General features: G+C 36.8%; 2 protein-coding genes and 1 long non-coding RNA gene across 4 annotated transcripts; 1 reads left to right on the top strand and 2 right to left on the bottom strand.

Moving 5' to 3' along the window:
* Nucleotides 1-87670: 87670 nt before the first annotated feature.
* Nucleotides 87671-99460, top strand: LOC306843070 (repulsive guidance molecule A-like). Its single transcript, XM_079374318.1, has 4 exons — nt 87671-88256; nt 90662-90777; nt 93885-94396; nt 96143-99460. Exons 1-4 carry the CDS (start codon nt 88243-88245, stop codon nt 96842-96844), a joined length of 1344 nt encoding a protein of 447 aa, XP_079230444.1. The 5' UTR covers nt 87671-88242; the 3' UTR covers nt 96845-99460.
* Nucleotides 99461-100206: 746 nt separating this feature from the next.
* Nucleotides 100207-137223, bottom strand: LOC306843336 (chromodomain-helicase-DNA-binding protein 2-like). Of its 2 annotated transcripts, XM_079374752.1 has the most exons (39): nt 136521-137210; nt 136099-136208; nt 134241-134323; nt 132320-132554; nt 132112-132198; nt 131735-131796; nt 130505-130621; nt 129932-130081; nt 129653-129789; nt 129329-129554; nt 129088-129188; nt 127549-127590; nt 127285-127454; nt 127052-127176; nt 123790-124006; nt 123620-123709; nt 123314-123504; nt 121996-122184; nt 121656-121818; nt 121420-121572; nt 115363-115434; nt 114324-114473; nt 114089-114237; nt 113780-113969; nt 113519-113686; nt 108490-108659; nt 108365-108406; nt 107824-107963; nt 107592-107730; nt 105781-105931; nt 105553-105675; nt 105186-105302; nt 104920-105057; nt 104450-104566; nt 104168-104346; nt 103978-104077; nt 103704-103899; nt 102234-102477; nt 100207-102132 (listed from the first exon to the last, which is right to left on the bottom strand). In XM_079374752.1, the coding sequence occupies exons 5-39, from the start codon at nt 132196-132198 to the stop codon at nt 101832-101834; spliced, it is 5106 nt and encodes a 1701-aa protein (XP_079230878.1). In that variant the 5' UTR covers nt 132320-132554; nt 134241-134323; nt 136099-136208; nt 136521-137210; the 3' UTR covers nt 100207-101831. The 2 variants fall into 2 exon arrangements, with proteins under 2 accessions (XP_079230878.1, XP_079230877.1); XM_079374751.1 differs by lacking the exon at nt 134241-134323 and having other exon boundaries at nt 136521-137223.
* A 538-nt stretch (nt 137224-137761) lies between these two features.
* On the bottom strand, nt 137762-143937 carry LOC306843335. The gene is made up of 5 exons (XR_013781834.1): nt 143774-143937; nt 142282-142340; nt 142070-142119; nt 140407-140464; nt 137762-138129 (listed from the first exon to the last, which is right to left on the bottom strand). It is a non-coding gene; the product is annotated as an uncharacterized lncRNA (long non-coding RNA).
* Nucleotides 143938-144179: the final 242 nt, after the last annotated feature.

The following is a 144179-nucleotide window of genomic DNA, read 5'->3' as shown; positions in this document are numbered from 1 at the left end:
CTCAAGCCCTCTGGATATCGTTCACCAATCAAAGACCCACGCTTGCCTTAGGATTACTCTGTGTCTTTCCCTTGCCATACTTGTTTGCCGATGTTTTGACCCCGCCTGTGTTTATGACCACGTCTCTGAATAAAAGTCTTGCAAATGGATCCACATGTTTCACGTCTCGTTCACCCCGTTACAATATCAGAACCAAAATAGTTGTTTTTAGCAGGTACGAGCTGTAATGGCTCAACTATATTCTGCAAAAGGGGGCGGGGAGCAGCAGCTCATTTGCATTTAAAGAGACATGCTCTAATACAGCTTCACAGATACATTCTGGGGACACCTGAGACTTGTATTACTTATTGTAAAAAGAGGCATAATAGTTCTCCTTTAAACTGCAGATGCAGAGTGACTGGGTATTGTTGTAAAATACTGTAATGTATGCTAACCTATCATTTTCAGAAAATCCCCATGTTTCCTTGTTTTCTTCCCAGATGCTTGTCATGGATATAACATTAGCGGTGATCAGATACACCAGCACTGTGCCATCAGAAAATTGCTGAACTACTCTTCAAAAATTTGAGGTTGGTAAGATTTTGTTTTTATGTTTTTGAAAGAAGTGAAGTCCCTTATGTTCACAAAGTCTTCATTCATTTGATCGATAATAGAAAGAAAAAAAACTAGTGAAATAGTGTTACAATTTAAATTTTATATTTTAATGTTTTAAAATGTAATATCTTTCTGTAATGCAAAGCTGAATTTTCAGCAGCATTTACTCCAGTCTTCAGTGTCACATGAGCCTTCAGAAATATAATGATAAAGAAAATAGCTTCATTGAAATTCAGTGTAGCTTTGTGACTGCTTATGGCAGCTGAGGAGTTCATGGCAAAGAGAACATTTTTCTTTTTTATATATGCGATTTTTGGTTTCTGATGTCAATATTGAATGGATACTATAGTGGCTTTCTCTGTAATCTGGTCCAGTAAACCTCATATTTACAGTAGAAAAACTTTGAAATGTACAAGTCATCACCCCAAAATGTTGTCTTCACTTATATGGAATAAATTAATTTGTGAAATCTTAAAGAAAGAGAGTGCCTCAAAATATAATTTCATGTACCGTCTTCTTTTGGTGACCATCACTCTGCTATTGAGAATCTGCCCTTTATAAAAAGCCAATGTGAAATTCATCTAAGACCCTCTTATTGAAAGAGGGACCCTTATGAAAGGGATATCCTCTGGGGTGTATAACCCAACAGAGTCGGGTCAGACTGCAAAACTGCTTTTCTGGAAATGTCAAATGTCCTGCCTGACTGGGTGGAAATGATCAGCAACCCCAATATCTTCAGCTAACAGAGACTGACTGAGGCTGCAGTTGTTTAATGAGATGCTAGTATTGTCAAACCAGTTTGTTACATTGCAATGTTAGTTAACAAGCAAACGGAAAACATCCTATATCAGTTTAGATGCTCCAACATGCACTTAATATAACACTAATGCTTTCAAGATGAGAGCTAATATAAATATAAGGGTCTCGTACTGTATCGTGTATCTTGTCAGTGTGTGCACTTGCTTGGCCATTTGTAGTTGATAAACAGGAAAGTGGGTCCAGCTGAATTGAAATGATCATTTGTTAGATTGGTATAATAAAGGTTATTATACCGCGGCAGCGGTCGCGGCAGTCGTCGTGTGAAGCCCTCTTAGTGTGAAGACCAAAGAGTGTAAAGACCATCGACTCTACCGTGCGACTCCACCGGGCAGGGACACCGGCAAGGGATAGTAGTAGCTTTTTATTAAATTTTTTCATTGATATGTTTATTATTGAAATGTTGTTGTTATATGCATGTGTTAATTTGATTTAATTTCTTTATTTTCTTAAATATGTGGGTAGATAGTATTTATAGAGTTGTAACTTTTTAGTTTTAGTTACTTTTTCTTATTTGTAAGTCGCTTTGGACAAAAGCGTCTGCTAAATGACAAAAGTAAAAAAAAGTAAAGTAAATATAAGATAAATTAGGGAAATTTCACTCTCCACGTAAAAGAAGTAGAGCTGATACTCTTGGTATTTGGCCTAATGTTGGCTTTGCTTTTGACTATAAGCTTGCATAGAAATGAACAGCAAATGAAGAAGCAATTATGTTAGATTAGTCATCTTATTTATAGATACACATTTATTTGTTTTAACATTCAAAACAGATAGGAATTCACTTCAGAAAGCAAGACAGTCCAACAGTATAATTACATACTATGCAAAAATTTGGGTTATTTGATGAAATGCAGTAAAAACAGTACTATTGTGAAACATTACAACTTAAGAGAACTGTTTTCTATTTTAATATATTTTAAAATGTTATTTAGTCCTATGATGGCAAGGCACAATTTTTAAGCGTCACACGATACTTCAGAAATCAAAGTTTTAAAGGTAAAGTAACAGATCTTCAGTGTAACTTTTTTGATAAATTTTGATCAATGTCCTTTTTGAATAAAAGTTTAATAAAAAATTAACCCCAAACTTTTGAACAATAGTGAATATATTCTCTCTCTCTCTCTCTCTCTCTCTCTCTCTCTCTCTATATATATATATATATAATTAATCTACATATTTCTATAATAGAAATTGCTTTAGGGTTTTTATGATGGCAACAGCTCATTTAATATAATAATAATCAGATAGGAGAATAACCTTAGAAATAATAAAAAATTTCTTAATGGAGAAATCTTTTCAATTTTAATTTTTTTTACATTAATATAACAAATATAGCAGTATTTACAGGAGAACACCTTAACTTTTGTAATGCTTCATAAATAAAATATAAATATATTCCTAATAAATGTTATTTTATTTGTATTTCATATGCATACATATCATATCATCATGAACATATAATCTTTTTTCACATTTAAGCTTGTACTTGCGTACAATGATCGTGTTGTGCAAAGGTTTCCGAGTCTTCTTTAAGATCACTGAAATTTGATGAATGATAGCTGTTAACAGAGTCTGCTCTGAAACAAAAAGTAATCCCCCATAGACTCTGCTAACCCTCCACCCACCCAAACCCCAATACCTCTTTCCCATTCTAATATTTCAAACCTGCTGGGGCAAGACCATTCATGCAGCACAACTATTTGTAGATTAATTAGGTAAGACGTTTGTAAGAGTTAACCCAGCAAATCTGTTCAAAAGTAAAATAGTATGGAAACAAGTCACATATATATAAAAAAAAAGTGAGATTAAAGCTCCAAAGAATTTGTTTGAACAAAAAGATTAAAGCATGTTCAGTACTGGTGAGTCAAATCAAAAATGCCAGAAATGCATATTATGCTTCATTCTGAAGATAAAAGTAATGTTAAACTTTATTCTTTTATAATTATTTTATACGTTACATAAGTCAATGTATTAGTGAGAATATACTGTCTCATATGTTTTGTCGGTTTATCAAGATATCACCTCTAGCTATTCTTCCATATACAATCACCCTAAAGCTCAAAGCTGTGCAACTCTATACTTCAGTTTTCTAAGCCGTGAAGCTGAGGATCTTTAGTTTGTTCGGTCGGCCTGCCTGAAGGGATCAATCAATCAGCGGTTATGGACGTACCGGGACACAAAAGAAAGGACTATTGGCTGGGTGTGGCCAGGCCATATGAGAATGGCATTTTGTCCATGATCTGGAAAAATGTATTTTAGTTAACAGCAATATCTTCAGCTAAGTATCTCTCACCTCTTTTTTTATAGTTTCTCCTGTAAATTGGAGTTCTACTTGCTCTAAGCAAAAGTGTCATGTAGCTTAATAGAAATTGTATTATGTCCTTCTTGTCCTCAGAACACGTTTGAGTAAAAAATGTATGTCCTTTTTCATCTTTTTTAGTGGAAATAGTTGTAGTTAGGATGGCAACCCTAAAGTTTAAACTGAGCTGCTAACCAAAAATGTTCAGGGGTTTGATTTTTGGGCTGCTTTTGAGGAAGTGAGCTTGTAATTGTGAATTTTCTAAAGAAACTAATCTCTTATTATAAAGCCACAGTGCCTTTACACTGAATACTTAATCCTGTTTTATAAAATTTCCCTTTTTTATTTTAATATCGGCAGTCTTTCAGTATGAATGACAACACTACTTTATTTACAATATTGGGGTTATTTTGGCATTATTACTGTTCTTAAGCAAAAAATAAATCTGAAAATGATTTTATGATATCATGCATGTTTAAAAGAATAAAAACTGACAGTTGGCAAAGATGATGATATGGTATTTATATCATGGCCAGACCACAAACTACTACTGTCATTGAGTTGTGGTTTCTATGTTAATCACACAAAATCACTCGGATGGGCTGGTTAGACACAATAGTGCATTTAAATCATTCTGGATTGCATCCATATGTAGAAACACTACAAAGTTCTTTCGTTCTCAGAAGGGCCTCTTCTGATTGGGTCATCAGCTCTGTTCCTTCGTTTTCATGCATAAGTGCCTTCTGGAGTGTTCAAGAGGATCAGCATATAATTCCTTAAAATATTCCTTCTGCCAAAATTCAGCTAAATTCTAAGAGGATCATTCTTAACTCACAAGCTTCCAGGAATAGTAAACAGAACCCTGCCTTCAAATCAAAGCACATTGATAATGATTAACAGGACTGCACCACAGTGGCTATACAGTATGTTCAGAATAGTATGCTAGCCTACTGCTACTGCACACTGCACAGTATACTTTAAATACTATCTACTATTTGAAAAAACTATGAGGAAAGATCCGTTAGTTCATAGCCACAGACTATGAAAACAGCGCAAACTAGCATGCACACAAAAACTCTCCTTTATAATTATGTCAGTATCACTCATGCTGATCCACTTAAACTACAAAAAGTACAAGTGTAATGATCTCTCAAAGTGTGGTTATGGTAACATTAAGATTTTAATGTAAGCTGTTGCTTGCAGGAAGAGTTTTTTTTTTTTTTTTTTTTTTTTTTTTTTTTTGGTAATTAGCTGGTGCACCTGTTTGCAATTACTGTGCTCAACAATCAAATGACTGCCACTTACAAATATGATGGCTAATGCAAACTTTTATTTGCAGTTGCTAATGACTGGCAACACTTGTACAAATTACATTAGTGAAATGCACTTACTGTACTCTCAACTATTACATCTAATTTTGCATTGTACTGTGTTTGTTGTTTTACCATCTTTTCTTGCAGCAAACAATTGTTTAGAGGGCTATAATCAACTAAGCTACTCACAGACCTTCCAGCAATCCCATTTGAAACAGACTTGTAAGAAACCTCCAAAGGTGGCCAAAGATATGAAAAATTTGTGTGATTGAATTTCTTTGCAAAGACAGGATTGGCATGCTGCTTTAGCCATTGTCACCTCTGCTGGAGAGCTGGATTGGAACAAGAAACGCTTTCCTCTCATTTGTCCTGCTGCTGGCAAACCTCAGACAGGCCTCATCTATGCTGCCAATGACCTTGTTGGAGAGACTGCAGGTGCTCAGAGGACATGGGGTTGCTATGCCAAACCAGCTTTTTCAGATGGGGCAGGTGTGAGTGTGTGAAGATGGAATGGCTGAGGGTTTGTATGTGTGTGTGTGTGTGTATGTTCTTGTTCATACATGTTTGTGCTAAGCTAAACCAAAGATGCAATCGACTTCTGATTTTTTCACTGTTATACTTCTTACTATACGATATTGCAGTAGGGGAGACCTTAGTGAATGTAAGTAACACAATCAATTAAACCCTTAAATTGAATGTTGAACCAATTATTATAAAATATTTGGTCTTTAGTGACCTGGAATGTGTATCTAATGAATCGGATGAATCTCTAAACTCCCACAATAGTATAAAACAGTAATGGTAATTTAATAACAATTGCAAAGTAATAAAATAATGCATATTTTGTTTTCTGTCGGAACTTTGAAGGGCGTTTTGGGCAACTGCTTCACCACTATCATCACTTACTCTCAGGTATATTCAGTATCTGCCACTAAAGACCCGAGGTGTGTTTAAGGGTTAACCAATTAGAAATGTGCTCCCAGGGTGACATTTCTATTGCATATTTTCAAAATTAGTTTAAAGTTTCTACAAGCATTTAAAAATTATTATAAAATAAATAAATTAATTAATGATTCAATAGTATATGATTTAATTGATGATGATATTCAGGTATTTATTAATATTTAGAAATTTCTAATTAATTTTGAATTAATTTCCTCAAATCATGTACAAAATTTAAAACAGTGTCATTTTAGTATAATTTACTATTGTAGTATTTATTAATATTTTGAATGTTTAGTTTTTGTTTGTTTGTGTTTTAGTATATGTTCATATTTAAATGTTAGTTTAGGTTTTAGTAATTTGTTATATTTTTAATTCATTTTTGTTTTATATTTCTATTTAGCTTAAATTTTTTACATCAGCTTTCATTTTATTAATTTTAGTACTTCAACTTAGTTAGTTGCCAAGGATTTCTAATTTTAAAAAATTTCAAATATTAGTTTTTCATCTTTTATTTATATTATTTTTTTTTTTTTGGTGTTTTGGTAGTTTTAGTTTTAATTAATAACAACAATAATTTAATGATGCTGGTAACTAGTATTAAAATCAAAAATGACTTTGTTGCAGATAAATATGAGAATATTAATTAAACGGACTCCCCTATTGTTTCTAGTTTTCATCACATCACCCTTTTTACAATAATTTATATAATATTTACCACTAAAGTTCTGTTAATCATTTCCAATGAGCATTAAACATTCCTGTTAATCACTTCCACGTAACAGATTCCACTATTATTTGGTGATGATATCGAGAGCGACATCCCACTGTGAATAATAAAATGCTAATTCTCACACAGATAAGCCAAACTAAAAGAGCAACATACACCCCCATTCAACTGTAATGGATTAATATTCTCTTTCTCACAGGATGGAAACTAATTGCATGAGGAAGCGATGCAAGACTGAATGTTTACTCGTGTTTGTGAGAGATTAAAAGCTCTTAAAATAATCCCCTTATTCTAGCATAGCAAAACTGCGATGCCGATTTTTGCGCTCCGGTCCTCCCTGCTGCGTGATGTGACTGGGTGCCAGTCTAATTTGGAGGAATGCATTTGAAATTGTCATCAAACCCCAAACAGTGTTTGGACACAAGGAAGGAGACACACAGGGGATCTAAAGGGCTCTCACATGTGTAAGTGGAACCACTTGCATTTTCTCTAGTGCCCAAACAAATAATGGAAAGCACACCCATATTTAAGCCCATTTGCATTTCAGGCCATGTGAAGAGGCCATTGAATGGGGGGATTTAAATAGGATTCGGCACTCAAGCAAATCAGTCTGTGCATATTTTACTGTAGAACAGTCAATGTAAGACATCCAAAAGCATCACAGAACATTGCAATGCTTGTTCTCCATTACATTTGGTATGAAATAGAAATTTTCCATTTCTTTTTTTTTTAAATGCATGTTATTGATCTTATTGTGAATGATTTATTTATGTTTAAAATTTTAATCAAAACATAACTCAGTCTTTCAGTGAAATGTCAGACTGTTCATCACAATATGGAAAATATATAAAAATATATCTAATGCTACTTCTGTTACATGCAACTTTTTATAAATAAAATAGCACTGATTATGTAACCAAACAACAAATAGGTGCGGGATTAAATTCATGACACAAAGCCATTCAAAATACTTACAGTCTGCTCCAGTGTGGCCAATTTCCCAGACATTTGTGATGTAAATGTCATAGAGGGCTGTTGTAAGTGGAACTTTTGACTGTGTCTTATTATAGTAACCATTAGCACCAACAAGGAGTTCATTATGTGAGGTTAGACACCATTGAGCACAATAATGAAAGAGCTGCATGTAGTCTGTAGCCATGGCATAGAAAGACACCCCTGTATGGACACTATAGACACAGACATAAGATGAAATTAATTAATGTCTTCACTCAGACTTTCCATGTCAAACTGGAAGGTAACCAACACTAGCAGTTGAAAAACATGACATATTCAATGCTTGCTAGGGAACTCCAAATACTGTATGAATCAGAGACTCCCTTAGCTCATTAGCATAACTGAGCAGCACAGCTGAGATAGCTGGATCCAGAACAAACGTTTTCGACAGCAGAACTATCAGTTTATATCCCACTTTCCATTTTTAGCAGAAACTAACAGGGTGGGATGGGGGTTATGTGTATGCTAGTCAAGAATGTCTGTATTATCTGGAGATAGCTTAGCCATTAGCATTCACGTTTTCACTCACCTTCACTAGTGAATATCTCAAGCTTATCTCAAGGCAAAATGTATTCCTATTTTGAGAGCCTATACCTATAAAACATAGTATTTCAAAACATGAAATGTGTTTAATTTAAACCCAGAGCTACTGTTGAATAGCTTTTAATGAAGGATTGCAGATTGCTTATTGTCTAAACTGTTGCCTTTTGATCCTAGCACTTTAGATGGCACAATATCATGAACAAGGTATTTCCTATAACATTTTATTGGATTTTTTTTAATTTTCAACTGTAAGCTTTCTAGACTTTTATCAGTAGGGAATTCAGACCCTCCCCTATCATAAAAAGAGCTCCCATTTTTTTATACTGTTTTTTTTTTTTTGCTGTTTTTGATACATGGATATAAAATGTCTTTGCTAGTAGGCTACAGAGGGTGCTGCTCATTCACAAACTGCATGCAATAAAGAACTGCTTCATCCCTGACACATGATAGAAAACGTGAGTTTTGTTTCAAACAGTAGCCTGTAGGTATGGTGTGAGAAACCGCTACAAACCGTTCAATGCACGAGTGAACTCTCTGAATGAATCAAATTGATTTACATCCAGTTTTTCAAAAGCTTTTGATCTGTTGAATCACTAATGACTTATTTGTGAATCGCTAGTTCTGATTCTAAACAACCAATGGAAAACATATGACATGATTGCTGAAATATCATCACAGAAAATGATTATCAAGTCAGTATATGATCTCCATTATCAGACAAGGGTTTATCAGTGGGGCAAGCAGTATTTTACTGGATCTCATGCCCCAGTAAATCTGGTTTTGAGAGAAAACACACAATAATCGAGGACATGTCTTTGGCTTTTGTCAAGTTACATGTGTTCTTATAATATCCCATCATCCCTTGATTCAGATTCTTGTCACTTGAAACAACACAACCAGACAGACGGATTAATTATAAGAACCTCTCTTTCTCTGTTTTTCTTATCCCCTCTCACTCATAAACAACAGGCACAGCTGCAGGCTGTGTCTCATACTAGTTTCTTGACTGTTCCAGTGGTTTGCGGTACATTACTCTCAGGTGTTCTTTCATAAAGCAGCAGGAGTCTTGGCTTTGCTCTGACAGTCATTTGCAGCCTCCATTCTCGGATCTTGAATCCAGAAAAAGCCATTCGCTAAGTTAATGTTAACACTTTTAATTCAAGTTAATGGTAATACTTTACAAGTTTCAGTTAATTCACACAAAACATGAATGCACTTGTTTAGAATGATTTGGTTCTTTAATAGCATTTATTTATTTACTTTTAATTATATTACTTAATTTATTATGAACAAACATGAATTAAAGGGATAGTTCAGCCAAAAGTAAGTATATGATGACAGAATTTTAATTTCTGACTGAATTATAGTATTAATAATAAACAATAATACATTCATATTTATAATAATAAAAAATATATAAAAACTATGTCTTAATAATTAAGACATGGATAAATGTTTTTTAGTAAAAATACAAAAAGCTTTACTGTCACTTTTGGTCAATTTAATGCTTATGCAATTTAATTTAATAAGTAATATTTTTTTTTTTTTTAAATCTTACTGACCTCAAATGTTTCAACAGTAGCATAAATTTAACCTAAATTAATAAATGTTGTAAAAAATATATATTTTTAAATTCATATTGAACCAAATGCCAAATTTAATCTAACTCACGTTTGTATCAAATATTATTGTTTTATTACTGAGATATAAGACATTTATAATTTATCTTGCTCTCAAATCAATAAAAAAATCAATAGAGGTCATGCCGCTGACCTGTCCTGGTAAAACTATAAGTTGTTTGTCATATTATATGCAGATGGCTGGTGTTGTGGATGACAGGCTGATGGAGTCATTAGTCACCGGTACCATTATCCACAGTTTGGATGGAGATGAATCAGCCAGTAATTAAATGCATTGCCTAGTTTGACACCTGAGCCAGTGTGTGTGAGTGTTTGTCCTACAAACCGAAGACTACCCTATAGTGTCTGTCTGTTAAAAGGTCATTTGCAAGGGTTAGCTCTGTTACTATGGAAACAGAAGCTGCAGGAAAAAGAGTGATCGATATGATGTAGGTCAAAGGGCGGATGTTGTTTAAACGTAAATCTAATATACATTCCTAAACATAATAAGGGCCATGGAATGCTGAATATTCTGATACTCAATTAGGCTAAACCGGTGGGCGCAGAGTTACAGTCTTGAGTGACAAATAATGGTGCAGGTGTATGGTAATTACAGTGTTTCTTTGTGATTTTGACACAGTTTAAATACTGTAAATTGCTGTCAAGTGGATGTGATTAAATGTTTAACATAGCAGCCATACAGCTCCTTCACACCACCTTATGTGTGTGTCAAAAGCCTCCACCCATAGCATCAATAGCATGAAATAAACACTGCTTTAGGTATCTTCAGGGCAATCTCCCTTTTTCTGAAGCAATGCGATTACACACGTCCTCGTTCCCATTGACTTGCTGCTGTACAATGTGTAAGTGATCTATGTTAATAGGATTATAGTGTGCAAAGAACCTGCTGATTTTCACCCCTATACACAATCACTCTCCAGATCAACTGAAATTAGGAGAAAACTGCTTGTCAGCAATGCTAGGATAAATTAATCCAATATTGCATGGGCCATATTCGTGTTAAAGTACAATGTTATGGTAGTATGAAAAAAAAAAAGTATCTTAAAGGGATAGTTACCCAAAAATTAAAATAATTTTATTAATTACTCACCCTCATGTCGTTCCAAACCTGTAAGACCTTTGTTCATCTTTAGAACACAAATTAAGATATTTTTGATGAAATCTGAGAGCTTTCTGGCCCTCAGCAGAAAACAATGCAACTACCACGTTCAAGCCCCAGAAAGGTAATGACATCATTAAAATAGTCCATGTGACGTCAGTGGTTCAACCTTAGTTTTATGAAGCGATGAGAATACTTTTTGTGCGCAAATAAACCAAAAATAACGACTTTATGTTATGTTTTGTAATGACATGAAGGTGATTAATGACAGAATTTTCATTTTTGGGTGAACTATCCATTTAATCTGGTTTTAGAAAAGGTCTCTGCTGTTCTTTTTTATTGTTTATCAGTGTTTGCTGTTGAGTCATATATTATTAACACATTAAACTAATCAAAAGAAAAGACATTTATAATGTCACAAAAGTTTTTTTTTTTTTCAACATTGATAATAATCGGAAATATTTCTTGAGCACCAAATAATCATGAATGATTTCTGAAAGATCATGTGATACTACAGACTGGAGTAACGGCTGCTGAAAATTCAGCTGCCATCACAGGAATTTAAAAATATATTTACATTAAAAATAGTTATTTTAAGTTGTAATGATATTTCACAATAATACTGTTTTGCCTTAATTTATCACTTCACCAATACTGGTTTAATTTGTAATCAAAAAATGCAGCCTTGGTGAGCATAAGAGACCCAAAAACATTACAAATCTCACTGACTGAATATTGAAATTACACTTCATTGTTTTAATAAAAGCAATAATTCCCTCATCCTTTATCAGAAACAGCTTTATGTTTGATCATTTCATTATGGCCCTGAACTCGATGAAAGGGTCAGAGCCTTGTCAAGCTGAAGCCATAATTAAGCTGCTTTTTCATTCTCAGTACATATGGAATGTTTTATTAAAACTCAGAGCATAAGTAATACAGTCAGTGAACCCAAAGATTATTGTAATCGAGCACGACCAGAGCCGGTGACAGGGACAGTGTTGAGAGGAGCAGGTTATCAGAGCAGCTTTCTAAGTATTTTTAGCATTCAGACTGAGCCGCATGGATCCAGACTGCAGTGGAGAAGGCGACCCCTGGTCAAGTGCCTGTGTCTGATGACTTAATTAGGGTCAGAGTCTGGGACACTGGCTGACTGAGGGGACGCGGTTAGACAATAGCAATCTGGGATGGGCGCTATCGCCGTTTCATATTCTGTCTTTGTTCATGTGACAACACCAGATATGCTTTTGTCGAGTAACCAAAATTATGTTAAATAATGTTTTTCCCCCCTCCCTACTCTACCAGTTTTTTTTTTTTTTATATATATATATAATAATTTTCAATCTTTAAAGTGACTGGTTTTAAACCTTTTAATGTAGTCCAACAGTAACATAACTCTAATTTACACACTCTTTCTTTCTTTTGTCCTCTCTTTCAAATCCTCCTTCACTTACCACTGCTTCCCAAAACCGCTAGTCTGAGCTCAAATACCCTACACCAAGGGAAAGGTGATAGCTGACAGTGGGAACTAATCTGTTCTATTGATCAGTCTGTCAGCCAATGACTTAAGTCAGCAAAAGGCCAGACACACATCATTTAACCGTTTATTGACAGCAAATGAATTTTCCAGAGCAAACATTTACTTTTATCGACTTATGTATCCTTTATAACTACATTTCCTAAATTAACGTTATAAGGTGCACTATTTTTTGATTATTAAAAAAACAGTGTGTTTATGCTGTGTGTTCAGTGTGTAAATATGGTGATAAATAATATCAAGCAGCATAACAGACTGCTTTCGTACAGCTAAAATAACTGAAAGTGGATGACACCGGAAGCCTTGTGCATTCAAGATACAAATTCGTGTGTAAGCTCTTACATTAAAACACTGTGGAGCAGTTCAATAAACAAGAAAATACTGTCTAAAATGCAAGCTATTCAATATTACCAGTTACTGGCAATGTTGTGTATTTTTTCTCCATCAATGTAAATAGTTCAAAACAAAGTCAGAGCAGAAAATGCGGGCAGTTGTGTTCTGTTTCTAAATTAATTAGCATTTTTAAACAAATTGGTTGAGTGAGCAATTCAGTGACTCAATCATAAAGACCCTGACTTGCTTCTGTCAGACCTGTGTTTCCCATGTCCTGTTTCCCTCCCTCTCCTGCCCATATTTGGTCTTCCCGTTCCTGTCCTCGTTTCATGTCATCATTAGTTTATTAGTCCCCAGCCTTGTGTTATTAATTATCTAGTTTAGTCTCCCCTTCTTAAGCCCTGTGTTTCCCTGACTCTGTGTCCAGTCTGATCGTCATTCAGTGTTTATCTGTATCTCCAGCGATCCCTGAGTTTGTTCAATAAAATCTGAGTCTTTTGAAGAAGCACCTCACCTTCTCGTTCCTGGCTCCTACGTGTGTTGTGACAGCTTCGTTACTAAATGAATTTGGGAAGGCTATAAAGACTATAAAGACTTGTCGCCACCTATTCCCTTAACAAATAGAGCTGGAATAGAGTGGAAAACCCTTCTAATTCAATTTTTCTTTTCGCTGATAATACAAATTACATTACATGAATCACATAGATTGCGTATTTTAAATTCAAAACAGTGAAATTTGATTTGAAAATAATCAAGTAATTTACAGGACATTACTGTCTGTAGTTTAACATCTCAAATATTTCATGTTTAGCTAATTACATCTGTAGTGCTAACCACCAATAATGCGCAAATCAAATTATTTGGTATTAAATCCAAAAATATAATTTTTTTGTGGATTTGTAGCGCATATAGTAAAATTTTGATGAAAAGGAAAAAAACAAAAGACAAATATACAGATTTAGTGCAAAGTGGCAGCAGTTAATCGACAGATTTCAAGCATTAACACCAACAGGTGTTAGTATAAAGAAAAAAAACAGTAAAACAAAAATCAGTGAAACATAAGCAAAAAGGTACAGAGTGCACCTTTTTCTCTGGTCAGTCTATCAATAATACTAGTGTTATTAGCATCTACCTGTGAAGAGTATATATGCAGTGAGCTCTCGGGTTTAGTTACTGGCATCTGGGGATTGGTCATTGGCGTCGCTGGGTTTGGAGATCAGAGCGAGTATCCCAGGGGGCGTTGATAAAAGTCTTGACTTCAGCTTTCACACAGGATCACCGCATTATGTCACTCTGCCAGCGACCTCCTCCTCCTCCTTCAAACACAGAGAGAAATGGATCCAATTGTTGCCCACAAGTCTCTGTGTCATTGAATATTTATCACCTCCCTGATATTGGAAAAAGATTTTTGAGCGGCAGCGAGCCTCAGGGGCAGGGAATTCAACACCCTATTATAGAAGAAGAGCAATATGGCTGTCGTCAGCTTCCCCCTGGTTGTGTTTAATTAATTATCTGTAGCCCTCCTGAGCGAGCCCCTCTTTAAAAGCTTCCCTTACTCCCAAAGACATGTCTGAACACATTATCTTTTAGCTTTAAAGACTGTACAGTAGTGCAACAGGCTTATTTTTAGTCTAATTTATATTGTATGTAAGCGCTTATAATGATATCCGTAGCTTTATCAAGAACGAAAGACAAAGTAAATAGATTGTATTACAGTATCCTCTCTTAAAATGACAGCTCATCCGTCTATCTCTGTATCAATCCCTCAGGCACATATCATAATACCCTTTCTGGATGTTTCACAGTCTCTTGATAAACAGGAGCTGAGCATTTGTTTTTACAGGATTGAAATGTCCTTGTTACTGTGTTGAAACCTCCCAAAATATCCAATCTTTATCTTATTACTTTTTGTTTTAATTGAGACTCCCATCGATGGTGCTGTGATCGTCCAGCAGTGCATGTTTAAGTTCGAATTGCTGTGGTGTTAGAAGGATCGATTTTCTACAACAGGAACATTAGCGATTCTCGAGTTGAGGGTATTAAACTCCAATCATTGTGTTCTATTGTTTGGCATGTCATATTGATTATCTCCCAGGTTTCACTGGCATGAGTGAAATATTGGAGCCTTCAACTGCCATGCACAAGAAGAATACTCCTGCCTCTGTAAATGAATAGGTATGTGCACTTGCTTAGGGACATCAGGTGGGATTAAATATCAGTTTTTGAATGACTGTAGGGAGGAATAGAAAACAAATACATAAAGGTGTTGGTGCATAATCAACCTATATTTCTTTTAAAAGTTCTCTTTCAGGGAATGTTACAACTACGTTAGCGACTTTATATCTCACAATTATGACTTTTATATCTCGCAATACGAGTTAATATATTTTTTTTTTTGTAATTGGGACTTTATATTACACAATGTGACTTCATATCTCACATTTGTGACTTTATGTCTCATAATTATGGGGATATAGCTCCCAATTGTGACTTTAAAGTAAATCTCACAATTATGACTTTATGCTCCATAATGTGACTTTTTGTCTTGCAATATGACTTCATATTTTGCAATTGTGGCTTTATTTCTTGTAAATGCAACTTTATATCTTAAAATTTTGGCATTAAGTCTCACAATGTCACTTTATATCTGAAAACTGTGGCTTAAATTCTTGCAAATTCCACTTAATATCTCAAAATTGCAAATAAATCTTATAATTGCAACTTTATTTCTCACAAAGTGACTATATTTCGCAATATCTTGTAATAAGCTGTATTTCTTGCAAATGCAACTTTATATCTTACAATCACATCTTTACTGTATGCAGCAATTGTGACTTTATATCTCACAATATGACTTGATATCTTGTAATTATGGCATCAATTCTTGTATATGCGAATATCTTTTATTCTGACTTGACATCTCAAAATATGACTTTATATTTTGCAATGTGACTTTATATCACACAATTGCATCTTTATTTCACATTGTGAATTTTTATCTCACATTGTGATTTAAAATTTTGCAGTTGTGACTTTATATCTCACAGTTATTACTTGATATTTTTAATAAAAATAATTTAATTTTTCTCATTTCTAATTTGCACATACTTGACCTGTACATACATAGTTGTCTATATTATATATTGTGTATTTTTATTTTATTTTTTTGCTGCTTTGTACACTGGTTATTGGCTATTTCTTGTTATTTTGTTTTTATTAACATGTTACTGTCATGTTACTGTCTTTCTGTTGCACTGTGGAGCTTCTGTCACTACAACAAATTCCTTGTATGTGTAAATATACTTGGCCAATAAAGCTCATTCTCATTCTGATTCTGATATCTCACAGTGTTACTTTATCTCGTAAAATGACTTTGCATCTTGCAGTCTTAGATATCTATCTACAATTATGACTTTATATCTCACAATGTGATTTCAAATCTCACAAGTTGACTTTACATCTCAAGAATGTAATTTTATGTCTCATATCGCTATTTTATCTCACAATTCATTATTTATTTTTACTGTTTGTGTTTGAGGGAGAGCTACGGGTCTCTCTGAATGGATAAACACCTCAGAATCCAATAAATATAAAACGAGTCTGCTTCGTGTATGTTTTATATGTCTGGAACAAGGAAGAGCCCGAGGCAGTTTCTTGTCATTGCTGAGAGTGAATTGTCAGCTAGTGTGGAGGTCAAAAAGTGAGAAATGCAGCAGCCTCATACATGAGTAGCCCACGGCTAGCCTGTCCGTTCAGCAGACAGACTCTGACACCGTCAGTACACAACATGTTAATAAAAACCCCTGTAAAGTTCCACTGAACCAGCGAGGGCTCTGACAAGAACAGTTTTTCAATCATTAATATTGCCTCACTTGCTACCCTTCATTATTTTATACCTTTTACAGGAGAGGTTGCCTCGAGGGAAGCCTAGTGGCAAACTCCTATGGCTAGCTTCGATCTCGTCATTTGCCTGAGATACTTTGTGCATGATAAAGATAAACTTTCTCGCTCCAATCAATATTGTAATCCACAATCACATTCACTGTGCTATCTCTCTCTTTCATTTCAGTAAAATAAGCCCATAGACATAAATATATGTTATTCCAGAAATCTAGAGTGAAATGCAATAGTACTCGTGATTCTGCACAGGGATCATACTCTAAGGTGATTTGTTATTATATTTTTAATAATAATTATGTTACAATCGTATTTTTTAGCATAGCATTTTTTATATGATATTTTATGATTTTTGTTTCGTCTTTAAAAGACAGTTTATCTATCATAATTAGATTTCCATGCATATTTTATGTAAATAATATTTACATAACTGAGAACATCTATCTATCTATCTATCTATCTATCTATCTATCTATCTATCTATCTATCTATCTATCTATCTATTATATATTATACAGATAGATAGATAGATAGATAGATAGATAGATAGATAGATAGATAGATAGATAGATAGATAGATAGATAGATAGATAGATAGATAGATAGATAGATAGATAGATTTTTCAATAGTATTATAATAATATTATATTTTTTATTTATTTTATTTGTATTCTTTTTTTTTCATTTATTTATTTATTTATTTTATTTTGGATATTACATTGTTCTTTTGTTAATAAATCACCATTTATTCATTATTCATTACTACTACCATTTTTTTTTTTTTTTTTGTTGGCCATAATTAATATCCTCATTCCTGTTTATCATAATTTGATTTCCATGCCCAGTAATTACATAAATACTATTTACATAACTAAGAGCGTTCGTGCATTTCCTTCATCTGCATTAGGATTATTTATATGAATGATTGAATTTTAATTTGCGGATGAGACTCCTGGAGGAATTAAATAAATTTACTGGGTCCGATAACATTTCACCCAATATATAGATATATTTAGCACAAAATAACCGATTTGATTTGATTAAATGGTATGTCTTTTATAATTGTTATTGACATTATTGCATTGTAGTTTCAAATTTAAGCAGGTGTTTTCATCCCCGTGTAATTATTTGCACCTCTTCTGTACACCGAGTTGCATCCTGGTAGGTGTTAGTGTCACTGAGTGTTGAATATTGATGAAGCAGAACGACCTGAAATGACAGTCTCTCCATAGCGGCCACCCCCTCTTCCTCCACCTCTCGGCAGGATTCAGAGAGAAGCTAATGGCCATGCAATGCCTGTCATAGTTTCAAAAGCACTGCCTTTGTTCCAGCACTGCTTGGTCTCCCCCCCCCCCACCCCCCACCCCCATAGGCCCAGCCCTTACTAAAAATGTCAGCGAATATTGATTTGGTGGGGAGCAACAAAGACTTCACTAAATGATAGCTCCCTTTGTACTGTGGCGATGAAAGGGCTAGACCTTTCTCCAGCACTCCGGAGTGCTTCCATGATGCTTAGTCCATCAATATTTCATATCCGTCTTACACTACAAAGTGAAGACAAATTGACAGAGAGGGGTTTAATACACATCAGAAAATGTTTATTGTGGGCTGACATTATATATTTAATCAATTCAGGTTCAATAGACTCTCATAACAGGTGTGCTTGTTGCTACTATTTTGTTTGTTTTGCTGTTATTTAATACTCCTTGTTTCCTGGAAACTACTTAGTACATTCACACCTTCAGTATAAATGCTACCTGATATTAAAGGGATGTAAGAGGATATGTATACAGATTTTCCTTGGTTTCCAATGGCTCTTTATGTTCTTCCCTGCAGACTTCAAAGGCACAAATCAGGGTTATGGGGGTTGGGCTGGAGGGCTACATCTGTAATAATGCAAATTAAATAACTTAAGTTCTATATAGATATATATACACATACATACATAATTGGTCCAAAGTCAGAGTTGGAAACGTCTTGGAAAAAATTGGACATTTTCCAAAAAAAAAATGCATTTATGCAAATTGTATAATATCTAAGGTACACATTTCTAGTAATTGTACAGTTAATTCTCATACTGTATTCTTAGAGATTTTTTGAATATTTGTCCTATCCCCAAATTTGTCACTACCAAAACACAGTAATACTAATTTAATTAAAAGGGGTTATATCGACCTATTCAGATTTTACTTACATCTGGATTATAATTTTTTTTGTTGTTTTTTTAACATCTTAGTTGATAAATCAGTATACTTTATTTTTGACAAAGCATCCCATTTTTCGGTAGTAAGCGCACATTTTCGGTAGTGACAGTAATGCTTTGGTAGCAAGCACATCACATTACAGAATTTTAACTTACATACTAACACTACTAAAATAAATAAAAAAATTGCATATCTGTACTAACATTTTGTTTATTTCTACCAAATATGGGGATTATGTGTTCCCTTTTATCACTACCGAAACAATGATGACATGTTTTGGTAGTAACTGTTTCAGAGTGACAATTCTATGGGATAACAACCAAAAAAAACAAAGATGTCAATTTCACCAAATGCGGTAGTGACTGTTTCGGTAGTGACAATTTTAGATACTTTTGAACCTAGCTTAATGCTAATCAGCACATGGTCAGCTGGCACAGTTCTAAACAGCAGTATAAAAACTAAATGCTATGAAATAACTCCCAAAAAAGTGTGCTTAATTGCAGAAAAAACGTGTTTGGTAGTGATGTTCCTTAAAGTTACACACAGATTTGTCAGACTTTTGAACACATTTACCTCAAAATGATGAGACCTATCTACTCACACCACGTAGCTATGAGAGAGGGAGGCACAGGAATATTTCCTGATCATACATTTTTGGGTTTAATTAAAATCAGACTAAAGCATACACTGTTTCGTTAGTGACATGAAAAATGTGTGACACATTTTTTATATAAAGTTTCATAATTTACAAAGAAAATATAAAATATATTTTTTTCACTTAACATTTTAAAAGAATCAAAAATATACTTTTAAAAACAACAATGGAAATATATACCAAAATTATTTTAATATCATTTTCATAAGTAGAAATTTAGGGGTCAGGGTTTGGGACAGCCACCTCCTTTATTGAAAGTACGCAATAAATTATGAATTGATGTATATTAAGCTTACTAATGTTTTAAATATTATTGTGGGTTTCAATATATAATAGAAGGATCTTAATAAACATCTAAGGTTTGAATACTTAAATGTTTTTTTAAATGTGTTTTGTGGTTGTGGGACAGCAGTTTGCACTAATTCTTATATATATATATATATATATATATAAGAATTAGCGCATATATAGAACCAGGCTCTCTATATGTATGTAGACACTACTCTGTGGTGTTAGAGGCTTCATAATGTGACTGCTGTCTGCATTTAATCAAAACCTTCTAATTAAGTGTTCTTTTTTTTTTTTTTTGCTTAATTGCATCGTGCTGAAGGAGCTACTATCGTAAAGCACTTTGCTCTTCAGAAGTATAGACATGTTGCAACAGGAGAAAGCAAGCTGTTTGTATTTAATTAGATCAGGTAGAGTGTAAAGTGAAACTATATGCACGAGGGGATTAAGTTACGAAAAAAAGTTGTAAAAACATAATATTTTATATAATTTTTGAAACTGCTGAATATATACAAATTGAATATACTGAATATACAACCATTAAAAAAAGTATTTTGATTTTTAATATATATTTTATTGTTTTTAATAATATATAATATATTTTTAAATGTTTCCAAATATTTTACAGTTACTGTTTTTACAATCAATGTGCTGTTTTTATGATCAAATAAACAAGTGAGATTCGTTCAAAAATATTTAACATCTCTATTATTTTAAATGTTTGACCATTATATATATGAGCAACTGAACTCAAATTACAAGGTATTAAAAACAAGGTAATATTTTAGCGATTGTATTGAAGCTTATAATGTGACAGAATGCTTCCTTTGCAATGTTTTACATGACCAGCTTTCAGTTACAGCTCTGTTTGAAAATGGTAGAAAACTCATTAGAGACCAGCTGAGTGGAAATTGATGCTATCATATTAATGTAACAGTCCGTACAGCACTTGTCCTACGAGTTTTAAATCAAAAATCAAATGTTACATTTTAATTATACTGGTTTTGGGTGTCCTTATAGCATAACATGTTTTTTCTGTGAAGGTCAGCCGAGAGGATATTAATGTACACGCATGTCACAAATGACTCTTTAAGTACAAACACCTCAATTGTATTACATTTATATCTGTCTTGTAATCATATAATTGATCCATATTTTGAAAGACCAACCGTTTATAGCCATCCTAGAATGAAACATCTTCTATAAGAGATTCAGGTAATGAATAGAGACAAGTCCAACAGCAGCAATCTGTATTGGTTTAACAAGATGCATTATAGTGAGCCAATAAACTGCATCACGTAAAGAGCTCTACATGCAAACCAAAGCAATGAAGCACTTAAATTGTGGTTTGCAGAAACTATCCAGAGTGCATTTGTGGGATATGGTGACTTTTCCACATATATCAGGTTCTAAAATAGAGAGGATGAATGGATATATCAAACAAATAGCCACGTCCTCACTGGTCCATTATTTCACTTCATATCCAAGCACCCAATTCAGTTTGTTTAACAGCTGCATCAGATAACAGCTTTCTTCAACCCCAGCAGCCGTTAACCCACGGGTTATATATTTTTATGTTGATATAATTCAAAATAAAACATTTTTGCATTTGTAGCTTTCTAGGCCTGAATTTTCATCCTTCAGAAAAGGTTCATTGATTTTCGTTGATTCAGTTTAATTCATTTTCTAGTTTTTTCAACACATTTAAAAGTTCACCCCCCAAAAAAAAAAGAACAAAGTAATGTCATGACATTTCAAACATGTATTAATGTATTTCTTTTGCAGAACACAAAAAGAGGGTTTCTGGGATAATTATCCACTATATAATGTAAGAACTTTGTGTGTCGATATTTTACTGTAATGTTTATCATCTGTTCCATTGGCAGAGCAGAAAGCAACATTCAAAGAGGACAAACACCTGAATGACAGCACTAAATTCCCTTCGACTAATGAGTAATTAGTGAGGACAAACTTATAAAGGTCAAACAAGTCAACCTCAAAGAAAATCAAATAACATTTCAGTATGCAAATAGATTTAAGAAAAAATATCAATTGAGTATGCAAACAGTCTGATGACATCATCACTGTTGGTTAGACTTATAGAGCAAACATTCTATCAATGCGAGTCAATAGGAGATTTTTTAAATGTATTCTTGCATTACTTAAAAGATAAAATAAGCAAAAATAGATAGAACAACTAATAAGTGTGAATGGAGACTGATAAGCAGTTTAGTGTGAATGTAATGCAGAAATGAAATGCTTAATTAAACTAATCCAAATGTCTGATTAAATAAGCATACATTGTTTATGCTGTACTTTTTTTTCTCCTTGACTATTAAAGTTAGGGAAACACATCTTTTAAGTTTCATTTAGTTAGAAAATCTAAATAAGATCTTAAGGTCATTGCACACGTATTTGGTGAGTCCGAAATTTTCGCATGCGTTTTTCCGTTTTTTCATATTCCCCATCCTTTACTATCAAATTACATGCTACGGATGCGAAAACGCAGAAAATCGAACCTGATCCCAAAAAAAACTTTGATGGACGAAAGTTTCGGAGGCAGTGTGCAAACGAGATTGACACAACGTGAGGTTATATTTATTTTTTAACGTGCGATAATTTCGGACTCAGTGTGCAGAGACCTTTAGTCTTGTGATCCAAAAGCAGGAGACGTCACTATATCTCTTTCTAATACAAAATTGATGCAGTTTGTTCATGAAGTGGAATCATCTGTATCAATTTCCTCTTCTCTGATGGTTCTCTGTTTTCCTGATTTTTTCTTACTTGAAATAAGCAAAGCTTATTGTTATTCACAATATCAGGTTTCAGCCAAACATATCCAATCAAACTCAATTTGACGGTCTATGTTTTTTCCCCCTCACAAGTTGATTGCTAATCTAATTTTCTTGCATTATGCAGCAAAATGTCTCCAGGGTGTTCACACACTGCCTGTCTCTGTATTATTTTCTTCCTGAACATAAATATTCAGTATCAAGCATTTGTGGATTAACTAAACAATCTCATTATCACTTTGTCATTTTTTTATAACAACCATTCAACAACAAGTCATGTAGCTCAGTTTCACATCTACTTTTTTTCTATCATTAGAAAATCATAATATACATTTTTAGCTATGCACTTGATTTTTTTTCTCTCTCTCTCTCTCTCTCTCTCTCTCTCTCTCTCTCTCTCTCTCTCTCTCTCTCTCTCTTTCTCTGAGTGCACATACAGACATCTGCTGTAATGTGCAGATTGGATAGTTGTCAGGGACAGGTGGGTGAGAGGTGGACATGAGATTCCTGTGACAGATTCAGATTTGGGTTTGTCACCAGGGTGTCGTTCCACTAGAGAGATATGCCAGAATTGATTGCATCTCATTACAGGGTTCACAGAAGTCTTTCAGTCATTAATCTATTATTCATTTAGGTTTTTTTTCATGTATAATAATTCGGTGTTATGCTCTTTCGTTGAGAGAAAATATGGAAGTTAATTTCATAATCTTGTTAGGGAATTATGATTTATATTTAATGACTATAAATGTTAAATATCATATCATATCAAATCATATCATGTTTTCAGCCTTAAGGAATAGTTTACCCAAAAATGAAAATTTGCTGAAAATGTACTCACCCCCAGGCCATCCAAGATGTAGATGATTTTGTCTATTACCTGGAAAAGATTCAATTAACATCCTATAAAGCAGGGATCACCAGACTCGGTCCTGGAGGGCTGGTGTCCTACAGAGTTTAGCTCCAACCTGCCTCAACACACCAGCCTGGAAGTTTTAAGTATACCTAGCAAGACTATATTAGATAGTTCAGGTGTGTTTGATTAGGGTTAGAGCTAAACTCTGCAGGACACCGGCCCTCCAGGACCAAGCTTGGTGACCTCTGCTATAAAGTGAAAAGCATTTTATAAGAATGGATAAGAAGAGGGTTTATAAGAAACGAAACCATCATAAGGCATTTTAAACTTTAATCCATAATAACGCTTTCTCCAGTGACAAACTCCATCCCCTGTTGTCCTCTAACATCAAAATCCACAGTGCATATTTGTTTAGAAAGTTTTGGACTGTTTTTGATCTGTGCATATTTCTCTCCTGATTCAGATGAGATGATTTTTTCACTGGAGAAACAATATTATGAATATTTTAGCTTGAAGAAATGGTTTAAAAATGTCTTAATGATGAAGTCATGTGGATTATTGTGATGTTTTTATCAGCTGTTTGAACTGTCAATCTGACGGCACCCATTCACTGCAGAAGATCCATTGGTGAACAAGTGATGTTATGTTAAACTTCTCCAAATCCGTTCCAATGAAGAAACAAACTCATCTACATCTTGGATGGCCTGAGGGTGAGTAAATTTTCCTTAAACTATTAATTTAATCTATGGCAACATTTAAACAGTGCAACAGCACAAGAAAAAATTCAAATGAACTTGATTACATAACCAAAATATTATTCAGTCGAAGGACCGAAAGACACCTGGCCCTTTGTCTGTTTTGACACACATTTTCTATTTGCCTAGCACCGCTAAGATTGAAAGACCTGCAGTTAGAGGAAACAGTTTGAGAGAAGTACACAGCTGAAAGCCTATTCACTGCACAACTTGCCAGCATTAAGTTTCAGTTGTCGATGTGCCAGGGACTGTTCTAGGAGCCAGGTGCTACTGAGGGCCTCTGTAGAGGTAGATATCAGTCGAACACAAGCCTAATGAATCCTTCACTGAGCTGCTAAAATCAATGGTGCACTAAATAAAAGGTGTTGTAGCACATTAGGTTGGCATTAGCTTTAATTTAATGAGATGGAACAGTTCTATACTGGTGGAATTGATCTTTTTAATTGCCCTTGAGAAATATGTTGAAAACAGAGTCTTTGTTGATACCGCAAACTTTCTATATAGATCTATGAGAACTTTAATTTGATTAAAGAAGACTTTCATGACACGACTGGGCTGGATTTCGATCAGGCGGCACTGATAGATATTCAATCTCTATATACCACTGCTACACTCAAATGAAGTCATTACCACCCTGTCACATAACTTTATTATCTTCCTAATGTTTAATCTCGTTTTGCATATTAAGGTGTTTTATTGGCCAGTCTTTTGTATCAGAGGCAGCTCAGACTTTGATCTGTCCTTGAAGAGTTCCAATAGTGATGATTTTTAAAATGTATTTAGATATTTATTATTATTATATTTATTAATTTAAGCAAATATTATTTGCCAATGTATTTGAATGGTATATTTATATATTTCAGTTATAGATTACACTTTATTTTATGGTGTCTCTGTTACAGTAATTTTACATTGAAATACTGAGTAATGTTAATTAACAACGTATTTATAGGGTCAGGATTAGGGTCTGGTTTAGGGTTAGTTATACAATTTACTGTTATTACTGTGGTAAGTATATATTTAAAGTGTTACCCTATTATTTAGTTGGAATTATTATTATTAGGGGTTCAAGCACATAGTGCTGAAACCCTATTGCAATTGTTAGAATGTCCAAGGATTAGCATTCTCCACATAAAAGTGATCGGGCGGTTTGTAAGTCGTAGAAACTTTAAACTTAGAGGGATGGCAGTACCCACACCGTCTACAATGTGACTAAGGCTCATCCCTATCGATCTGATGGGGGCGCTACAGCGATCAAAAGTACAAAATCATTCATATCTCCTTGCGTTAGTCGCAAATATTTTCAATTATGTGAAAAACGTTTTGTAAACTAGTCCTAGGTTTTTCGCTCAACCTCAATATAAGCACTGCAGCACAATTCTCTGGACTTTTTTTTTAATTATTAAAAAAAAAAATGTTGAACTTTGCCGTTAGTGAATAGTGAATAGTGAAGTGACATACTGCCAAGTATGGTGACCCATACTCGGAATTCGTGCTCTGCATTTAACCCATCCAACGTGCACACACACAGCAGTGAACACACACACACTGTGAACAACACACACCCGGAGCAGTAGTAGGGTACCTAATATAATTCATTTTCGAAAAGGGGTGTTTCCAAATATACAAAAGCCTACAAATCCTAAACAAAAACAGAAAACTTCATGAAACTAGTTGAAAACAGATTATTCTAAACAAGTATGCAAAGATGTATGGAGATCGGATCATAGGTGGCGCTATAACATGTTAATAAATTACCTGGAATTGCCAAAAATGCTCTTTTTAATCATTGAATTAGCTGGTTACAGGCTTGTTAAATAATACACAATTTTTCCTTATGTGCTTAAATGTCTTAAAGCACTTGATCTTGCAACTATATTTATTAGTAGCCATAGTATTTTAGTTAAGGAGGAGCAGGGCACAAAAAGAGCAGTAAAATAAATAAATAAAACCCAGCAGATGTTGTCTGCACACCGAATGAATAATCAATTTACTATATTTTGATTTTGTATAATAGAGATAAAAGACTTCTGGTAGTTATGCATTTATTGTGCAGACATAGTCTGCTGGGGATTTAGAATTTAATTTTTGGACATTGTATGTAAAGGTACAGATGGCACCCATTTTTTTTAGAATGACTTTATTCCTGTTCAGTCATTTGATAGTTCACCACCTGCTGATTCATTATTTCAGCAAAACGCAACGATTTGCTTAGAGAATATCTCTGGAAACATTGTGATTGCAGTGTTGAGCACTGTACTGTTCATCACCTTTGGGGACATGATGTGGTGAAATTACATGGCCTTTTGTCCAGCCAATCATAATTTTCCTTGTCAATTACATGCAGCTGCATCCCTTTACAAAGGCATGTGAAAACCTCATATTGGCAGATTACTGTCTGACAACCTTTCCCCTATGCTGTGACAGTAATGTTGCCTGACAGCCGATCAGACTGATCAGATTGAGGGCTGTGTGCATTTGTGTGGATATGTGGAAATAGTTGATGCAATTTTCTCTCCTGCATGCAAGACATGTCAACAAATCACCCTCATAGCTGCCTGGGTTGCGCTGTGTGTGATGGCATGCAGCTGCCACATTGATTGGTGTTTCTCTCTGGCTCCTGCATGGAGATCCCGTGTGAAATGGTGCCAGCAGCCTGTGATTTGCTCTGCTTCACTCTTTTTGAGGCATTTTGAAATTTACAAGGCAGCTCGTGGAGCAGAACAGCTGCTTTTAACAGGATTCTGGTGAGATTATTTACTAAATGTTAACATGTGAATTCAATGCATTCTTGTAGAGCATAAAAGACCAAATTAAAAAAAATAAATAAATGTATACATATATTGTATTTTATGTTCTACAAGAATGCATTGATTTTATCAAAAATACAGTAAGAATAGTTATATTGTTGTTATATTATTGTATATTATTTCAATTAAAATATTTGTTTTCTATTTTTATAATTTATTTCTGTGATGTCAAAGTGAATTTTTAGTAGCCATTGCTCCAGTCTTCAGAGTCACATGATCCTAATATTCTGAATTGGTTTTCAAAAATATTTCTTATTATTATCAATGAAGAAAAAAGTTGTGCTGCTTAATTTTTTATATTTTTTTTAATCAAAATTGTGATACTTTTTCAGAATTCTTTGCTGAAAACAAAGTAATAAATAATAAATAAAAATAAAGGTCCAAAATGGGGTTTTCACAGCAATGCCATAAAATAAAAAATTTTTTTTACTAAAGAACCATTAAAACAACCTTTTCTCCTAATGTAAATAATATTTTAATAATCTAAAGAGCCCTTTTCTACTATAAAAAAACCATTTATAGCAATGTTAAAGATTCTTTAAGGAATCAGATGCCAGGAAAGAACCTTTTTTTATAACAAATGTAAAACTTGCTTTCGTCTTTCACTTATGATTAAGTTGTTGCAACCTTGCTGAGTAAAATGATTTATTTAATAATAATAATAATAATAACAATAATAACAAACTTTCTGAGCCCCAACTTTTAAACATTAATGTACATAGTACATAAACCATGTGGGTGAAATAACCCTGAGAACATCTATTATTAAAAATGTTTATTGATCAGTTGTGTATGTTATGTGAGGTGCTGTGCTTGTGCCATTCAGTGTATCCGTGTGGGTGGTAATTATCACTGTCTGGAGCTTATTTTAGATCAGAGCAAACATACTGAGAGGCTTGATAATTGCTGTGATTTATTACCAGTCACTGATGGACTGAAGAGTCAGTTAGTCAGCAGTCACACACCCCCTCTAAGAACCCCAATTACTCTCTATTTTAAACTCTCATTGTCTCTCTCTTCTTTACATTTCTATGGTTTATCTTCTTTCTGTCAAGCTTGTACTTTGTGCACAAACAGAACTGAGCTTTTTAGCTATTTGTTCTTATTAGTCTCTCTTGCACATTAACTTATTCTCACTTCTCTGGCATAAAAAACTCAAAATGCAACAATACAAAACAAAACAAAATGTCTTTTTTTAATTCTCATGGCTTAAAAGCCATGTAAACTCTACATGAAATGTTGCATTATCAGTAATGAATTATTCAGTAATGAATTATTAATTATATTTTCTTTCTTTCTTTTTCAACATTTTGTTAAACTTTATAAGTGCTTGAAAATTCCCTCATGTCTGCCATTCTGTGTGCCTAACATAGTATTTTGCTCCCTTTTTTGTGTGGCTTTTGTTTGTCTGTGAAAAGAGCCCTCTTACGAAGAAGTAAAGTATTATGTCCACAGACCTGGGCATTTGCAATCATTCTCAAGTGGAGTTCCCACCATTATTGCCGTATCTTTGTTGAACACACTGCCTTAATTGTAAATCTCATTAGAGGCTCAGCACATGATTGTTAAAAGAAACCAACACATTTTGTAAAGTATTAGGCTCATGTGTTCAGCCGTGTCTAGACAAGACATGATCTGCCAGCAGTAGCTCGCTGGGTTATTAGGCTCAAAGCTTCACAAATGCTTCTGAAATTGTCTTGTCAGAGTAACAAATTACTCTGATGTTTTCTGGCCATACTATTGAATAGCCTTTCCTAATATCTGAAGCCTTTTAAGTTACTTCTGAGTCTTTTAAGTGTATTTAAATGTCCTTTTCCAATAGGGAAGTATAATGAAAAAGCACACTGCAGTTTGATGAAGGATTAGAACAACTCTCTGTGTTTGTTTGGCCCACCAGACCTCACAAGCGGTGGGCTCCTCTGTGCTTTTGTGAAGAGTTCTGTGAAACGAATGTCACTCTTTGATGATTACATCATATGAAATGTGACATGACAACAAAATAATGACGTGAGAACGCTTTAGAATTATTGTGTGCTAAATTAGTTTGAATCACTAGCTGTAGCTGTAATAAATATATTACTATAATAAAACTATACTATAATAAAATTAGTATAATAGCTATAGCTAGCTATCTTTGTTAAATATGTTTGTACAACCATCACTTTGTTTGATACTTAGTTTCTTGATAATCTTAACTAATCTTTTGCATCGACCATCTTCTCAAAGATACAGAGCCCCACACATAACATGCAGACAAATATGTGACCCTGGACCACAAAACCAGTCTTAAGTTGCTGGGGTTTATTGTATTGTATGGGTCAAAATTATTGATTTTTTTTTTTATACCATCTACTCTGCATAGTATTGCCCTCAGGCAACAGAAAGTTTTTTTATGCCCCATGTTAAGTGCATGTTTTTTTAAATGATTGCAACCAATTAAAATGTTTGAATAGTATCAAAGAACAGTCCAATAAGGTGTGGGAGTCACTATCAAGCACCATTTGAAGGTAGGACATCCTGATCTGACACATGGTCACAGGAGCACATGAGAAGAAGGCAAGATTATTTGCTTTAGTAATCTTATTTAAAATGACATGAACTGTACATAAAAATATTTGTGTGTGTATGAAGGTGTAGAGAAAACTTTTGTCAGGTTTTATGATTTTTTAAATTTATTTTGCATGTCAGAAATTCAGTTTTTCTTTTCGTTGCCTCAGGGCAACATTGCGCAGTAAGGGGTAAGGAAGCAGGGGTCCACAGCTCCCATCCCTGACCAGGATTTCCCATTATGTGTGACAAAAAGGGAAGATGCAAGGTTCCTGGGTGCAAAGGAACACCCAAAGTGATGTGCAAAATGTGTAATGTGCAACTCTTTCACAACAGAGAAGAAGTGCTTCTTGAAGTTTAACACGGAGTAAAATCTCATTTGATGAAGTACATGATATGACACGACACACTACATCAGTGCTGGGAGACTTCGGTCCTGGAGGGCCACAGTGCAATATATCAGTGTGTTTCAAGTGTTTTTCCCTTTTCATTTAATGATTTCTTGACATTTTTTGACAGATTTGTGGTTTTGAATTGCTCTCTGAACTTTGTCTTGTGATATGTGAATGGATAATTTCCTCCGTAATTCTGTACCATTGATGATCGATGTTGCCCTGAGGCAACAAATAAATATTTTGGGATGGGGGGGTGAGGGGTGGTCAAAAAAATGTTTTATCAATAAAATGTTACCAAATAAACCAAAAAATGATGTGGAATCATTTTTTATCATGTACCATCAAAATGCATGCAGTAGAGTGTTAAGTAAAGAAGTTCCATGAAGATATTTTGTAAATTTCTTACCGTAAATATATCAAAACTTCATTTTTGATTAGTAATATGCATTGGTAAGAACTTCATTTGGACATCTTTAAAGGCGATTTTCTCAGTATTTAGATTTTTTGTCCCCTCAAATTCCATATTTTCAAATAGTTGTATCTCGGCCAAATATTGTCCTATCATAACAAACCATATATCCAGGGCCTAAAATTAACATTTACCAAGCGCCAGATGCGAGTAAATAGGCGTTGGCGAGTATATTATTGAGGGAAAATGCATTTAATAGAGACACCAGTAGCAGGACCAATTAAAAACATTGTAAATATGTTTAGTCATTGTAGTAGTAATAACTGCCTGTTTTTGCAAAAATAGTTTCATGGCAGGTAAAAAATAATTTTGGCCAGTAAATTTGATCATGTCACCGGCCATTTGCAGGTGTGGCAAAAAGGTGTGTGCATATATCAATGGAAAGCTTATTTATTCAGCTTTCAGATGATGTATACATTTCAATTTCGAAAAATTTACCCTTATGACTGGTTTTGTGGTCCAGGGTCACATATATATATATATATATATATATATATATATATATATATATATACTGTATATAATCATGGCTAATCATGGCCATGAATTAAGAATTCGTTCCCACTTTTTTTTTTTCCACCGTGAAATAAAAATTCATTCCAATGATTTAACTTCCCTCATTTTTGTAAATCACAGCCATGTCGTACCAATTAGTTCCTTCTTTTGGTTTTAATTAAAGTTAGGGAATGATATAGCACTACAAAAATAAAAGTTTGGGGCTATTATTATTTTTTTTATTAGCTAAAGTTAATTATTTTATTCAGCAAAAATATTATAGACTTGACAGAAAAAAAAAATCTTTCACATTGTTACAAAAAAATTCACTTTCAAATGAATGCTGTTGAAAGCATCCTGGGAAAATAAGTGTCAGTTTTCACAAAAATAATAAGCAGCACACTGTTTTCATGTTTCTTAAGTACCAAATCAGCATATTAAAAATGATTTCTGAAGCATCATGTGACACTGAAGACTGCTGCAAATTCAGCTTTGCCATCACAGGAATAAATGAAATTTTAAGGCATATTAAATAGAAAATAGTTATTTTAAATTGTAATAAAATTCCACAATATTACTGCATATTTTTGATATTTTACTGAAAATGCAACCTTAGTGAGAATAAGAGATGTCTTTTGAAAACATTTACAAAAATCTTACCAACTCTAAACATTTAAACAATGTATTTTGATTTGATCGAAAACTACTCATAAACATTTCACCCATGTTAATTTTACTGGAAAAGTTGTGTTTTACAACATTAAGTTGTCAGCCAGACACCTTTGACAGTGTGTGATCCAGACTGTCTAACGATTTAGTCTGTAACGAACAGTGGTCTTTAACAGCCCCAGTGGGGTACTATCATAACATGTCTGTTATTGACCATTGTTGAGTCGTGGCGCCCTCCCAACAGGGCCTCTTAACTTTGTAGATAAAGGACAGTGCGAGTGACCCTGTGTGCCTGTTTGTTCCCCAATTTGTTCTGCAGGATATCTGGCTCCTGCAAGGTGCCTTTGGCCAGAGCCAGCATGGCGGCAGCCTACGCTTGCTTAACTGACTGAAAAATGAAGATTTATCTGCACATCTGCGAAGCGCTCCCCAGACCCGACCATGTCGGGTATCTTAACTGCCCTCAAATAGATGGTGGGAAGCTACAAACACGAGCTTGTAGGTGGGGAGATGACCGAGTGACATAAATACAACTCTCTCTTTCTCTTTTTCTCCCCCGTTGTGCTGCAGTGTGAGAATATTTACCAGGCAACAACAGACAAAACTGTGAGCCACTTTTACCTGTTTATTCTGTTAGCAGCAGCCTTTATAAGCCTACAGGGCCAAACCACCTCCATTTCCTGCCGTCTTTGACCCCTTCTCCCTCTACTGTGACCTCTCACACAGTGAACCCTATGAATGGACAATACTGGCCTTCACAAGGGCCCTCAGGACAGCCATGACTGCAGCTGGGGCTGCCTGCCCTGCCTCTAGGGCTCTCAGAAAGAGGAAGGGGATCTACTGCATTCTGGGGGGCCACACAGATGTGTCGGCTCATTTAGGCCCTCTCACCTTTCATATTGCTTTTAGGTATTCATAGAGGGTGTTCATAGTGGATATGGATTTGACCGATAATTGGTCCTTTAATATCGGTATTACTGATATTTAACCGCTGTCCTGCATTCATATATGAATGAAATCCAATACTTGTTTCTTACTAATTTTATGGTGATTATGCTAGTTTTGCTCTAGCATGTCACATTTTTTCACAAAATATTTTGTAGCAATTTTGCTTTTGAAAACCATTTGTAGGTTGAAGAAGTCTTCATAAAAACTGACACAAAGACATGATTCCTATATTCCTCTAAGCCAGTACAACCATTTGTTCAATTCTCTCGTTTTCACATGTATGAATGAATCTGAGGACATTATTTATGCCTAATCCTGATTTCAAGGTTAGAATTATGGCCAGTGACAGACGAAAATGCAATAATGAACCAGATGTTTTCTGTTACATCTGTGGATGTTTTACTACATCCAAACAGCAACAGTGATGTAAAATTATTATTATTATAATTTTTTTTTTTTTTATTGTTTTTTACATGTATAGCAATTCATTCAAAAGAGCAAAAAAAGTAGTTTAAAATTGTACACAAAATAAAGGAAATAAATAATAAATGAATTTGTGAACCATTCTAGACTTAAAAAAATAAAAATAAAATAAAAAACAATATGCTCTATTAATATTTACTCGTTGTTATAAACAATAATAATATAAAACTATTAATAGTGCATATTGTTTTATTTTTGTAGTGCAGTGATCATTTGTTTGACACAATAAGTAAAACTATTATAATAATTATAATAATTATTATTATTACTACTACTACTACATAATGCCCATAGCTTTTTATTTTATTTTTGCAGTACAATGATTGTGGATTTATTATTTTGTGTGCAAAAAAAAAAAAAATTGACACTTTATTTTAAGGTCCAATTTTCGCTATTAACAAACCATTAACTTTTGGCTCAATAAACTCCTAATTTACTGCATATTAATAGTTAGTAAGGCAGTTATGTTTAGGTACTGGGCAGAATTAGGGATGTAAAATATGGTCATGCAGAAAAAGTGTTTTATAAGTACATCAACATCCAATATGTCAATACCAGGCATGCTAATAAGCAACTAATTAATAGTGAGAATTGGTCCCTATACTAGAGTGTTACTAAAAATTATTATTCGTTGTGGTTGTGGTTATCAGACAGTTACAGTTAAAAAAAAAAAAACACCTGAATTGGTGCTGGTCATAAAAGCAATTTCTAGTTCACAGAAAAATGAATTGACATTTTCTCTCTGTCCTCTAAAGTAACTTCATGGATTGCATGGGCAAACAAGATAATATATTTCCTAATTGAGTGATACAGTGCTTTACGTCGGTATCTGAGGGTAATAATTTGCCATTCTTTTTCTGTATGCATAGAGTCCGACTCAGTGTGTAAAGAAACAATCTGTGGTTGAGAAATCCACTCCACACTTTCTGAGGTTGAGTCCCTGGAAGGGAAATTGCTCCAGTCTTGTGGAATGAGCAAATATATAGTGGGGGTATGCATGTCAAATTGCCCAACACACTACCTCTTCAAGATATGTTTTGCTTTCTCTTCCCCTCCCTCATCCCTTTCTTTGAGACAGCACGCAGAACAGAACTCCTGATGAAAGGCATGGTATTATGGGATTACCGAGGGGCATCCTGAAAGGCCAAGGAAGCAGGCAGAGTGGTAAGTGATTCTTTTCAGTCAGTGGATTAACCCCTACAGAGTTGTCCTCTGTTCTGGTGTCATTGCGGCCTCCTTACCAAGGAAGCGAATATACAAATATTAAATGTTGTTGAAATAAACAGAAATTATTTATGTTTTATTTATGTATGTCCATGTTTGTTCTTGTTCATTGTGCATGTGTGCACTACGCATACAGTATAAATGTCTGTGTGGCCATGGCATGTGAACACATGCATGTAGTTTCGTATGGAACTGGAATATCTCTGCCAAACAGTATTTATTTGCATTATCAAACGAAGGGGAAAGCTTTGCTATTTTTCATTCATTATTGTCCAACCAGTGCAAACACAATGGGTGTGAAGTGCATACAATGTGTGTTCCGGAGTGCTGATAGCTAACTGATTGTATCCTTGTGTGGGGCCTTCAGCTCATGACTTCCTCTGACTTACTCTCTGTTTGCCTTCAGGGCTACAGAAGTATCATATTTAATTATTTAGTGTGCTACATTATATATGCTTACTTCTGTGCTACCCCTTTGTTTAAATATTATATGTCCTAAAATATTAGGTATTTCTTAATGTGAATAAATAAAATATATTACAGTACAGTTATTATCAAAATACTTAAGTTGACTCTACTCAATCTAAAACTGTTTAATTTTAAATAGCATTTTCAGATTATGTTATTATTATGTTATGAGATTTCATGCAATATTAGCAAAAATTAATTTACTATAATCTTATTTCAGCATGAAATGAACTAATTCAAGCAAAAATATTTTTTACATTACCAAAAAAAAAAAAAAAAAAGCCTTAAACTAATGGTAATTAGCTGCAGGGGCCAAGATTATCTCTTATAGTTTCAGAGAAATGTTTAACCTAAAATTTAATATTAAAGATTAATTCAACAACTTGAGTAACTGAAAAAAAAGTTGACTGAATATTACCAGATTTTATAGATATACTACCATACAGTATTATACATCTACTATATACCAGAATACTAGAATATTACCAGATTTACCATATAGATTTTTAGTTTTTTGAATAAAGAGCCATATGTTCAACAAAACTGCATTTATTTGATCAAAAACAGTAATGATGTGAAATTTTACAAATTTAATATAATTGTTTTATATTCTGATTTTATTTTTTATTATATATATATATATATATATATATATTTTTTTTTTTTTAAATAATTGTTTTTAAACGTGTAATTTATTCCAAAGCTGAATTTTCATCAGTCAATACTGCAGTCTTCAGTGTCACATGATCCTTCAAATCATTCTGATTTGGTGAAAAGAAAGAGAATAAAAGTAGCAATCTCTTTCATAAAATAAAATAAAATAAAACTTAGAAATGAAAAATAAAAAAACTTACTAACCCCACAACTTCTAAACAGTAGCATACATATCCGCTTTGCATATTAGGAAACATCGAACTTGCTATATCAGAAAACAGATCAGACACCTCTGACTAATTTAGCAAAATACCATAGGCGATTAAATTGAGCGCTGTGCCTTTAAGGATAGTAGAATGTCATTTCAAATGTAATCAGCTCATTTTCACATGCTTACTGGATGATGTATTAGAATACACAAACACACATCATATACATGTTTTAGCAGTAAATGCATTAATTACACTTACTTACACTGTGCACTTCTGTTTGAAAACCTACTGGAACGAAGATTGGGCCATCTTTTTTTTGTCGCTTTTGTGTGATTTGCAATGCCTTTAAATGAAACTTGAATAGTGCTGATTTCTTTCTGACTTTCTTTTTGTGTAAGTGTCAAAGTCGCAGATGACTGGCTTCATTTGAGCTGGAATATTTCAAGGCTAATTTAGCTCGTTTAATGACAAATGTTCTGGCAGTTCATCCTGTAAGATCATGTCAGAATGTTTCCATGACGATGAAAGATCCATTCCAGCAGCATTCATGGGTGCATGTGGTGATGCATGATCCTAAAATAAGCAAGTGTATGATGAAAAGGTTGCTGTTTTGATTAGAAGGATGATTTACTGCCTACTAAAAACAGATTAATATTATAAACGCAATTTAAACATGAAATTCTCCCAAACTATGATTAGGACCATGTTTTATCAGTGGGTCACAACAAGTCAACGCTGACAGGAAAAGACAAGTTAAATGCATATAATAAAATGCAACAAGCAACATAATTATTATACATGAATTAATGAAGCCATTTGCAAAATGTATACATTTATATTGGGCTCATTCATGGATACATTGATATATTTCAATTATTTTGTAAACATTTTATATTTTATTGTAGCTATTTTACTTTTTTTTTACATTTTCAATTGAATTTATATGTAATTATTTTGTATTTATTATTTAACAGAAATACACTTTTAAACAGATTTTATTATTTTTATTTTTTTTTCTGTATTGGCCGCACTTGTAAAATTTGCATTCCGGAGGAAAATTATTTGGGAAGAGGATCAACACCATTAATAGACGCTGATCATCTTGGAAACATTGGCATGATAAGCCTTCAAACTGAACTCGCATGACATTAGACTGGAGCACGCTTCCCCAAATCCTCTTAAGAGGTGCAGACCACGACACCTCTAAATGAGTGATCATTAGCATAATGTGCTATGCTGCTGCTTAGTGATTTCTTTTAATCAACCCCAGAGTTGGTGGTAATTAGCTTCCCACTTCTAATTGATTCTGACATTCTTTAAATGTGCAATGTAGGCCGTCATATTATCTTTCTGCCTGAATGCTGATTTGCATACAACCTTTAATTCCAAGACTGGCCACTCTTTTGACCTGGGCTAGTGGAATTTTTCATTCTCATCTGTCCATTATCCTGTTCTACAGCACTCTATTACTTTGTAATGCTGGTTCTTGCTTGTTGTATGCTATTAAAGAGTGATTAGGATGACTTGTCAGCAGGTCAGACGGTGTGGTTGGCATATGTTGATTGCAAATCATGGTTTGATGTGGATCAGGGACAGTTTTTTTTTTTTGTTAAATGACTTGATTCTTTGAAACACAAAAGAAAAATATAATGCATTCTCAAAAAAGGTGCAAAAGCTGTCATTGGAGCAGCAACCTTTTAAAAGGTACACTTTTGTTTTGTTTTATTTACCACTAAACGGTGCTTATTAGTACCTTTAGTAATGAATGGCTATAGAGCTGTATGGATCTCTTTTATGATTCTCCTTTGAGATAAGGATATTTATTTTTTTGTGTTTCGTGGAAGAAAGTAAGTTTTATACAAGTTTGGACAGCCCGATCTCATGGCAATTCGTACGTATTTTACGAGTTGCCAATTCGTATGAATTTGTACGAATGACCTACACCTAACCCCGCCCCTAAACCTACCCGTCACTGGGGTTTAGACAAATCATACTAAATCGTATGAGTGAGGTCGTACGAGTTCGTACGAATTAGCCACCTCGTAAAATATGTACGAATTGAGATACCGTTGGTTTGGAACAACATAAGAGTGAGTAAATAATGACAGATTTTTTTATTTTTGCATGAGCTCTCCCTTTAAGAGTCTTTAATATGTTATTGTGTCTCCTGTCCCTCTGAGCTAGAGGCAGCCCTGAAGCTTTGCCGTCTTAGACTCATTTGTCAGAGAACTAATTTTGCTGAGCCGCCAGCAGTCTATGTGCTCTGAGCGATCCGGAGGATATTGTCATGCATTGTACTTTTCAGCTCTTGTGACGGTGCGCTGAAGCTTTGTTTCTCCACAGGACATACAGTAATTGGAGTTCTGAAAGATAATAACAAGAGATAAATCCAGCGGCTTCAGAACGCAGCAAGAGAGACCACAGACGTGGGGGATGGAAATAGAAAGAAAAGGAGAAAAATGTTGTTAAAATTCATTGGATGAAAGAATGATGAATGCATTTGCGCAGTACTTGCTGTCTCAAGGACAGCCAGAGGTTAGGGTGTGTGTCTGGCTCTGTGCCTGAAGTTTACACTGACATAAGGGAAGGAATGTCAGTGAAAATAGCATATAGGTAGTCACATTTACTTGCTGGAGTTACAGGATCATTAACTTCAAAGATTGTCTGTAATGTCAGACCACTGGCCATCTGTGCCTTGAGTTACAGCCAGCAGCGATTCACCCAATTTGGGGTTAATTTTAGGACAATTTTGTCATTATTTACTTAAAAGCGTGTAGTTCCAAGCCCATATCACTTTCTTTCTCCTCTGGAACACAAAAGAAAATATTCTGATACGTTCACACAGCTTTTCCGTACTATGACAGATTGTAGTGACCATTGACCTGCAAGCTCCAAAAAAGGGCAACCCAACACTATAAAAGCATGTTTTCAAATTATAGCTTTGTGTGATGAATAGAATGAATATTTAGAAGAAGAAGAAGAAGAGTGAATAGTGACTTACATTTCAGTCAAAATCTGGATTAAATCGATTATTTTGATGATGTTAATAATGATAGTATGGAGTAAACAATGACATAAGTTTTATTTTTGGGTGAACTATTCCTTTAAACCGTTTGCTGCTATAGCAGCTTTGGTCTGTCAGGTCAGTATGTGTGCATGTGAGTGCAGTTCTGACCTTTGCTGTTGGCGCATTGTTTTACAGCAACTGGAAGGTCATAAGTGTTTATCAATGAGAGCGCTTGTTTAAATCCTAACCTATCCCAAATTATGATGGATGAGGCCTGTGTTGTGAGAAAAACAGCAATGCTTGGCATTTGCATTGGGCTTCCAATACAACAGATGAACGGCCAGTTTGTAAATGACTCGCAGTTTAATTATGAAGTCATTGGAACAGTACTGGGAAAAGGTCAAATATTCACTCCAGACAAATACAACTTCCTCCGTCTCACATGTTTTTTTCTCCCAGCTACTCATACACAGACTACAAAAAAGAAAAAAAAAAAATCTTAAACAGTTTTAACAACAAAATCTCTACTAGGTAAAATATTTTTTTCATTATTTATAAAATTAACAATCGACTTAATTCAAGTTATACTACTATTAATAATAGTTGTTGTTGTTCTGCTTTTGATTTTTATTATTATTATTATTGGTGATAATGACATTAGAGAACCATGCCCATTTTGTTGCATTTATATTATTATTGTTGTTATTATTATTATGACATAAGGAAACTGTGAACATGCAAATGTGTCTTTAAATATTGAAATATATTGAAATATAATTATATATTATATAAATATTGAAAATCTACTTATTAGGGGGTAAATATTTTAGGGGTTAGGCTTTAGATACACACAACTATATATATTTGTAAAACCTCACTACATTTTGTTGCATTTATTCTTGAAACACTTAATAATTGACTTTGAACTGGGGGAAAAAAATTCTGAAAACATGTCTTATTGCATTATACACTTTTGCTTTCCAAATAATTATTAGACTTTTTTCTGAATTTTTTTTTTGTTTTTGTTTTTTTTGCACTGCATGCACAGCCACCCGCCACCCCCACCCACCCACACACAGTTACATGCTTGCATAAACACACTTCCCCCAAGGATACATGTGTGTCTGTGTGTCAGCGGTGCCCCTCCCTGCAGCTGTGCACCTGGAGGAGCTTCCATTCCTACACTCCAGTGAACCCAGACACCTGTTCACACCTCCACACACTCCTCACACCTCAACAACCGTCTCATTCTACAGCCAAACGCACATTACGTTCTTGTTCGCTTATGCATATGAGAACACAAATACTCAATGACAGCAGCAGTCAAACTCAAACAACAGGTTATGAAAGCTCCGGCACTGTCATGTGCAAATGACTGAAAGGTTCACTTGCATTTTAAAGGAACAAAAAAGTTTTCAGTTAGTGGATTTAATCTCACATTACACACTATGTAAATGGCCATATGGTGAAAGGAAGACATTAAAATGCACAATTCATTGTCTTGTTTACCTGTACAAATATCCAAGCATCTTTAAAAAACAGATACATTTACCCAAGAAATAAAAACGTGTTAGGTGATAAGACCTTTAGTGAGAAAATATATTTTTGCACCTATTTATTCTGCTGTTTTAATTTTTTTTTTGCTTGTTTTAAGCAATAGAACATGTTAAATATCATTTTTGTCATTTATTTTATAATAGAGTGTGGCATCTGTCTGACCGGCAGACATTGACGACTCATGCTCATTTGTCCCTATTGGTTTTTTTACAGCAGTTGCCACACAGTAAAGCCTATCACCTGCCCTACTATGACATGCAATGCCTTTTGTGTGACAACAGTTTTACAACCACATTCTGGTATTTTTAGTCAGACAATAGGTTGTTTTATTCCAAAAGAGGCAACAGCGTTAACAGTGGTTTGGTTTTTGTTATTGCTGACATTATTCAGGGCTTCATAAAATGTGCCACAATGAATTTACATTCCCTAAGGATTACATGTCTTACATCTGGTTTTGTACAAGTGTAAGGGTTTTTTCTTTCTTTTCTTGTTTTTCTTTCTTATAAATCAAAAACTATAATATATGAAGATCTGGTACACATACTATTCATAACATCAACTTCTTCTATTGGCACAGTGGTTCTCCAAAAACTCTCTTTCACTAAGCACACTTTTGTCCATCCTAAACTTGTGGCCACATGAAAGACAAACACTTCAAAACCTCATTCACTGTTTGTTGTGCCCTGAACAAATACCTCCCTGCTTTAACACCACACAGAAAAAAAACAGGAGGTCCATTCAGCTCATAAGCTCTCCTGCCCCACACAAAGGTGATAGAAGCTGATGACAGGAGCCTGTCTCACTACACCATATGTCTCTCCAGACCTGATCTCAATACTTACGACTTAAGACTAAATGGATCCACATAGCACACAGACAGACACATCTAATAGGGATCAGATCCGAGGGCCAAACAGTTACCACAGATATTTGGATTCAGCTGGGTGAAGCTCAACCCTTCAACTAAATCGATTGTTTAATATAAGCAGGGTAGACCATGGTTAGTTTTTACACAGTTTAGAATTTAGATTAAAATCTGCCTTCCCTATTTAATCAGGACAAGGATATATCACGTGTTGTCTCTTTTGATCAAAAATACAGTAAAATACTGTAATATTGTAAAATATTATTATAATTTCAAATGACTGTTTTCTATCTTAATATATTTTAAATGTAATTTATTCCTGCAATGAATTTTCAGTGGTCTTTACTCCAGTCTTCAGTGTCATCCTTCAGAAATCATTCTAATATGCTGATGTTTGAAGAAAAATAAAGTCTTAATTTTGCTTAAATCAATTTAAATCTATTCTGTGAAAACTCAGTAGATGTTTCAGATACATATTATTTTTGTCAATAATGTTTGTCATTAATTATAGATTATAGATTACAGACATCAATTACAGATAGATCGATTAATGACATTTACACATAAATGTAGCTGCATGCTAATCACAATATAGCTGCAACTTTTTAAGGCTGCAACTTTATTACATTCTTAAAAATAAAAACTTACTGACCCCAGTCTTTTAAAAGGTAGTTGTATGTTACCTTTACATTTTTAGATATTTAACATTTTGCAAATATTGACTGGAATAAAAAGCAAAGAAATTCACTGGAATAGTGTGACAACAACCCCTGGTCTTCCCTTTATGCTCTATAATGATAATTAATTTAAAGTCGTGACGTATTGTCAAGTATGGTGACCCATACTCGAAATTGGTGCTCTGCGTTTAACCCATCCAAGTGCACACACACAACAGTGAGTAGTGAACAAATGCACACACACACACACCGTGAACACACACCCGGAGCAGTGGGCAGCCATGCTGCGGCGCCCGGGGAGCAATTGGGGGTTCGGTGCCTTGCTCAAGGGCACCTCAGTCGTGGTATTGAGGGTGGAGAGAGCGCTGGACATTCCCTCCCCCCACCTACAATTCCTGCCGGCCGGGGGCTCGAACTCGCAACCTTTCGATTACGAGTCCGACTCTCTAACCATTAGGCCACGACTTCCCCCTTTTATCTGTCATGTATTCAATTTTTGAAATATCAAAAGGCCCAAAAGATGATGACAACAGAAACAAACTAAATAATGAGTGAGTGAGTGAGTGAATGAATGAATGAATGAATGAATGAATGAATGAATGAATGAAACAAATGCTTCATGGCCAATTGTTGCTACTCAATGAAGGAATGTCCAGAGGAAGCACAAGAGCTCTCTCCAAGTCTTAAGACTCTTAGAGTAATATAGTTTCTCACACTTGGCTTGTCATGTGTACACAGTACTGCATATAAGCCTAGCCCAAAAGTACTGGGAGCTCAATTAGAGGCCTATTGTAACAGGCCAGGACTCGAGGCCTGCTTCCGTTCTTGTGTTTTGGGCTTGCTAGTTGCCTAGCGCTGCTGTATTCAGCATGCTCATTAGGAGCTCTCTGGCATCTCAGCTCCCTCTCCTCTCCTTACAATTTTAATTCCTTTTACTCGTCTCTGAATTGATGGGAAGGTCAGATGGGGAACAATAAGGCCTAGTCGATGATAGGCTCTGGATCGAGTCCACAGTCCCTCGGTTACTCTTTAGACCCAGGTGCTGCGGTATGAAGGGCTCTTAGGCACGGACGCCACATCAAAGCTAAATCAGCCGGTACCTAATTGGCAGGCTGATTTATTTTAGCTTGGGCACTCTCCTTCTGCCCTCCCGTCAGCGAATCTAGCGATTTGCCTCCCCACGGTCCCGAAGAGTATGTGACTGTGCATCCACTCTCACACATTAGCAGACTAGACACAAAGCTCTCAGCGCACCGCTGCCTGCCACATTGTAAATAAGAAGCACATCTGCTCATTAAGGTTTTCCAAAGCCCAAATTTCTTCTTCTACGAGTTACGGTTGAATCCATCTAAGTGTCTCACAGTAACAGTTCCTTTGTCTTTTATCAAATACTAAGTGCTCCCTTGATGCACAACCACAAATATTTGAAAATCATTTCAGTTAGAAACACATAAGTTCGCTCTCTTTCTGTCTTTTTTGCTGTGATCTTTGGTGAGAATGAAGCATATGGATTAGGTAAATGGACATGTGATCTTTGAAAAGAGAGGGCGGGATAAAAACGCTAACCTTTATTAGACAACCGTCTAATGGTGGCACCATGAAAAAAAAGCAGAAGGGGTGAAGGAAACGTGGGGGTGGCCACATGAAAGGAGAGAGAATAAAGAGAATCTTTAATGTGAGGCTGTACATACAGCTCGGACTGACCCCATTGTAACCAAGGAAACCGAAATGTTTCCAATGGCTGTCAGTCATTCTCTTGTGCCTTGTCTCTCCCATTCTCCAAAACTCAGCCTAAAAGTGGTGCCCTGTTTGTGGCAAAATAAGTTTCTGAATAGTAATATTAGAGAGTTAAAGCTGAAATGTATCATTTTAATATCAGCAAACAATAAAAATAATGATTGTTTTCAAATAGGTTTCCAGATGACTCCTCATCTGTCATTTGCTGGAAAAAAGATAGCCCCGCACTAAAACTCACGGCATTGGTTGAGCAATGTTGCTTTGTTGAGCTTTCTGCAGTGTTATACTTTTTTTAAGGCTACATGAGCTGAAGAGTCATAAACTTGAAAAAGTTTACACAAGTTTATACATCATGGGTTAAACAATATGAGTCTGTGGACCATAGTGGATATACAGTAGTGTGTATATTTTATTTGACTTTTTAATGTTTTTTAAAAGAGGTCCCTTAGGCTCACCAAGGCTGCAATTATTTGACCAAAATACAGTACTATTAAAATCAAAAAATTATTACGATTTAAATAACTGTTTATGCATGTGATACTGTAGGATCTTTGAGAAATCATTCTAATATGCTGATTCGGTGCTAAAGAAACATTTCTTATTATTATCAATGCTGAAAACATTTGTGCTGCTCAATATTTTTTGTAGAAACATGATACTTTTTCAGTAATCTTTGATGAATTGAAAGTAGAAACTTTTGAATGGTAGTATAAGTTCTTAATAAAATTTTGTACATACTATGAAAGTACAGGAATTAAGAAGCTTTTCTTATAGGTTATAGGTCTTCTGTTCCACCGGGTTAAGCTGGGATAGGAAAAAGTATTTTAACACACGTCATCTTTAAATATGATATGCCTTACAGTTGATTTATTTAAGATTTATGTGCATTAAACAGATAGTTCACCCAAAAATAACAATTCTGTCATCATATACTCATCCTTTACTTGTTCTTTCTTCTGTTGAACACAAATGAAGAGATTTTGAAAAATGTTGGTAGTTAATGGTAACAGTTAATGGTAGCTTTTGACTTTCCATCCATTCTTCAAAATAGCTTGTTTTGTGCTCAACAGAAGAAATAGACTCTTGAGGGTGATTAAATGATATCAGAATTTTCATTTTTTGGGTGAACTATTTCTTTAAGAAGACATTATGCTTAAAATATCCAGAAACCAAGATTCATCAAGTCTAATAAAAGTCTTTGTGTATTGTGAAGTACAATGTGAGCAGAATCATTGCGGATGCCCCTATAAACAGAGCTTCGGTGAGGTAAACACATGCACACACACGCGCAAACACTCTCATACACCCACATGTGCAGTTTGATGGCCATGTGTTCGTCCTCTCATATTGTGGAAAACCAATTGTTTTTTTTGGCCTCTTTCCACTGGGGATTATTTTCCACATTTTCAACATCTGCTTAACAGTCACGTCAGCTGGAAAAGTGAATTAACGGTAAGTCCGCCAGTGTCCATGCATAATTCGAACTTTTAGCAAATTCAGATTGAGGATGAAACTGGCCATATGTGGGGGGAAAGACTGGGAATAGGACAAGAGTGACAGTGATAGAAGGAGTAGAGGCAAAGGAAACAGAAATCCAAATGAAACTATAGCCAGGCCTTTGATTAAACGTTAGAAATCTGGTCCACATTAATCTGGCCAAGAACCGCCCAATTAGACAGGAAGAGACCATTTGGGTTACATGTGATGCAGCTAAATGCAATTTGTTTTGTTTTTATGTGCCATTTAGAGGTGGAGCTATCTGAAATAAATTATATCACGATGGCAGACAACAGTAGATGGCTACAAAAAGCGTAAAAAAGGAAGAGGGATTATTAAGGTAATTAATAAGAATGTGCAAAACCAGCATATTAGATGACTGGAGTAAAGGCTACTAAAATGTAGCTTTGCCATCACAAGAATAAATTACATTTTAACACATATTAAAATAGAAAACTGTTATTTAAATAAGTAGAATAATCAATCTATTATAAAATGCAATCATATTCACAATATTTCTGTTTGGAGTCAAACAAAACACTGAATATCAAAAATTTGATGCCACTAACCTGTCAAACTTGATATATCCAAAAGTTGATTCCTCTAAACATATGTACATTCCCGGAAGTTGAGTGATATTAGCCATTCAAATTAGTTTTTGCTATATAGCAGAAGTGATCTCTACTATTGTAAGTAGCATGCATCAGTCAGACAACAGACTGTGTTTGATAAATCTATACCTATTTGGTAATTTTTTGGCTAGCCACCTTAAATAGCACCTAAAAGTTGAAGAGAAATATGTTTATTCACTTTCACTAGAATGTTTCAAATGTTTACAAAGCTAAATAGGGATTAAGGAAGGAGGAAACGCATTTGTTTATGCTGTAACCTGTTTCACAGCGGATGGTTTTGTGTTTACGATCGTTATCATGGATGACAGCTCTTTGTCACGCTCATCTTCATGCTCTGTAATGTCTACGGCTTGATGTACCACAGAACAAAAGGAGAAAGGGAAGTAAGCTGAAGAAAAATGGAGGGCTGGAGTTCTGTGTGCCTTTTCAATGGTATTCCTGAATGAAAGAGATTACAATCTGGCAAATCCACATCTCGCCGTTATCAAGCGGGACTTATACATGTATATATTCGCCTGGCTGCAAAAGAAGAGCAGGGCTTGCGATAAACACTCCTCCTCCCTTCTCTCACTCTCTGTTTCTGTCTGTCTGCAGGTGAGAAGAAGCCACCTTGAACTCTGAGTGCTTTTGCAGAAGATTGCTGGTTTTCACAGGCAGGGTTCAAAGGTCGTCCATTCCCAGTGGGGAGCTGCTTCTCAACACTTAAATATATCATGCGGTATAACTTCTACAAGAGAGCTTGGATCATCCGCGCTCCCTCTTTCACTTTGCGCAGCTTTGCATTCCTTCCTGGGCCTCTGTACCCCCTCGGACTGGGCTGAATGAGAAATCAGCATCTCTATAAAACGCCTTTTTACACATGACCCAAAACCCCCACTCTCAATAACCCCTCCTTGGCCTCCTCTCTGAAGTTGGGAATCCATAGGAGGTTTATTTGAGATGCAGCACTAAGCGTGAGAACTACTGGGTTGGGAAAATCCATCCGGCCGTGCTGAATGGACAGCATAGAAGCATTCCGTCATTCCAAAATTCAGACATCTCCGGGGTCTTTTTTGACACGCTCTCAGCACAACTGGGTTTGTTCTCAGTCGGCTCGACAAAACCAGCTGTCGCCCATACAAAACTGTCATTGCCGCAGTGCTGAGCTCCCTGATTGAGCCTTTTTGCGGTGTCACTGGAGGTCCTTTGTCAACATTAGTTGTTTCTTGATTTGAATATATTATGTGCGATCGTTTTGTGTGTGTGTGAGCGTGTTTGATTGACAGAAGCGAGGAGTTGGCTGTGGAAACGAGACGCAGGGCACAAATCAGATGCTTTCTGTGAGCTTTGGAGGATGCTTAGTTACTGCACTCTTGGAATGAAAATGGGAGATGCTCGCACAATGAGACCCAGCAGTTTTATTCACTTCTTTCTTCATTTGGATTTTCTTCCATGATCGCAGTGCTTGTGTTAGAAGACCATTGGAGAAAATGAGTAAGAATAGCAAAGGGGACAAAGCTGTAGTTGTTTTTTCACAATAAGCTCTGTGACCCACAATAAAGTCCAATTTAGCCATCACAAGTATGAATAATGCATCATGGAGTTCATTTATTTAGTCTGTAGCATTGTTTTTGTATGGTTTAATTATTCATGTGAATGCATTAGAATTTCATATTTGTGTACCTTTTGAGAGCATTATTAGTGTCAAATGTGCTTTTTGACCTGATCTCTCATCTGACTATTTGATTAGACCTGCAAGTCAGTTTGTCTACAGCAATAGAGCATGTATTAACCTATCCACCAGTACTGTAATTCATAAAGTATGTTTTGAACTAAATGCTTGGGCTTTTTTCCAAGCAGACTGTTTTTTTTGTTTTTTTTACGACGTAGCCTACCATACAAGTATTATTTATTCATGTTTTATGCACAATACTGAGATTTTTAAATCAAAGTAACACTTTAGGTAACAATTTATTTATATAAGATTTGTAATTTAATCCATTTAACCCACATCTACAGTTGCTATATTAATAAGGCTTCTTATAAAAGCAAGTGAAATTATTATTTCATCAAAACATCAGTGGACATTAAAGTCTGTCATGAATATAATTAATATAAAATGAACTTAATTAACATTCTTAAATATTATTTTGACATGCGTGTTATTTATTAGTAATGCTTTTATATTTGACAGCTCTTTGTTCTTTGAATTTTCTTTCATGTTTTTGATCTTTATTTCCACTAATTATCAGCTGTATTGTATTGCTTGACACTTCTCTCTTTCTCTCTCTCTCTCTCTCTCGTTTCATGGAGTCCTGGAATAGTAGTATGGCTATACATGTGTTTGTTGAAGTAACGATTATGGTTTTAAATTAAGCTAAGATGAATTAAGTCTCACTGCCTTTCCTATAATGAATGGTGTTTTGCTGGATTAAAACACAAAAGGCATCTCCTCCACTGCTCTGTTGAGATGACTCTAGACGTTTACCGGAACATTACCAGAGAGATTTATAGCATTCCTTCCCCTTACAGACACAACTCATCCTTGAACAATGCCCCAGTCTTTCTTATATGCTCATCTATTTCAGCACTGATGGCCAGAGCCTTATTTTGTCCCATATGGACAGTTTTGTGAACGAAGCAGCACAGTGTGGATAGCCTGCATTTAACATATTTGAGAAATATATTAAAATGTATATGACAGTAATCCTCTCAACAATGTACCGTCTTATAACCCATCCCCCCCCCCACCCCACACACACACACACACACACCGTTTTTTCCACAGAATGTGCTCAGACATGCCAGTCAGATGGCAGACTTGTGGAAAATGTGTAAAAGCAACTCCCATACACACTGTCCCACTTCTCCCTGCATAACTCTTGATCCTTCATTAAGCATTTCATGGCTGACAGATAGTAAAGATCTAGCCTTTTCACTGCCACAGTGTCAGAGCAACACTACACTGAAGTGCTTTTTATACCTTTATAGCAACGATACATTATGCAATGATGGGAATTTTCTATTTACACAATATATGGCTTTGATCATGTCTGTATAGCCTGAGTGTGTAAAGAAAACAATTCTGAGTTTATTTTCCACAATTCTGAAAGAAAAATAAGGTCAGCATTGTGAGATATAAACTCAGAATTGCAAGATATTTAAACGCAGATTTGTGAGCGATATACTCACTATTCTAAGAAAAAACAGGGTAATTCTCAATTGCGAGACAAATTCACATTTCTGAGAAGAAAATTTGAATCCTGAAATATAAACTTGCTATTGTAAAAAAAATAAAATCTCAATTGTGAAAAAAGTTGCAATTACCTTTTTTTATTTTGCAGTGGAAGCAAAAATTAGAATTGCCAGATTTAAAATAATAATTCAGAGAATAAATTCACAATCGTGAGATAAACTCCAAACTGTGAAATAAAAAGTCGCAATTACTTTTTTTTCTGTTGTGGTAATGGACTTAATAACTTTTTTCTGTGGAACTTGAAAATAAGATATTCTGAAGATTTTTTTTGTTTTTCCGAATCGAACACCACTGGCTTTCACTGTGTGGATAAATAAACAGACACATTTATATTTAGACATATAAAATACTTTCTTTTGTGTTGAGGGTGAGTAAATGGCTGAATTTTCATTGGTAAACTAACTTGTCAGCTTGTTACCAAAAATTTCAATTGTGTTACCAAAACAACATCATGAGAAAACATAAATATGAGAAAAATGAGAAAACAAAAGTATGACCATTTAATTTGAATTCGGACGATTTTGAGAAAAAAAAAAAAAAAACTAAGCAGGAAAGTCTACCTGAACCAAACCTTTACTTGGGTACTATATGTTAAATGTACAAAATTTAGTCACACTTTATATTAAGTGGCCTTAACTACTATGTACTTACATCAAAAAATAAGTAGAATGTACTTATTGTGTTCATATTGTATTGCAAAACACTTTTGCTGCTATTGAGGTGGGATACGGGTAAGGTTTAAGGGTAGGTTTAGGTGTAAGTGATGGGTTAACAGTGTAATTTTAAATGTAATTACAGAAATTAATTACAGATGTAATTACATATAGGTATTTATAGGTACAATGTAAAAACATGTATGTACACAATAAGTGCATTGTATCAAATTATTAATTTAAATGTAAGTAGAAGTTAAGGCCATAATATAAAGTGGGACCCAAAATTTATACAAATTTACCACAAATTCGAAATAAAAAACAAAAAAAACACAAATGCCATGTGTTGTTATTTTGTCAACAAAGACAGATATACAGTTTTATTACCACATTTATTTTCAAAAGAAAGAGACCGTAATTATGAATTCACAGAGACGTTGGACTTTTCCATCTTTTGAGCCAGAAAATGGAAAACTGCAGCTGTCATGCTTTTGTTATCACTGGCATAATGAACATTATGATGCCGACTGAACCCTCAGTTCTCATGCGTCTCACTCTGATCACTCTGAAGACTCACAATGCACATCAAACATGAATATCATTTGGCTAAAACACATTTTAATCTGTCACAGTAGATTCTCTGTATGAAAACGATGTTCTTCCACCATGCCTAAAAACACACACGTTGCCAAAACGAACACTTATGATGCAGGCCAAAATAGACATTTTTCTTCCACGAAATTCCACATGCAGCCAAGTTAGGATGTATTTCCCTTAAATTATGCAGAGTTAGGCGAGGCAGCGTTATGAATATGTAGGCAAGGCTCATTTTGATTCAAACTGAGGGTGATTTTGATGGCCAGGGATGGCAATGAGAGTACACCAGGCGGGCAATCACCGGTGTTGTAAAGGCCAGCAATTAGGTTTGGCTGAGGCGAGACAGATGTGTTCATGTCAAAGCGATAGAGCTGACAGGTGACTGAACTGATCTGAGAACAGCTGCCAAAGCCTGATGGTGAAAAAGGACCAGGATTGCAGGCTGCTAATGACCAGCATTTGAATATATGATGCACAAAAAAAACAACACATTTTTTTTTAAGCCATCCAATATCATACTGCAATGCAGTCTTAATCTGCAGCACCAGGACTGCTGTGAAATACACGTAACCCTAAACATAAACAGATCATTATCAGTCGGGTGCAGTGAGTTTCTAATGCTACCTGAGATGAGAATATGTCACTTGCAGGTCCACACAAAATCTTCACAAAACTCTACACATTATCTGCCCTGTGTGAGTTTCTTTAGTACATATTTTTGACTAATTTGATTATGCTGTGCATTATGGCATAATTTTACCAAAGGTCAAGCAATGGTAAGTTCATAGTTAATGGTTTGTTAATAGCGAGAATTGGACCTAAAATAAAGTGTATCGGATTAATAAAAAATCGGATTAGACCTTTAGCATCTCACTCAAAAATGACCAGAGTTTCTTTATTTTTCCTATTTAAAACTTGAGTCTTCTGTAGTCATTGTAGTCTGACTCTTTGGTCATTTTTGAGCGAGATGCTAACGGTCTAATCAGATTCAATGATCTATGCTAAGCTATGCTAAAAGTGCTACCGCCAGACCCGGAGATCGGCTGAATGGATTCGAAAATGGTAAAACTCAACTGTTTAACTCTTGGGGAGTTGGAAAATGAGCCTATTTTCAAAAAAAGTGGAGTGTTCCTTTAAATGCAGTTTAGAGTGTTTTGTATTGAATAACACACTACAGTTAAAATTGTGATCAACTACTTTACGTGTTTTAGTATGTTAGATAACAAAATAAGTGTATTTCTCTAAAGCACAACAAATGATTATTACAGCATAATGATTTGAAATATACTTAACTGACTAAAAATAGTAAAACTTTTAATTTGATATTATTACAAAGTGCACTTTTTAAAAGCATACTTAGATATGTTAAGAAATATTGTTATTGTTTTTAAAGGTTATTTTCATTAACGTTATATTGTCTGCAAAGTGCAGGTTTTTAAAAGTATACTTTTAAGGTCTGAAGTACACTACAAGTACACATTCAATAAAATGAAGTGCACTTCTTTTTCACAAAGATATGTATAAGATAAATTTAAAACAAATCTGTTTAGGACACTTTTATTAATTATTTACTATTAATAAGCTTTTATTTACCATTTTATTTACTAATATTAACTATTTAATAAGCATTTGCAACTGGCTAAATGTGAATATGGTTTATATAATGTAGTAAATTAGTATAGCAAATACCCTTTTGAACATTTTGATTATAAGTGCAAATCTTCTGGCCTATATAATGTATAGCTTACTTTATGTAGTACTCCATTTAATACATTTTCCATACTTATATTAATTTAGCATATTTTTCCACAAAAATGCAATGCTAAAACATAAATTCTGACTGGGCCTGGTCATTTGTCAGTTTGAAAGACTTTGGGTTTTACAAACTAGTGCCAGATTTTATATTCTGGACAGTTTCATAGCTTCCTCAGATACAGGATCATATTTCACGAGACAGAGGCTGTCAAAAGAAAGTCTTGCTTCTTGACACATCATAACTCCCAGGAACTTTATGGTGAATGATCATTGTTCTTTTATGTGTCAGAGGCATTGCGATACTCACCCTTTCACTTGACTGTTTCCTATCTACATTAATACAGTAATGCAGACAGATGACAAAGCTTCTCCCTCTCACTTTCCACATGACTGCATTACAGCAAGTATTTTGCCCATTTGTGTGTGTGTGTGTGTGTGTGTGTGTGTGTGTGTGTGTGAGAGAGAGAGAGAGAGAGAGAGAGAGAGAGAGAGAACAGCCAGGTCAATGTATGCATTTGAATATGAGGGTACTTGAAAAATGTGTAAGACCTTGTCTCTTCTCATTAACTAGATCCATAACTTGCTCTAGTGGAACAAATGGGGTTGTAGTTTCAACTTGCCCCATTCTGACAAATAACTTATTCTCCCCATCCACTGCCTCATGCCTGCCTAAGGTGCTGAAGTGACAATGATGCAGGTATTCTGTGTCTCAGCCAGAACAGCTTTGAGGTTTTCAGAAGGTTTGCAAGCATGGACACCCCCAGGTGCATTTATGTCTACACACACACACACAAAATAAACACACAAAGTCAGGACTAAAGAGTGAAATCGTCTTTTAACAGCTGCACTGCAGTAAGACCTCGCTCAGGTTCACAGACCCGAAGAGCAACAAATAATGATGTGCATACACAAAGCATGCATACTTAACATATCCGATTACAATCCAAGCCCATTTAGCCATAAGATATTCATTTTACAATAGGTTAAAATAAAAGGAACTGCAAAGTGTGTGAAATAACTTTGTATTTAAGAGAATTTTCTAAATGTCTGAAGAGTTTTGTGCTTGTTCTCCGACCTGTGGCCCTTAATCTCCCTCTCGTCAACCCAGATTTGCTGCTTTTGACACTTCACTTTGCAGTGGCACAAATTCAGCAGACAAGCTGACAAACCAGGTCAAGGTGTAAATCGAGCTTGCACCTGTGGCTCTTTTGTTCTTTCAGCACACTTCAGTATATGGTCTGCTCAGACTTTTGCTCTAAGTAGCTTTGTCATACTTAAAGCACCTTTAAATAATTGAAAATATTTGAGTGTTTAAATGTCACATATTATCTCACTCTTGAGTGTCACTAGTGCAGATACCTTTTTTCATATCTAAGCATCCTTAGAACAAAAAAAATAAATTAATATTATACTCTCATTGGCAAAATCTTTTTCTTATTTTCAGCATAAACATTTTTTTTTCCAAGTAAAAATACCTTAAAATCATAAAACAAGATGAATTTACTTGAGAAGCAGTTGGTTTTAAATGGAAAAGTTGAATGCACCTTTAGACTAATATATATATATGTATATATACAGTCATGGCCAAAAATATCGTCAACCTTGGTATATATCTACAGTCATGGTCAAAAATATCGTCAACCTTGGTAAATATGATCAAAGAAGGCTGTGGAAATTAATCTCTACTGTTAATCCTTTTGATCTTTTATTAAAAAACTTCACAAAAATCTAACCTAATAATAAGAATTTAAAATGGGGGGGAAATATCATTATGAAATCTTTGTTTTTCTCAAATACACGTTGGACACAATTATTGGCACCCCTAGAAATTCTTATGAGTAAAATATCTCTGAAGTATATTCCCATTCATATTCACAATTTTGAGCGCTCCAGGGTGATTATGAACATGACATTATCCAGCAATGGCTTCCTGTTTCACAGAAATATAAATAGGAGGGAAAACAAAGCCCAAATTCCCTTAATCATCCATCACAATGAGAAAAAACAAAGAATATATTTCTTACGTGCAGCAAAAGATAATTGAGCTTCACAAATTAGTGAAGTGGCTTTAAGAAAAGAGCTAGAGCAGTGAAAATTCCCATTTCCACCATCAGGGCAATAATTAAGAATTTCCAATCAACATAAAATGTTACGAAACGGAGAGTTTGAGTGGCTAAAGACTCTCCAAGGACCACAGCTGGAGAATTGCAGAAAATAGTTGAGTCTCGGGGTCAGACATCTACATCACCACATGTTGTTTGGGAGTGTTTCAAGAAAAATTATCCTAGCTCATCCAAAAACAAACTCCAGCATATTCAGTTATCAGACACGACTGGAACTTCAAATGGGACTGGCTTCTATGGTCAGGTGAAACCAAAAATTAGCTTTTTAGCACCAAACACTCAAGATGGGTTTGGTGAACACAGGGATAAAAAGTACACCATGTGTACAAAGAAATTTACTACTGTATTTTTGGTGTTGTGGGCTTATATTTATATATGCTGGAGGTCCTGGACATCTTGTTTAGACACATGGCGTCATGGATTCTATCAAATAACAACAGATAAAAAATAAATAAGTGACTGACTGTTAGAAATCTTATAATGGGCCATGTTTGGATCTTCCAACTGTACAATAATCCAAACACAAACCTTTTTTTTTATCTTTTTTTTTAACTATTTAAACTGAGGGCAAAATATGCAGTTTGGTACAGTTTATATTTATATGACTAAAGATAAAAGATGAAAAATTTCTGCAATGTAATTCAATGAGATCTTCACAACATACACTTACTAGTGCTGACAAACGATTAATCGCGATTAATCGCATCCAAAATAAAAGGTTTTTGTATTTTACATAATATACTGTATGTATGTGTACTATGTATATTTATTATGTATATATAAATACACACACATATTTACATGCATACATTTATATTGTTATATTTTATATTATATATATTTAACATATAAACAACATAAATATATATATATATATATATATATACATGCATGTGTTTGTATTTATGTATATATATATATATATATATATATATATATATATATATATATATATATATATATATATATATATATATATATATATATATATATATACACATAATAAATATACACAGTATACACATATACACTCACCTAAAGGATTATTAGGAACACCTGTTCAATTTCTCATTAATGCAATTATCTAATCAACCAATCACATGGCAGTTGCTTCAATGCATTTAGGGGTGTGGTCCTGGTCAAGACAATCTCCTGAACTCCAAACTGAATGTCAGAATGGGAAAGAAAGGTGATTTAAGCAATTTTGAGCGTGGCATGGTTGTTGGTGCCAGAAAGGCCGGTCTGAGTATTTCACAATCTGCTCGGTTACTGGGATTTTCACGCACAACCATTTCTAGGGTTTACAAAGAATGGTGTGAAAAGGGAAAAACATCCAGTATGCGGCAGTCCTGTGGGCGAAAATGCCTTGTTGATGCTAGAGGTCAGAGGAGAATGGGCCGACTGATTCAAGCTGATAGAAGAGCAACTTTGACTGAAATAACCACTCGTTACAACCGAGGTATGCAGCAAAGCATTTGTGAAGCCACAACACGCACAACCTTGAGGCGGATGGGCTACAACAGCAGAAGACCCCACCGGGTACCACTCATCTCCACTACAAATAGGAAAAAGAGGCTACAATTTGCACGAACTCACCAAAATTGGACGGTTGAAGACTGGAAAAATGTTGCCTGGTCTGATGAGTCTCGATTTCTGTTGAGACATTCAGATGGTAGAGTCAGAATTTGGCGTAAACAGAACGAGAACATGGATCCATCATGCCTTGTTACCACTGTGCAGGCTGGTGGTGGTGGTGTAATGGTGTGGGGGATGTTTTCTTGGCACACTTTAGGCCCCTTAGTGCCAATTGGGCATCGTTTAAATGCCACGGCCTACCTGAGCATTGTTTCTGACCATGTCCATCCCTTTATGACCACCATGTACCCATCCTCTGATGGCTACTTTCAGCAGGATAATGCACCATGTCACAAAGCTCGAATCACTTCAAATTGGTTTCTTGAACATGACAATGAGTTCACTGTACTAAAATGGCCCCCACAGTCACCAGATCTCAACCCAATAGAGCATCTTTGGGATGTGGTGGAATGGGAGCTTCGTGCCCTGGATGTGCATCCCACAAATCTCCATCAACTGCAAGATGCTATCCTATCAATATGGGCCAACATTTCTAAAGAATGCTTTCAGCACCTTGTTGAATCAATGCCACGTATAATTAAGGCAGTTCTGAAGGCGAAAGGGGGTCAAACACAGTATTAGTATGGTGTTCCTAATAATCCTTTAGGTGAGTGTATTATGTAAATAAAAACTTATTTTGGATGTGATTAATCGTGATTAATCGTTTGGCAGTGCTAACACTTACAATAAAATGCATATAAACATAATTTGTCACTCTTTATGTCGCAACAATATGCCTTAGTAAGATGGTATTTAAATGCTTAGATTTATGATCAAAGCACTGTAGTTTTTATTTTGGGGCAAAACATTCAATGGTCATTGAGAGATATAAAAATGTACAAATAAACATTCCCCAGAAACCTAATGAATTATATTTGATTGATTGCATTTTAACATGATTTAAAAAAAGCTCATGGATAAAGTATACACTGCCCTCCAAAAGTTTGGAAACGCCCTAGAAAAGTGGGGTTTCAGATAATATTGGCATGAATCCTTTTTAATTTGTGATAATTTTGAACTGATAAGGGACAACACAAACTACGAAAACATACTGTATTACATAAACAGTTTATACATAGAAAAAACTTTGATTCATCAAAATATCCACCATTAGCAGCTATTACAGCTCTGCATAATCTGGGCATCCGAGCTGTCAGTTTATTCAAACATTGACTTTGAATTGGCAATCAATTGTTGAAGCTACAGTATTAAGGTGTGCTGACCCAAAACTCTTTTAAAATCCTGGGCCAAGTTTAAACCAGTAACCAGGCATCACAGCTGGCAAAGGGGCATGTCTGAATTTGACATGTATATATTGCCATTATTATGTTTTATTACTGGTCTTCAATGATAATGCCAAGTTACTTTAATGTATTTGCACCAAAAAATTATAAGGGTTTATGTTGATATCATCCAAAACCACACTTTGCCAGGGGTGGTTCCAAACTTTTGTAGGGCAGTGTATGTATATAGATTATGTATATGTAAAGTATATGTATATGGATTAAGTAAACTGAAACTGCTTCAGTCCAGTAAGTGTTTGTCTTAAAATATAACTAACAATATGAAAGTTATAATACATTTACGCCATAAAATCAGTAAAGATTTCACAGCAGAAAAGCATGCGATACCAAAAATACCACAACCTGAAGGTGGACGTTTTACAGTTATACTAATTTATTAGCAGTATAATTTAGTATAATTACTATAATTAAAGTGTAATTATATATAATTATAAAATATTACAAAAATATTAGTACATAATTATAAAATTCTACTAAACGTTTCAATCAGACAACAGAAAGCATGAAGTAGATTGTGTACAACAGGTTTGTCAGAAGTTTTGATCATTTACAGACCTTTATTTGATAGACCTTTATTTAAGATTTGGCATCAAATATGATACTGCAGGCTTTTTAAGGTTAAACATCCATTCTCTTTCAACTAGTCTTAATATCTTATATTGCTTCATGAGTAGATTATTTTAAGTTTTTTTAGACACTTTAGCTGTAGATGCGCATTGTTGCTATGCTCCACATCAACCTTCCGGCCCACCCCACCCAGTACCCTCAACACCTCCATGCTGTCAGAAGATATCCTCACTGTAACCTAAGATTCCGTACCTGCCACAGTGTTACCGCTGAACAAAGAAAAAAAAAAGAGAAAAAAGAAAATACACGCCAAGGCTTGTTCTGCAAGCCTGCTATTCTGACACACACAAAGACAGCACTCATCCAGGCTTTGTGTTAAGGATTACTAGAGCAGATATGATAAATCCAACCAAACTGACGTTAGGCCTTCTGTCTTTCCCAGACTCATCGGCCCGTTTACAGGTATTGCCCTGTCACTTTTTGTCTTAACCTTATAAAAGGAGACTAGAGTCATTTCTCATCGTGGACAATCGTAAAGCGGCTTTGAAAAGGATATGGACATTAAATCATTCTAGTGAAGTAGCAGAGGGCTGAACTGATGAAATACGCAGGTTGGTGGGCGGGGCTGAGAAAATACATAATGTGCAACTACTGACTTGTCATATTAGTCTCTTTTGAGTGACTGTGTCTTGTTCAAATAGAAACGGGCCTCTCCCTAGATGCCCTTTAGAAATATGAGTTTATGTTGTTGTAAAAACCCCATGTAGTTTAAACCCCAGAAGGATCTAGGTTAATGCAGTATTCATTTTAAACCGGTATGAATGAAATGCTCAATAAATATAACATCAGTAATAACTTAATGCTCAATGCTCAGCATAGTCATATCAGGTATGTGCAAACAAAATTCAATCCTCTAACTCCTACAGTTTCAGTAGCAGTCAGCATGTTTTGGAAAGGCACTCGTTTTGATTGAGTTATGTAAACGGGTCTTAAAGGGCTAGATAACCCAAAAATGCAAATTCAGTCATTATTTACTCACCTTTGTCATTTTTGTGCTTCACAGCAGAAAGAAAGTCATAAAGGTTTGTAATGACTTAAGGGTGAGTAAATTAATTTTTTCATTTTTGAGATGAACTATGATATTTTTAAAAAATCTAATCATTTTAAACAGTTAGTGCTCCTTTAAAAGTAGATTTGGGATTAATTAGGAAATATGTTCACCCTATTGTTTGTTTTGCCTGACTAAAATATTGACGTGTGGTCAAGGGATAGAAATCTATCATTGTAACAGTTTATTGCATATTAAAAATCAAAGTAAATTAATAATTTTCATTCAGAGGATGCATTGAACTGATCAAAACTGACAGTAAATGCATTTATACAATTTAAAAATATTTATGATTTTTTTTAAAGTAAAAGATTGTAAAAATGCTACAGTAAAAACTTGTTAATTGGTTAACAAAGTTTCCATACTATATAAATGTTACAGAAGTAGTCAGGACACAGAGGATTAGTAAAATAAGCAGGATGTTTATTGATTCAGCAGAGCGAATATGGCAGTTGAAGTTGAGTAGAGACTTGATACTGAATGTGTAGCAGAAAGGATATACTGAAGGATGTTGTATCTTGCCAGGAACTCGTGGAAGACTTGTGGCAGCACACACCCCAGACGGGCAGACGGAGAGGAAGATCCAATATGTGCTTGCCTTGCAAGAAGCTCGCTCCCAGATTCATTGGCCCCTTCACCATTCGGAGACAGATTAGCCCGGTCACCCGGTTAAAATTATTAATTTGTTAATTTGATTTTTAATATGCAATAAACTGTTACAATGATGGAGACGATGGAGGATAATCGCAGGAGGAGGACTGACAATGGAGACACGGAGGATCAATGAAGGAGGGGAGCAGGAGGTAAGTACGTTAGCAGGTAGGAAACAGGTGAGTAACAGGGAAGAGCTGAGAGAGTCCACTTCATAAAGTCGAGATCGGACAATGAACTAGAGTGGGGTGTGTGCTTATGTAGTACGGAGTTGATTGGGTGCTGATGAGGTGCAGGTGGTGTGATTCAAAACTCATGTGTCAGAGATCGCTGTTATGGGTTGGTGATGGAGCCCGGCCGATCTGTGACATTACCCCCCTCTCCACGGCCCGACGACGTGGTGGTCTACCTCTGGGTCTGGGTGCTGGTCAATCGGGGAAATTAGTGTGGAAGTCAGTGATGAGAGCTGGGTCCAGGATGTCGTCCTTGGGAACCCACGACCTCTCCTCTGGGTCATACCCCTCCCAGTCCACAAGGTATTCCAGCTGACCACCACGGCGTCGGGAATCCAGGATTGTTCTGACCTCGTAAATGGCTCCATCCTCCAGAATCAGCGGGAGAGGGGGGTTCCGAACTCGGGCCGGGCTCTGTGGAGACAGGAGAGTTATAAGGTTTCAGGAGGGAAACATGGAAGGTGGGATTAATTCTGTAATGTGCTGGTAAATTCAATTGAAAGGTGACCGGGTTAATCTGTCTCCGAATGGTGAAGGGGCCAATGAATCTGGGAGCGAGCTTCTTGCAAGGCAGGCACATATTGGATCTTCCTCTCCGTCTGCCCGTTTGTCTGAGGGTGGTATCCAGACTATAAACTTACGGTCACACCTAGGAGCTTGAAGAAGTTGTTCCATACTCGGAGATAAATTGGGGACCTCTGTCTGACACTATGTCCTCGGGGAGGCCGAAATACCTGAAGACATGGTTGAACATCAGTTCAGCGGTTTCCATTGCCGTAGGCAGACCTTTGAGGGGGATCAGTTGGCAGGATTTGGAGAATTGATCCACGTCCACCAGAATGCATGTATTACTGTTACAGGCTCGCAAGTCAGTGATGAAATTGACCCCTAGGTGTGACCATGGCCGGCTGGGAATGGGCAGCGGGAGGAGCTTGCCGGCTGGAAGATGGCAAGGACTTTTGGAGATGGCACACTCTTCACAACCCTGGACGAACCTTCTCACATCCCTAGCCATATTGGGCCACCAGTAGCGGTCCTTTATCAGCGAGAGGGTAGCGTTGGCCCCAGGGTGGCCAGTGCCCAGTGATGAGTGCATCGAGTGAATGAGGGGAGTGTGTTGAGTTTGTGTAACATACTGTGCACCTGGAGGACAGCCCAGCAGAGTGGCAGTGGAGGCATTGGAAGAGGGAGCGGATTCGGGATTCCACTGGATGGGACTGACAAACATACTTTCAGGGATTATGGGCTCCGTTACTTCCTCATTCTCTTCGGGAGCATAGAGGCGCGACAGGGCATCCGCTTTTGGTGTTCTTGGGTCCTGGGCGATAAGAGATGGAGAAATTGAAGCGTGTGAAGAATAATGCCCAGTGAGCCTGTTGTGGATTGAGCCTCTTTGCTTCCCTCAGATACTGCAGGTTCTTGTGATCTGTAAGTATGGAAAAAGGATGTTGGGCCCCCTCCAACCAATGTCTCCACTCTTCCAGGGCGAGTTTTATGGTGAGGAGTTCTCTGCTGCCGATGTCGTAGTTGCGTTCCGCCGGGCTGAGTTTCCGTGAAAAGAAGGCACATGGATGGAGTTTTGCGGGGTTCCTCTGCTGCTGGGATAAGATAGCTCCTACCCCCATTGTTGAAGCATCCACTTCGACGATGAACGGTTTCTGGGGATCAGGATGCACGAGGATAGGAGCTTTGGTGAAGGTTTCCTTGAAGCTTGTGAATGCTTCGTCGGCTGCTGGAGACCAGGACAGAGACTTGGGCTTGTTGCGGAGTAGGTTGGTAAGTGGACTGGTGAGGGTACTGTAGTCTTGAATGAACCGACGATAGAAATTGGAAAATCCTAGGAATCTTTGAAGTTCTTTAATGGTGGTTGGTGTGGGCCAGGACTTGATGGATTCCACCTTTCCCTCATCCATTCGGATACCACTACTGTCAATGTGATAACCCAGGAACTGTACAGAAGTTTGGTGGAATGAGCATTTCTCTCGTTTGATGAAGAGCTGGAACTGTTGTAGATGTTGGAGGACCTCCGCAACGTGGTGGCGATGTTCGGCCAGGCTCCGAGAGTAGATGAGGATATCGTCGATATATACTAGGACGAAGCGGTGGAGATACTCTCGGAGCACCTCATGCATGAAGTCCTGGAATACGGAGGGGGCGTTGACTAGGCCATACTGCATCACCAGATATTCATAGTGGCCAGTAGGGGTCACAAAGGCTGTTTTCCATTCGTCCCCTCATATATCCGGATGAGGTTATACACGCTGCGGAGGTCGAGTTTTGTGAAGATAGTGGCACCACGGAGATGTTCCAAGGCTGCTGGGACGAGAGGAAGGGGATAACGGAACTAGACAGTGATGTTATTTAAGGCCTGACTTCAGGACGTCTCCCGAGCGCCAGGATATTTGAGGTTCATGAAGTGCAAACCAGGGTCTGCCGAGTATGATATCGGTGGTGGCTTCCTCCAGAACCAGTAAATGAAGATCCTCTTCGTGCAGGAGACCTACTCGAAGGTGTACAGAGCCAGCCAGGAGTTTGACATTGTGCCGACTGAGAGGTTTTCCAGTCACTGAGTGGACTTGGTAGATTTTGGAGTTGTGGGTTGTAGGGATCTTGAGCTGGCGACAGAGGCTACCGGATATGAAGTTCCCGGCAGAACCCGAGTCGAGAAGGGCATGGACTGGAATGGAGACATTGGGTGCAATAAGAGTTACCACAATAACAAGGGGTTTCATATTTTTTGGGATAGGTTGAATAGCAGTCACCAACAATCGTGGAGGTCGAGTGGGGCATGTGGAGATCATATGCCCTGCATTTACACAATAAAGACAGAGTTCTCTCGTGAGTCACCTCTGGGTTCTGGGACTGGTTCTGGAGGATGGTTGGTCTCTGAGTGACGCAGTGGGGGAGTGCAATGGTTAAGCATGGCTTGTTCCTCGAAACATGATTGCATGCGTGTGAATCAGCGAATAGAGAGTTGAATCAGACTTTCCAGGCCACAGGTATCATCATAACCAGCTAGTTGTAGAAGTAATCTGGGCTCCAAACCTTGACGGTAAGTGGTTATGAACGATCGCTCATTCCATCCACTGGCAGCAGCAAGGGTTCGAAATCTTAAGGCATACTCATTGGTGGACAGGGACCCCTCTCAGAGATGGTACAGCTGATCACTAACGGAGGTGTCACCGGAGGACCTTCCGGAAACTTCTCTGAAATGAGTGAAAAAGTTATCAAATGATTGAGTCACATTACCCGATTGAGCCCAGATCGTCTCAGCCCACTGAAGCGCTTTGCCAGAAAGGAGAGAGACGATGAATGCGATCTTGGACCTTCTGTGGGATATAAGTAAGGTTGTATCTCAATGCAGAGTGAACATTGTAATAGAAAACCGTTGCACTCCTCCGCCACACCAGAGAAGGGTGCTGGTTTGGCCATGGGACTGGCGATTACCGGTAGTGAAGAAGTGGCGGTGGTGGATACGGACGTGACCGGCAGTGATGGAGGAGGTGCAGGAGTTAGAACTCGCTGGAGATTATCGACGAGTTCCTGGAAAGGGTCCGGTTGACTCATGCTGAATCACTCTGTTTACGGTCCGATCTTCTGTTACGGAAGTAGTCAGGTCACAGAGGATTAGTAAAATAAGCAGGATGTTTATTGATTCAGCAGAAGAGCGAATATGGCAGTTGAAGGTGAGTAAAGGCTTGATACTGATACTTAACTACAGATTGGAAAGGGGTATTACAGAAACCTCCTAACTTGACAAAAAAAAACTAAAAACTGCCTTTACTTTAGGACAACCCCACAGCTGTCCTAACTTCAAAATTATTTGAAAGCTAACGGAAAGAACGCTTACAACTGTGTTGTCTGACAATGGTATTATATTTATTAATAGTTGAAAATGAAGAACGAAGATGTTTATTGGTAGAAAGACTCTTGGAGGACCCTGAAGATGTATTATATTTTGATGACAAAACACTTACAAGTAATTACAGACTACCACACAACATATTACAGTTAGCACAGGAACTGCAACCAGCATTATAGAGACCAACAAAAGTGTCGCGGAGCATTACTGGTTGTATTGCAAGTGACTAATGCCTTACGTTTTTTTGGCAAAAGGCGATTTTCAAAGTGAAGTAGCTTCTATTATTTTGTTTACCTCATCAGCAGCTACGCAGTGTTGGTTGCTTGGTAACAGACCTGAAAGTGGATTGTCGAGCTTGATTATGCCATTTAAGATTTCCTAACTAGAGATAACATACTATTTTGTAAGATAGGATAAGAATCCCAAATCAAGTTAAGATTTGCTTCTGTAATACAAATTTGCGAAAAATCCTAATTTAACATTTAATATCTTAAGTTAAGACCTAAGATAAGAAACTTTCTGTAATATGCCCCCAGGTGAGTAACAGCGAAGAGCTGAGAGAGTCCACTTCGTTAAGTCGAGATCGGACAATGAACTGGAGTGGGGTGTGTGCTTATGTAGTGCGGAGTTGATTGGGTGCTGATGAGGTGCAGGTGGTGTGATTCAAAACTCAGGTGACAGAGATTGCTGTGATGGGTTGGTGATGGAGCCCGGCCGATCTGTGACAATACAGGGAATAACTGTAATTACATTTGATGTAATTTTACAGTAAAATACTGTTAGAAATATGTTTTTTTGGAAGTGAAAAAGAACAAGTCATTGTATAATTTACAGTGTATAAGTTTCCAGAATTCACTGCATGACATTTCACATTTAATGGGGTTTTTTTTCATTGAAATAACTGTTATTTTTTCTTATCAGTTGTATACATTAGGGTTTTATCTTTCATATAATGTTGTTAAATTAATGTTTATTGCATTATTTTAATGTCATGCATGTTACTATGATGGTGTTTAGTAGACTATTTATGTTAATGACACTGTGCACCTTATATGAGTATTTCCCTCCTCATCTTGTTAAAAAGTGGCATATTAATGGTATATTAATATTATATCAGTTAATGAAATACAGTTTTTTAACTGTGAAATCTGTAAAAACTAAATGTTGCTACCATATATTTTACGGTAAATTTCTGGCAACCACAGCTACTGGTACACTGCCCTCCAAAAGTTTGGAAAGTGTGGTTTTGAACGATATCAGCATAAATCCTTATCATTTGTTGGTGCAAATACATTAAAGTAACTTGACATTATCATTGAAGACCAGCAATAAAACCAATAATAATGGCAATATATACAAATGTCAAATTCAGACATGCCCCTTTGTGTCACGGGCTGATGAGGCACAACTGCAGGCAGACGACGGTGATACAAACAAAAGGTATTTTAATCAGAATATCAAAAGGTAGACAATAAATCAAGCTTACATAGACGAGAACAAACGAATACACAGGGAGAACTGAAGACTTATAAAGGATGGACCAAACATAGGAGACTAATGAGATAATTGCAAACACAGGTGAACTGAATGACTAATTAAACTGAATGGGGAAAACTAGGTCACAGGGGAAAACAGAAAACCAGACATGTTACAGTTCGCCCCCTCCCGGCAAGGCGTGATCCCACGTCGTCATATAATAACTGAGGAGGGAGGGTGGGGGCTCTGGAGGAGGATGTGGAGCAGGAGGGTGGCAGAAAAAACAACAAAAAAAACAACAAGAGAGAGTCCAAAAAAGAAGTCCATGGGGGAGTGGAGGGTGGGAGGTGCCAAGGGGAAGCCAGGAGCAGGAGGAGTCCGATGAAAATCCAGAGACCAGCCAGGAAGAGGCCCCAGGGCGGAGTCGAGGGAGGGAGGAGCCAGGGTGGAGAAGGCCTTGACGACACCCTGGGGACGACTGACGGAGATGGAGCCGATGGAAGGGGAGCCCAGGATGGAACCGAGCAGATGGAGAGCCAGGGTGACATTAAGGATCCGGAGGGCCAAGGCGGAGTCCGAGGCTCAGGCGACTGAGGTGGAGGCGGGGAACCGGAATGCCGCGGCGGAGCCGGAGTGACGGAGGATGAAGGTTACGCTGATGGGAAGGAGGAGCCTGACAGCGCCGAAGGGGAGGAGTGACTAGGTGTAGCCGCAGGAATGGAGCCCCAAGGCGGCGGATGGTCGACGACTGACCAAGGCGGAGCCGGAGGGACGAGGGAGCCCGGTGAAGCAGTTGGGAGGACGGGCCCCGGTGGAGGTGATGGAGCTATGAGCCAAGGTGGAGCCGATGGTTCGGAGGGCCGAGATGGAGTCCGGGGTTCGGAGGCTAGAGGTGGAGACAGGGAATCCTCACACCTTGGCAGAGCTGGCAGGTGAAAGTCCCGAGGCGATGGCTCAGGGCGCCCAGCTGGCGCAGACTGAGGGTGAGCTGAGGGGCTGACAGGCACCAGCGGGACTAGGGTAGAGGAACTGACTGGCTTGAGAGGAGGCGGGAGAGGGAGGCTGGGAGGGAACACAAGAGGATTCGAGCTGGACGGAACCAGCGGAGGCACAGGAGATTCAGGGCTGGACGGAACCAGCGGAGGCACAGGAGATTCAGGGCTGGACGGAACCAGCGGAGGCACAGGAGATGCAGGGCTGGACGGAACCAGCGGAGACACAGGAGATACAGGGCTGGGTAATGCCTCCCCAAACCAGTCAATAAGATCCCACATGAAGATGTCCTTAAGTTCTTCGGAATAATTGCCAGTGGCCAGTTGCAGCTCACCCTCAGCTTGGGCGGGGCTTCCCTCCAAGCCCTCGATCTCCACTAGGATTCCCTCGGGGACGGACGATGTTGCCGGCTCACGCACTTGGTCAGACCACTCCTGGAGCTCAGGCTCCGGGGTGACGATAGGCTCGATCACGGGTCTCGGATCTGGCTCACGTGTCATGGCAGGCACAGGCTCTCCATCTGGAGTGGGCTCCGGCGAAATCTCCGTGCAGTAGGAGAAAGGCTGGCTGGTCACTGGTTTTGGAGTGAGGCTGGAGAAGTCCTCATCAGCGGGGCAGACGGAGAAGAATAGTCCATTGTTCTCCAGCACCCACTCCACACATGCGGCAAAGTTGTTCCGAGGACCGCTCCCGGGGAGGCGTGCCTTAGACCGCTCGCTAAGGCTGGCGATGTAAAATACACAAAGCGAGCGGTCAGGATAGTGCGTTAGGCACGCCAATTCCACAAAATCCCTGGTGTAATCTTCTAGGGAGCGGTCCCTCTGCTCCAGGCAGAGCAGGGCAATGTTGGGATTATCCATGGGAAAGGGGGAGGAAAAAATAGGGGAACAAAAAATGCCGCAAAAAATTGGTCCGTTCTTCTGTCACGGGCTGATGAGGCACAACTGCAGGCAGACGACGGTGATACAAACAAAAGGTATTTTAATCAGAATATCAAAAGGTAGACAATAAATCAAGCTTACATAGACGAGAACGGACGAATACACAGGGAGAACTGAAGACTTATAAAGGATGGACCAAACATAGGAGACTAATGAGATAATTGCAAACACAGGTGAACTGAATGACTAATTAAACTGAATGGGGAAAACTAGGTCACAGGGGAAAACAGAAAACCAGACATGTTACACTTTGCCAGCTGTGATGCCTGGTTACTGGTTTAAACTTGGCCCAGGTTTTTAAAAGAGTTTTGGGTCAGCACACCTTAATACTGTAGCTTCAACAATTGATTGCCAATTCAAAGTCAATGTTTGAATAGTCAAAGTCAATTCAAAGTCAATGTTGAATGTTTGAACTGATAGCTCGGATGCCCAGATTATGCAAAGCTGTAATAGCTGCTAATGGTGGATATTTTGATGAATCGAAACTTTAATTTTTTTCTATGTATAAATTGTTTATGTAATAAAATATGTTTTCATAGTTTGTGTTGTCCCTTATTAAAAAAATCTTACAGACCCCTCAACTCACATTTACCAGCACCATTTTAAAGGAAAATGGGTATCAGTCAGTGCAGTCAGTCGTTATCGGCCTACAAATGTCAGAACTGTCAAATCCGACATTAGACTTTTTTTCCCATAACCCCAAGGGACCTCTGGGCTTATGCTACCACACTATATGCATCTTATAGTGTTTGAGAATGGGTTTTTGGTTTTTTCAGCATAAGATTTGCTTTCCTGCGCTTCTGGTTTATGTGTGCAGTTTAACCGATGCAATCGCTTGCTACACTTTTTACAGAGTTCGCCCACAAATTATTTTCCAAATCCTATAGGAACTTCATTGTAAAAGCTTGTTCCAAATCAGCTTAATTCAACATAATATAACAGCCTGTTTGACTATAGTGAAATTCCAGGTGACACCTCGTCTTTGTTCACACCACACAGACTATCATTTCAAATTAGACTTGCAGCACTATCCATAGTCTGGATAATAGAGGCGATTATCAGATAAAGGCCTACAGAGCTCACCATCTTATTGCTGTGCAGGATTCATTTCCTCCAAGGCGCATCTTTTAGACACATGGTGCTTTTATTTGCAGAGGGAGGGCCGGTCCACATGAGTCTTATCCCAGGTGTCTGACAAAGCACATCTTGTCATCTTTTCACTGTTTGAGAGAGGTGGTTTGTCACATGGACAGGGGCTGAATGAAAGAAATAATGCTGTTACAATTAGAAACTTATTTCAGTCAATTCAGATTCTGATTCAGAACTTGATAGAATAATACTTGATACAAACTGTTTCATAATAGATGGATGGTCACTGAAAAAAACAAATTTGAATTTGTGTCATATTTGAAGAAGTTTGCATGATTGATTCTATTATGTCCTGTGTAGAATTGTATAAAGCACTATATTTTTTGTGTGGGTCAATGACAAATGTATGGAAGCTTGTTTTCGCCATGGAAGAAAAAATAAAAAAGTAATCACGACTTTAGAATTCATCAATATTTTCTCGCAATTCTGAGTTTATTTTTCACAACTGTGCCTTTTTTCTAGCAATTCAGAAAACAAAAGCCAGAGATCTAAATAAATAACTTTGCAAAACTGAGAAGAAATTTTGTGAGAAAAAAATTTGATATAAATGCGCAATTTCAAGACTTTGTCTTGCCTTTCCGAGTGTACATCTCGCAATTCTTAGTTTAAATCTCACAAATCGTACTTTTTTCTCTCAGAATTGCAAGAAAAAAAGTAATAATATATATTCTTACACTTTGAATACATGTGTGTGCACTTGGTAATCATTATTTTCAAAAGGTTTTCTTCAAAATAGTATTTTTACAATCTTTCTTTCCAAAGCATAAAAAAATCTGTTTTTGATTAGTCATGTGCATGATTGATTCTGTTATTTCCTGTTTAGAACTGTACAAAGCACTATATAAATAAAGGTGACTTGACAAAACTTGATATTCAAGTTTAGCCCTGTGTTAATTCCCTTAACAATGAATCTTAAGAAGCATTAAATGACCCACTTTTGGTAAGTGCTTATCTAATGTTAATGACGTTCATTATCATGTTCATTTTGCATATTTTAACAACAACTCCTCTCCCAAATCAGGTAGGTCCGACAAAGCAAACAGTTCCTGAGGCTGATTTAATCTATTAGGTTTATTCATGGCATGAAACTACAGTTGAGAGCTTGTGAAGAGGAGCGTTAGCTTAACTGAACACATAACTGTCATTTGAATTAATGTATTTGCGACTCGGATGAACTTTTAGCAGCCACATTTTCTTTGTTTGGTGAAATATTGTGTTTGGTGAAGGCTGGTGAGTGGGTTGAGTAGCTTTAGGCATGGCCTGCCTGTGTTCAACTCTCAAACACACACTTGCTCCCTCACGTACTCTCTCCCCTCCTTTTTGTCTCTCTTTTGAGCTGTTTCATTCTATGGTTCCACTGGATGCCATTAAAGAATCTTATTTTCTTCTCCTTTTTGTGTGGGAGCCTCATTGGCTGTCAGTTTCCTCAATGAGATTGAAGGCTTCACCTCTTTGTCAGTCAGCTGCATTGTGTCAAAGGATTTGCAGGTGCAAAAGGACGCCTTTATAAATGAAGTAACAGAGATGGGGGTTTGTGTGTGTGTGTGTGCCTGTATATGTGTCTATGTGTCCAAATAAACATTGTATATTTTAAGGCAAAGTTGACATCATCATCTGTTGAAAAACATGATACGAGCTGCTAAATGAACAATGTTCAATCTTCATACAGTACGCCTTCATTCTTCAGCCATTTACTTTGTATCTCTCATACCTAATACTACAAAAACAGCCAACACCTTCCCTAAATATTGATATAGATGCAACAAAGAGGCAAGTATGGACAGCATCTGTAGCCTGGGCAGTTTTTGGCTGAAGGATCTGGCAGGAATCGAGGCTGTGTGACTTTCTTATCTAAAACTGCTGTGTGATTTCAAATTTCCTCTGTGTGGGCTGAGACAGCTGAAAGCCTAGGATTTATTTTCAGAGCTCCATACTGACAGATATTGGCAGGAATGACAATGTGTCACAAGAGCAGCTGTTTACACACACACACTCACACAGACACACACATACGCTCACACACATGTGCACAAATCAATGGGCTTCAATCAATAGCGTATTTAGCAAAAAAAATGGTTTGCAGTTGTTAGGATTAACCTGATACACATTTTCACCTCTCCTCCACCTCTTTTTCAATACTTTACTACCTAACACTGTGGGGGTGTTTTACAGCTTTCCTTCTTTTGCGGTCAGAGTGTGTGTCTACGCATTTAGGCCTCTGCCAAATAGAATAAAGGTGGTTCTTAGCTCAGAGTGGTGGAGTTTAGATCAAGGCGCTGCACTGCTGCTACAATATAGCTTTGCCAAACAGACAGATATAACTGGGGCTATATCTGGGGCTATATAGCTAATGTGGATCACCTTTCCATAGGAAAAAAAGGGAGAGAGTGACAGAAACAGGAAAGAACATGTGTTAGCCATCTGGATGAGCAGTAGATGCGGCGCATCCTGCCATACGCTCACACAAAGGATTCATTTTACTGTTTGCGAAGTCTAATTTTGCATTCTGCTGCTTTCAAAACTGCTGCCGTCTGTTTTGGTTGACGCGAACAGACTGGAACGGGCCGTGGTTACATAACACAATCCATCCTGCGATCACTCAGCTCTACAAGACCTAAGCTCTGAGAATATTACTGCTGCACCACTGTGTTTGAATTGGCATTCTGCTCTAGCTCTGCAGACAAAGCCGATGGCCAGTCTTGGCACTACGATACTCAAACACTTGTTTTAAAATGTGTAATGTGTTGCCTGAATACCAATTCAGGAGGGTTTGTGTTGGCCAAGAGGTCGAGGCGCCCACATTTTACTTGGTTTGGACAACAGTGGATTTGCCAGGTATTGTTTCAGCGAGGCAGATTTGTTTATTCATGTTGTGCAGGAATACTACATTAGAGTAGAGCAGATCCCTCTCCCACGTTGCATGTATTAAACAGCTTCCATCCCTCTCTTGGAGGAAAAAAGCCTGCAGACATCTGCTGAAGTCACTCCAGGCCTGTTTTACTGGAGATGTCTTGCTTAACCCTTAAACATGCAACTTACTTTCCTTACAGTTCATTTGTCAGTGATATGACTTTTTTTTTTTATTCAGATATATAATTTATTTAAAAATACACACAAAATGTAATTATTACATACAATGTCTTGAATAAACCTTTTATATGATGAGTATGTTTTTAATTTCAGTCACACTTTATTTTAAGGTTAACGAGTTAATAGTGGTAATTGGTCCCTATACTGAAGTGTTACCTTAATTTCTGAATTCAAATTTCTTTTACAGTTTTTGGGGTGCAAAAATGTCTGGGTGATACAATATAATCTTAATTTATATAATTAAATTCTTAATGAAAATGTGGTCTTAAACTCACGTGGTCTTATTATTATTATTATTAAATAAAGAAAACAGAAAAACAATGTCATAGAGAGGACCCCTGCAGACCCTCATTAATTGGTATGAAGGGCTATTAAAAAATATAAATTAATAATTCCTGATATTTCCAATAATAATAATAATAATACTTTTTTAAAATAGAATTTAACATATTTTTTATTTTTTAATATCATTCTTTTTTATACTTTTATTTGTATGGAAGCTTGTTTTCATCTTAGAATAATAAAAAAAAAGTTTATGAGTTTATATGTAAGATACAATCTTGCAAATCAGAATAACTATAACTAATTAAAATTTTAAAAACTAATTGGAAGATATTATAAAATAAAGAGAGAAAAAAAAAGTTTCATTGTGAGATGTTAACTCAGAATTTTGAGATGTAATTTGGAGGGGGGAGTCAGAATTATTCCTCATTGTTTTGACTTTTTCCCCCTGGAAGTCACAATTACCTTTTTTATATTTTTTATGCTGGAAACAGGCTTGCCCATACATTGGCCAACAAATTGGTAGACAGAAGGCTTTTTTTTTTTCTTTTTCTTTTTTTTATAGCACTTCCAGCATCAAAGAGTGATCTGAAGACTATCACAACTTTCACTTAAAAAGATGGTGGAGATTGTGTAGTCTCTATGTATAGCGTGTTTAATTAAAGTTCATGGTTAGACTGCATGTTGAAACAGGGAAGAGAATGGCAGCATGGCTTGAAGGCAACTATGAGTCACTGGTATTATTTTGGCAGTGGCAGTTGTGTTGGGCCTCTGCCTTTTTCTGTTTCAGCAACTTTTGACCGGAGCCAGTTTCTGTTTCTCAGGGCTTTCTCTGCCCTGCCCTGCCCTGATAAATACACACATGGCACTAGACAAAAGAAACTACTCCAGCTAATAGAGCAGCTATATTCTAAAAATGATCATTTAGGGTATGATAATAAAATATCACCACAATCTGCTAACATAATTTAATTGCCATGTGGTGCTTCTTAACAAGGACATCTGCAACAAGTAGCTGCTATTTAAAGGCACGCTGTGACTTACAGTATCAGGTTTGTCTGGTTCAACGTCATACCACTGTCAACAGATACCGTAATAAATGCAATAATGTCATAAGGCTGAGGGTTTACAGGACTTAGTAGGACTCCTCATGCTGTCAATAGGATTTCATGCATTTTACTCACCATCATGTACTTTTATTTCAGAAGGGCCTCATTTACATAATTCTCTTAATATAATTGGCAAAACTTGTTTTTTTAGTATGCAAAGTTCTCATTTCTCTGGCAAAGTGCAGTATTGCATGTTTAAAAACCTCTAATATCTAAGCTTTTTCTGCCCTGAATGCTGCATTTAGATACATCTCAGCAGGGAGCTAACTGTCCCACAAATTACTTTCACATGTCTGTCATTTAGTGCCAGGATACAGATACCTTTTATGTTGTTTGTAGGATTTACTCCATCTTTAACAGTTTCATTGTAATAGGCAAGCTGAAGCAATTACAGTCTAATTTTACTGCTAGCGATCAATAATAGTGTAATTTAGCTCATCGGAACTTTGCATTTGACTCTTAGTGGCCGGTAGGATATCTGTAAGTCATTTTCCTGTAATCAGCTGTCTGTGGTTTTTAATTAATCTGGACCTCCACAGTGACATTTACCCAGCTCATTAATGAGTCAGAGTGCATTGAATAGAAACCTGTTTAACGTCTCTCACTAAACTTTCCCCAGCACATATAACCATGACATGTTAATCATAGCACATAGCATTGTTCTGTTTTTACTGCAACAAAAGGTGAACTGCTTGATAAATGTATCCCATATAAGAACTGCTGCAACTCCAAACTAAAACTATGAATAATTCAGATGTACTTCATTCAAATATGGAGTCATGAATTAATTTATTTATCTTTGTTGATCACTTTAAAGCCTGCATAATATTAGCCAATAATTACAGCAATGTTTAGCAAGCATAATTAAAACTTCAAAAAGCTTGAGGAATATTAAAGTTGGCATTCTACTCAAGTTCAACAATCATAAAGGGATAGTTCACATTCTGAAAATTCCATCAGCATTATGTCAGTCCAAACCTGCATGGATTTCTTTCTTTTCTGAAACACAAAAGAAGATGTTTTAGTCTATACAATGAAATTAAGTGATGCTGAATGTTGTGTTGAACTCCACTGACTTTCATTGTGTTGACAGAAAAGTATATATATAAAAAGGCAACATGCTTGGACTGAAAGCCACAAAACGCAACATTAATCAGCATGAAAAAGAAATTCCCCCTGTCTGTTTTATAAATGCATGTGAACAATTCATTTACGATCTTTGTTTGTTTAGCCCATTTAGCCCAGGACATGTCATGAAAATCAGACTTTTTCCATGTTTAAGTGCTATAAACGGGTGCCCGGCGGTACATCTACCAACCCAGAAAACCTGAAAAAGGACAACACAGTAACTTTGTTTTGGTAAGCCTTTCTCTGCAAGCTTGTGAAAAAAACGACCGCTCAGATCTTATTATAATATTACCGCCCTTTAATCTGCATGTTTCCACCTACGGCAAAGCATGCTAACTCTTCTGTCTTTAGCTGCACAGACGAGCACCTCAGAGGAGATGAAAGCAGTGGATTTAATTTATTGGAAAATAATGGAAATAATTTATTGATTTATTTACTGTATAATACACTGCTGCAACACAGATCTAATATAAACATGCAGTTTTTTCACAGTTGTTTACCTTCACAGACTGTTTTGTAACTCATGTGTGTTTTAACAAAAACTTATGTGTAATAGACACCTTAAGCACAATAAGATATGAAAGAGAACTTAGCTTAGTAGTCACATGCAGTGTGACAGGCGCTTTCTTTGTGCATGCTTCGGATGTGTGCACTCAGAAAACCACATATAGGAAGTTTAAACTAACATTGCTTTAAAATGCATGCTTTTAGAGAAATAGACAGGATAATCAAAACCAAACAGACGTTTTTTGGCAAAGTGTCTGAGGTACGAGGTGTAAAGGCACAGACCTATTCTGGAAAAGGGGGCGGGGAGCAGCAGCTCATTTGCATTTAAAGAGACATGCACGAAAAAAGCGTTTCTGCTTCCACTCAAGATAGGCATTTTCAAAATGATTTAATAAATGATCTGTGGGGTATTTTTTGCCGAAACTTCACAGACAAATTCTGGGGACACCGGAGACTTGTATTACATATTGTAAAAAGGGGGCATAATCAGTGGGCATAATAGGCCTCTTTTAAATCAAAATATTATTATTTAATCTTCACTGAAACAACAGACTTCTCTCATGTGACATATGTCAGACTTCTCCAGTCATGTTGTCTGCTTAAACCCACCCCTTTCTTACAAACAATGGCAAGCTTGCATTCAGATTAGCCTCCATCCAATCAATAACTGATGAGCAAAACCAAGTGCCCGCCTTACAATTTTACCCGGATGTATGTCACAATAAAAGTGTCTTCAAAATAATGTTTAGTTTGACATTTGTTGCATACTATCAATTCCTTCAACAAGTAAATGCATTTACACTAGTGAGCTTAAAATGAAAGTCTATCATGCAAACTGGATACAGAACTGCGATGCTATTGTTAAAGCACTTCCATTAATTCATCAGTGAATTTAGTTCATCAGTAAGAAAATGTGCTGCTTTTCTAGGTGGTGGAACTTTTTTTTTTTTTTAAGCGTTACGGACCAAAAAGATCCATTTTTAGTTGGTGACATGATGACGTGTTGAAATGGATGTAACTGTGTACAGACAGGAATGGTAAGAGATTAATAACATTTCTAAACAGTATGATAGCATATTTTGCATCTATCCACTTTGCTGCCCACTTGCTTGAAAGTGTATAGTGTATGTACTGTAAACACCTTAGCCTCTCATTTATACAAAAATACATGATCCGTTATAACTATCTGCATGCCACAAATGTTGTAGATAGACATTAGGTTTTTTTAATGGATAAGATATTTGAATCACAGATCAACCAGAGTAGAGCTGGATCTGATTGATTGTTAACACTCTCTCAAAAGGAAACTGATTGAGTTCTTAATTTTGTTGGAAAATTTGTTGGACAGTCGTACAATACATTTCACTACATGTTGTACTATGTATGTATATGTATGTGACAAATACAATTTGAATTTGAGTTAAAGCTCTTAATCCATATGAAGAACTAAATCGAAACAGCAGTCTAAAACACATACACTTTTTTTTTTAAAAACTATTGGCAAAAGCATCTGAGCTCCTCCAGCAAAATATGTATTTAGGCAACTTGTAGTTTTCATGCTTTTTCCTTGCCTAATTAAAAGTGATTTAGACTAAAGTGTTTAGAGGAGTCCTGCCAACTCGTAAAATTGCTTTGAAATCACATCTGCAATTCCACATACACAGTCTTGCACCACTAAACACCTGAGCCACTGAAGAGTGTCATGAAGTGCATTAGCATGGATCTATGAGATACGATTCTTATTCAGAACCTGCATACTCCAATCTAAAGGATCCGGGCCAAATGCTTTTTTGTCCATCACAGCTCTTAGAGCAGCTGCCATCTTCCGTCTGCCAGACAGAAAAGCTGTGAAGAATTGTGAAGGGTCGATAATTGGCTTGCAGCTGTAGTAATTTTAGCTCTGGCCTTGGTGACTGGACATCACAAAGGAAAGAAAGGACGTACCCCTACAGCTGTGCATACAAGACTCTGCAGGACCCTCCTCCAATCTAACAACACACCCATTAGACACTGAGAGAGAATGACATGTCACTGACATGAATCACTGCCTAGTCACTTGTTGATTCTTATCTCTGCTACTCACACGTTTGGAAGATAGATATCATTTTTATGATAATCAGTAGTATAATTGTGTGTGTAATGTGCTTGTCATCTAGTAGTCTATGTGAAGTTGCTATATATTTTCCATGAGCTGGATGTGAATGTTAAGAGTTGATACAAGCAGCAAATGCTAATAAATTAATTAATATTCCAATTGAAATCCCATTTGTATATACACACAGGACACAATAAAAGTATCTGTTTTAAATAATCCCAGCTTTATAAAAGGAACTAAAATGTGTTTGGCAATGTGTGGTATATGGGTAAAAATGTAAACATTAAAAACATTAGATAACATAAAATAACAATGAAAAATACTTCTAATGCATATTTTAGTTCAAATTCAACATATATAGTACATGATTAAAATCTGGCTCTTCCAAGCTTCATAATGGCAGTGATTGCTGGTCAAGATTTTAAAGCATCCATCTATCCATTATAAAAAAGTGCTCCACATGGCTCCAGGGGGTTAATAAAGGCCTTCTGAAGCAAAGTGAAGCATTTGTGTAAGAAAAATATCCATATTTAAAACTTTATAAACTGTAATCTCTAGCTTCTGTTAACCTTCGTACATTCATTAGAGTGGCGTTCCAGTCGGATTACGTAGGTGTACACTTCTCAAAAATTGTAACAGTTTTTAAATAAAGTTTAAAATCAGCTCGTTATTATACCGCGGCAGCGGTCGCGGCAGTCGTCGTGTGAAGCCCTCCTAGTGTGAAGACCAAAGAGTGTAAAGACCATCAACTCTACCGTGCGACTCCACCGGGCAGGGACACCGGCAAGGGATAGAAGTATCGCTTTTTATTTTAGTTTTTCCATTTATTTGTTTATTATTGAAATGTTATATGCATGTGTCAATTTTATTTAATTTCTTTATTTTCTTAAACATGTAGGTATATAGTATTTATAGAGTTGTAACTTTTAGTTTTAGTTACTTTTTCTTATTTGTAAGTCGCTTTGGACAAAAGCGTCTGCTAAATGACTAAAAGTAAAAGTAAGTAAAAAGTAATAAAACTCTGATTGTATTCATCTGAAAGAAGAAAGTCATATACACCTAGGATGGTTTGAGGGTGTGTAAATCATGGGGTAATTTTAATTTTTGGAGTGAACTATCCCTTTAACTGATGGGACAGTCGTGGCCTAACGGTTTGAAAGTCGGACGTGTAACCCGTGTAAGGCCGTGGGTTCGAGTCTCGGTACTGGTAGGGATTGTATAGGGGGAGAGAATGACCAGTGCTCTCTTCCAACCTCAATACCAAAACTGAGGTGAGACCCTTTTCTTTTAAGACCCTTTACAAATTCGTATGGGATACCATACTTGGCCACACATCATGTCCTTTCCTTTCCTTTTCCTTTCCTAAAGTGTTACTGATATATGTGTTATACCTTCCATTGGTTGCATGTTAGATGAATATTATTGCTGAGGGATGCAGCAAAAATAAGTAAATAAATGAATACCTTCTAATTCAAATTCTATTCACACACACACACACACACACACACACACATACATATATATATATATATATATATATATATAAAAGGAACTACAAATTGAAGACCTCTATAAAAAATGTATTTTGCTATTAGTGGTTACCATGACAACAAAGATGACAACAGCCACAGAGTCATTTTGAGGACTCCCTTTATATGAGCCAATTCTCTGAGAAGTTATAATAATAATTATAATAATTCCATCAATGAAAAAGAAAAGATAAAAAGAAAAAAATATATCTTCTGCCCTATACAACCACTGAGATAACGCCCCTAACCTCCAGCGAGGTCCCAATACATGTTTGGCTTAATAAGTAGAGAAAGTAGAAATCTTTATGTTATAGCTCTCAAGGATTTTGCCCCATTAATAGATCTATATCTAAAAAGCTATTTCATTCCCTTAAAGGAATAACCCGTCCAAAAATGAAATTTCTGTAATTTAAAATCCATATAAAGTAAAGTACAGTGAGATGAAAGGACATAGAATGTCTATCTCGCTCTAGAATGGTTACCACGGCTGTCAAGCAAGATTTTCAAGGCAATGTTGTCTGTAAATGACAAGTTAACATTTGTTTTCCTCATACATACAGTATGGCTCCAGTAGATTTAAAGGGGTCATCAGATGCCCATTTTCCACAAGTTGATATGATTCTTTATGGTCTTAATGGAAAGTCTATAACATATTTTGGTTAAAATTTCTCAATGGTAGTGTAAAAAAATAAATTTTAACCCTGTCAAAATCAGTTATGTATTCAGCAAGCAGTTTTTTAGTCCATATTGCTTTAAATGCTAATGAGCTCTGCTGACCCCACCCCTCTCTTCCGTGGGGTGACGAGCAGACTGTAAACTTCAGCCGTGAAACCGGCTAAATAGCACATATTAGAAAAGGCGATTTGCAAAGATTCATAAAAAAAACCCTTACACTCACTTCTTCTGTAGATGAAGCTGGATCACGAATCATTCGCGCGAACATAGACGCATTTAGGCAGATCAGAGACCAGCGCATTCCCTTCAAAAACGAAAGTAATGTTAATCCTCTGCATCTTCAGTGGCTCAGATGTCGGGAGTAAATGACAACTGCTATTTTTGCAAACAAACTGCACAACAGAAATAAGCTGCAACACAACTAAATTAATTTAGAACAACACAACGGAAACAAGCCGCAACACAATGAAATTAGCACAGCACAACAGAAACAAGCCACAACACAATGAAATTAGCACAACACAACGGAAACAAGCCGCAACACAATGAAATTAGCACAGCACAACAGAAACAAGCCACAACACAATGAAATTAGCACAACACAACGGAAACAAGCCACAACACAATGAAATTAGCACAACACAACGGAAATAAGCCACAACACAATGAAATTAGCACAGCACAACAGAAACAAGCCACAACACAATGAAATTAGCACAACACAACGGAAACAAGCCACAACACAATGAAATTAGCACAACACAACGGAAATAAGCCACAACACAATGAAATTAGCACAGCACAACAGAAACAAGCCACAACACAATGAAATTAGCACAACACAACGGAAACAAGCTACAACACAATGAAATTAGCACAACACAACGGAAATAAGCCACAACACAATGAAATTAGCACAACACAACGGAAACAAGCCGCAACACAATGAAATTAGCACAGCACAACAGAAACAAGCTGCAACACAATGAAATTAGAACAACACAACAGAAACAAGCCGCAACACAATGAAATTAGCACAGCACAACAGAAACAAGCCGCAACACAATGAAATTAGCACAGCACAACAGAAACAAGCCACAACACAATGAAATTCATTTAGAACAACACAACAGAAACAAGCCGCAACACAACTAAATTAATTTAGAACAACACAACAGAAACAAGCCACAACACAATGAAATTAATTTAGAACAACACAACAGAAACAAGTTGTAACAATTAAATTAGTACAGCACAATGGAAACAAGCCTTAACACAACGGAAACAAGCCGCAACACAATGAAATTAGCACAACAATGGAAACAAGCAACAACACAACAGAAACAAGTTGCAACCCAACGGGAAAAAGTCACAACACAACGGAAACAAGCCACAACACAACGAAATTGGCACAACAAATCGGTAACAAGCCACAATACAAAGAAATTAGCACAACACAATGGAAACAAGCCACAACACAGCTAAATTAGCACAACACAACAAAATTAGTCCTATCCATTGTGTTGTGGCAATTTCGTTGTGTCGTGCACTGCTGGGCCACTGTACCATCCTCTTTCACTGTATTGAAAAAAATGCAGCTCAGAAAGTCTGTTCTTACTGATGAAATCAATTTCATATATATTTGAAGCTAAACTTTTACTTTTTGGTGAACTACTCCTTTAATTGCTCACATTGTATGCTGATTCATTATATAGTTTTATAACACAAATGAGTGTTCTAACTGTTAAAGTGTCTTTTAAAGAGGTTTATGCATTCATTATAAGCTTTTGGTCCTGGAGCCAACATATTTATTATGCGCCTTTCAAACAAATTGCCTACGTGGTAGCCATTTTCATTTTGATCCACTCTAGTTTGCCTCTGGATTCATTCTAATTGCAGACCATACTCATCTCTAGGTGCAAAGTGTGAATTAAAAGCACATACCGGACTGATATGTCTGCTTAAGAAACATCTAACAGTCCGAGCTTTTAAACCAGAACATGTTTACATAATGAGGCTTTGAATATTCAGCTCCATTCTTCCAACTAAAAGGTGTTCGCTTATATAGTACTCCACCAGGATACACATCAATGCTGTCTGCGTCTGATAAAGTGAATGTAATGATGCCTCCTAGCACTTTACATCAGTGGTTTGTGCTGAGCAGAGAGGGTTAAACAAACCCTCAATCATACGGATAGATCAACATTTTAAGTCTAGCACTATCCTGTGTGTTGTGGGTAGCGCCCTCCAAGAGGCACTTGTCTGCGTTTATATCTGTTCTCATCCATTTCTTTTTCATTTGCTCTCAGGGCCACACATTTAATTTTGTGTTTCATCAAGGAGGAAATAACACGCCGGTGAGAATAAGCTAAGGTGATGTAAGTGCACTGAGACACAGCATACCACTGATTCTTTGCCTCTTTAATTCAGCGAACGCTGCTGATGCATAATGCATGTCTAGGCAGTCATCAATGGGGTCTCGGCACAGCAGCTCTATGTATTGTCTGTGCATGCATGTGTGTGTGTGTGTGTGTGTGTGTGTGTAAAAAAAAACACAATCTATGGCAATTTGGGTCACGAAACAAACCAGGAATGTCTATTGCAAATAGTTTAACAGTAAGTTAGAATAGGCATAAAGCATTGAATGTTCAGTTAAGTGACGTACAGGTAGGTGAAATTTCCATAAATTAAACCAGTATTACCAGCTCAGTCCTAGAATGCTTTACTTTAACAAATGGATGTGTGGCAACTACAAAGCCACTTTGGCAGAGGCATCAGGTATCATTTATGTTCTCCTGCTTATGTGTTGTAAAGGTTACGATCAAATTAAAATTTGGGTTACAGAGAGGGGGAAACGAAAGAAGACAGATGGAATATCGTACCTCATGGCGGTGTGTCTAGATGAAAACAAGGGATTCGTCCAAATGGATTGACCATTGTTTGGTTGGCACACACTAATGACATCAGAAGGTTGTGATTGGTTGATTGAAATGCTCTTCCAATATCAACAAAGGATGTTAATCCAGTAACACTTCCTACTTGGAAGTGTAACCAAACTGGGTAACCCTTTTAGCCACTACTAACAGAAGTCTACAAACTGAAAAGCATTTTTTTTTCCATTGATGGTCATTCAAAATTTGCCATGTATTCTGGCTATATTGCTAATATTTCTTTATATTATAGTAGTTTTAGTAGGTGGCCCACTGCACCATCTGAGCAATTATGATAAATTGTGAATGCCAACAGACAGAATTCTGCAGGTAACATTGACCTTTTTGATTGGTTAATTCTGCACCAGCTCTGTTACACCAGTCACATAGGCTCAATGGAAAAACAAGCCTCTGCCCAAAAACATACCTATACAAACTGTACAATTCACTACAGTTTCCAGCTGAAATAAACACTCTATGGCAGTTTTAAAAAAAACACCAAAAATGTTTTCCTATTTACTATAACTTTTATTCACACAAATTATGATTACGGGGTAGATTATGCTTGCATCACATTACCAGTTCCACATGGCTTTTCTGACATAGTAAGGTTGCATGGTAGTATTGCACTTACTGTATATGTATTGCTCAGGTAGGCCTATGAGCCCCATGAAATGCAGACTGCACAAAAAAGTGCTTTAAAGATGCAAGCTAAAATGGCATGGTTGTTTCAGCAAATGCATTTTTATCTCAGGTTTACTTATGTTAACACTATCAATAGGTTTAGGGTAAGGGTTAGTGTAGGTGGCACATTATTTTCAAACTTAATTAGCATTAACCATTTCAGCGCCACTTACCAAAATGTCATTTCCAGTAATGATTTGATGTGTACAACAACCGTCACAATAAAACTATAAAACCATACAACAATAAAAGCCAGATTCACATTCATCTGTTTCAAATAAAACTGAGCTCGCTGGGCATTTCACTGGATATTTCACTTTGAAAGTGTTGTGAATCGTGCAAGAAACAGCACAATATAATTTTGAAGAAATGTCATTACATGCACATTTTTCCAATAAGAACCAAAATTGAAAACGTCTAGATATTTTAAATATACCCTCATTTCACCTATAATCACTGGATTAAGGAAGCTGAGATGGGACCTGTTCAAAGCATGAAGATTGTTTTCTCTTTCTCTCAACTGATCATGTTTCCACTCACATTTAACTTTATCTATCCAAAACAGGCAATGATTTATACGGAAAGTACATAATTAATAGCTATTAACTTAATTTGAATATGTAAAAAGTATAATTTATAATGATCATGTGAGATAATAAGATAATAGGAGCTCTGCATGTTTAGATACAGTCTTACCTGACTAATTATACTCACCTGCCACCTATTCTTGAGGATTAGGTTGATGCATTATGCATGAAGTCTAAAGAAGAGGGATTATCCTGATATGCGCTGTGGGAGAAAGAGATAAATGAAGGTAGTTATTTCAGTCGGCACAGCAATCACAGATGGGGATGTTCCTACCAGGCAGTTATGACATATTTGTTTGGAGTTTGTCTACGACATGCTTTGGCTTCATGTATCATTAGTTATTGCTGAATCGCTGAATTACCTTATCAACAGGAAATAACTGATGACAGGGTCAGTCAAGCCAATCTATTTGAATTTGGTGAGAGTAATTTTAAAGAATCAGACTTCGGTTATATGACAGTATATATATATACTTCTGTCATGTATTTTATGTAATTATGCATGACAAATAAATAATATCTCCTATTTACAGCCTCACAAAATATATTTTCAACTTAGACAAATTCCTTAAAAAAGATAAATACAAATAAAATGAACACAGAACAGCCTACGATAGTGGTTTAAAGCAGTATGTTTGATTAAGATCATGTTGTGATGATTGTTCTCTGCTATTGTGAGTCATATGATGGCAGGGTTGATGAATGTGACAAATCTATTTGCTTAAAAGTCCCGTACATCAAATAACTAGGAATGTCCCTGCAGGTAAAACAGGGATGACTGAGAATGTAAACAAACCTGAATCTATCAGTTCTATCATAGTCAGAATTTATGAGAAGCAATAAGAGTCCACAGATGTTTATGAAACCACCTAGTGTGTTTCTTATCAAGAATAGTCCTGCTTACAAATAGTATGAGACTCCTATTAGACAACTGAGTTTTCATTTTGAAAAATTAGACATTTTTAATAACTAAATAACTTTAACATGTCCTTTCCCTCATATAGCATTTGTATTCATTACATGCAGACTGAGGTCGGACTTAATTAACCTTAAATTGCTTTGTTGTGTGCATATTTAAATATGGAACTGGTCCCACATCTGCATATATCTCTATATAAAAAGAACAGAATAGGATTGAAAGCATCTTTTTGGCTTATTTTCAAGTGCACATTAGAGCAAGGTACATTCAAAAGCATTTTAAACTACACACATACTTCAATATTGTTATGTTGAGCAGTGAAGACGATAACATGGCGACAGCACTGTTTAAGCTGCTATTTAGAAAGCTTAGTGCGGATATTCACTAGCCCACGTATATGCTGATAAAGTCCCTCTCTAACAAAGGGGAAAATGACAGTCTAGCCATTCTTTCAACTTATCTACCTAATTATACCTAACACAATAGAAATGAGATAAACCTTCCTTTGATCATGCTTTCGGCATTGTTGTAAGCATTCATCTCAAATGTGTGACCATGCTTCAGATCATAGTGTTCCTACTGCAGGCTCTTCTTACACAAACATCGGCTAGATTCACTGTGTCCAATCCTCTGCCTTTTCATGAGACAAATTGGAAAATTAATGGTTTTCGCCCAGATCGGGATCCCATGGTCTCTTTCCATAATTACTGGCTGGAATGCCTCACTCTCTGGCAAGACTTATCCTCACCTCACATTCTGTTATAGTGGACAAGACTTTAAGACGTGCCTAAAACTGACAGAGTGTCTATAATGGATTACATGAAACATAATGAGATTGGCACTGGCAGTATTCAGTCATAAAGCAAATGAAAGGAAATCAAGGAGAGCAAAAAAGGAGGGGTGTTATTGATTTTTCTTCGTTTTTGGTTGTAATAACTACAGCTGATTTTATCTGTTTTCGTGTCTGAATGAGTAACCACTGAAATTAAAGTCATTGTGTTAGGTCAAAATATAATAAATTAGTGTGGGTTTCTTCTTTCATTTAGTGCATGTGTGACATCCTGTAGCTGTCTGGCCCTTGATGTGTTTTCTTCTCCATCTTCTATGCTATGTGGTTTCCGCTTTCTGACTCATATTGCATTCTTTATACATTGCTATTTTCACTTGTTTTTCTCACCATTTTTTAATTATTTTATGCTGTTATTTCGTTCTTTTAAACACTCTCATTTGCCTGGGTCTTCCTTCACAAAATATCCAACAGAGCTTTTCACCTTCTATCATTCGTTTTTGCTAATGCTCTAGTTGGATTTTTTTTTATTGCAGTGCTAAATTTAAAAGATGCATTCTTACAGCTGCAAAGCTTATCGCTCAGATGTCAGCCAAACATGTATCAATTGCCCTTGTACCCCCCCCCCCCCCCCCCCCCTATTTTTTTGTCCTCCGCCAGCTGTGTTTGAGGTGATGTCCAGCATCCGGCTGTTGGAAAGCCATTCTCTTCACACCAGGGTGGAAACCTCTGCCTTGGAAACTAGCAGATTAATGTAAAAGCGATAGCCCTCAAGCATCTGCCATAGTCATAGTGGCCAATGTCAAAGATACAATATGTTACTGTTTAATAAAATATGTTACTATTTAATTATATTAAGTCAAAGAACATTTTAGGTTGTCAAACATTAGGATGTTTACAATAAAGTCTCAAATGCTTGTGCTCAAATAATTCTCATGTCAATTTTCAGTAGTACTAGATCTTTCTTTCCTTCTTATGTGCGCACTCAATTTTAATTCAGATGGCAATTTGAGTGATTTGATATGCAATAACAGCACTGTAACACCCCAATGTACACCCCAAGCGAGCAACGCTTCAAAGACAATTTTGTATTTTTACAAAGACCATTCATTATAATAGTTTGTACTGAGCTTGTTGCTGCAGGGGCTGTTCACACAAAATGCATTTTTGCATTCCACTTCAGGTTTCTATTGTTTTTCTAAATAAATATGCTCAAAGGATGTCTTTGACCATTGCGCTCGTGTCTTGTGCATGACAGTTGCCGTTTTAGAAGTTAAAAGAAGTTCAACTTTTAAAAATAATGCCAGATAATTTGTCCATTTTTGTTTAGTCAATGAAAATGTTCCAAAAAAGCCAATAGCTCCACATTTCCAAGCAAGAGCTCATTTTTCCCTGAATGAATGAGAAACTTGACAAATCCCCACCACTAAGGCAATTTGCAATGCCAAACTGTCAAATGAAGTGATAAAGTAAAAAAAGTACTTTTTTGTATTAGCCTAATGAGTAGTCATTACAAATCTCTATTCACATTCTTAAATGAATACACTAACTACGCTATGAAAATTCTTAATATAGCCCTTCGCCTCCCCAGCACCACCTGTCTAGATCTGCTAAAGGGGTCTCCCTCTTGCATGTTCCGTTAAGTTTATGATATGAGCATTTAGCAGAGGCAAGTCATACTTGCTCTGCAGCAGCAGAAACTATAGCTCCAGCAGCAGCAGCGTAGCAGATCTACTCCACTCAGACCAAACCTATGTACACTCCATTTACATTAATAAAATATTTTAGAAACTATCCCAAGAGTTGTCATGGCTGAAATATTAATATTCCCTAATTTCTAAATTTAACAGGACTTGAAAATGTTACATGCATATGGGATTGGGATAATGTAGACAGGTCATAGTATTTTATTTCTTGAGCCTAAAATGGATAATGGGCTTAGCCCCTGACACTGTCAGAGTCTAGTCACTCCCAAGCACTGCAGTTACCAGGACAAGACTCAGAGCAGCCAATCTTGTTTCTAACACTTGAGTTACTTTCTGGATCTGTGCCATTTACATTTAGACTGTCTAATTACATTATTTGTACCTTGACTACTTTTAGTAAGAGGTTGCATGCAATTACACCCAACAATAAACCAAGTCTGATACAGTTTGTTTGTATGACATGTTTGTTGCCATGTACACCTACTTTTAAGGATTTTCTTATATAAATACACTGTAGCCTGAATTTTTTATTTGTGATCATGTTAATGGATGTTAAAGTTGTGTTTCATCTGATTCAGCAGGTTATCTTGTTTAATGTGACATGTAGGAAAAATGTATGGGTTAGAGGATGTGGGGGCCAGGATAGACTCAAACCTGTGTCCCTGTGAGCCAACATCTGCTGAGCATGTGCACAGCTCTGATTAGAACTAGTTTTTGCTGCATCTGAAATGGCATACTTCCTATATAGTAGGCAAACAAACAAATAAATAAATACACACATACATAACAATATGTGAACAGTAGTATGCCCAAATTCATAGTATTCATATAGGCAAAAAAGTTCTGAAGTGTGCATGTGATATTTTACTATCCCATGAGGCCATATGAGATGATTTGTGAATGGCAGTGAGGTGACGCATCTGACACTGATAGGTCACACGACAACATGATGAATACAGTATGTCCAGATTGCATTTATGCTACTCATGCTCTCTAAGTAAGTACTTATTCAGAAGAAATACCTATTCAGAGAGTATGCGATTTTGGACACATCCCAAGTGTCAATGTTATCTCTTTCACTCCTCTGTGTGGAAAGTTATAAGTGAAAACGCCTTGAGTCGAGTGAGTACTGAATGCTGTGAGAGGAATACTCTGTTCCAGACCAGATTTCAATCTGTGTATTGCTTGGTAGGCTACTACTCAAAGCCTGATTCTTCTGCAATTTTCAGACTATTGTTGTTTGCTGTAGTTGATCAAATAAGAACCTACTTATCATTTTTCTTTCTTATGTCGGAAACATACTGAATTTGGATATAATTTATTTGTATAATGTAATACCATAATGTACTGTGTGAACAGCATTTGTGTAAATAGGCTATACTGTTGTATAAAAGCAATATCACACTAATTTTGCACATGTAATTTGATGACCACATTAAATTATTCACAAAAATGAAAATGTCTGTGTTTTTATTAGTGTTAAAAACCATCCTGTAGTTGGATGGATTGTAACAACAGCACACCATTAGGCTAATTTACACAGTTTATGGATAAGTAGTGGATTGGTTAACTGCTTCACGTTGTAGGCTAGGTATGACAATTATATCTAGATGTTTGGCACACACAACACTGAATTACAGACAGAAAATGTTTACACAAAATGTGTTACATTATAATCTTAACGTTAATCTTAAAGCTTGGTTTAGCAGACATAAGCCTATATTGACTATGACAGTGTGGGGAGTTCGAGACTGCAGCGCAGATCACTGTGCCTCACACTTTCAAACTCGTCATTTCACAACACTGAGGCGAGGAAACGAGCCAGCGCTATCAACACTGCTGCCCCGAGGGCTCTTCCTACTCAAGTCCTGAGAGCCACAGAGGAATCTTGGGAATACCACGGCAAAATGAAGAACACTATTGATTCGAAAACATTTCCGAGGTTTTCTTTTTCATCGTTTGTGTCTCGATAAACTGGTTGACGGATCGTACCTTCATTTCCAGATCACGACACCGATGAAAATAACATCGGACACCGCGAGTAGATTAGCAGTATTTAGATAAAAACCTATCTCGCCTTTTAAAATAATAAATAGCCTAGCTAATAAACAAGGGACATTATGCAGGGACGACAGGAGTGCTTAACCTTTAGTTTTACAACGATGTATAGACTTAAATAAGAATTTCGGATTACTGATACAAAGCTCGCCTTCAGTCCGGATTCAACCCGCAAGCTTCATCCCGGTTCTGCAAAGAAACTCAACCCAAAAGTGTTGAAGAGCTCCATGCATTCAAAAAGGTGGGTTTTGGTTGATTTCTTGACAAATAACTTTGATTCTTTTAAAACAGTATGCAGTGGTTAGCTACTTAAACAGTGAATACCTTCTCTTAAATGGTACAGAGAACATTATATTGCATTGTCTCTATAGTTTTTTACTTAAAAGTCTGCATCACATTGTAGTCCAGTTCTTTGTCTTCAATGCTGATCTAAATATAAGGATTGTGTTTAATATTACAAATAATTTACATTTTGCATTGTAATTAGGATAGAAGAAAGGGATTTTTAGATGTTATGCGTAGCTCCTGTCTCTAAATTTTGATATATTTTAGCCTCTGTCCTGCTTAAAATCATAGACATGCTGTTAATGATCAATTAAACTCACAAATGGTTAGAGAACATCTGTGTTGGGTTCACAACACCATCTTTATCTTCTCATTAAAGATAAGGTATCATAATGTTATCTTTTGGCTTTATGTACCTTTATTTAATTTTCACTAATCTCAAAAGAAAATAAAGACATCACAGTTGAACTGTAAATAATATAGTGGTTCTTACAAAAATTTATACAGGAGGACCCATCTCTGGAGATATCATTCATTCTCCACCACTGTGCAAGCGCCATCTGTTGGACTGCAACAGCTGATAACTAAAAACAAAACCATATAGCCTGCCCTAAAACCCATCCACATTCCCTCCTCTTCTTTAGGACATTTCGATTACCTTGACCTGTCAAAATCTCAACGAGACTTTAATTAATAGCTTCTTTACTTTATAGACGAGTGAGTATTATTCATTCTTCATCTCATATGTTCACACAAATAAAAAAGTAGTCCTAGTATGATTATATAAATATTTCACATTTTATAGCAGTGCGTCTTGGTAAGGTAATCTGTCAGGGGGATTTAATGAAGCAAATGCATTGACATAAGCTTGTTAGATCTCTCAACTGGTGTCACATCACATGTTGGCTAGATGTTTTAAAAACCCTAGGCATTGATTATGTATGCTGATGCTTAGGTGGATGCATTTATGTTGACAGAGACAAAACACTATGCAACAGGTGATCGGCTACCGTTCCAATTTATGTGGGGGTGGTATGGGATTCTCTCCCGTTTCTTATTTGAAGGTTTGGACTGAAGCATCCGTCCTGTCTGATTTCTTCCTAAAATCAGTCTACTGTATAAATATAGCATAAATTCCAAATTCAGTTTTAATCAGAAACTGATTCTCTCTTTGGCATTTAAATGAGTATGTACAGGGGTGTCCATCCAGTCTGCTTCTGATGGGGAGGCTACTGTTCTGCAGAGTTTAGCTCCATCCCCAATTAAACTGAACCTACAGAATTGCTAGAATCTTCTAGGCATGTATACTGGGACAAGTTAGAGCTAAACTCTGCAGTACTTTGGCCCTTCAGAACCAGGATTGGACCTGTATAACCCATTTACCAGCTATGTAAGCATTAACTACTTGTTAATGTAGTTACATTTTCATCATGTATAAAAAAGGTTATTGAAAGTATGTTTTATTTCAGATTACAACTAGTAACAACAATATATTAACATTTTATTGTTAATGTAGTATATAATTCAATGAAATATAATTTATATGTATTTGCAAATTTTCAATTAGCCTATATAAAATGACTCAGTCAACTATTTCTTCAAAATGGGGATGTTTTTTCAACCGTACTGTGATCACTAACATTTATTGTGATTATGATTTATATAAAACAGACAGAGCAATCTTTCTTGGATACATTAATAATGGATGCTTAATTATTATGTATACTAAATCTGGACATGTGACTATTTACACATATTTACAGCCATGCAAAAATGAAAACAAGACAGTCTGTACTTTCATTTGTAGTGATCAACTTGGTGTGCAATACATCAACTCTTTTTGTGCACAAATGGGATTAAATGGTCATGGTAAAAATTACCATGGTATTTTTAGAACTTGATTTAAATACATTTTCAGTCTCCTTTTGATTCTCTCCGAATTGAAAATGCATATACTGGAAAGTATTACACTTTAGCTATTTATTAAACAGTAACAAGTAATGCGCTCATTTTCATGAGTTCGCAGCCTACATTGCAAACGGGTGAAGTACTTTTCAAAGCTCATGCGTAATTTGAAACTAGTGAGGGGTTGGTGGCGAAACAGTGACTTCTTACTGGTGCACTTCGCAGTGTAGGCTGCACCCTCTTGACACCAGCGAACTGGAAGATCTATAGCACGTTTCTCGTGAGGGTTGGGAATGTGTGAACACGGAGAATACCTGACAAAAGCAGCGATATTTGTTCGAAGGAAGGGCGGGCGGCATGATTTCGTTGTGTTGCGGTTCTTCAGCAATTTATGATCAAACGGAAAGTCGCTGAATTGCTCTAATTCGCCTTTCCTCACATTGCTGGTGCAAATAGGGAGAGGAGAGGAGCGCTGTCCCGTGCTGGATGGATGGTTATGGGGAAAGGAGCAGCACCATCGGCGCTACAAGTTTGCCAGTTCGTTGTTGTGTTTCTCTGTCTGTTTCCAGCAGGTAAGAAAAACATTTATCATGACGAATCTAATTAGAGTTTTAGGTCTGGAAATAAGGATGTTTATTTTGAATTTATTGTCGAAGTAATGATGTAGCCTAACCTAATCGCTACAAAACAGCAAACACTCAAAGCAGTTAATAAATTGAAATAGCCCAGACAAACGCATGCTTGTTACTTAGCAGCAAATTAAACGCAGTTGGGTGTATTTTGTTTAGTCATGACCCAGTTATGTCTGGTAAAAGTTAGGCTATTTATCTTCTAAAACTTGCCAGTGTGCATTCCTTCATTATGCACGCTTGAATAATGTTGTTGTTTATAGCGTTCAAGTTTACGCTACACATAATACATTTAAGTTAAAGGTGTTACATTTCCCTCTAAACTTTTTCGCATTAAAAAGATGCGAAAAAACAAGTATGTTTACATAGCTAGAGTGATGATTTGTTGTTTTAGAGCCACTGGTAAAAACGTGCGATAAAAGCGTGGCGACCCGAAGGTTCGGTTCGGTTCTGCTGCACTACCGCAGTGTTTCCCACAGCTCTGGCGGAGACGTGCTGTTGTGTTTGGGGGAGGGGAAGCGAACCCTCCACATCTATAACATGCCTTCACTGGGCTTGTGGGGGCAAAATTTCCAAAATCCATTTCACAAACACAGTAAGGCCTTTTAAAACGCGTGAAGACCCTCTTCAATAGTAAAACAAGGTTCTTAAATGGAACGAAAAATATTACTTAAAATCTGAAAATGTCAGAAGTTGTCTGTATAGATAGGCTATTGTAAATAGATATGTGTATGGTTAAATTCACACAAAAATAGTCTGAATTTACAGTACTGTAAATACGGTAGGCTATGCCTGACTTTACAGTGAACAGTAGTAAAAAACGTTAAAGTGTAGTGTTGTAGGATCACAGACATATCCCTGTCTGCACTACACTATAGTCTTGTGTTTATAGATTAACTGTAGCCTAATATTTTGATGTCCACAGTATTAAATGAACACTTATGTTCCTGGCATACACTGTGGTATGAATTAATTTGGCTGTTTCTGTAACTCAAGTAGTTTTGTAGTGTGTCAGTTTGTTTTTTGTTTTATTTAAAATTTAAAATTGATTGTCACCATTATTGATATTTTCTATGCAGAGTGTTTATACTAATATGGTATTAAATGAAAAATTACCCTTTTTACTGTGGAAAATTACTGTTAAAGTCCTGGCATTACTTTTTTTTTTACAATGTAGTATATATTGCAAAAAGAAAAGTCTAATGTGTGTGAAAAGAGTGCAATTTCTAATTCCTGTTTCTCACTTTAATGGAATTTACATGTGTTATTTTGTTCTGTCAAGGCTCGGGTCAGTTGTAAGTAGTGTGCAGTTTGATTTCACACCCTTTGTCCCATCTTCTTTCAAGTTATTTAAAGCCAAACAAAAGGCAATCATGCAAGCACTAGTCGTTGACATCTTAAATTAGCCTATTGTCTCTTATCAGATGGATGATAAATGTCCTTTGTAGGTGGTAGGTGGAAACATTTGGAAACAAAGTTGTGTGTAGTTTTGGCATGACCTTGCATTTTATCAAACGAAAGTGATGAAAAACCACATGATTGGAAAGCCTTCAGATTTCAATTCAGCTCTTGTAATCCGAGAAAGGGGAATGTGCTTGAAATTGCCTTTGCCTTTGATTACAGCCTTTTGCTCTGGACAGGTGGCTATCTCATATCCAGTTTGACCTGTGGAATGGTGAGACCTACTCTGTGTTCCACCCATTGGTCCTGGAGCCAGTTTCTCTCCAGAGATCCTGTTTCTTTAAGGCAGTCCTTAGCCCCCCTTCTCTCCTACCCTGCATGGCTGATGAAATTCTACCTAATCCCTTTACACAGGGCTAATTTATGACTGCTGGTTTCTTCTCAATGGCAAATTGCATTGTCTTCATTCAGAGTCCTAGGACTACACCCTCCCACATACGCACACAGACAAACAGCTACCCCCTTCTGTTAAGGCCCTAAGTGATTTTTTTGCAGATGTGCATTTGCCCTCGGTCACTGACACCCATGGTGCTTTACTCAAAAGCACCCCCACAATCTGTTTAGCAATGCAAAGAGACAGCACAAGGTGTGAATGAGTGTGAATTTGATATGAGATGATTAGCACTTCTAGATAATAGACTTTTGCTGGTGTGATTGTCAGTTTGAAGGCTTCCTTCCCATTTGTCTTTAATTGCTATTAATTTGTGTTGCACCTTAAACAGTGTGAAATTGCTAGATATCCAACTGGGATCTTGGAATCAGTCAAGCATTTTTCGATAACGCATACAGCCCATTTACTAATATAAAGTGATGTCATTCATGGTGAGGTAATGAAGTTAGATAAGCCTGTCGAGAGTTCATTACTTTGTAATGATGCCTATTTAGATCCTTATTGCTTTACGTTCTGAATTACAATAGCTCTTAAGTGTTGTGCTTTTCTCCCTTGTAACAGACATAATCAGAATATCCCATTAACATTTTGAATTTGACATAAAATCAACAAACGTTGATTGGCCTACTTTAATGTTTTTTTGTTTAATTTATTTTTAAAAAGGCAACAAGACGACAATAGCCTTGCTTTATACTACATTTAGAGCACTTAGACTTGATGGAAGTTGGCAAAACACAGAAACTTGGAACTTGGTTGGAATGTTGTTTTTTTATTACTGATGGAATTAAAGCCTCACTTTGTCCAGATGTAGAGAGAATTCATGTGTTGTTATGAGAGCCTTGAGCAACTGGCATTCATAAACATAATACAATAAACTGAACTTCATTTGAAGTTCAGTACTGACATAATCAGAATAAAAAGTATTCCTAAATTAAATGTGTATAAAACGTGCAAAGAGGGTGTAAAACTAACTGTAAGAAATGAAAATGGGATATTCTTGAATAAAAATGTAAAGGATGTTGTTATTGTACGACACTTTCTCTAAAGCCTTTGTTTTTATTTGAACTGTTACTTTTCAATTTAAAAGCTTAATAAGTTTTGCCAGCTACTCTGGTTGATGCTTATTTCATTTAAGGTTTCTGTGAACTTGGTTTGTCCATGACAATGCATTTATGCTATCTCTCTTTTGACTTCACAGCAACTCTGCAGTGTAAGATCCTCAAGTGTAACTCCGAGTTCTGGGCCTCCACCTCCAGCTCTGGCCCAGAAGAGGAGTTCTGCACTGCGCTGCGAGCGTATAACAACTGTGTCCGTCGCACTGCCCGTACATGCCGGGGTGACCTGGCCTACCATTCAGCCCAACATGGTATAGAGGATCTTATGAGCCAACACAATTGCTCCAAAGAAGGGCCCACTACACAGCCTCGTGCCCGCACACCCCCACCGCCGGTCCAGCCACCACCGGACATCAACATTCCCTCCGACAGGCCAGAGGTGTGCCATTACGAGCGGAGTCTACCACGTAATGCTGCGCCTCCCAATTACACTCACTGTGGCTTTTTTGGGGACCCACATCTCCGCACATTCAACGATGACTTTCAGACCTGTAAAGTTGAGGGGGCCTGGCCATTGATTCACAATAAGTACCTGTCTGTCCAGGTTACGAACACTCCTGTTGTGCCTGGATCTTCTGCTACGGCTACTAGCAAGGTAAGGATATTTTGTACTTCACATAAAAAAACAAGTAGGCTAAAAGTAATTTCAGCATCAGTCTCATTCTCATTTCACCAGCTGATTTTCAACCATTGCCCAACTTTAAGGAACGGTTTCAGCATGGAACTAGTTAATGGTGAAAGTGTGGTTTTACCAGTGGGAAGAGAAAGCAGACTTTGTAAGTGCAGACTGTAGTTAGCATTTGGATCTGTTCCAAGAGAGATGAAGACGAGATAAGACAATTGGCGAAAGTCTGATAAGTTTTTATTTTAAAGAATTGCCAGCAACAAAAGAGAGGTAATACATTAGAATGTTAGCAGGCTCACGTGCCTTCATTTTCTTTCCGACAGTTAGAACTAATTCTACTATATCTGTGGCAGTCCTTGCCATTGTTTGTGTGATTTAGGAGTCTTGTTGTTTTAACTAAGTGCCCAGTCCATACAGGAAACTGCTGATAATTTCTCTGCATTAGTTGGCCCTCATACCTCATAAATTATCATTGTTTTGCTTTACGGCCCATTGGACAAACTGGGGAGCTGCGTTAGAATTGGCCAGCTGTGGAACCTAAGGTGAAAACACAGGATATGTGTTTATGTGTCCGATTGCCGAATGTTAATTTCACTGTGCCTGATGTCCTTTTGGCTGCTGTAATTGTGTGACTAGGGTTGAATGTTTTTCAGAGTTTTTCCTTGTGGCAAAAAAACAAAGAACTTTGTACTCAGTCACATTAGGAAACAGCAATTTTCCGCCATCAAAAACCTCTAATGATTCCCCATTAAGTAGATGGACCCACAGTTATTTCTTGTAGGAGGGAAAGGGATTGTGATATTTTTGTTAAGCTGGCTGTTTTTTTAATAAATGACAGTGGCTCAGAGGTCATTCAGCTCGGACAAAAGCGCAAATAGGTCTGCAGGCAGATGGCACCTGTGCAAACAAGACGTCCCTTGTTTATTGATAGACCCTTTGCTTCAAACAAGCTCTCGCTGTCCTGCGAAAAACTAGGGTGGTGCTAACAGGAGGTAGATCACTGCACCATTAGTGATTATGGGGTAGTTTGGCTTAAACGAGTCTTCAGACATAGACACACATACACACACTCATATGCATCATTTGCAAGATCAGAGCAGCCTGGACATCCCGAGGTCACATATGTGTCAGCAGTCCATTGGCCTCCTAATGGCAGCTTGCTGGAGGAGTCAGAGGTAGGAGCAGCCTTCTCTAATTAGCCCCTGTGCAGGCTGTGCTCTCTAGCTGGCGCGAGTCCACTCCCTGGAGCTGAATCTGGGGTTCACAGGCAGGCTCTGAGCAGCATGAATGGATTGTCTTTGTGTCTGCATACTGAGGCCTGCTGTAACATAGACTGGACCTGTGTTTCTCCAGAGTGCGTTTACATTGGCCCCCTGTATCTTGAGCTGCTGCTGAAATGTGACATTACGAAAGCTTCTGGGTTTGGAGGGTCTGCACTACACAGTCCTCTGGTTTTATAAAGACATTATGCAGAATGGAGTACTTAGATACCATCTTTTGCCATATGCAGTGGTGCATAAAACACTTTATGTCTGTGGTTGCTGTTTCTTGGCTGGTTTTGATTGAACAAATATAGCATTTTCAACATCAAAACTTTGTGCACTTTAAATGTTTTCTAGCCATCTTTTTCCCCCCTAGAATTGTTTTGTTTTAAAGTATTTATGTCCAAAACCATAATTGATCTTAATACTGTTCTCACTCTCAATTTTACCACAGCTAACAATCATCTTCAAGAACTTTCAAGAATGTGTAGACCAGAAGATGTACCATGCAGAGACTGACGAGCTTCCTGCTGCATTTGCTGATGGTTCAAAGAACGGAGGCGACCGCCATGGCGCCAACACCCTACGCATAGTAGAGAAGGTGCCTGGACAACACATGGAGATCCAGGCACGCTATATCGGCACCACTATTGTAGTTCGGCAGGTTGGCCGCTACCTCACCTTTGCAGTACGGATGCCAGAGGAGGTTGTGAATTCGGTGGAGGACCAGGACAACCAGGATCTTTACCTCTGCCTGCATGGTTGCCCTGCAAACCAGCGAATAGACTTCAGGACCTTCAGAGCGCAGGCGTCGGAGAGCCAAGGCTTAGGCAGGGGACGGCCAGGCACTTCTACTCATGGCTTCACATACCAGTCAGCCATGGCCAAGTGCAAAGAACGTCTACCAGTTGAGGATTTGTATTTCCAGTCCTGTGTTTTTGACCTGCTATCTTCTGGGGACATCAACTTCACCCTGGCGGCCTACTACGCCTTTGAGGATGTTAAAATGCTCCACTCCAACAAAGACAAGTATCACCTCTTTGAAAAGGATACAATATTCAACTCTGCCTCAGAAAAATGGGGTTTTAGTGTCCTAACCCTCATCAGCCTTGTTGTCATACAGTTGTGGACTGACTCATTTTCCATTCGTCTGTAGTCCCCATTGGACATCCTTGTTAGATGGATGTAAGATGCTGTATGCATGTGAAGTGCTGCTCTCACCGTGTTGTGTTCCATCTACCAGAGGCTGGGCTTCTCAGCTAGAGCCTGAGCTTCTGCTGAGGGCTTTCACACTTGTGTGTCTTGTGTCACACCATGGACTCATCTCTCATCATCATCACGTATGTTCATTCATCAGGCCAGAGCAGAAGCGTTCCTGGAGATCCACCCATCTCTGTGGTCATCCTGCTGATCTCATAACTGCTTCATGACAGAGAACGCAGCAATGAGAGGTCCTGAGACCTGAGTCAGATTAAACCACCCTTGTTCCCACCAGGGTGATGTGCCACTGACAGGAGTGAGAGGGGGATGATCCATTGCAGAAAGAAGAGCTTGGAGATGTTCTTCAGTTCACTTGATGCCAAGTGAGAGATGAAGTATGTCTCCCGGAGTCAGGCTGGAGGACATGACAGGAGCTTTTATTAATGTCTCCAAATGATGGAGGGCCGGCAGGAGTTCTCTCTTTGAAGAAGCTCCAGCTTCTGAAAAATGTTAGCTTCTAGAGAAAACCCCCTGGCCAAGGCCATGTCAGACTAGTAAGTCATGTTGTATAGAGAGGAGATTAGCAGGCCATAACATCAGGCCTTTTGTATAGTTTGTCTATGTGTGTGTGCAAAAGAAAGATGTGTTATTTTGTGTGTGTGTGTGTGTGTGTGTGTGTGTGTGTGCACGTGTGAAGTGTTTCATAATATCTGTATATTGCACCCAGGGTCCTAATGTAGCTCTGATGTGGTGGTTCATGGGTCAGTAAGAAGTTTTACTACCTGCCAAGAGCTCTTTCCTACATTTCATATAAAAAAGGGTGTCAACCATTGTGTCGAACAGACTTTAAACTACACCCATAACTGCTTAGGTGTTAGAAAATATTTATTGAACTCCCTCCATTGTCAAATTGGGTGTTCAAAATCAGCCTGAATAATTGTTAGGCACATAGAGAATAAGTTTATTTTCTTTGTTCACAAAGTAAAAACCATTGAGTAAAAAATCCACATCATACAATGATATAGCCCAGTTGTCTCTGAGCCCACTTGCTTCAGATAAACACGTTCGTGGTAAAAAATAATCATGTCAGTTTGCAGTAGGTAGCACAACCATCAACGTATATATCCAGGAGAGAGCCAAGTTCCTCCATACAATGTTTGCAGTTTGAGATGAACCCACAAGGCAGGTCCATCAATCATCCTTACTGCTTCTTAAAGAGCAATGCCTTGCTCTCCATTTCAAAAGGGTGTCGACGTGGCTGTGCTGTAGGCCCCGTTTAACTCACGACTCTGTAGATCTGTGAATTTATGGTGGAGGCCTTTTGCCAAAGAACAAGCCATGGTGCCAACAATTTCCCAAACAGCTGAATTTTCTGTCTCTCGCTTTCTCATGGGACCCTTTTGTGGTTCACTTAAGTATTTGGGCTCAAACCAGATGTCCTGATTGTATATAATATTGGAAGGTGCTGCTAACTACAGTGTGGTGGATGGACCAGTGCAGGAGCTATTGAGAACATCTGCAATGCATTTCTTGTGACATTTGAAATGGGGGGCATTTGCTCTTCAGCCATTAGCAGGCTCAGGATTAATGGTACTCAGTATTGTAAATGGCAGTAGTAATATTGGCGAGCTAAAGTCAGACGATACATACCACCACTATTTTGAAGAGTGAAACTGCACCATTGGTAGCCTAATAGTTTTATAGGCCATGTCTAGAGACTGTTGGAAAGATCTTTATGGAAGATGAAGCCCACATAACTTCATCTTCATAATGTCCCATTTCTTCTGAGAGCATCTATCTTATCAGTGTTTGTTTTCTCTTAGTAAATATTTTGAACTATGAAAATATGGTTTAGAAATTAATTATACATAAGGAATCCTCTGAGAGACTTCACAGTAATTTATTCTTACACTGTAAAGTTTTGCGAGCCTTACTACTGCTAAGAAAGCTTGTGTTGTTGGTGCAGTTCATGGCTTTAAAGAGACTTTTGAAAGCATACAAAATGATTGTAATGACTTTTGTTTAGGTGTGCTTGTGTTGTCAGTGCTATTTGGATTTATATGTGTAATGTGACATGTATATAAGTTTGTGTGATTTGGCAAATAATATTTTGTGCTGATTCTTTGGTACATTAGAGGGTGTTGTCAAAATTACCTTTAAATGTAAAGGGATATTGTGTACACAAGCACCACAAAAAAAAAAAAAAACATAAGATAAAGGACTTACAATCTAATTTGGAACAAGAGTAATAAAAAGACATCTTGTCCTTTAACTAAATACCAAGTAGGAAACGTGACTTGCTGTGTTTGTGTTGTTTATTACAAAAGCACTTTATGTTTTTATTCTCTTTAAACTAGCTCTTACTTGGTTTTAACTTGATGGTGAAAGAGGTTATCAAACTTGTAAAGCTAAAAAAATAAAAGTGAATAACATTTTCAAATGTATTAATATTGAATGGGAGATACCAGACAGCTTAGTCTGTTTTTGTATGTAGGACTAAAGCGGCGCCACACACCACCTGTAAATACTGTAAATTATTTATTGAAGAACAAATAAAGTGTCATGTTGATATATTTTTGATGTTTGGGTTTTTGTATTCAGCGTTTGACAATGAAAGTGACTTCACCTCAGACTTAATGCAACTACGTCGAGCTAAGACTGCCACCTAATGGTACAATAAGTAAACTCAACTTCCTGAACCATTGTAGACCACGGCCATGATTTGATCTAAAGAGGACAATGCACATTATCGTGTTTGAGCCCTGTTGTAACTTTTGCTCTTTAAACCGTAAATATTCTTTGTAGTCAAAGGTGCTTCCCCCACTTATTATAAAGAATAAACAATTATAAACAAAAAGGTTTTTATAACGTTAGTTCATCATTGTGATTCTTAACGTGTTTCATGTAGGTTACATCTGACGAGCGTAACCAGCGCAATGACAATATTCCCTTTTAATCACTTAAATCTGTTAGAAATGTTAAGGCCCGTTGAAAACAGCATAAAACATGGAGATAAGGAAAAGCGTCTCACCTTAGCAATTCGCACCATTCAGACTCCCAGTGCACGTGATGAATTCAGGTGCGCGAACAGCCGGACCAATTAAATGTAAACTTTTTTTTTTCCTAAATATCAATTTCCAAATTTAATCATTTAGGGGGTTTTTCCTAAATATCACATTAAACGAATGGAAATGAATAAAAATATATTAAAGTTGGTCAACTTGTTGAAACTGCATAAATACTGCAGTTGACACAGGTCGCATAAAACTAGTTATAAAAACCGCAATTAGTTTTAATTATCACTTAAGAACAAAAACAGATTGTCCATGATGTAGGAAAGTTTAATACATATAGATCTATAAACATATGTACAGTACAATTAATCTGAACAGTGGCTTTTCACAAATATAAATTACTTTAAATTGGCTTGTTTCAAAGCTTAACACATGTCCGTGGAGTGTGAGCAGGAGCTTGGGTGGGAAAGATAACACATCTCCAGTATTCCATTGCAGACGTGTCCAAATTTCACCAGCTCACCTGCTCTCTAGTCCTGCCACCGTGATCTTTTGGAATCGAGCACACCACATTGTTCCCCACTCACCAGAGCTGGCTTTACATGCACCTAGTTAAAATTCCATCCTGGCAAATGTTTAGAAACTGTACACAACAGCATAATACTGCATCATTTCCGACTGCTTAACATCCTTATACCAATCCGGTGTTGGAATCTACACAAGAATAAGGCACAAATGGAAAAACGCATCAAATAAACAATGAATGAACAGTATTTACCAGCACGCCAGTCTGACAATGTTTTGGCACAAAATCTGGTTCACCAAAAATAGCTTGTGACACCCGCCCACTCCTGAAACACGCATCTGTCCATTCATACAGTACTCACATTTCCACTTAAAGGTCAACGGTATCAGCGTTTCAGCACACTCATATACTGAGAAAACAAGTCAACGAAACATGAAAATCAGATTCGGGTAATGTCTACCATTACTACATACTCAAAATCGAGCAAGTACTGTCCTTTTAGTGCAATAAAAAGACGCAACAGTACAAGCACTGACCATAAAGTGGACTTAAGTGGTGCCAAATGTTACAGATCTAAGAAAATAAAAACAAAGATAGCTTACGTGTTACGATTATCTAGTGTTCTGACAAGGTCTACATGGACCTTGAATACTTTTTAGCCATTTTTTTTCCTTCTTTGTTTTTTTAAATAAGGCTACTGCCCTCCAACAGGGCAATATAAACAAGTGGCGGGTCTGCAGTATCGAAGACACATTTAGCGGATTTGATAATTCCAGAAAAACAATTCCAGTAATTGTTGCAGTTGTTGCTCATCACATGTGACTCCTACATAATAACAATATCAAAAGACAAAAACGTACATGTAATTACTTGATTTTCTTTCCTCAAAATGACGTAAGATCACAGGGGTCTGGGTATTTCAGAAAGCAAAAGCGATAGTTTCAAATAGCTCAACAAAAATATGAATCAACATCTGAAGGTGCAATTAAAACGATTCCTTTTTTCTCCTCCCACAAAGGCTACTTTCATGAAATAATCCTTTTTTATACAAACCAAAATAACACGAAACAAAAAGACATGAACATCAAAGAAAAGTTTGCTTTGGGGATAGTCCTTTTCTGCTAATGACTCTCAACAAAGACCAAATACATGAGGCACTTTCTAACTTAGGCATACTTGAACACTTTATCAAGTTCAATCATAGTCCATAGGACTAACCACGCTTTGTTCCGTCTCCTCAGTCCAAAATGGCAGACTTAACCTGGTTGTGAATCCTAGAAGAGAGCGGAGGACACAGTGGCGATAAAGAGGAGTTTGGTGGAGGCTCCATTTATTGCCTAGCTGGCCTTTCTGCCATGTCCTTTGGCAGTACAGACCGTCTCTGCACTAACCAAGTATTCACCTCACGTCTTCCTGTTGTTCCAATTAAAGTCCGTCACAGGTTTCTGCTCTGCAGTTCTTTCCATAGCAGGTGAGATGGGCTCAAGGGGGGATTTCTGAGACTGAGGGGAACGGGGGTCAATCAGGGGTGAGGGTTTGTCGGGGTGGAAGGGGCGGTAGTGATCGGGCCCCATGGGGCCATGGTTTCCAGGAGGTCCCCTGTGGTCTGGCATCCTTCTGAAGTCCTGTGGATGCCCCCCTCCACCTGGGTGATAGTTCGGGGAGCGGTATTCATCCGAACGCCTTCTCTTCGGGTCTGGATGTCTGAACAAAAAGTTACATTTTAGTCCTACAGCTCAACACACAACAATGCGGTTTTGAAACGTAAACGTTAACAGATTTAATAAAAAGCTACTCTTGCTCACCTGTCATAATAGTCTCGATGGCCACGATGGTCTCTATCGTTACCATAATCATAGGATCGTTTGCGAGGGGAGCCACTATTACGGTAACCTCCTGAGCTGCGGTAGTCACCATGAGGACGACGGTCACCGTAATGATGGTCCTTGTATCTGGGAGTGTCATACGGGTGATGCCGATCCCCTTGCCAGGGCTGATTGCTGTTACCTGGGTAGCTGTACTTACGGTCTCTTTGCCAGTCTCCCCTATCTGTTTAAAGTTGCAAAAGGTACCAAACAAGATTTTAAAATGCAACATTAAAAATGCAACTGAAATCATAAATGACATCATTTATGGTTGTACAAAAAACAACAAATCTGACATCAAAACCACAAGTATAGTAGGTAATCAAACGGTGATATGATTATGTCATGATGTAGTTTCTGGGTTTTGGAATTTTTTCCCCAAATTCCATTTTCTCAACTTGTTTTTTTTTTTTTCTAGATTCTGTTTTAATGGTTAAATTAAAATATTAATCAAAAAGCAAGTCTGATTAATTTAATTCATGAAACCTACACAATTTAATAAGTTTAACAAAAATTAAATTAAGGCCCTTTGAAATGTTTTTTTTCCCCCTCAAATTCAGTTGTTGTTTTTTTTAAATACCAAATATAGTTTTCCATTATATTTCTGGATTCCATTTTATGATTTCATTAAATTGTAATAAACAAAAGCATCTCTAATTAATTGATTTTATAAAAAAATATATATATATATTTTTTTTTTTTCAGAAATACTGTGTTGTGCATTTACATTGTTCTGCTGCTAAATAAATTCTGGGAAATATTCCTTAAAAATAATGTTTTAATAATTATTATTAGTAGTATTAATACATTTGTAATACAAATAATGTTATAATAATTATTATTAGAATAAGTAAAACGTGTCAGTTTCTTCAAGTTAACTGAACTTTTATTTTGACGGGTTGCTGTGAAGACCTTTAAGTTTCTGAATGTATATAACTAGTTTTTCTCAAAAGAAAACGGTAAAATCCTCATGAAGTGAGTCTCAGGGCATGTGTTCATGTACTCATATACTGAGCCGGCAGAGGCTGAAAACATTGCGAGCATCACATGTGCTTCAGTATGTATAGTAAACGAAAGCGTGACACGCAGAACATGCAGGATTCATATTTAAATAGTCTTTTTGCAGCTTAATATTTACAGACACTAGTCCATATCGCATTTTGATTTAACTCTGCTGATCTACTTTTAATTTATCCATCCAAAATTTGGCAAATTCCACCACATTCTGCGTTATACAGTAAATTCCATTTTTATTAATGGATTCCATGATTGCATCCGCGTTTTCTGCATTGTGGGAATCATATGGCCCTACTACACAATGTGAGTGCAATAAGCTGGTTTTTTTTGTCTCTCTTGGACTGAGTTTGGACCCCGAAACAGTGACACTTGATGGATTGTTTCATCTCTCACCGTCATTAGGAAAGTGCCTTTTATTGGGCTGGTTGTACTCTCTGTGGTGGCCGTGAGGGGGAGGTCCAGGCAGATGGTTGACCGAAGGATGGGGTTTGGGTGCAGGCTGGGTACCTATAGAGTCCCAACTAGATCCAGACGGTTCCGGTCTGAAGGCTTTTTTCTTGGCAGGATCATCTTTCTTCTTTTGCTCTTTCTGTAAGAGGAGCAAGTGAGTAAGTGGTACATGAGGAGAACAATGTCATTGAGAACAATGGATTTAAGATGAGCTTACCTCTTCTTCCTGGGAGCGTTTCTTTTGAGCCATCTTATACAGCTTGTGCAGTTTCCGGGCACCAAACTCAGTAAATTTAGACACAAAAATCCAGAGGTTTCTGACAAATGAAACAAAAGCGGGGTTGAATATACTGTCCAAATATAATGGGAACTCTTGAAATTGGATGTGTAAAGTGTAGTTGAGATACCTGCGCCAGGTCTTGACGTGCTCAGAGTCACTGTACGATTTAAGGCACTCTGTGATGCGGTCTCCGATCTTTAGCAGGCAGGCACGAGTGTGCTGCAACTGCTCCTGCAACGACAGCCCCTCGTCTGGCTTATCCAACTGCTTCAGAGCCTTCTTCACCGGCCTCATCCGCTCCTTACACTGCATACACATTACACATGATCAACATACTTCTGTGTACAATTATACATTACGTCTAGTAAAGGAAAGATTGAAATGAAGAAATGAGAATTTTAACACTCACAATGCTGAATGTTTCCTGGTCCAGCTCATCATCTTCCTCTCCAATTGGTACAGGGTCATTCCCTGCAGTGATGTGCACAGGGCCTTGAGCTTTCTTCCCTTTTCCTCCTGGTTTGGCCTGAAAATGTGAGAAGTTGAGAAGCACATCGACACATGATATAACTTTATTATTGTACAGATTTAGTCTGATCCAACCTGGATTTAAAAAAAAAAAAGGAAAAAAATAAGTAATCTATTCCCCAAAAACAGACAAATTAATACTTTTATATTTATAACACAGACAATTTAATTATAATGGCAGTATAATTTATCTCTAAATCATGAGTTTGAGTCAACCTGTTGATCTAAGAAACTAACAACCATATTGTGCACAGGATGACAGTGAAACATAATACTTAAGTCCAAGTTTCTAAAGGAAATGTAATCATGCTGAAACATAATACTGCAGACTCTGATGCCATATTAAAATACCTTCTCTTTTTTGGACTTAGAACGCTTTTTGTCTTTGTCCCCCTCCTTCTCTTTTTTAGGAGTTCCTGTTTTTTCTTTGTTCTCTTTGTTATCCTTTTTCTGTTTCTTCTTTGTCGGTGATTTTTCAGCTCCATCGTCCTGGAAAATGAGAGAATTGTAAATATGCAGCCTAACTGGTTTGTGCTGTGGATTTTGTGCCTTTATATCACTGCGTTAACAAATCTGTTTCTTTATATAGGTGATACGATCCAATTAAAGTAACATACCTTCACCTCTCCCTCTTCTGACAGGTTGTCGGAGAGACGAGGAGAGGTGATTTCATTGACCAGATCATTGTTAGGGGCCTTGTTCTTCACTCGAGGTTTCCTCTTTCTGGGTTTGGTCTGGGAGGATACAAAGAATGAAAATGTCATTAAATATATTGGCCGAAACGGATCTTTAGTACATGATAAGACCACCTATATTTTAAAATGCCTTTGCGAACACATTTCTTGCTTAAAGCTGCAGGCCCAAAACTGTGCATGGCCACCACTTTAAGAACTTCTATTGTTTTTACAATATCATATTGTTCTCCAAACCACTAGGTGTCGCAAGTCTAAAAACCTGCAAACCTGAAAAACCCATAATCCTTACCTCATCTCCTGTTTTAGCAACATCTTGGCTTTCTTGCTCCTTCTTCAGCATCTTAAGCAAGTAGTCTGCTCGCATCTGTAACTGCTTTGCCTGAGGTTTCTTATCAGGGTCATCTATGAGAATCTACAAGTCAAGACAACAGAACATTTGAGGTCAGTTAAGGCAAACTTGCACATTGCTAATGCTGCTTATTTAACTGTGAGCAAGAAATAATTTGCCTCAATGTACCTTCTCAGAAAGTTTGAGGTCAGGATCGGTCTTGATCAGGTCCCAGTTGCCGTATCCGTGTTCATAGATACCCAGTAACAGCTGTGTGTCATCATGAATATCCCAGTCTACGTCAAAGTGTGGAGTCTTCACCCGACAGGTCAGCTGAAATCTAGCCAAATGGAAAACTTGACACTCTTTTCGCTCTCATTTTATTCCTTATTTATAAATGGATCAGTGTATATATAAATAATTATAATACTGAAATCTAAATGATTTAACACTAGAACCGCCAGAGTTCGCTGTATACCTAAAAGCGCCAGCGGGTCAATTTTACCCACACGCATGGCAACTGTTTTTATATGGCTAAGAACATATTATTTCATTGTATTATGCCACTGTCTTCACACAGAAGTGTCTAGAGTCATGAAATGATTATGTCTAGTCCTCAACTATATTTTTAGCCTGTTGTTTTATGTTCAAGACTTTTTAATGCAGCCTACACTAATCCATTATGGTCAGTAAGCTAAAAAAAAAAAAAAAGCCCGCACTGACAACGAAAATGAGAAGGTAGTAAATATTTGGGTGGTGTAATATTATAATACAATGTCATTAATCAATATATTAGGATAACCCATGTTATTTAAATTACTTATTATTTATTAATATGATTTACTTATTAATAGACAATAATGAGCAATAATAATTCACCACGCTGTATAGGATGATGCTGTGACAAATTCAAGCGCACAGCTTCACCTAGGCCCAATTATTAATTTGTTTAGTTATATCATTTATAATTAGAATAAGAGAACAACACCAATAAACTTCGGGTAATCAAAAGAAAAAAAGTTTTATTCATTACATCATATATCAGAGTTTTTATTTTTTTTATTCAGGAAACGACTAGAATAAATAGCAACACAGTAGCGAACAATAAACGATATGGCAAGACAAAAATGAAATGATAAAACCAAAGTTTGACCAATTATGAGTAACATTAGGCTAAAACATCTAAATATGATGTCTGGATCACTGTCAGATGAGCCATCAGATGCTAAGCCGACCCAGACGCATAACCTAACCATCAGACTCTCCATCACTCATGGCATTTAGTGTTTCTAATACCTACCTTCCATAAAGTAAAAATGACTAAAAGAAGGCTGTTTATTTATGAAACTGATAACCGCTAAATCAGTGAGTGAAAGGCGTTGCCTAGAAATCTACGATGTTAAAACATAAGCGGCAAGCATATGACACCGCGAAAATACATGTATTATATATCAGGGAAAATTTGATCCGCGCGGCGCTTATAGGTATAAATGCTCCGCTTTTTGATCTGGTTTTATCCAATTGATTTTTAACAACATTGGATTGTAAATTACATAATTTTAGTAAAAGTCAATGACAGGGAGACTTGAATGTTTTGTTGAAAATCTGTTATGTACATTTGAAAAACAGCCACGGGTAAAATTTACCCCGTGGCGGTTCTAGTGTTAAATCTACATATAGTACAATTATCAGATTTTTTTTTTCTAATTCCACTTCCTTAAATTGGATTCTGTTTTCTACCTAAATTCAATAGCCTCAATTGAGCTGGGGTTTAAAAGACACTCAAATCAGTTTTGAATGGTGCACCACCCTGGAATGGATATCTATTTGGACTGAAGTTCCCCAATAAACCCATCAAATCATATTCAAGTGGCTTGATTAAATCTCCACCCAGAGAGTGCTTGCAACGGTTAGACACACTACATTTTGTGTCTGTAGCAACTCAACTATGTACTTTATTATGAAAAATAATCTATAATATAGCTTTAATTTGGACTCACTTGTTCCTTTCAGCAGGATTTGAAGGCACAGCTTTATGTAGTGGTTCAAACTCCTCTTTGTGCTGGATAATAGACTTAGCATTGACCTGAACTCCAGAAATCTTTATGTTAATGCCTCGTCTTTTCCCCGGGCCTTTAGCTGCAACAAAGAAAAAATACAAATTAAAAGATGATTAAAAAATAAAATGAATCACTCTTTTTACTCAGTACTGCTATTAACATTAACACACACCTTCCACAGGATTTTCTTTCATGAGCTCCTCATGCTCCTGCACTGCAGTAACACAGGTGTTGTGCACCAGTTCCCCCAGTCGCTTCAGGTCTGCAATGGACTTATCCACCAGCTCAGAGTCACGGGCAATCGCCTCCAACCTATAGAAAACACCATATCCAGTTCAGTACTACTTTTAATTGGACTACATGTTGTTGCTGTTAATTAAAAAAAACTATTAAATTAATGTTAATTGAAATAAAGCTGAATTAAAATATAAATATTAGATGAAAAACAAACAGGTCAACAATTCTAATTTCTGTTTAAATTTTAAGTTGAAGTACTAAAAACTAAAACTGAAATAAAAGTAAACGAAAGCTAAATAAAATAAAAAAAAATATATAGCAATGAAATATAAATCAAAATATGAATAAATATAATATATAAATAACAATAAAATATCATTTTTCAGTACTGCTTCTCACTGGACTACATCATTAAAGAGAACTAAAAACATTAATTTATTAAAGACACGGTTCACCCAAAAATTGTAATTTCTTACCTCTCAAGCGGAGCTCCAAATTTCTTGTATGCTTTTATAAACCTATAATAAATAGACGATTAAGTAAATGAAATGTTTACAGCAAAGCCCTCTTAAATTATTAAGTGGATGTTAAGTTATATTACCTGCGGATCTCTCCGTCAGTAAATCCCTCCACATTGTTTTTGCGAGCTCTCGGCCTGCCTCTTCGCTTGGGCCGTTTATCATCCTCACTATCATCCGTTTCACTGTCTGAGGCAGAGGATCTGTGCTTCAGTTTGGATCCCACGTCACTGTCGCTGTCATTGGCCTGTGCCTAAAATCATCACAAAACAGCTTTTACAAACTGCACTATGGACATATCTTTGCAGAATGTATTTTTCTTGCATTCTCTCCATGCATAGATGAACAAATCCATTTTTAGGAATATTAAAACAGTGATTTCACTGAATATTTTGTGGACGCCTCTGTTCTGCTCTGGATTGAATCATCTCTTCCGTAAAGCAAGAGTAATGAGCATGTGGCTGCAAACACACACACGGCCTTATCGCCGGGGAGCCCACTGCGCTGTAAAACTTAATGACTCATTTCCAAAAGCTACGATGCTGCATACTTCAACATGTGCTGCCATCACATGGGAATGCAGCGTGTGGCTATAAAATCTAATGAGTCATTACAGCCTGTGCAAGATATTATGGATCCAGCTCAAGGAGAGGATAAAAGTGCTGAAAAGCCACAGGGAGCACTTCACACGACTGTATGTTATGTACATTTATATTACTGATACACGCGTATAGTATAAATGCATGCTTATAAGTGAATCATATCTGTTTACAGAGCTGAAAACTCTTTTACGCCTCGAGTAAGATATGTACAGGTCATGTTTCACCCAAAATCAAAAAAACAACAGCAAAAAAAATAAAAATTGTATACAGATTTAGCCTTTTTTTTGTTTTTACATTTTTGAAATAAGTCTCTTTGGCTCAACAAGACTGCATTTATTAGATCCAAAATATAGTAAAACAAAAATATTCTGAAATGTCAAATAAATGTTTTACATTTCAATATTTTTGAAAACAGTTGAGCTGATTAATATTTTCCTGGAAACAGGGATTTTTAGACCTTTTCTTCAAGACACTGTTGTAAACAGAAAAATTGAGATGAGAATAATTATTTTTGCGCATTACAGTAAGATACTGGGAATTAATAAACAATTAGTGTGTTTGTATGTGCTGAATTGTCAGGAAAAGTATGTCAGTCCAAATATTTCAGATTTGTATTTTTGATAAAATTTTGCACCTTTTTAATTTAATTTAGATAACACCCATATACTCTACTACTGTGGATTCTGTAAAATAATACCCAATTTACTCAATTTGAGCTGGCACAAGCCTTGACAGTACATGAAGATTAGTGGTCGACCGATATATCGCCAAGGCCGATATTTGGTATTTTTCAAATATCGGCATTGGCCGATAAGTTTTTGTGTTTGGCCAATGTGTTCAAGGTGGGACTTTTATTTTGACGTGCTGAGAACAGCAGCACCTGCACACACAGTGCTCACATTCTCCCTCTTGTTCGCTGTCGTTGTTTAGCAGTTCTGTCTAATACGGATAGAAGTCTGTCTAATAATCAGATAGAACTGTTAAACAAAGGAATTAAAATGTATATAAATAAGTATTATAACAATTGCTTTTATATTATTACTAATAGAGAGGCAAACATTATACTTCCTTGTTTGCCGTCAGCATTCTGCAAATACGCATTTATATATGTGTGAATTGAATACGAACAGGGGGAGAGTTCAGCTTCACTGGAGATGCGTAATCGACAAACTTTAAACTCATGATTTTAAACTATGCTGCGCTTTTTATCCGTTTGCCCACTGCCATATTCATGTCATTTTCACTGTGTGCTATATGTCAAATGAGTGTTACCTTGGCTTTATTTGAAAAAATATGATTCCTAATGCACACAAACTTCACAAAATACCCCACAGTGCCCTTTTGTTTACAGTGTTTACTTCATTTTTAATTATATTTTTATTAAGTATTCATTTATTTGTGAAAAATACTTTGTCATTAAATAATAAGTATGTTTATTTTACACATTTATTTTTTTAACCCATTTTCAAATCATTGAATTAAACATCAATTAAAATAAATATCAGCTTTATATTGGCCACCCTGCTTTCCAAGATATCGGCATTAGGGCTGTCAAATTGATTTTTTATTTTGTCGAATTTAAAATAAAAATCCATATTCGAAAACGTTGCATTCAAATTTTAGGTGTGTGTCAGGCAGCCTTATCAGTGGCACACAAGATGCGATGACGTTATAAGTGTCGTTGCATTTTTATGTTTTTTTTTTAGCCTATCCAGTTGAACCCACTAGATGTGGCGCTGCCAGAGATGGGGGCAAGTCACACATGTTGAAGTCTCAAGCAAGTCTCGAGTCCCTACCATCAAGTCTCAAGTCACAGTACAAACAAATCAAGCAAGTCAAGTCAAGTCAGTGGCTCGTCTCAAGCAAGTCAAGTCGAGTCACAGTATCAAACAGGAACACATATAAAGTCGTGACGTATTGTCATATTGTCATATATTTGTCACACGACCTTATTAATTTTTCCTCAGAAATTAACTTTTTTAATTATACATTTCAAATAATAATGTTTTAAATATAACATTTTGAAAATAAGCAAAATACTACTTTGTATACCGATAAGTCTGTAATTGAGAAAATATTGATAAAAATACAAGATTAAAAATATGTCTCTCATATTTATGTTATATTGTGTTTGACCATCCTAGGAGACACAGATAATATTTAACAGATGTTTGAAAAAGATTTTGCACTAAATATCTCAAGCGATGACTCTGGGAGCATGCTAAAAATTTCAATGTGCAACAAAACATGCTATTCAATTTAAAATAATATGCTGACTACAAATCACCCCTTATATCAGAAATAAAATAGTCCAAATAGGGTGTCTATATCCGTTGAAAATTTTTGGTCCATTTCTTTCACTTTGCATGACTCAACACAAGAAGCCTATTGCTTATAATGTTTGTTTCTTAACATTTTATCTTAAGAACTGAGTTGACAGCTGTGCATGGTCTTCCTAAGCTTTTTGTTTTGTTTTTGTTTTCTGTTTGTTCTGTTGGAGGAAAAAATTATAAAACAATTGAATATAGAAATATGAAATTAAATGATAGACCTACTCTATGACATTAATGCTGTCAGTAAGTGGTGGCTGCTTTATCACTCAAGCGTTCATTGAACTGATTCATTCATGAACAAGCAAGAATGGGCCACTGAATCACTCAACCGATTCGTTCAAATCCCTGAATTCGTTCAGTATTCAGTGTGTTGCTTGGAGATGCGCATAACTCTAGCTGTGGGCTGAACGGAACTGTTGGTAGACGCGCTGAAAATATTACTAAATATCGTATGTTATAAATATAAAAACTCATACTAGGGCCATTTTGACAACATGTCTTAGATTTTGGGTTCAAGAGAAATATCACTAATCGATAAAACACTGTGATTACCGTGGTACAATTCCATATATTGATTTACAAAGAGGGATTCTTGACACTAAAGCACTGTTTTGAGAGGCAAACGCCAGCGGAATTAAAGTTTGATGTCATTAATTACAAACACGAGATTAATAATTTATAATCACTTTAATTTAATGACAGACCTAAGATGAATTTTAAGACCAATGCTGTTTTCAACTAACGAACAAGCTTACATACCATTCCTTTATGAAGTGGTGACATCCTGGTTTTGCAAATGCATACCGTTTCGAAGTGTTAATCCAAACATCTCGGGAGATTCTCTTGCTCCCTGTATTTGGCGCGATGTGTTCCTGTGCTCGTGCAGTGTCGTGAACTGCGCAGACTCTGATCACTTCTGCCGCTGGTTCACTGGCTTGCGTTTTGTTTACCAAATCATGTCGCAATGATTTTTAATAGAGTTGTTATAAAGTCAAGTCATGCCGAGTCATGAAGGTCAAGTCAAGCAAGTCACAAGTCTCTGGGTGCGGCTACGTTTTTCATTCAAAATATTGCGGAAAAAGGGAACATCAATGCGGAGATGATGTTGTTTACATCAAAACCGAAACCAAGCCGTTCACACAGAATGCATATTTATAGCATTTTCTAGAGGGACATCTATCACTGTTGCATTCGCGTCTCGCACAAGAGAGCTGCATGTATAGAAAGCCATGTAAAATTAATGCAAGTTCAACTTTTAAAAAAACACGTCTCGAGACTTTATGGCGTTTTTTCCTCATCCCACTGCATCTCATGCTTTTAAATGAAAAAGTACACTTTGTGATTGGTTTGCGGTCCTTTGTATTAAACTATACATGCATACATGATGCGGTTTTGTTTAAGCAACTTAATTATATATGGTTTATAAACAAATTTAAACATTATGCACTTTTTTCAGAGATAGTAGTGTTATTTTATTGCTTTGAAGAAATGTGCATTAGTAATATTTTGCTATAAAAGTAAATATAGCTTCAAAACATACAAGCAAATATAAAGTAATAAAGGGGGAAAAGATGATTACAAGTGATGAACAAAAAACACTTTCAGTATCTGGGAGCGCTTTAAGTATCACAAGTTTTACAGATTCCTCAGCATTATTGCCATTTGATTATTACTGATGAGATCATAGACACTGACAGCTTTAATAGACTGCACTCACACTAATGCACAGATCTATTTCTGCATATCAGATGTTTTGTCCTGTTCTGAAAACTGACTGTTTACATCAATTTCGTATCATAATGCAGTGCATTTAACCGCAGCTGCGAGCTTCAGGACCAGTGTTGGGTGTAACTCGTTACTAAGTCATTATCCATTATTATTATCCAGAGAGTGCATTTTAACACTCGCGCGACAAGCGAGAATGCGAATGATGTCATAGGCTAATCGATTATGGTCCATTACTGCATCGATGCAGAATCATTTACGTCCGCATCGCGATGCATCGAAGCAACGATTAATTTTGACACCCCTATATAATACGAATATTGATAATATTTTAGTACAAAGTTCAAATTTAGTTTTTCAGCCATTTTAACAGCCCTAATCGGCATTGGATGTCAAAAAAACCAATCGGTCGACCACTAATGAAAATACAGGCAGTAGAAGCACCTCCTTACCCTCTTTTTAGATCTGCTTCTGGGTAGCATGTAGATGTCTTCCATCTCCTTCTGCTTCTGCTCTTCCTCCACCTTCCGCCACTGCTCTTCTGGAATTATATCATCCCAGTCGCGTATAGGCTTCTCCTCAAGATCTGGTTTGCTTTCATCCATGGTGAAGTTAGCAACCTATCAGAAGGAAAACACACAGCTCATGCTGGGCCAAGGCTCAGGAGAAAATATGCTACTTAACATTACAAGTTTTAATAGACTCTTGAGTACCTTAAACTGTGACAGAAGCTCATCTGTAGCACTAGATCCTTGATCGCTCTCTCTGGTTTCAGCAAGCCGCAAGATCTCATCAATGTCCATTTCCTGTGGCTCTGATTCCTCCCCCTCAGGTTCCTTAAACAGATCCTCTGCTCCAAACTTCAAGATTGCTGTCAATTCTTCTTTACTGAAGGGGTTTGAACTGGAGGTGGCCAAAACACAGGCATGCATTATGTGTTATATGTTCAATACATGCTTAAAAAAAAACATTCTGATAAGATAAATGTATTTTTTTTTCTACTTAATATACAAGGTTCTCACTTTGAATTTCCTGAGTTGTTATCCAGTACAGTTCGCCCAGTGGTGTCCATTCTCTGAATCACAAGATGGTCTAGTACCATCTTCTTTTTGGCTCTTTCAATAATGTCTTCCTCCACTGTGCCTTTTGTAACCAGACGATAGATATTCACCTATGCAAAGAACCCCAAAATAAATTTAATTGCAGCCTACATATGCTACGTCTGAACATTAGGTCAAAGATTTGTGATCTACTTACTTGCTTTTTCTGGCCAATCCTGTGGGCTCTGGCCTGGGCTTGAAGATCATTTTGTGGGTTCCAGTCTGAGTCAAAGATAACCACTGTGTCGGCAGAGGCCAGGTTAATCCCAAGCCCTCCAGCTCGGGTGGACAGCAGGAAACAGAAGTCCTGTTAAAGACCGCAGACAGTGAGAACAAGAGCCAACTGCAAGCCTTGTGATGATTGCTTAAATCTATTTATCCTATTCCAAGTTAATATGCATAAAAACTTGATAATAGCCTATGCAACGGTATAAATCAGTTTGTCTGAGCAACAGCAGGCAGGTGGAGTGATTGTTAGGAAACCATTATTTTGCTTTGTGGTTTTACATTATTGGCACATTATTGGTGACATTAGTAGCACAGAAGTTAAAAATCAATATTATATGAAAGATCAATTAGCCTTATGGATCAATTAACCTTAAAGGCAGTGCTTAAAACAAATGTACTGTATACAGTATACTTTTTATTCTATTGTAGGAGTTACATTATGTGTTAGAAAATTATTCTGCTTCATGATTTTTGGTGACACTAGTGGCGCAGATGTTGCATCACTACTTAAATACAAATCAACCTTATGCAACCTCAAACATCAATATATTGCATATACTGTATATTTTAAGTTATATTACTTGTTAGAAAATAATTTTTTGCCTATTTTTGGTGATGCTATCGGTGCAGAATTTACATCACTTAAATACATATTTTGTAGAACATCATTTCACAAACTTATGAAACATAATAAAACAATGTTGTATATACGGTACAGTTTACTGTAGATTTTTTGAACACATATGGGCCTTGTTTCAATCTGACAGAACTGTTTTGACCCTTTATGATTTTCCTGTATGAGGCCTGTATTTCCCATAGATCAAGCATTCTCAGAACCAGTCAAGTGCCTTGTCAACTGAGCTCTGACGCAGAGAGCGACTGGAACATCACAACCATAGCAAATGTCTCCAAACAGTGCAGCTCTGCCCAAACAAAACAAACACGCATGCCATAGTTTAGGATCTTACCTCAGAGCCTTCTGCATTAAAGTGGTCCAGTGCTTGTTTTCTGAGCTCTCCCTTGATGGAGCCGTCCAACCGCTGAACATGAGAGAAAACACAGACGCGGTTAACGAATGTCAAGCGTGGCACTTTGACCAAACTAAGGCACCTCAGCTAGATATACACTCATAAAATCCTAAAACCCCCATAAGTCACCACAAAATTATGACGACACTGAAGATGTTTTGCCAGACCAAAACAACATTAGGACGCAAGCTGCGCTAATGCTCTAAGCTGCACCGATCAAAAAAATAACCGAGTGATAAAAATAGGCTCAGGGAACTTGCTGTCTGAGCAGACGTACTGCAAGCCTGACACATGATTCCCTAAATCACCCGAGTCAACTGTACAAGGACACTTGTTCATTCGCATACTTTTGTAATCGAGTACTCCGTAGTACACAAAAACAAGTACCACATTTTGGACTCGGGTTGTGGAAAATATGGTAATCCATTTCTTAAAAGAATTCAAATGCAAATTAAACAGAACTTATGCATGCAATGTATTTTGTTTTATTCAGAAATGTCACATTGCTGATAATGGTTTTCATTAGGGGTATCAAAATTAATTATTGCATCAATGGAGCAATAGACCATAAATCGATTATAGCCTACTGGTGTCATTTGCATAGGCTCTTGTCACGCGAGTATTAAAAATGTACTCTCTATTTTTAAATCTGAGCTTGCAGATAAGTATTAGATGCATGAAACTCATGTACTGACACGTGTGCTTTGTGTCTGTTTGTCCTGAAGCTCGCGACTGCATTTAAATGCACTTGAATCTTCGAATACTTTTATGAAACTTATGTAAACAATCAGTTGTTTTCAGAACAGGACAAAACATCCGATATGTCAAAATAGATCTGTGCATTAGTATGAATGCAGCCTATTAGCTGTGATCTCATCAGTAATAGGCTAATCAATTGACAATGATGCTGAGGAAAAAATAAAAAAAACCCATAACTATGATTATCAGTAAACTTTCGGATACTTAAAGCTCTCTTAGATACTGAAATCTAACGATTAAAAAAATAAAAAGTTTAAAGTCCCCATAAAATTAAAACTGAAGTTTTTTGCTTTTAGTATGAATATGTTAACCTTAAGATTATCTAGAATCTAGTGTGCTCTAAAACAATGACACAATTCGTAGTTACAAGATTTAAACATTCAAAACTTATAGTCTCTCACTTCTGCCAATATGGATCAACGATTTTGATGACATCACCCTGCACTTCAGCTTCTCATCAAACTTTGTTCAATCAAATGCTCTTTAGAATCCGAAGTATCCCGCCCCCTACAGTATAAATAAACACTGAGGCTGCGGCTGAAATCGTCACTTGTTCACATAATTAGTATTTTCTATACAGTGAATTGCATGTAGTACACTATACAGAGGATAGGGAACAATTCAGACAGTGTAAATATGCTTTCCATTGGGGCAAAAGAAGTCTGGTTCTCATTCGTTTCGGTGTCTCACTATGGGTAATTACATTACGCCAGCCCCAATTGGCTGGCAGACATGACGTCGTGTCTGGGAGTGGCCTCCCCACCCCTCAGTATAAAAGGAGCGGCACAACGTCATTACGACATTCAAAAACCTCTTCTCACTTCACACCAGAAGCCTTAACGAAGTCTTGGACAAACAACTGGCCACCACGCCGTTTTTCGCCAGACTCCTTCAATTTTGCATTCCAGCCAATTGCAAGGTGACCTGGAAGGACAAACCGTTCACTAGTAAGTTACCCGTGCAGGGAGGATCCGCTCTCGATGTGGAGGGAATGGAGAAGGCAGGACTTCTCTGAATGCCCCCCATGGAGCAATCAGTTGCCGTGCACTTGCACCCAAAGCATGCGGCGGCTGCAAATCCGATGTTGCCATCCAAAGCGGACCATTTCCAGTTGAGCATGACGGAACGCGCTTATAAAGAAATTGCTCTCCCTGTCAGGGCTCTGAACGCAACCTCTATGCTGACTGCGTACCAAGCGCAATTGCAGGACGAAGTATCGACCAGGCCAGGTCAGACGCACTGGGAAGAGATCTGTGTTGTTACAGATCTTTCTCTACGTCTTCAGAGGTGCACGGTTCAAGCCGTGGGCAAGGCCATGGCCACAATGGTCATTCAATAGAGAGGACGTTGGCTTAACTCTCTCTGACAGGGAAAAAGAAGCCATCCTGGATGCCCCAGTGGTCTCAGAGGGCATTTTGTATGCCTAGGAAGGCACAGACTGCATCCCCTCCGCCACCTCGGCAGACTTTCGCACAAGTTACGGCCCCGCGCACCACCCAGCTATCGCATTCCTCAACTGCAGAGACCGAACGTGAATGCAGCGGGTCACAGCGGAGTCCCGGAACAGAGAACTGCCTGGCCTAGGAAGAACTATCCGCTTGCAACAGCTCAGGTGGTCCAGCCAGCTCCTCAACCTCATCCTCACTCCCATCCTCAGGGAGCGAGGAGAAGGAAGGCGGCAGTTTGATGGGGGTCTTCCCCGGGGAAAGGAGCAGACAAGCCCACCTGTTCGCAAGCTCACGACCCTCAGATGTTCAGCGTTCAACAAGGGACGAGTTTCGAAGTACCCAGATGTTCTGTGGGGAAAATAGAGCCCGGTTGGGCCAAGGGAAACAGAGCAACGAAAAGGACGAGAGATGGAGTAGTGGTGTACACTCGCCCACTAGTCACAAGAACTTTTCATGTTCAAAACTCAAAGTTTTCACTGTATTCCCAGAACGCTGCAAAACATGTTAACTGACGTGATGAGACACTTAAAATCTGTCCAAGCGCTAAATGCCCTCGCATGTGCGGTACAGACAACAAACTCATTCACGACTCAGCCACACGATGGCGCCTGAACACTGCGAATAAACAGTTGGCGAGAATGCACACAGTCCCCCTGGGTATTAGGGACATTCTCAGGTGCGGGGAAAATGTACAGAAGCGACACTGACTCCGCTCAGGGAGAAGGGCATTCGTCTCGCTACTTACATAGACGACTGGCTGGTGACCGCTCGGTCAGAGCAAGAAGCGAGAGAACACACAGTTATGCTTCTAGAACATACAGAAACTGGGGTTGAAATTAAACATCGAAAAGAGTGTTTTAATTCCCACACAGTCTAACATATCTGGGTCTGTCACTGAACTCAGTGACATTCAGAGCGCGACTGTCGGAAGACAAGGTGAGAAAATTCACTCGTTGCATGACCGATTTTCAGAGGGAAAACAGTGTTTCCTTTCGCACATGCCTCAGACTATTAGGACTGATGGCCTCAGCTCTGATAGTTATTCCCTTAGGCAGACTGTTCATGATCGGATGCGTCATTGTCCGGTTGGGGGGGCATTCACGAGGGCAGGATAGTGAATGGAAGATGGGACATCTAACCAATCTTCACATAAACTATTTGGTTTTTCTGACGTTGAAGCATTTTCTTCCTTTTCTCAAAGGGCATCATGTTCTCATGAGAACGGACAACATTACAGTTGTGGCTTACATAAACCGACAGGGAGGTCTCAGATCACTTCCTTTGCACAAGTTAGCACACAAACTGATTTTATGGAGCAATGCCAATCTTTTATCCCTGAGAGCGACACACGTACAGGGAGTTATAAACCAGGGTGCAGATCTGCTGTCCAGGGTGCAATCCCCTCTACGGGGAATGGAAATTGAACAGGGAAGTGGTCAACAGATTTGGAGCATATACGTGTTTAAGCGCTGGTGCGCAACTAAACATGAGATTCCCTTTCAGTGTTCAGTGGCAGTCGTTCTATCATTTCTTCAGGATTTGATAGACCAAGGGAAGGCATTTTCAACCATAAGTGTTTCTGGCTGCTATATCTGCTTGTCACATTGGTTTTGATAACAAAACTGTGGGGCAGCATCCTTTGGTATACAGGTTCATGAAAAGTGCGCGCCGCATTTTGCCAGTTTCAAAACCGCTTTTCCCCCCTCATAAGATTTGGGATTGGTGCTAGATGCTCTTTCCATGTCTCCATTTGAGCCGCTGGATAAGGTTGATTTCAAAATATTGTCATTTAAGACAGTACTGCTGTTAGCTTTAGCTTCGACAAAGCGCGTAAGCGAGATTCATGTGCTTTCAGTGCCTTCAGCGTGTTTGCAGTTTATGTCTTGGGATGCAGGGGTAGTTCTGAAACCAAATCCTGCATTCATGCCCAAAATAGTTAAGGCTATCATTCCTCGAGTTAAGAGCCTTCTATCCACCACCTTTTGCTTCATCAGAACAGCAGAAGTTAAATGCATTGTGTCCAGTGCGTGCTTTACGCATTTATACAAGAAGAACCAGAGGGTTCAGGGAGAGTGATCAGCTGTTCGTATCTTGGATGAAACCTCGTACGGGGAAGCCGATTACTAAGCAGTGTTTATCGCACTGGATAGTGGAGGTGATTTCGTTGGCATATTACAGTAAGGGTCTTGTGTCCCCACCTGGTTTACGTGCACACTCAACAAGGGGAGTGTCAACTTCCTGGGCTCTATTTAAAGGAGTCACGTTACAGGATATTTGCGAAGCGGCGAGTTGGTCCTCACCGCATACATTTCCAAGGTTCTATAAACTGGATGTTACAGCTCAGACTTTAGCACATGCAGTATTGAGCATAGGAATGAGAGTCACGAGTCATGACTCGTTCAGCCCCGGATGTAGTGTTTGTGGTTGGCAGGAGACTTCGAGGCAGGCTATCTGGCAATATGGGAGTTAGGATATCCCATAGTGAGACACCGAAACGTATGCTTGAAAGAGAACAATAGGTTACTTGCGTAACCCTGGTTCTCTGATAGCATTAAATGAGGTGTCTCACCAGATCACCCTCCTTGCTATGCGAAGCGAGGAAGAGGTGTGCTTGTTTTGAATGTCGTAATGACGTTGTGTCGCTCCTTTTATACTGAGGGGTGGGGAGGCCACTCCCAGACACGACGTCATGTCTGCCAGCCAATTGGGGCTGGTGTAATGTAATAGGGCTTCTGAGGAATACGCGGAAGGGGCGTATCCCATAGTGAGACACCGAAACGTATGCTATCAGAGAACCACGGTTACGCAAGTAACCTATTGTTTTGCGCTGTCACGCAAACCACTGCACAGCACACACAGTCTGCTCTGGTCCAGAGACACGATAGCAAGGAGCAGATCATATGCGTGAATCGGCGCAGACAACAAAACGTATCGGGCCCACTTGAATTCTACACAGAATGCTACATTTTATAGCAAATATGGAGATTGTGGCTGTCATATGCTGTCAAATGTGGCTTTACCAAGCTCAACAGCTCTGGTCCAAACTGTCATATAAACAAAACGCTATTGGCTATTTAAAAAAGGGAAGGAGACTGCTTGATATATCACCTCAAGTATACAGAGAAACTAATTTGAAAAGTAGACTTCCACCATTAGCATAATAGAAGTATACAAATATGGTCCCGATACAAAGTTTAAAACATTCTTATTCAGAAAAGCAAGTAGTGAAAGTGCAAAAAAAAACACTGATAAGCGACCAAGTATCTTTTCATCTTTACCACAGATGTTACTATTACTTTTCATTATATAGAAATATTGCCACATGGCTTCATCTCTTATCACCACGTGTCCACAGCACCACTCAGTGCATTCAGTGATCACTGTGAGATTTAGGTACAGGACACCGTGCCTTGTTGAAAAAACCAGCATATGCTGGTTAGGTAGGTTTTGAAGCATGGATGCTGGTCATGTGCTGATCCTAAGCAACTAGCTCCTTCACAAGACCAGCTAAGGATCACCTTAAACCAGCTCAAACCAGCATCCATGCTTCAAAACCTACCTAACCAGCATATGCTGTTTTTTTTCAGCAGGGTGGTGAAATATTTTTCACTGATGTTTACGCCAGGCAAAGACACACAGGAAAATCAATTAGAGAACAAATTAAATAATGCTTTAACTAGTCGGCCAGTCAATTGCACTTACCTAGTAGGCATCTTTCTAATTAGGGTCCACGGGTTTGCTTTGATGCTGTACATACAAACAATTTAACACTTGGCAGTTCAGATCATACCTGAAACGGATAGCGTTTCAAAGCCAGGTATTCAGCAAGGATGTCCAACATTCGGACCATCTGAGAGAAGATGAGTACGCGGTTGCCTCTCTCCCTGAGACGCGTGAGAAGCTTGTCCAGCAGAACCAGTTTCCCGCTGCCTCGCACCAAGCTCTGAACAAACATTAACAAACAACCTCAAAAAAGATGTTCTCCTAAAAACAAAATCATTCTGTTCCAATCTAGGAGAGTCATACCTGTAGATGCTCTTGTGTTTTTTCATTCTCAATCTCCTCTGGTTGTTTGATGAGGAAACCATGGTTACAACATTTCTTCAGCTCCATTACAATGTTCAAAAAGCCAGAAGAGCTGCCTCTGGTGCCTTTAGACAAGGCTTTGAAGTTTCTTGTTAGGATCCATCTGAAAAGGTCACATTACAAATGAACAGCAATGAGATGGAAAGATGTTGTCTGAACACTTGCATTCCAATTGCATGCAGTCTTAAGAGTCTGGAATCAAAATTTGGCTCAATCAAAGAGTTACTCGATTTAGAGAGCTATTGTAAAGAGGCATGAAATCGGATAAAACAGTGCTCACTTGTAGAACTGTTTTTGCTGGGCAGACATGTCGACTCTGAGGATTTGCTCCACTTTAGCCGGCAGGGATTTCTCCACATCTTTCTTGACACGACGCAGTAGGAATGGCTCCAGAACTTTGTGGAGGCTCTGATAACCATTATCCCTGCCTTTACCATGCTTATCCTCAAAATCCTCCCAGGACTCAAACCTAATGGGAGGCAAAGGCAAAATCAAAAACAGGGGTTTTAAACTTTTTGACGCCAAGGACCCCCAAAAATTAACTAATAACTAAAATATAAAGGCAGCTACATAAGTTCATGTTAAAAGACCCATTTATACTGTGTGAGAACATACTAAATATAATGCTATACAGAGTACTTATTTCTTAAAGTAAATAGATTTTAATTCAAAGGGATAACTCAGCAAAAAATAAAAAAAATTCTGTCATCATTTACCAAACATCTGATGGCAGCCATTGACATCCATAGTACTTTTTTCCATACTATGGAAGTCAGTAGCTACCATCAAGTGTTTGGTTACCAATATTCTTCAAAATATATTCTTTTGTGCTCAACAGAAGAAAGAAACTCATAAAGGTTTGGAACAGGTAGAAGGTGAGATGATGATTTCAGAATTTTTATTTTTGGGTGAACTTTACCTTAATTATTTAAAAATACACTACCATTCAAAGATTTTAAAGATTTTCTGGTAACCAAAGACCAAAGATTTTCTGTAACTCGTTACGATAAGATTTCACTTGTTACACATTACTTAACAAACTAACAATGAAAAATACTTCTAAAGCATTTATTAATCTTAGTTAATGTTGATTTCAACATTTGCTAGTACATTATTAAAATCAAGAAGCTGTATCTATTCATGTTATTTAATGGACCTGAACTAACATGGACTGACAATGAAGTTATATTTTTAATTAACTAACGTTAACAAAGATCAATACTGTAACAAATGTATTGCTCATTGTTAGTTAATGCATTAAATGTGGTTATTCCACGGTCTGTCTGAATACTCGATTCTGATTGGCTGGCAGGTTTTGATTAAATTTGTTTAACTGCACAGGTAGTTCCAGGTCAGTTTAATCACCGTTCCATATTAATGCGCTGCTTTAATTGATGCACACTAACCAACACACTAACCAAGCATTTTCAATACAAAATTATTTTAACAGCATTTTTGCAATATACATAATCTAAAATATATTTACTAAATGTCTAATTAACATTTTAACTCTTGACTTTTTTTTTTTCTCTCTCAATTTTTCTGGTGGACCCCAAATGGCAAAAATGAACCTGCAAAGCCATAGTGTGAGTACCTACTTGTCAGGCATAAGAAAGTGCAGAAGGGACCACAGCTCTTTGAGCGAATTCTGCAGTGGGGTCCCAGTAATGAGCAGCCTGTGATTGGATCGAAAGTCGATCAGAGTTTTATATAGCAGCGAGTCATCATTCTTAAGCCGGTGAGCTTCATCGACTCCGAGGAAAGCCCAGTTTATATTCCCCAGCACTCCCTGCACACACAGACAAGTCTCGACTCAATCATTTGTGAATAATGAAGAACAACTCATTTCTATGACACACAATCCAAGTACCAAAGATTAAATCAAAGATATATGAATATCATACCTTATCCTTCAGTAGAATTTCATATGTGGTCAAAAGTGCATTAAACTTGATCCTTTTTGTCTGCTGGTGGATCCATTCATAGTCCCGGATCTGGTCAAAAACAGAGTTATACCTCAAACCAGCATTATTATAACAGGTTGGATTGTCTCAGCATGAGTACTAGAACTTACTGTCTTTCTACTTATGACATCTCCTAGGTACACCACTACATTCATGTCCGGGGCCCATGTATCAAACTCCCTCTGCCAGGAAGTGAGGGTTGACAGGGGTACAACCAGGATGAAAGGACCATAAAGCTGGTGCTGATGGAAAAGGTAGGAAAGGAAGGAGATCGTCTGAATGGTCTTTCCCAGGCCCATTTCATCAGCCAAGATAACACTGTTACACCTACAGAACATAACAGAAACCAGAGACGAAGAATGCATGGTTCATTAAAAATCAAGAACTAATATGAAGCTTGATATTAACTACTTTTTCGAATTAACTAAAACTATTTAAATCATTTTTGTTTTTCAAAATAATAAAACTGAAATAATAAATATTAGAAAAAAAACTTAATTAAAAACGTCTCTGCAACTAAAGTGCTAAAACTGAATTTAATGAAAATTTAAAGCTAAAAAGAATAATAGTAAATACAGAAAGAAAAAATAATAATAGTAATATAAATATAAAAACAAAATTACTTAAGCTAAAATTAAAACGGAAGTAAAAACAATTAAAATTAAAAGCTATCAAAATATTACTAAAAAAATAATACTGATATTATATACAGTTTTCTTTTTTTAATGATGATTTCTTATTTTATAAATTTGAATATTAATATTAGGTAATGACATTTAAATTGTATTAAATAAAAACAGAATAACATGTAACCTTGGAGTGTTTCTACAATGTGTTAAAGGATTAGTTCACTTTTAAAAAACTTTTGCTGATAATTTACTCACCCCCATGTCATCCAAGATGTCCATGTCTTTCTTTCTTCAGTCGAAAAGAAATTAAGGTTTTTGATGAAAACATTTCTCCATATAATGAACTTCATTGGGACCCAAACGGTTCAAGGTCCAAATGACAGTTTCAGTGCAGCTTCAAAGGGCTTTAAACAATACCAGACGATGAATAAGGGTCTTATCTAGCGAAACGATCGGTCATTTAAAAAATAAATAAAAAAAGTTTAAATTTTATAAGCACAAATGCTCGCCTTGCTCTGTTCTGTGATGCGCGTTCGCGACGTCATGTAATACGCAATGACGTTGAAAAGGTCACGGTTGAGGAAGTACCGAGTCAGTAGGCTTTTTAATATTAAAACACCCAGGATACGCACAAATGGGCATTTTAAACGATAAACTGACACAAAGACATTTGAATATGTGTATATGGTCCTCTTTCCGCACATTTGTAAACACTGACTCGGTACTTCTGCCTAAGTCAACCGTGACCTTTTCCACGTAATTGCGTATTACGTGACGTCGCGAACGCGCATCACAGAACAGAGCAAGGCAAGCATTTGTGCTTATAAAACTTAAACTTTTTTATTTATTTTTGAAATGACCGATCGTTTCGCTAGATAAGACCCTTATTCATCGTCTGGTATCGTTTAAAGCCCTTTGAAGCTGCACTGAAACTATCATTTGGACCTTGAACCGTTTGGGTCCCATTGAAGTCCATTATATGGAGAAATGTTTTCATCAAAAAACCTTAATTTCTTTTCGACTGAAGAAAGAAAGACATGGACATCTTGGATGACATGGGGGTGAGTAAATTATCAGTAAAAGTTTTTTTAAAAGTGAACTAATCCTTTAATATTAAAGGTTTTCCCAAGCAATTATTTCAGTAATTAAACAGTCAGTTAAATTGTTGTATATATAAACAGTTGTATAAATTAAAAATGTAATAAAGCAGCACATTAATTAGGGCCCAAGCCACTAAGGCACAGGGCCCTCTTGTTTTTAGGGCCCAAGCCACTACAGTTCAGTTTCATGTCAAAGGCTCTATGTATTTGGGGGGATGGGTGAGTGTGTGTGTTAAGTGTGAGGAGGTGGAGGTGGGTGAGAGAGAGAGAGACTTTTAAACATCTCTTTAATCACTAGAAAAATCAGTATTTATTTCTTATTTTTTAATTTTTGCATAACAGCTTAAGAAATCTCTTGGCATTATCTTTTTCTGTCAGTTTTAAGGACAAATAAAAAAAACAATAAAATCCAAGAACCAGTTAATTTGTAGGGCACTGTCAACATAATTTTATATATTTAGGTTAATAATTATGTTAATTACAACATAAACTAGTCTAAAGATACATACACGTCGTCTTATAAATGTTTGTGCTGCAAATAATAATTTGACACTAATTTGATACTGACCTATGACATCCTGTGACATGATATTCATCTGAATTTACATCATCTCATGAATGTAACAGTAAAACAGTTCAGCTCACAGATGAAGACTAAGCTGTCATGCAGGCAAAATATTTCACAAATGCTTACAGATCAATAAAATCTTTAAAAATGCTTATGAATCATTGAAGCTTTAGGTAACACTTTATAATAAGGTCTCATTTGTTAACATTAGGGAATGCATTAACTAACATGAACTAACAATGAACAATATATTTTTTACAGCATCATGTTAATTCTTTGATAGTATGAACTACCAATGAAAAATATATTTTCACAGCATTTATTAAGGTTTGTTGATGTCAGTTAATCAAAATGTTCATGTTAATTCACAGTGCATTAACGAATGTTAACGTAAAACTTTAAATCTTAATAATGTTTAAGACTTGAATATCAACTAACATTAATAAATACTATATACTTACCCTTCATGTTAATTAATATAGTTAATGTTAAAAACTGAAAGCGTGTTATTAAAGTGTTATATTTTGTTCTGTGTGTGTGTTTCACAGAGTTGTTGGTTTGGATTAACCCTTTAATTGCTGTATCCCTTAAAACCAGACTGCCAGAGGGTTAGTAATGAATGTGCCCCCGGGCACAGTTTTCCTGATGCCACCGGAGTGGCGTTTGCACTGATGGCTTGGGCCCGTCATCGCTGCTTGCAGCTATATTTAGGTTTTTTTTATACTTCAAGGCTTTATGCACGGAAATTAGGGCTGCACGATTAATCACATGCTATTGTCATGCGCATCTCATCAGTAAAGCCGGTTCTTTGATTAGCGGTAAATCTCCATGACCTCATTTCAGATGGAGCGCCATTTAATACACGGAGCCGTAGTTCGCTGACAAGCCACGCAAAATCGCGTTCATAATCAAAGAACCGGCTTTACTGACGAGATGCGCATGACAATCGCATGCGATTAATCGTGCAGCCCTAACGGAAATAATATTTTGACAAATCGAACACCAATGCCTGTACTTCATCAGTAATAGAAAGTATTAAATTACTGACAAAAAGCTCCACTTGTATGTTACATACCTGCACCAGGAGTGAGCGAGCCAGTTCACTCCATCTAACTGGTAATCTCTGAGTTGAAGGACCTCATCTCCAATGTAAGAAGGCTGCTTCTTCAAGGCCACAAATCGTGGCCTCTGTTTCAATACCTTCCATTTGGACAAAAGAAATAAAAAAAAATCGATGACAACTTCAACACCTTTTCCCAAAGAAGAAAGAAAAGCTCCAGTAGTGCACAAGCTCCATCTCATACTCACCTTACAATCTTTGGAAGGAACTGTCTTCCAGGCATTTCGGTTTTGGAAACTATCAACGCATGCCTGAAATTTCTTTCCGATTAATGCGCCATCCTCCCATGTGCACTCCACATACGGCAGCCCCATCCACTTACATAGATACTCTGGCTCGCTGGAACTGGTTTTATGGGCTGTTGTGACATATCAGAAAATTATTAAAGTAGAAAACATCTCTCTTGACCAAGTAGATCAGAAATAGTGCAATTTCAAAATCAGCAAACTTACAGGGAATGTCTGAAGGTGGCTGTGATTTCCCAGTTCTTGTTGCTGATTAAATGAGAGAAAAAGAAAACGAATAACAGATCATAACAGTTTTTTTGCTTTTGACAATAATACTTTACACTGATCAAAAGTGACAAAGACATTTACAATGTTAAAAAAAGATATCTAGCTGAACTTTCTATCACTCAAAGAATCCTAAAAAAATCTCTCTCTCTCATATATATATATATATATATATATATACACACACACACACACACACACATACATATTCATACCGAACATTTGTGGTACAGGTCTTTCGGTTCGGTAAGCATGTATACCGAACAAATCATACTTTTTTTTTTAAGGAAATTCAGACAATAAATGCTGTTTTGCCGCTCTGATGTGGTGTGACAGATCGCTCAATCAGTTTAAATGGCACCACAGAGCGTAAGTCAGCGTGATCATCCCTTCCCTCTTTACTTCAAGTTTTAATGCAAAATAAATCTTATGCTTCATGTAATCACCCAATCAGTGTTTCAATTGTGGAAAGACATCATTAAACCAGCTTGTAAACAAAATGTCACAGCATTTCATTTACCTCAAGCAAGTCATCAGTGTTAGTTCGCTAGAAAATAAGTCTAGGCTGGCTATATGCTCATTACGTTTTACTTTACCTGTTAGTGATGTCTGAATTATTTAATTTATGCTTAAATCTTTTTTGAATGGGTAAATTATTATATTTCAAAAACAAATAAAAATTTTATAATTTAGAAGTTCATTTAAAAACTGCATTACAGTTAAAAACAAAGAGTAATTGAATTTAAGTTTGGGCTTTGTTATTAATTGTAACCTTATAGTGATGTAAAAGAGCTCACTATAGTTTAGACCAGAGGCTGAGGTAGATTTTTTTTATCCCTAAGAAATTAATTAGAATTTAATTTATAAAAAAAAAAAAAAAAAAAAAGAGCATTTTGTTCAGTAAACCATTGTTTAATTTACTAAAAAAAGGCAATTTTTGCTATTTTTTTCCTCCTGCTGTAGCGAAACCATGTCGAACGGTGACGTCAAAGCCGAGGTATGTACCTAAACATCATGTTACACCCCGTCTAACATTGATAATAATAAGAAATGTTTCTTGAGTACAACATCAGCATATTAGAATGATTTCAGAAGGATCATAATGGCTGCTGAAAATTCTGCTTTGCCATCACAGGAATAAATTACATTTTTAAATATAATAAAATAAAATAGTCATTATAAATTGTAATAATATTTCATAATATTACTGTTTTTACTGTATTTTTGATCATACAAATGCAAATGCTAGGATAGATGCTATATTTCAAAAGTGTGGGGTTGGTAACTTTTTTTTTAAATAAGTGTCTTATGCTGACCGAGACTGCATATAATTGATCATAATAGTAATATATATAAACATACATAAATTCAATGCAGCCTTGGTAAGCAGAAGACATTGAAAAAGCTTAACTGAACCCAAACGTCTGAACTGTAGAGCAGTTTATCAGCGGTAAGATAGTCTTACGAGTCAGCACTTACCGATCACTCTCTCTACTATCAGGAATTGCTTGCTCAGGTCATTGGTTAGTTCTTGCTGGCAGTTGTAATATTCTAAATCTTCAGGTGATGCTTTCCTCAACCTAAAAACATAATTGTAATTTAAACATTTGGTGTCAGTTTTTAGTCTGTAAAAAAATGGCGTTCATGTTCGACTTCAAAATGCTAGTTTCTTCCAGAGATCATATAAAAATTAAAATATAGCATCTCTGTGAGCACTGACCAAGCATTAAGCTCTTCGTTTTTCTTCTTGAAGTTTTCCAGCTTTTTCATCCCTTTGACTTTCTGCTGAGTGAGGGAATCTACACTCTCCCAGGTGCTGTGGATGTACGACCACCCTTTCCACTTGATGAGGAACTGAGTTTCCCCTTCATCTTTCTCAGGGTCAAAGTCTGCTCCAGGGTCCCCATTTTCCTCAATAGCATAGAGAGTTGTGGAAGCTCCAGTAGCTGTAAACAAGGTGGAGAAAAATTAAGGGCTTTAATAAACAAGCACAATAGCTGGTGTGCATAACAGAATATTAAGTATAAAAAGAAAAGTTCTTCACCTCCTTTTTTGCCAATTTTGGTCTCAAGGACCTTCTCAATGGTCTCACTGTCATCGTCCTGTTGCTCCTCGGCTCCTTCTGCCAATTCAATAAGGTCATCAGAGTCCGTCTCAAAATCATTCTGGTCCTCCTTGTAACTGCAAAACATGCTCCATCATTACTACTCTGCCAAGTCATAATACTTAATCTTAAACTTCTTATTTAATCTCAAGTCTACAACAGACTACTTATATAAAATGCATATAAATATGTTATGTCCTTGACAAGATGAATCCTTACCTGACTTTAGTTGCTGCTCGCCGCCTTGTTTGTCTTTTTGGGGTATCCTCCTCCTCCTCATCCTCATCTTCTTCATCTGAGGACTCCTGCTTCCTCTGTTTCCGTCCCTTTTGTGACTGCTGTTTACCAGCAGATGATTTGGTCTGTGGCCTGGGAAGGGAAAGAGAAAAGTACACACATACATAGACTCATTTACCATGGTAGGATTTTAGCCTTTCGTTCCACATCCCTGATGTGTTTGCTAGTGTAGCGACTCGTTTTCACACCTATCAGCCTGACTCATAAGCCAATAGCCTTGAGACAGCTGTCAGACTTATACAGCAGTCCTAATTCTTCATGTTATACATATTAATCAATATTTTAATGATTATATTGATCATTATGCCAAAATTACATGCTTTAACAATTTAGGACACATGCAGTAATTTATGATAGAGCAAAGAAAATCACACCAATATTTTTAGCGCAACCATAGCAATTAAAAATGAGCCATCCTCATTTGCATTTAATAAGACAGCTCATTTAATAATTCACGATGCGCTGTCTGAAGGCCAGGCTTCGCTACACTCTTACCTTCTAGCAGGAAGTCGTCTGGATCTAACTTTTTTCTCTTCCTGCTCACTCTCTGAACTGCTGGCCTCTTCCTCAACATCCTCTTCGTCATTTGAGTCATCATCTTTCCAGGTATTTCTTTCAACACAGAAATACCACAGGTTCATCTATTGGACCTCTGTTAGCTTCTACTTCTAGCCTATCGTAAAGCTGCAAGCCGGTCCGTTTCACTTATTACCCACCGCGCAGGCAATTAAAAATGCTGCAAGAGAAACTTCAGTGCAGTACTGTTCAAAAGTTTGGGTTGGTAAGGTTGTTGATTTAAGTCTCATGCTTGCCAAGGCTGCACTTATTTGATCAAAAATACAGCTAAAGTGTAATATTGTGAAAAATGTTTACAAACTAAATTTCCGATTTAAAATTTGAATTTATTCCTGTGGTAGCAAAGCTAAATTTTCAACAGCAATTATTTCAGTCTTCAGCGTGACATGATCCTTCACAAATCATTCTAATATGCTGATTTGGTGTTCAGGACACATGACTTATTATCAAAATGGAAAACAGTCGTACTTCTTGGTATTTGTGTGAAAACCGTGAACATTTTTTCAGTATTCTTTGATGAACCGAAAGCTCAAAAAACAGCATTTAACTAAAACAGAAATCTTTTAGAACAATTGAATTGAATGCATCCTTGCTGAATACATTTAATAATAATAATAATAATAAATAAAAAAAATCTTACTGACCCCCAACTTTTGAATTGTAGTGTACTCAGAACTAATGCATTGGATTTGATAATAAACCCAATTTTTACATTCATGGTTTACAGTTAGACAACTTTTATTTTTTTTCTATAAACTAAATAAACCATAGTCAATGCATGACTGTCTTTGCGCTATATACAAAACTTCATATCAAGTGGCATCTGCAACAACATCTTCTCAAAACCTTTGTTCTGAGCCATTTTTTTTTTCAGTTAACATTTTAACAAGCAAATTTCATCTTTTCAATTACTTACAAAAGTGTTAAGTTCTTAAATACTTTTAAATAAACAATATAAACAATGTATTTAGTGTAAAGAAAAACAACTGCCTAAAAGGCATTTGCATGCAAAAATATGGTTGAATCTAAATGTTATAAATGGAGACATTCATGATTTCAAAAAACAAAAGCAAAACACATGCACATTTGTAAATAAAGAATGAAAAAAGGAGAGTGAGAGGCCTACTTAAATACTTCCAGTACACTTACTCTTTCTTTTTCTGCCGTGAGCTTTTTCGTTTGGGACTTTCACTCTCTGAATCACTGCTGCCCTAAAAATCCATGAAAATCCATTTTGAATATGTGGCACTGGATTAAAAGCCATGAAAATGTCATGTTTCAGATGAATCAAGTAAGCAAAGCTTTCAACACATGGGAGTATGTTTACACGACTTGGGCTGCCGAGCCTGATCGGTTCCGAGTCTAGAGCCAAACATAAATGTTTACGCTTTAGTAAGTAACCATGTCTGTAATTACTTTAGTCCAAGAAGCAGAACGTGTTGTCAACTTACTGCAAATGTCAACACAGTATGTGAAAGAAACCACTAGGGGTCAGTGTTGAGTTACTTTTTGCACATCCAGCCTACCTCAGCTCCAATGTTGAGGCGAGCAGGCTCTTGTCTGCTGCGACTGGATCTTCGAACACCATAAATATCTGGATGTTCCTCCCACATCTATGATAATTAGGGATATAATTCATTTTAAATCATAAAGCAATTAATCAGCAGCTAAATTTAAGCTTCCACTGGGAATAACTGATTGATCCTAATGTTGAAGGCTGGCCTATTTTTGTACCTTCTTCACATCCGCCAGGCTGTCTTTCTTCCTGACTGGTTTGTCTTTGACCTGCGCTGAGGTCTGACGGGATTTGGACCCAGTGGATTCACTGCCTGACTCCGAGTGGCTCTCAGAATCAGATGTGCTGTTGGATTCAGAACGCCGGGAACGAGCTCTGTCACTTCCTTGCTCGCTCTCCGACTGACTCCCAGACTCCGATCCAGAGCGGTTAGATTCCTCTGATGCTGAATTGCTATAACATTAAACATGTGCATGTTGAGATACAATGAAAACATAGTTGCTCTAAACAGTAAAATAGGAATCACGTTCACAAGTTTACTTTGGAATCTCAGTTACAGCCAAAAATGTCATTCAGCTCTTATGAATTGTCAAGAGGTCAGTTTGTAGTTTAGAACTTTTAATATTTGAACTTTTTTTCATTCTGAATCACTTCAATTATGCCACATTTTCTTTTCACCGATTTTAAACTGACAAGCCTGTCTTTTAAGTAAACTTTAATCATCTCAGTCCAACAAAGAAATGCTAAGTCCTCAAGTGGGATGTCTTCAACCATGCTGTCTTTGTCAATGTAAATAATAGCATTCCAAGGATTTGGAAACTAGGAATGGGGAAATACAGTACAATGGATGGGAAAAGGCTACTATTAACATCATTTGGTTTTTTAGAGAGAAAAAAAAAATTGCTATGTAAATGACAAACAGACAAATTGACAACACCTGTAAAATTAGAATAATTCATTTAATTGACAGAATTAAGAATCGTTTTACATGTGCAAATGAGCATATGTATAATGAGACATTTACATACAACCTGGTTTACTGATTTTTTTAATGATTTTATTTCAAGTTAAAAAGATATCTTTCAGTGTGCGAAACCAAAAATGAAATAAATCAACTTTATGAAATGTTAAACTCTATCAGATATATGGCATTATCCTGCAGGTCATTTTGTGTTTGACCACTTCTGCTGTCCTTTTGCCCTTTGAGTCTAAAAATAAAAGTAACGGCTTCTTTTTGAAACAAGCCCAACCCCGCTTACTATAAATGAAACCATCTCAAAACAAAACATTTATCTTCCTTACATGGTTAAAAATGTTTTAACTGGTTTCCTTAATGTTTCCATAAACCTCAGTTAAAAGAATCTCAGTAGTGCTCTTTTAATTTGGTACGATGCATTCATGGGAAACCATAATGCAGATCTGGATGTGAAAGCTAGCACATCGAGTACTATAATGGAATGCACTGCTAGAAACAAACACCCCCGTCATGTGCTCGAGAGCGAAACAGCTGCTGATGAAGCAGCCATACCAGCCAGACTGTCCTTATATGGTTGCTGACATCACATATGGGCAGACCTAACCTCTCAACTGAATTCTCATTGGCTGCTTCTCGCTAGCCAAAGGAAGGGCCAATGAAAACTCGGTATGAAATCATCTGACCTCTACAAGACTTCCTGCTTCCGCTTCCTGTAGTTCCAAGCAGCTTTTATGTAATGCAGCAACTAATACAAGCTATGCAGCACAAAGCAAGAGCCATTTTGTGACTGAGGACTTTCAGCCATTTAATGAAACCAGTCTCATATAGTGAGACAAACAGCAGTGCTTTTTATTGTAGAGCTAAGCCATACAAGCACCTCAGAGCACACTTGCTGTAATATAGGAAAAATATCACATTTAATATCTTTGTCAGCTCGTGTTTCTTTTAGTAACATTTAGAAAATGGCTGCCACAGCTAAAAAAACAGTGAAGATATGTTTCTGAGGACACTGCATTGATTTAGGATCTAATGTGCATCTTTAATACTGAAAAGATTATTTGCAACCTATAAAAGTGAGCATACATGTTCATTTGACAATTCATGTTCACATACACAGCATTACATAAAACTACTATTTGTGTAATTGTGAAAAGATAACATACATTTGAGGGCTTTTTCAGTTTAGACTCTGGTATCTGGCACATATGCAGGAACTTCAAAGCTGTCATCAATTCAGAGGGAAATTCTTGACAAACAACCATAAAAATAACGACAGATCCAGTCATAAGCACTATACATAACATCAAAACATTGTGCTTTTTTTCTAGACTGATATGATGACCCACAGGGTAAGACCCTCATTGGTGAGGTCTTATGTTGTTAAAAGTTGAAGCAAATTATGTGTTAAATCTACACAAGTTGTGTGTCTGTGTTTAAGTGTATACTGTAAATACAGTATTACACTTTCAAAACCGAATAAGCGGTAATTAAAATAAAATCTTCTATTCAAACTGTTGTCTTGATGTTTTTTCTTTTATATTTCCTGAATAAACAAAACATGAACCTCTGAAAAATTGCATCAGTCTTATTTCAAAGTCCCCTGCAAAAATGTATGAATTAAAAATTAATAATGCATATGTAAATAATACTTTTCTGTAAAAGACAAATTACTCGTAATATGAAATATTTACAACTCAAATAGTTCCAGTTTATATATGGAAATAAGAGTAACTGTGAGTGTAGTAAAGTAACCAAAATAATTTGCTTCCACTTGCATCTTTGAAACCAAGACATCCTGTTTTTTTATTTGGTTTGGAGGGGGGAAATTATAGAGCATATATACATATTCACATTGGGGAACTACTTTCATTTTAGATGGTACTATCAAGCCTTAATGAGAAACATGTTTTTTTTTTCCCCAAGGTTTTTAAATGCTTCACCCAAAAAACTAGTTTTGCTGCTGAAAGTTATTCAAACTAAACCAATTGTGACAAAACATGAAAAAAGTTTGGTCCTCAACAAAGCTTAAAAATAATAAACACCCTTTTGTAAAAAAAAATTAAGTGAAAGCTTAAGTATTTTTTTTTTTACAAAGAGCTACAATAAATTGTTTCAAAAGTAGTGAATTATGAAATATGCAATTGAGTGCTAAGCTAGAAGTGCACTAATATATGAGCTAATATACCCCATGTCATTAAAATATTTACTCCATAAACATCTAATGCTCTTATAGCCAGTGACAAAGATTGTAATTCGCATGGGTCATGTGTGACCCTAAAACAAGTAGTATCAAGTAGTGGATAAGATTTTTTTTTTTTTTTTTTTAATAAAACAACTAAAAAACAAAAGTGATTCATATTTCCTGTAATAAGCAACAGTTTGTCATATAATTAAAAATACAGTTGAACAAGGTAAACAAACAAACAATATTTTGTTGCTATGACAAAAAGTAAAAAAAAAAGTACAACACAATCATGCCTATGTAAAACAATACTCTTCATTTTGGATAAAACAATGAACATGCTTTAACCATTTTATGTAAAATGGGATTTCATAATAAATATTTCAGGCAAATCAGACTGAATAGGTTCTCTATACAAGTACTGCAATATTAATTCAAAGTTATCGAATGCTAAACTCATGCAATGTCAAAGTAAAAGTGTTTAAAATGTCATTAACCTTACATAGTGGTGCAATGCAGCACATACTAATCAGACAAGGTCATTTCACACGATCACTATTAAAGTGTAAATATTACAACTGTATTCACTGCATAAATCTGTACAAACACTGTCCATCTTCAATATAAATTGGGGTAAAGGCCCATAGGCCTTGAATTCACTTTTAGAAATACTAACAAAACCAGGGTGTGGCTATACATCTATCCCAAGGTCAATGATCCGAAACCCATGTATTTTAAAGACATTGTGGTTTAAACTTCTGCACAGGTGATCAACCATGCTTGTAAAGGTAAACAATCAAGACGCATGTTAAAAAAGAGAAAAATACTAAAGATCTTACCTGGAAGCATTGCTTTGAGTCGAGCCTTCATCTTCCTGCTTTTTACTCTTATTCTTCATCATGATTTTGTCTTGGGATTTCTTAATGGTGGTCTTTTGTCCAGGTATTAACTGTCAAAAGTTTAAAGTGGGATGAACCATCAAAAAAAAAGTCCTGCCGTTGCGATAACTTGTATGGAAAAGGCAAGTTGTGCTCGGATAATTTAAAATAAATAAATATTTACAGTATTTCTTAAATGAAAAGGCATCGGAATTGAAATGACTGTATTCGATGTCAAATATCCATATGTCTGAGGCTTTTCAAGGCAATAAATTCAGAGCCACATGCATAAATTCTTACTGCGTCATCAAACAAAGGACGATTAAAACATAACGATGATAGCAAATAAAATCGACAATACAAAAGAAACGATGTAAACATACCTATTGCATTGACAGGAGGAGGATTGTAGTAGTACATTCACATCTGACAAAATATCCGATTTGTTACTTTGGCCATAACATGAAAAAAAAAAAATACTCCAGGATTGAGACAAAAATAATAATCGGAATAATATTCGGAAAGAAAAATAGTAGCAGTAATGCACCGATGGCTATTTGAATGGAGAGAGAGAGTGAGAGAAGAGCCCAGCAGAGCGCACTAAAAATGGAGGACCGCCATGGCTGCCAGTGCAAGGCAGGGAAAACAACGACTGGCCACTCTACGCACACACCACAGCCGTTTTCGACGAAACAAAGTCGCAAAACGTCCGCATTAACGTCTCTACAGTCCAAAACGTGATAAAACGAACGATTCGCGCGATTACTGAGCCCCGGGAGGCACTAAAAGTTCACCAAAGTTGAGATACAAGTGCTATCGAGAGCCCTGCGAGGCTCAACACTCTCCCCTTCCCAAGGTTCATCCGCCATCTAAAGCTCCTTCCCAGCTCGGAGAGCTTAGTCTTTGATTGACGTTCTCTCCATTTACCCAGGGCTCAGGTGATGCACGAAAGTCCCACCCCTTTTATTTGAAATAAAACTAGTTGTTTTAAAGATAAATTAAATGCTAAAGTAAATGTTACCCTACAACGACAGTAGTTGAACAACTGATCAGTGGTTATGAAGGGCAGTAGTGATCTTTATGTTAATAGAATTATTTATTTAAGCCTTCACTTCCTGCATAGACAGGAAATGAGACAATAGACTGCCATTTTGCAGTGTGTGCTGGACTACACTGGACACCATTTTAAACCACTTAATTTGAACCCTTTTACACCTGCTCTGTAAATGTAATGTCCTTTGCAAAGGTGATATTTGAAAGAGGAAAGTTGCAGGATAGATCCTATGAGCAAATTAGTGATCTTAATTCAATAAGAAATTAGTGGGTGGAGTAAATTAAACGAAAATAATTTGAGAAATCCTCATAATTATGGAATATAACATGAATAATAAAAAAAAAAAAGTAAAAAAATAAAATAAGCCGTTTAGGGCAGTTAAAAGTGACACAAACCCTGTAATGTTTGAAAATATCACCTAGCTTGTCATTTAATAATTCATAGTTTAAGTAAATACCGTAGCAGACCTATATATATATATATATATATATATATATATATATATATATATATATATATATATATATATATATATATATATTTTTTTTTTTTTTTTTTTTTTTTTTTTTTAAATAAGAAAATAAAACCTTAAACCTGGACAAGCTGTGTTAAACATCGACGTAAACCGCAAAGTAAATCTTTTGCGAAACGTCATCATATTCTCCATCCAATAAGAGCAACTCGATATTGTTCAATCACGATTTCTTTTTTATTTTAAAAAGGCAAATAAGCATTTTTAAAATTTTAAATACAGACATTTCATCAACACAACAATGCAGTAAATTATGAAAAAGTACATACAATTGTTGAGCACATCAGCGAATTATCACAGCAAATCACAAACAAATAAAATGCCTCTTTCCAAATCCAAAAGCAAAACATGAGCCGCCATCTTCCTCATTAAGTAGTAGTGTCCACTCGACTGTCCAGAATTGGTTCTTAATGAAATCAAAAAGGAGAAGGGAAAACATGTAAACCTCATGTATTCTTTAAGATGCGATGACAGCTTTTTATATAAACTAACATACAACTATGGTTGTATGTTACTACGAACAAAACAAAAAAAATATTGTAGCAGTACCCCTTTTATATAGTTCCCTAACTAACGATTATCAAGTTTAAGACAATGGCCAATCTCCCAAGGTGATCAATTAAGACAACTTCAAAATGAACATGCACAACTTGTCAATTCGATAATAGTAGCATAATAACAAGGTGCATTATGTTTCATATATTGATGGTAAAATGCTAACAGAAAAATGCTACGTAGTTGCCGCAGCTTTAGCATGATTTTGTTACATTCACCTACAGATGTAGCTGCAAAAAACACTATTTCAGAAGCATAAATCACAAGAAACACTACAAATCCTTTACTTTCAACTACCAAAAAAAGATCTATAGTGCCTGGATTTGGTTCACTTCTAAGTTTACTTTTTATATTGCTACTCAGAAAGTAGCTTTATGATAGACCCAAAGTTTAAATGATCACAATGTAAAAAAGAAACAGGAAAAAAACAAGCATTTTGAAATCCAGTAGAGTTACAACATATGTCTGTCATTAGCTATCATTTTTCTGAATGTGCTTCACAAAAGGTAACTTTATTCCAATCCTTGTAATAATAGTCACTGATACAAGAACAAAGATGTATCCAAGATAGAAGTCAGAGTTGAAAAGCACTGAAATTAGTGAAAAACAAGTGAGAACTTCAATTATTGAAGTTTATTCAAATATTTTAATGTGTCTGTAATTGTAAATGTTACTACAATGTGTAACGTTGGCCAATTTTAAAAATGTATTAAAAGGAAATTATTAAAAGAACACTGTAAAACTGTTACATTTATGCCATTCGGAATGTTTAGGCTGCTGAGCATTCATTTATTTATTTTTATATATATATATATATATATATATATATATATATATATATATATATATATATATATACACACACACACACAAAGTGTCACAAAACTGTCCTTGTGACAATGTTATTACAATGTGTAACGTTGGCCAATATTAAAAAATTTATTAAATGAAAAGATTTAAAAACTGTAAAATTGTTACGTGCGTGTCATTCGGAATGTTTAGGCTGCTGAGCATTAATTTTTAAATATATATATATATATATATATATATTTTTTTTTTTTTTTTTTTAAGTCTCACAAAGTGGCTTAATAACCGCCAAAAATGAGAAGTGACACTGCAAAGGGTCCATTCATAAACAGGGAAATTTGCGTACAGATGTGTACAAGTACAAATATAAAAGGGACTTTTAAGGAAAAAGAAACAAAAAGAAAAGTCGTCCCAAATGTTATAAAGAAAAAAAAAAAGCCAGGTATGAAGTACGTTTAATAAAAGTCAGGCTCCAGAAAAGTGATTAAAAAGACTCCAAGTCACAGCTCCCAATAAACATTTGTTTACTGAAAATGTCAGTAGCTTTTTTCTCAAGTTAAGATCATTTTCCTTCTAAACTGTTTGAATCCCTTTTCATCAACTGTCATTATAATAATTAGGTGGCAGCTCAAATCAAACAGTGTCTTAATATGAAGGAAATGGAATAACGCACTGGAATAGGCACATTCCTTAATGTGCAATAGCAACAGAACATGTTTTCTGGTCTGCCTGGATACCTATCCCAAAATCAAAAGCAGAAAAGTTTCAGCGATCACTCTTCACGACACACCAGGAAAACGGAAATGTTGCTGTATATTCCAGTATAAAAATGGCACTAGTGCAAGTGATAGTGAAATCTTCAATGCATAATGAAATATGCAATAGCCAGTGAAAACAAAAGGAGGCCATTTGTGGCAGAGAGTCAAGAAAGATGTGTAAAACAAGTTACACAAAAGCAGAACTGACTCCACAAGAAACGAGTCACTTTTCTCAAGAAAGGTTTCCACTGAAAACAAGATGAAGTGAAGACAGCACCCAAGCATGCTCAGGTACTGAAGACAAGTAAATGTAAAAAGGTGGTCATCAATACAAATCGAAAAAGCTGAACATTTACTTTCCAAGCTGAACCCCAAGCTATTCTTAACCTCATTTTATTAAGCTTTGAATTTGTTCTTTACCTTTTGTAAAACTGTGGAGAACTGCAGAAATTCTAAATGAATTTTGACAAAACTTCAATTTCATGCTGTTTACTGACTACTAGCTAAATGACAGACATATGGAGTAAAACCTTAATAATACAAATAACACTGTGAGGACTTACAGAGCAGTCTTCTGTTCCTTGAAACTTTGCTGAAGCTTCCTCTTCAGACAAACGTCATCTGCAGGGAGAAAGACAATCGGTGAGATCAGAAGTATAAAACATAATACTGTCAGTTGAGAACACATTAGCTGTTTTCAAGTCAAGTTAGTGTCACATCGCCCAATGATTAATTCAAGATGTCAACGGATTAGTAGTGGAAAAGCCTAAAGCCTATTTATCTTCCAAATACTGCTAAATGCATTTTCTGTTGAAAATGTGAGCGATGCTTCTTCCAACAAAAGTTGCTGCTGTGATGTTCGGATGTTCTGATTGGTTGTTCGAGTATTAGCATGTAGTTGGTTGTGATTTGATTACTAGTGCCCAGTGAACAAGTCACAAGGTTCCATGCCTACAATACTGCGATCCCTATATATGGCATTTATTAATTTTTCAAATGTAAGGGACGTTTAAAATTTGCCCGATGAAATTCTTGTGTCTGATCATTCTCATTTGGATCACAAACAGTGCAGGGTGAATCATTCACTGAAATGTAATGCTTAAAATGTGCAATAATTACAGTAATGTTTGATTTGGAAATCATAAAAGTTATCACTAATTAGACTCCATTACCCTGGCTGCAATGAAGTAGCTAACTTGCTATTAGAAACCACAGTTTGAGCAGGAATTGCAGTGCTATTAGTAGATTAGATTAGTAGATCCTTGCACTAGTAATGGTAAGGTTGTGGGTTCGATTCCCAGGGAATCCATGAACTGACAACTGGTGAATTAAAGTTTCGTTGCAAGTTTCATAAACTGAAGTCAGAACTAAAAGGTATTGTAAAGTGCTCAATAAATGCAATGAGCTTAAGGTATCCTGGCAAATTTAAAATAATAATAATAATTGGTTTTCAAGTAAAACAACAAAAAACCCAAATGTAACGGTAGTGACCGTTGCTTTAAATTAATTAAGTTTTATTGTAAATATACAATTTGTTGCAAGGTCATGTGTCCTTTATTTTTTTTGTTTGCTGCATTAAAGCGGTTCACACCAGGGATGCTGATGTGTTCTCCAGGGGGTGAAATATAAATAAATTATTGTAATTCAATTAATAATTTAGACAATTTAAATTAATTCAATTAGTAGAAGTCGCAATGTTCCAGCTATTAATGGTGCAATGAAAAACAAATTGTGCCATTAGGTATATTTTGTACAGTGACAAAACATTTTTCCACCCTATTCCCAAACAATATTGTGCAATAATGTTCCCTTTAGCATTTTTCTGTAAAATAAATGCATTTTTTTTATCTGCATTTCATCGTTAAGATGGATGCAAGTTAAAATGTTCATAGCTAGTACCATATAGAATGTCGCTGTTACATTACCAGATGGTATGGCTAACATAGCAAACTCGGGTTCTTTATATTTTTCAATTATCTTGAAAACATATGCGGTTTAGAATTTATTGTAGCTGACTGCATTTAGAATAAAGGCATTACTGTCGATTTGCTCAAATGATGTAAAAATGACTGTGATGTAAAACTAAAGCAAATTTGAAGCCTTTTCAAAGCATTAATAAATATACCACATAACTATAAAGTAGCTAAAATATAAACTGTATGACGTTCAAGAAAAGATAAGAAATAGTTTAGGCTTCTACAATGTTTCTTCAAGTGCAATACTTACAGCGAAAATCCTTTTCCTCATCTTTCTTGGACGTTTGACAGATCAGGACCCTTTAACAACAAAAAGATTCTTCGTTAAATCGACAATTCATCTTACGATTTGATTTAAAGCACAACCTAGTGGTAGTCAGTGATAAAGTAAATAAAAGGCAAAAGATTGCAGTATTTTTTTTTTTACATTACATTATTCAATATTACGTTATGGACACTTACATTTACATGATTTGAGACCGAACGATACACCATCATCTTTCATCCAGTTGTTCTGATTCCTGTACACAAAAAAAATGGACAATTAGTATTGTATTGTCTCCTTTCAGCATCAAAACGTTCAAAAGAAATATTTGTCAGTCATGCTGTTTTTCTACATGAAATAAAATTTCTTTAGCTAACGTCCAAGTAAATGAAAAGTACTGTTTAAAATCTACTTCATGTACATAACGTGACAATACACCAAAGAATATACATATATCAGAAACCTCTTTGATATAGAAACATCACTGAGGGCTTTACTTTTATTTATTCTTACATGCAACATTTGTAGCAACCTTTGTTTTTTGAATAACAGTGGAGTGAACAGTTGATTTACATATTTAGCAAAGACCTCATAATATTTTAAAGTCAGCATTTTGCACTTTAAATAAAGACATACTAAAGAGCATTGCTTTCTAAGTTATGTGTTTCTATGATATTGTGTCAACAACCAGAGGTAAGAGAAATTCCAGGTTTAATTTGACTTTTTTTTTATACTGATCAATAATTTTTGCACAATTTTTAAGGCACTTAATACTTTAAAACGGTACTAATCGGGTAAAAATATACTTCACATAAATCTCTGTCCAAAAAGGAAAAACAGAAATTAAGAAACAAGTTTCTACATTTTTTCAAAAAATATGAAGTCTTCTTGTGGACCACAATGGGTTAAAAGCCAACACCCTATTATTTAACGTCGAAAAATACAGCATAAATATTTTTCAAAATACAAGAAATACAAGTGTATACCTTTATTTAAGTTCATTACCAAGTGGAGAAGAACCATAAAATGAGCAAATGTTTAACAATTACATTTTATGCAGATAACAATAGAATCTTAAAATAAAGTAAAACATCAAAATTATGTGCTAAATCCTATGGTAAGTTGACATATTCACCATGTTCTCTTAAGAAGTTCAAAACAAGGTACATCAGGAAAAAAGAAAATATTTTTCAGTAATTAACACACAATAACTGCATTAAAATGTTCAATAAAATTGTTTATTCAAAGAAAACATTTGAAATCAACAAAAGACACTCAAAATGTTGATACTAGAAATGGAACGTCCAAAATTCCATTATTACAACAATGTTTCAAATTAATATGTTTTTTCCGCTTTCGAATGTTACAAGGACATTTTGTCCTCTCAAGGACAAAGCGAATTTAAAATGCGTAGACAGTTAAATCCTTGTTTCTCTTCGTTGCTGTCAGTTGAAATCTTCACAGTATTCCTGCAGCACATCCATGCATTGTCTTCCTAACATTTTCGCGATGTTTTTGCCATAAAATCGTCGATTAAATCGACGGAATGCCATTTTTCAGTACTTGGCAATGGCCCCATCATGGCCATTTTACACCACCTCGTCGAACCCTCTCTTTTCCACCATATTGGTGCGTCTGTAGCACTCGCTCAAACACGTCTATAAGTTAAAATCTGTAATGAAATCTTACCATGTTCCCACCGTTGCGATCTGCTCTTTCATCTGAACGGGTCGACGCCATTCTCGTCGTTAATATTCTTCGTTTTAATGAGGTCTTGTCGCTCACACCGCTCCGCGGCATGCTCTCTCCCGTCTGCGCTCCTCGTCCTCTCTGCCTGCGCTGTTATACTGATCGGGTGGACAGCCCTGAGCTTCAGCGTAAGCAGAGACAACTTCCTCTCACTGCAGCATTCTGGGTAGAAGAAACGCAGCATCCATTATTGTCTCTGTAAACTAACGTTTGATTTCAGTGACCGTAAAAAAGGACATTTTTTTTTTTACAATGGAATATTGGCAACACTTAAATCTAACCATAAATACTGACGATACAACGACAAAGCGTTCCCAAAGCACCACTTACCTTACTGTAACACTTA

The sequence above is a fragment of the Barbus barbus genome (genome assembly GCF_936440315.1).
Source record: "Barbus barbus genome assembly, chromosome: 23".
In the NCBI taxonomy this organism is placed as follows: domain Eukaryota; kingdom Metazoa; phylum Chordata; class Actinopteri; order Cypriniformes; family Cyprinidae; genus Barbus; species Barbus barbus.
This window is presented reverse-complemented; position numbering and strand designations above follow the sequence as displayed.

Coding starts and splice junctions, on each gene's coding strand:
- LOC306843070 (XM_079374318.1), top strand. Junction 90,778..93,884: donor TCTCTGTCTGTTTCCAGCAG/GTAAGAAAAACA, acceptor TTGACTTCACAG/CAACTCTGCAGTGTAAGATC. Junction 94,397..96,142: donor CTGCTACGGCTACTAGCAAG/GTAAGGATATTT, acceptor ATTTTACCACAG/CTAACAATCATCTTCAAGAA.
- LOC306843336 (XM_079374751.1), bottom strand. CDS start 136,160: ATGATGAAGAATAAGAGTAAAAAGCAGGAAGATGAAGGCTCGACTCAA. Junction 114,238..114,323: donor GGATTGGCCAGAAAAAGCAA/GTAAGTAGATCA, acceptor TTCTTTGCATAG/GTGAATATCTATCGTCTGGT. Junction 104,347..104,449: donor ACCAGGAAACATTCAGCATT/GTGAGTGTTAAA, acceptor ATGTGTATGCAG/TGTAAGGAGCGGATGAGGCC.